This window comes from Lissotriton vulgaris, chromosome 1_1, assembly GCF_964263255.1.
Source record: "Lissotriton vulgaris chromosome 1_1, aLisVul1.2, whole genome shotgun sequence".
Classification (NCBI taxonomy): Eukaryota; Metazoa; Chordata; class Amphibia; order Caudata; family Salamandridae; genus Lissotriton; species Lissotriton vulgaris.
Genome location: NC_141685.1, coordinates 2,094,813,271 through 2,094,957,449, shown reverse-complemented (window position 1 = coordinate 2,094,957,449; position 144,179 = coordinate 2,094,813,271).

Genomic DNA, 144,179 nt, shown 5'->3' with positions numbered 1-144,179 from the left:
GAGTCTAGGCCTCTGAACAGGGCATTGCCACCAACCAGATCTGAGAGGTTGAGCCCTTCTACAGCAGCTGTGAAGTTTGTAATGAGAACTAGATATTTTTGTTTTCTTGTCATCCTTGAGGATGAGGTCTGTTTCAACAGAAATCTGAGTAACTTGAAATGTGTTGAAAGCTTTGGTTTAAAGTTGTCAATGTTCAAGTCATTGAGCCAAGTTTGGACTAGTAATTACTGACTCTGATGTCCCTACTTTAGAAGAACCACCAAGTAATAATTTCAGTGATGAAGATGTAGACTTAAACTAGTGGTGGGGGAGTCTAAAGATGCTGTAAGACATAGAAAGGGATTGGGTAAGGTGTGGCTATCATAAACAAGTAACAAAAATGAGAACCCTAACGAGTGTGAAGGGAGTGAATGCTCCAGTGTGGTGCTGATCAAATGCTTTGTTGTCCAACAGGAAGGACAGTTTGGGGCCCAATAAACATGACTTCGATTTCATATTCAACTCCCCCATACCTTTTGATTGATGATTTGGGCAGGGCAGTATGTACTGAAAAGGGCATGGAAGGGCTGGAATCAGTCTTTGATCCAAAGCTGCAACCAACTCAAGTAATACCTCCTGAGAAAACGTCTAAGACTCCACATGGCAAACCTACCAAAGCTACAGCGCCTGCTGAATCCTTGCGAAGTATTTGCATGGTAGTAATAGAGTTGTAACATAATTTGTGATGAGGCTACTGTCAATGCTATTTCCCGGGCTGCAGATGATTGTAAATTCCTCCATGACATCATGCATCAGTGCAGTAACTGAGAAAAATGTGAGTTTGATGGTGGCGGAGGCCATGTGTAAAAATACAAGGTCTCAATTAACACAACCAAACCAATGAGGTTTGCAGAGGAATTTGAGATGGCTCTCCGTTGGTGCCTAGAAAACACCCAGGCATGGAAACCAGATTTCAATTTAAATGAATCAGGTTATTCAAGTAGAGCACCCATATCAGGAGCACCCCCAACAGATCTGGCACTTCCTCTAATAATTATGGCTCATTTGTTAATTCCTCAATATTGTCCTTAGTCTTAATAAAACAGCAGAGCCCTGTGAATGGGTTGGAGAATAATGACGTGTAGGAAGTTTGCTCTAGACACAAGGCTAAATGACCATCAGAAATAGTTTTCCTCAAAATAATTAAATGGCATTGCTGACAGAATATAGATACTGCATCTATTAACCATCTACAACACAGAAATACATTCAACCAAAATGAGAAAAAGATTTAGAGCATGGGAAAAGTTTGTCACAATGTGTCTTGTATTGACTGAATTATATAAAGATACTAGGAAAACTATTTGTAAATGAAAAGGAGTTGGGGCGCATTATAGCATGGTAGTCATAGTATTAATGGCTTATTTGGACACTTTAACAGAAGCTCATCTTGACACTATTTATCATTCAACGGCAGCAAATATCCTTGTGTTTTTGAGTGTTGGTGTCAAGCACCATGGCAACAAGTTCACGCAAGAAACATCTTTCTGAGGGCTATAAATGAGATCTATTTGGAATGAGAATGAACTAAGAAAATGGTAATTTTATACTGCATATTTACGCGCTATTGCTGTAAATAAATGTATTTTCTGTAACATACATTGAAAAGCAATATCTCAGGTATAAATCAAATCATGTCTATTTTTGCACGAGTATTTTAAAAAAAGGATATCAGGATTGTCATGTAACTTGAAATGTGGTGTAAACAAAGCAAGCCCGTGCAGGCAGCAGGGGTCATGCTTGGAATGTCCCTATGGATCTACACAGTGTTGTTCAAAAGCAAATTGAAAACCTTTCTCTTTAGGCGCCATTTATAAGGGCTTGTGGTATGTCTAATGTAATAAAATATCTTTGTGATTGCAAAGCCTATGATGCATAAAGTCATCGAATTTATGGCCACAAAAACCCGCAAGTTGTAACGTACTATAGATATAGTGAGAGTGAAAAATATGTTTCCAAATCCCAGATGTACTTTGTGAAACATTGTGGTTCGGAAGGAAGAGTGGGTAAGTAAGTAACATTTTATTGTATGATTAATTAAAACCTTACAATTAGAAAAAAATTAATGCACACCCAATAAAACATTTCAAATAACTCTAAAATTCTTAAGAATCATAATTGGAATTTATTTTCCAGATAATACCACCAAATTATTAATTCAATCCATCATTTTTAAAACATATAGGAAAGACTTGATAAAGATAATAGCAATATTAATTCCATTCCTAATGAGCAAATTTACTTATATAATACAGAATTCATCCCTAGCTATCCAAAATTTCCAGATTTACTACACTCGACTCTCAATCCAATTTATTTCTGCTAGTATAAAACAGTTGGTAAAATTAGCATTCATTATAATGTCCGTTGGACTAAAATAAACTACCACAGCATGTCTACATGTGCAAACACCTTTTTCGATTAAGACATTTTTCAGGTATTTCTTTCTTTCGGCTTTCATTGCTGCACATATGCAAACCAAATGTGTGATATTTTCTTCCCATAAATTGCATAGTCTGCAAGGAGTCGATGTAGATGGTCTCAGCCAAGGCATTGCATGCTTTAAGACAGGCAATTTGCCAAATCTTGCTTTCATAAATATATTTTTGGTTTGTACTGTCCAAGGCATTTCTAAGTACAGCTGAACTTTAAGCGTGTATATTCATTGACTATCATCCTGCATGCGACCGCTTAATAAACAATTCTTTATCTTTCAGAAGAGATAAATGTTTTACTGATTTGTTAAATATTTTCTAAAAAGCTTGTGGGGTTAAAGGCATTTCCCAAATCTCTTGAATTGAAAGTTCTTTCAGAGCCATATCAAGGTGTTTAAAAAAGACAACTTTTGATTCCATTGTATCTCTTGCCATAGCAGACATCACATTGGATTATTAATATTGGTTTTAATTTGTTTCCATGTCTTTACGTTGATTACAGAAGCCAAATTCCAGCCTGATCTGATCAGGCGATGCATTGGCTGGCTGGGAGTCAAAACAAATATTTTTGTGACAGCATTATTTAATAATGAAGAGTCTGAACCACAAAGAACTTCACTTCAATAGGTAAGACTGCGGAGCAATTTCCCTTTTATTACCTTTAGTAGTGGGAGGTAAGTTGGGCCTCCCAAAGAACGGAAGAGGTAGCGAAAGGCCCCCTGTAAGAAGTTTACTCTTTTTTTCATCTCTGTTTTATGGCGTGAAAAGGATCAATTCTTGTCAAACAGAATACCAAGATATTTATAGCATTGCACTTTTTCTAGCTGCCATTATTGTAGATACCATTTGTGTTTATTGTGGATAAATATCCTGGTGCTGACTTCCATTACTTTGGTTTTTGTTCTGTTGATTATCATTTTATTCTCAATTGAATACCTTAATATTTTGCTTATTAATCGCTGAAGCCTTATCCATGTTTGACTGAGCAAGAGGATATTGTCATCATACAATATATTATCCGCCAATTTCAAAGAGTGTGCTACCTCACTGTCCAATGCTACTGAAAGGTCGGATAAAAATAAATTAAATAAATACGGTGCTAAAACACAACCTTGCTTTAAGCCTTGGGATGTCTTCATTTTTCTAGAAAGTCTTGAGCCATTGCCTAAACGAACCCTAGTCCAGGTCTCGATATATGATAATTGAATTGCTCTTAGAAGACATATAGTAATACCGCAATGAGCCAATTTCCTCTATAAAATGTGCCTATCCACTCAATCAAACGCAGATTTAAAATCCACAAAGTATAAATATAATGGCTGTTATATTTTTCCATTAATGTTCCCATTACTAAAATATTCATTGCCGTCCCTAGACCTTGTACAAAACCTGATTGGTTCAGGGGGATTACAATCTTATCTATTGCCCAGTCTATTAACTCTTTGAGGAGAATTGATGCAAAAAGCTATGCTTCAATGTCTTGCAGCGTGATTAATCTATAGTTGGCCAGAAGTGACCAGTCGCCACTTTTATATATAGGTGAAATTATAGAACCCTTCCAGGTCTCTCGAATGGCCCTTGTTTGCTGTGCTTGGTTGAATACTGGTGTTAAATAGTTTGGCCAATATGATGCTTTCTCCTTGTAGAAAACAGCTGGAATCCCATTTGGTCCAGGGGCACCATTGGATCTCTTTTTCTTAATAAGTTTACAGACTTGACTTTCCCTTATAGTGTTTTCGGTATTTTTATTTTCCTCTGTTCCATATGTACTCTCAATGATGGCATTAAAAACCGTGCCTAGATCGGGATTCAGATGTAAAACGTAGCCCAATCTGCTTCAGCGACTGTCAAAGAGGTGGATTTCCTACTAGCTCTCTTTAATTGCTCCTTTTACATGTATCTAGAGCTTTTGCCCGTAGCCCTTGTTTTGCTTGCATTTTGTCCTTCCAGGTCAATTTCCTTACGTCTGTATTTAATCTTTTAAGTTTTTTACCATGGATTTGATTGCCTGGGTACTTCTTTACCAGTCTTAGGGTTCTATTATGCGTTGTTTTTAGTAGATGACACTCAGACAAAATTTTAACCAATGCCCGTGATTTTCTTTTCAGCTGCCCTTTATTAACATCTGTTTGGGACTGACTGGAAATTAATGTCTTCGTAAAGCGGGACCATTTTTCAATAGCATTAGAGAAATCTCCTTAAAAATGTATACCTGCAATTGCTTGTGCACTGGCTATGAATGAATCTTTCCTATTTTCTGCCCAATAGAGTTTCTTATAATTTACTGTTGCTGTTTCTCCCTGAAGTGTCATATATTTATCATGCCTTATACTTTTTTAAGTTTATCTCTATTATTTGTTGATTATGATAAGTCTTGTCGGTTCGGCCTATCCAGTAAGACGAAATTTTGTGAAATAAGTCCAATGATGCTATTGTGTAATCTATTCTGGACTTATTGCCCCTTGCTCGATAAGTCCAAGCAGGTGGCGAGTCTTGCTGAAATCGCCTGTTTAGCAACCTTAAACCTATAGTTTCTAAGTCTTTTAAAAAACTCTTACCAGTTTTTTCTTTCTTACCTCCCTAAATATCCAATGTAAGTGGGAGACTGGGGATCGACCAAAGATAGTTCTGTTGTTGAACTTCGGCATCTCTAACGTAACACCATAACAGGTATATGTTAAAGTCACCCATGATGATGAGTTCAGGATGGATGTCATTTGCCAATTGCTGCAATATTATAGTTATCAGGCAGTTGACCATTGTTCTTCGTGAAATGGCGTCAGGGTGGCTATATACATTAATTATCACAAGGGATTTATTTATCTGTTGTTCTTTGTAACATTTTGACAATCAAACAGTCCTTTAGACTTTGGGCATCCATCTCACTCTCCATATTTAGTTCAGTTGAGATAAAAGTAGCCATGCTCCACAATATCTGTCATATTTGCTTGTTTTCTTGGCTAACGAATAGTAGCCCTTGTAACCTTCTAATTTGAAAGGCACAATTGCCTAGGTTTTCTGTAGGCAGACAATTTGAAAATTGTCTGACACAGATGGTAATTGCTCATTCTGAATCTTAGATTGTGCGCCATTTATGTTCCAGGAACATATTCTAATCCTTTCAGTTGGGGTTGTTAGCCCCCTTATAGAAGCATCAAATGCAGTTCGTCAGTCCTTCTTGACATTATGTAGGGCTGCAGTCAACCAGCCAAACTGTAGGGTGTCAGGTGGACCATATTGCTCGCAGACCTTGCCCAGTTGTCATACCTATCGGATTTTTTAATATTGAGTATGTCTGATTAGTATCTGGTCTTTTTTGCTTCTTATTTATTGTTTTCGGTGAGATAATTGGGCTACGATAGGAGGGTTGGGGTGGGGTTGTTACTTTTATTCCCCAGTCCTGAAAAAGGTTGTATTCTTGTATAATGAGAGCAGCAGCGGTGGGTGTTGTCCAGGTTACCAATGTTGATTCTTGTTTGTTATTATCTCTTGGTAGGAATTCAATTGATTCAATGTCAGTACTTCTAATTCTTTCCAATGCAGGTACTGCTTTGCCCAATTTTAAGATGTTTTCTTGATTCAAAATATCATTTTAACCCCTCGATTTATATCCGGGTGTAAGAATTACCTGTATTACTCCCTCTTTTTGGCCAGAGTTTTTTATCTTAACGTGTTGTAGATAATTTACATCTTTTTCTTGGTCACATTCAATTTGCTTCCCAGTGTATTTACATAACTCCTTAGGCCGTCTGTGTTGTATAAGTGGATTTATTTCCTTGGTTCCCTGATCCTGTGGAGTATTACTTTCCTTCTGGTTTCCTGGTGAATCTGTATTTTCTTGAGCCCCTCTTATACTCTCTCTTTTTGACCTTCTCTTTTATGATGCACTAATTTACTTTTCACCGTTTCATTACTTTCTTCAGCATAAAACATACCTGAGAGCTGAATTTTTTCTTTATATTCCTGTTTTGTATTAACTATTGGTTCATAGATGATTTTGTTTTTTATACCCGCATGTGCTTCAGCCAATTTTTTATTGAACAAAGGATAGAAAGATTTTGCTGGTAATGTTTTTTTGACATCTTGTACCTGGTGTGATGTTTGTTCTTGGTTATTTCCTCTGTTTTGTTCCCTCTAATCCTGAGATAATTACATTTGTTGTTGCGTTTGAGAATATATTTCTAGCTTTCCGTTGTTTTTCCTCTGTCTTTTGGTTAAATGAACTTCTGATGATGCCTCTAAAGGTATTGATTGTGATGAACATTGGATTTCCACTGCTTGTTCTATCTTTTTACCAGCTATTCAATCCTTCAGACTTTCTTTAAGTTCAGTATTATCATTACTTTTTGTCAGGTTTTTAGGTAAGCCATCGTGCTGGCTAGCTTTATTTCCAACATTGAATAGATTTCCTTTCACATAATCAATTATTGTTTTTAAAACACCAGGAATTGTGATCAGTTTATTAATTATTGGGGCACCGTTGCACTCTATATAAGAAGATATTGGTTGAGCTTGTGCCCTTATTATTAGATTGTTTAATGTTGCTATTTTCTGGTCAATTCCGGCTACAGAGGATGCCATAGCACTCAAGCAATGTATTTGCACCTCCATTTTGTTAGACTCAAATGTTAAGGCTTCAAGAGTCAATTGCGAGGTTCTAGGAAATTGATCGCAAATTGACCCTGAGTTCCAGTTTCCTATTTCTTGCAGTCCCGGGATTTGGCATTGCCCATTTGAAAATGAATGCTCTTTGTTGGTTGCACTTACAGGACTTTGCTGATCAGCCCCTTTTCACATAGACCAGCAAATTGTAGCCTACTATTCCTTTCATCTTTTTGGTAGGGAGTACTCCAACGCTGCAAGGATTCTGATTTCATAATATCATCATCCATATTGCTTTAAGACCCATTATTTTGCTTTGAATTCTCCTGGTCCACCTTTTGGACGGCATTTGTCAGATTAACATCCAATTGCTGGTGATTGGGCAGGATTTTATCGACCCTTGTGGGTTTAGCCCAGTCAGTCACTTCTTTTGGTGGTTCTTGCTGGGATTGAATTGTCCCATGCAGTTTGGAATCTCTTGTTGCACATGTGGTGTTAGAGAAGTATTTTGCAGCTCTTGGTCCGTTATTTGACTCCATTATTTGCATAGTTCTTCAGTTAAATGTGACCTTAGCTCCCCCTCCAGCTTGTAATGGCCGAGTTCCCTTCCTCCTTGTTTAAGGGATGTTGTACTTGATACACTCATTGGTTTAATTGGGGTTTGGAGACGGCGTCAATTAGTTAATAGCGTTAACATGGCTCCTGTTGGATCTTTCATGAAGTCAAATTTTGTTGGGGACATTTTCCCAATATACGGACCGAGATGATTTAAAAGACTGAATGTCACCTGTTTGTTTTATTTTAATTTTATTTGGAATTGTTGATTGTTGTATTTTTTTCTACCTCTTAATGGGAGGAAAGGGTGGCCGCTCCTTTCCCCACCTCATAGTACCCACTCTGTAGAGCACAAGATGTCTTCCTACTTTTTTTTAAACACACTTTATTATTGATTGCGCAGTCAGCACGGTAAAAAACCAGATCAAAAGCATCATGCAATATTTTTTCCCTTTTTCAGCTGCACCCCCTCAATTTGTAAAACAAGTACAATCAAAGTACCATTCCCAGCATCGTATAGTAGATCTCGTCGGGAATTGAGCATATTACATGGTCATGACCCAACCAAGTCATGGAGGAGTGTTTTCAGGGTAAATCAAATAACATTATAATAAGTGCATTCTACTATTAAACAATAACACTCGTAACCCTACCACCCAAACCAACCCTAACAAGATGTCTTCCTACTTAGCAAAGCAAGCAAGTGGGAACAGCCTAATCCTAAGGCACAGTTATAACTGAGACTGGTATAAAATGACACAAGGGTAATTCTTAGTTTTAACGATAAATTAATAGCCCCAACTGCTCAGCTGTTCAGCTGCTACTGCTACTGCCCAACATATAGTCCTCTGGGGAGCATGAGGCTGACTCCCAATGGCAGTGTATTAGCTTTTATCCAAATCTCCCTGATTCCCAATGTCAGTGAATCCGCTTTTTATCCAAATCTCTAAAACCAATACCAGCCTCCTGTGCCAATACTTCACATTCCTACATTTATTTTGGTGGCAAATGCAGAGGCAAGGGAGAAATAAGATGGCAAAAGGGCAGATGAAATACAAGTGAGAATCATCATAAAATGGAGGGGGGGGGGGCTAGCAGGCACGCATGTCGTGGTTGTAGGCTCCACAATCCAAATAAATCCAATCACTCACTGCAGTCACCTGCTCATGATGGTCGCAGTTGCCATTACAGTACAGGCTTGCCGCTGACGGAAATGGAGCTCTCAAGCACTCACAAGAGCTAGTGCACTACCAGCACCCTTCAAGTCGCCCTAAAGCACTAAAAAGCGACACCCCCACAGCACTGCTCCAACATCATTTCCAACCTAGCTCTAGCTCTTCCCTGCTCACCCCCAGCTCCGGCACGCACTCACAGTTTTCCTTTGTTCAGGTTTTTTAGTTGGAGTTCAGCAGATTTGCAGGTATTGGCGGGAGCCAGCGAGAGGAGAACTGCAACGCTTCAGAACCGTGGTTCTGCTGCAACTAGCAAGACCCAGCTCCACAATCCACAATCCACAATCCGCACTTCACGCTCAACCGGAAGTCAGTGGCCCTTAATTGTATGGTATGGTGTGGCGAGTGCAATTCCACTCAGCTTCCTTCAATGTAGATTTCTGGTCCTTTCCCCCTTGGGAACCGCAAGTTATGAGAGCCAACTTTAAGGATTTGAAAAGGAGTTGATTTTTTCTATGTCAAACCAGTTTTTCCAGAGTTTTCCAACTCTAAGTCTCTTCAGATACATAGCCTCACAGCACCCTTACAGCACCCTGCTAAACCATTATAGGGTGCATACGCTCAATTTACTTGGGTCCGCTGCCAGACTGTGGGACACCGGTGGGCTGTAGACTGAAGAATTGAAGAAATGACGGAGAATTTTTGGCGAGGAACATATAGAAACACTGAAAACGGCACCAACACCACAGCAGTCAGGGCAACGCCAACACCACAGCACTCAGGACAGCACTGCACTCCCGGGGGAGGGGGGTGAATTCTGCTGGAGCACCTTGAATTCTGCCATGAGCACTGCACGACCCAGCACCAGCACAGCATGGCAGCGGTCAAAACAGTCGGGGCAGTGCTGGACTCCCACTGTCCTCCAGTCCCACAGCTTATTCCACAATGATTCACCCCACTGAGCACATGGGTTCCAGGTTCCAGGCTCCAAACGCCAATCCAAGCTCTGCTGCTCTGCTGCCTGCCTGCCTCCTCCTTTGCTCTGCTGCTCCGCCTCCACGTTACACGTTGCACGTCTCCAGGCACAGATTCTCTGCATTTACGTGATAAGACATGTAGGTGATGTTATCATCTAACAGGAGGGGGTAAGATAGGAGTGCAAATGGGGTCGGTGTCATTGTGCTGAGGTGATTCAGGACCGACCTTGCATTGGTGCAGCAGGTACAGTGGAATCGGGGTCAGGGGCCTGCGGGGCCCATTGTACCCTTAATATTAATATATTTTATAGTTCAATCAGCTGCCAGGGGGCCAGTTTCATTCCATGGACTAGGGCCCCTGGCACATTGGCTATTCTACTGAGGTGTATTTGCAAAGGGCAGCTGTCCATGGTAGCTTCCACTCTAAATTGGGCTTGTGCACTGGAGGAGCATACATTGGTCCAGGGGACTGTTAAATAATCCCCCATCTCCACTCCCAGAATGACGATTTGACTTAAATGTCAGACCCTGTACATTTGAGGACCAAGGGCAGCAGTAAAAAAGTAGGGATTCTGCAAATCTATGGGAAGCTGCCTGTTGGAAGTAGAATAGTATAACTCTTTGTAGATCATGGCCGCATTGATAAAACCAAATGAGACTTGTATGTAACCCATCAGCTCTCTTGTTTCTAATCACCTATCAAGCTCCTAGTCTGGCAAACACAGAGAGTCAAGACTAGGAGGGCCTTCCTGATCACCATTGTTTGGATTCAGAATATTAAGGCCTGAATGCCATATGGGAAACGTTGGAAGTTGAAACCCTATGGCCCTTCTTTTTCAGAAGCAAGTACATCTGTAACTGGTTTCTTCAGCAAGATAAAAACACCAACGCTCTTTTACAGAGAGCAGTTCATTGAATATCTCCCCACCTTCTCTTGAATTAAACAGGCTGACATCTCTTGTTTTCTCAGTAAAAATATTTGGCATATTGATCAGGCACATTTGGCAAGATAGTGAAATAAAAGCAGGGAACTGATCACTTACATATGTAGGGGACGCACACTGCATCTTTCACTGAAAATGAGTAGGACACACCCACAAATCTAATCTAAGGGTTAAAGAAAAGTCCAAAAGTAGAGTAGACAGAGAAAGTGCCATACACACTCGGTGGAAGTCTCCAGAAAGAGAACCAACGAATAATCTACACAGATGGTCCTCAGCCTTTCTGATCATGCATTATATCATATTTTATTTTATTTTTTTATTTTTATTTTAAATAACAATTGATGCACACTTTAAATGGTATTATCACAGATTGATAGCTCTTAAAAATCCACACTTTTCATTAGTTGGAACAGGAATCAAACACTAGATTCCACGTTTTAGCAATTGCTGGAATCCTCTCTCCACCAAGCTACTGCATAACACAAGTGCCTCCTGCTCAGGATCACAGTGAATCCCTATCTCGAGAGTTCTCATCAAAGATAAGAACAATGTATCTTTCTCCTTTCATACCCCACGATTTGCATTAGTGGCAGAAGCCGATTTGGGCGCAGAGATTATGGAAAACTATACTAACAAGGTGCTTACTAAGTCCTCACCAGTACCTTCAGTAGAAGTTAGTAAAACAGCACTATCTATTAAATCCACCTCTCAGTTAGACCCTCACCTGCTAAAACAGTTCTTCAAGCTGTGTGGGCCCTAGCTCCGAAGTCAATGGAAATTAGAAATGTTTAACTTGAAATAGCCATCATCTAACACAAAATGGTCAGGAGGATTAAGCACAGTCCGTGCAGCCTCCTGTAAACTACATCAATCCACATAAGATTGACAGGCTCTGATGTGTAGGGTAAGGCACAATCTGAGAAAGCACTTCCTAACACAGTGAAGGCGCCACCTACAATACCCTTTCTTCCATTGCGCCGTTCCTTACACATCAGAGGCAGTCAGATCATATGCACTAGCTGCAGTTCCATCAGATTGGAAAAGAGCGCTTATAAAATCCTTGTTGGAGAATATGTCAAAGGACCCCTCAATATCCAGTAATTCTCAGCCTATAACCTTATTTCTTTTCATGCCTAAGTAAATAGAAAAAAAGTGGTGAATAAACAACTGAACATATTTTTTAGTGATCACTTTAGAATTGGCACCCTCCAGTCAGGAGTTTATGCTCATCACGGGACTGAGCTAGTGCCCCTGGCTGTGATAAATAAACTGCAGATGATCCAGAATGAAGAAGGCGTTGCACCACTCATCTTCAGGGATCTTTCCACAGCATTCTGCTCCATACTATTTGCCAATGTTTGAGAGATTGGGGTAAAATGATTGATGCTTGATTAGCTCAAATCTGGAATACTACAGAGTTTATCTTTAAACCTAAAGATGTTTTATATATGTTTGCGTTGATTGATAAGCTACTATAGTTTAGAGATAATGACATATACATATGACACCCACATCATTATCAGAATAGATGGGGATGCTAATTTATCACAGGGCATTTTCTGTGATTGTATGTCATCAGTTGCCACTTGGATATGAAAACCTGCTTACAAATTAACTCAGAATAGATGGGGGTTATGATTACAGGAGATCTACCATCTATTCATAAAGTATAAACTACCATTCTGGTATCGTTTTCGGGGCACAAAATCCATGCTGACCAAACAGCATTGCAGATTCTGCGTTACATTCCAAACATATATGGACATTATTTTCCATGTGCCTGTTATGAACTTTTCCAATATGTGACGCTCCATTCCTGAGAATAACTATTGACATTTTTGGTGCACTTGATACCTCACAAAAGTGATAGATGTATGCTTCTCCTTGTGGATAATACTATGAGATATCAGGAATTTCTGTATTCTTTGGAGAAGCGTGATCACAATAAAACAGGATACAAGATATTAAGCAATTCCCTGTACTCAAGTTAAACAGTTGTCAGAATAGTTTCATGTCTCATTGTTGTCTGATTCCCTAGCTATACAAATGTATTGCTGCCTTAACCACTCAACCACAACAAAGTGCCACAGAGCCGTCAAATTGACACCCAGTGCTCCCCAATGATGAACTATTCTATTCTATTCTATTAAAATTATTTATAACGCGCACTATCACCATCGGTTTCTTGGCGCTCATTGACATATAACGTTGATCCAGGGTGGGGGATTAATCATAAGCAGCTTGAAAGAGCAGGGTTTTTAAAAGTGTACGGAAACAGTCGTACTTTGGGCAGAAACGGAGAGAGGAAGGTAGGGAGTTCCAGGTGGAGGGAGCCAGGACAGAAAAACTCAGACCTCCGTGCTTTTTTCTTTTGAATCTGGGGACCTCAAGGAGGTTTAGTGATGCTGAGCGAAGGGCTCTGGGAGGAATGTGACGGGACAAGGCCGAAGAGATGAACCTGGGAGCTGCGTCCGATAGGGCCTTAAAGGCAGTGCATGCCAGTTTGAAAGTGCAGCGTTTGGAAACAGGGAGCCAATGCAGACTGCGGAGGAGGGGAGTGACGTGCTTGTGTTTGGGCTGGCAGAAAATCAGGCGAGCAGCCTGATTCTGCACCAGCTGAAGTCGGTGGAGGTGACATGCAGGAATTCCTGCGTACAAAATGTTGGCGTAATCGAGCCTGGAGGTGATGAGCGCAATGACAACCTGGGTCAGGGCCTCTTTGGTAAGAAATCTGCTGATCTTGCGGATCCGCCTGAGGTGGAAGAAACAGGCAGAGGTAACCGCGTTGATATGTGGTCTCATTGATAGATCTTCGGAAATGATCACCCCCAGGCTTTTGACTGAGCTCACAGGAGTGGGTGCGATGCGATAGAGATTCAGTGATGATTGTCCCTGACTCCTCCAAATAATTTACTCTTCAAACAGAAGCCTGGTGGAAGGATCTTAAAGTATCCTACTGTAATGTTGTATGTGGAGTAGTAGCATGTTCACTGTCTCACTGGAAAACGTATGCCTTCTCAGATGGCATCTCCACCATGAGAAAGATCACCATTGCATCTAGATCATGGCACATGCATGCACAGATGGTTTAGATGGTCATCATCACCACCATTGGCCCTTTACTGGGTCCTTGCTCTTCAGCATTTCTCCTTTAGGGTCAAACATCAGTAAGACTCTCATCAAGTCAATGGTGACTACCTCTCCCAGGCAGGTTTTGGTTAAACTGTCCTGGACCATTTGCTCTTTTATTGCAGTTGTATGAAGCCAGGCCAAGATCATCAAAAAGCCTTCTGTTGAAAAAAGAAGACTAACAGTAACTATAAGCATTTGGTAAGTAATAGCTTCCTCGTGTCCCATTAATAATGCTACACAAATATGTGTTTGTTTTGCATTATTGGATGTGGGGACCTTAGCAGTATAAAGTCCAAACAAATGTAGCTATAGTTGCAGATAATTGAGTTAGGACTCGCAAGAGAAGACATCAACCAAAAAATGTCAAACTTTTGATGGCAACTAAATACAACATTAAGTGATGCAGAAACCTAAACACTTATCTACTATGGCACTAGAAGCTTCGTTTTATGCCTAGGTCTCAAGCAACCTTAACAGTATGGCAATACCTTTTGCCAGTTTTTAAAATAAGCATGCTATTCCAGCCACATTCTGGATAATTTCTACATGGTAAAAGGGTTACTCGAGTGACAATGTGTCTGTAATCTCTGGGAGCTGTTGGTAAGTTTTTAGATTGCGCAACTGCTTCAGAAAAATATTACGTGTTAGTGTTCTCGCATTGTTACACATGAGGCAATAGGCGACCAGATAAAATGTATGTTTTTGTGCCTGTGAAATGTTGTTGTCTGTAAAGGCGTTTTACCTGAAAAATGTCTTCTTTACTTAGATCAATAGAAGCCGCCTCCAACTATTAGTTTAATACTACTGGACACTTGGAAATTATACAATTCATTTTATTTGCACAATAATGACAAGGTTGCTTCCGAGCACTAGAGGGCAGTGAATGCGCAAGAGAAACAGGGTGATTTATTCAGCAACAAATGGTGGGTGGTTACTAAATTGGTTGACTGAATGCTGACCCCTAAATCAGCTAAGTAGTGTGGAATCCCTAAGTCTGCCAGAACAGGCTTGCAGGTGGCCTGAATGGAAACCTGTGCTTTGACTGTAGTTCAAGAGAATTGTGGTGTCACCACTGTTTTTGGTGCCAGGATACATGTAACACATTGCAGCATGATTAGCAACTGAAGGATGTCGTATAGAATACAGATGTATACAAATCCAGAATATGTAACACATTTGTGACAAGTCTGATGTTGAAATCAAGAATTTTTTCCAAACTGAACGGTTTTCATTAAGGACTTGTAAGATGGCCTGTTGGGATGGGCGGTGTCAAATAGTAGTGAAATTAGATGCTTGGTGCTAAATAGCAGTAGGGAGTTGCACAAATGTTATTACATGCTTGAAAGCTGTGAAATGAATACACGGAATTCTGTGAATTTCACTGGTATGAACATGTGCTCTATTTTGTACTGGTTATTTTCGGCTCAAGCAGAACATGTCTCACATAAGAATGGTTTGAGCAGAGAATACCTTGGGGGAGACATGTTCTCATTGAGGGACTTCGCTTGCGCTATCACACATGCATCTTGAATGCACACTATCACATTAAATATTCTCACGAGTTATGACAAATGTCATTTCACATAATTCTGCTGAATTTTCATGTATTTTCGTAAACAAATATGATTCTGCTTACTCCTAATTAGCCAGACCCCTAACGTTGTAAAACAGAGCATGGTCCTCCACATTTATGTTTGACATTAAATTAGGCAATAAACGATTTACTTATGATGCCTTTCATTGATAAGCTTGTCAACATAAATCAGGCCATTATGAGCTTACAAGCAACAGCACAGGATTTACCTGCTGGAAAAGATTGCAAGGAGTATGAGGTAAATAAGGACGTTTTATGCTAGTTCCATATTTTAGGGGACCCTGCAGAAGATATTGCTTGAAACAAATAAACAGGAGACCGTGTTTGAGCTGATCAGACAACTTTTGTCAACAGAGAAGAGCCAAGGGAAATCTATTGTACTATTTCTGAAAGCTTATGAGAGCAAATGAGTGATGTTTTGTTCTCAGTGATACCAAGGGCTGCAGAGAGATGGGAAAGCACCACTGGAGACCTGTGTCCATTCACATAAATGATCAGTTCTTCTCTGTGGTGCAGGTGGTCTGAGTTCACAGTTGATTATTGAACTGGAACTGGAAGTGCCAAAAAAGGTAGTTTTGTTCCCTTAATACTAGGAAGTGCAGCAAGCAAATGCAGCTCATCCAGGACTGAAACTAATCCTGTCTCGATACCATGCTACTGCATTTCCCGGTATCCATTTCTTCAGTAAGTGACGTTACTTGTTTCTAGCCAAAAGCATCTCGAAAGGAAGATGCCATGAAAGTGGATCCCATTTCCAAGGATCCTTCTCAAGAGAAAGTCATCCCTGGATTTAACCAACATCCATCGCTAAAGAAGTAACATCACTGATTCATCACCGTTTTCTGTCAAACCACCTTTAAAGAAAAAAAACAGGCAAGTGGCACTCATTTCTCTCTTTGCATCAGACTTGGGAATGTAACTGGCTATCTTTTTTTGCTAATCTGCAGTCCCTGGGTTGTTAGGCTGGTCTAAAGGGGCAACGCCCCCTGTTGAAATGGGGAGCATTCACACTCCCTTTTGACAGAGGCCTGTTTAAGGTTTGAGACCTTGAGCTTTTTACCATGCTGCCCAATTACGTTAAGAGACATTCTGGATCGATTCACAGTGCAAGGCACTCATTTACCAATAGAGAGGGATCAGATTGAGGAGGGAGATCTATAAACATACGTCACCACATAGATGGTAAAACGACAACAGCGGGTTCAAACCTTACGCTGAACTAATTGGTCTTTGTGGCACGTAGCCGGCGCAAGTGGCTTAAATCAGGTCTACCCCCTCTCAACAATAGGGTCATACCACATATCCTAGATAGGAGTGAAAAGACCAGATCGAGGATGATAGGTGTAACAAGGTAGGACCGACTGTTCAGGAACGGCAAGTTCACAACCGTGAAACAATTCAAGGAAGACAGTGTGACTTCCCCCATCAATGTATTTGATTATCTTTGAATTAGACAGGCGATATCTACTGTGTGGTCACTGATTCCAGATAAGTCCTAGGTGCTTTCCCACAGTACCCACAAGCTAATCAGCCAGGGAGACGAGAGTTGAATGTCAATACTATATTGATTTTAGACTGATTCGTGTTTTGATATTTATATTGGTGTACTGGAGAAATGGGAACTGGATTCGGAGGAAACCCAGAAGTATGGACATTTGCTGTAGTCAAACCCAGCGGCTGTCCATCAATTATCGACCCAAACTGATGCATTCTAAATTCCTACAGAGGTTACAATGCTCCCCAAGGTTAGTTCACAGAATAGACCTAGGAGACCTTTGTCAATTCCCCGTTGTGGCCATCAGGGCTGGTTCTTGGATTTGTGGGGCCCTGGGCCAGAGAGGAATGTGTGAAGTCCCTCCAATAAGTGGCACATTCAGGGCTACCGAAGCTACTTGTTGCTGACTCCTCCTGGGCCGCAGCTCCTCCTTCCAGCCTACTGCAAGCACCTCTTTTACAGCTCCTATTGGGCTGAAGGTGTGAGAATTGCTTGTGGGCTGAAAGTTGAAACTGTGGCGGTGCTAAAATGCTGGACAATGGGAGTCCCACAGTGTCTCTGAATGGTCTCCTTGCAATTAGGACAAGAGGAATTGTCTCCCTCCCTAGGCCTCCGGACACCATCCCTGTGAGGCCTAGGGCGGGGGGGCCTTCCCATGGACTCTAATTGCAAGGAGACACCTATCTTTCAGTTGGATCAGTAGGGAAACAAGAGGAATGGTGGTGTGTTGCTCTGATGCAAGGCCCCATGCTGGTGGGCTGAGTGCGAGGCCCTGGGCAGCTTCCCACACTGCTCATGCCTAGCGCTGGCCATGGTGGCCATGATCCAGCTACCTTCTTTTGCCTGCCCTAGGATTGTTGTCCGGTTGCCACATACTGGCAGTGGATTGTGCATATCATGGAATAAATCTCGGGGTACCCTGTTCAATGTAATCCACATGTATTGTATCTGGGATTTGTTAAGCAGCTCATAAAACCCACTTGATGATTACTGACAATACTTGTCCTGTTGGAAAAACACAGAGTGAGGAAAGCGTGAATGAAAGCCCCTCCTCAGCGATGGCAGAATGATTCGAAGGCGCAGGGAAGATGGCTTCCGACTTTGAGGCGCTGTAAGCCCCACATGCTAGGCCACGTGATATTTGGGGCCCTGACAGTACAGGAAGGACCTGCTAGCAGTGATTCTGAGGCCTGATCCCCCATATCTATGATTTTATGATCTTCATCTTGTCCCTCTCATATGGGTTTGAAATACTGGGGATTTTTTTACTTCAGCCTACTGAATTTGTATTTTTGTATCGTTGTTATGCATTCTGGTGATTATCTTGATCATGCTCAACTCCTGATAGCTTTTTTTGCCTGTTGTTGCTGGTCTGTTTAATTTCGGTCTCTGTACAATGAGAAAGTGCCAATAAAGAAAAAGGTATTCTGCTTTTTATTAAACATCTACTCAAATGAAAACTTGAATATTTGAACTAGAAGCATACAATCAAAATACACAATAAATATAATATATTTTTTTGCTCAGTAATGAAAATAAATGAAACATTTATTCCAAATGAATAACAACTTCTAGAGCCTAAGCAAATGAGCAAATGCCCAATAAAGGGGAGCCCCTAAAAGATATTTAAGAACAAATAAGTGCAGCTTGTTTTGACTCTTGTTAAGACAGGTCTTGACCTGGGAGGGCAAAGCAACAACTACGTTAAAGCTGCCAGGACAGGAGACACACAAGGTCACAGACGCAGAGGAGGATTTCATTGAACAAATTATGTAATCATCCAGGAAACACTAAACTGTGGCTTTGAAAGCTTTCAGTAAATATACACATTACAAGTTGCTTGTAACCCTTACACTTACTAGGATGTGGGAAAAAATTGAAGAAATATTTTTTCTTGCATAATCTAATACACTGTGCGCACCATCTGCATGAAAACTGTATGTGGGGCATGCCTGACAAACGAAAATGATGTGAGATGCTGGCACTAGACTGGTTTGCAAAGCAAGGGCTTGCGGCCGTGGCACACATCAGTTTCACAGGCCCTGCAAGACATTTCTCCTCGTACCAGTTTTTCGAAGCCAAATATGAAGTGAAAAAGAGTAACCAGGAGAGAAAACAATATCAGGCACATGCAAACCCTACAATAGGGAATTAGGCAAGATTTCGCTCGCCCTAAAAAAAAAACTGAGAAACTCCTTCTTAGTATATGTCTATTTACACGGAGGAAGGACTGACGTATTCACTGCTAAAATTATTGAAACAAACCCCAACGAGATAATTATTTAATATTTACAAAACAATTTAACACTGTTTTTTGCAAAAATGGAAATGAAATGTACTGTTGTCACAACTTATCTTGCAGTATGTAGCTGAAAATGAATACATTGCAAGAGGCTAAAAAAAACCTGAAAGAGACAATATTTACCCATCATTTTCTGAGTTCTATAAATATTTCACCATGTCAGACTGTGGAACCTGATAACCAACCACTCTCCATTGTCTACTGCTGCTTCGTAAAATGTATCCTGCTCAAGGCAGAAATGCGTGCTTGACGAGCGATTCAAGAAAACACATGCCACAGGAATGTGAGTTTTGCTGCAGGCAAATAACTTGGTAAACCCCAAGCATCAAGCTTTCAAAACCACACTTACAGCCATTTACTCTTCTCTGCATTATCAACTCATTATCAACTCAGGAGTTTGAATCTAAAGTGTGTTATAATGTTGATTTATGTAATCACATTTTAGTCTTTATTTCAATTACATAAGGCTGTAAGTGTATCACGATTATTTTTGTGGCAAAGAAACATAAAATTCGTTGCACACATTGGTTCTTCCTATCAAAATATTAGGTTCCCTTTGCTTGTTCAGATTATTTAGAAGACTAGTAAAGTGTAGTACATATTTGGATGTCATATCAGAGGTTTGAAGCATCTACTTCCCTAGGAACCTTTTCTCATTTGTAGTAACACTCACAGATTACAATCACACACTTGCTAAGTTAATATACAGGGAAACAACAGGCACCTTTGATATCAAGTAACATATACATTTATAATAAGATACGATGTGTGTTGTTTACCTTTGTATTGTATATGTATAATTCACTGAAAAATATCCCTAATTACAGTTACTAGGGCCATTTCAGCAACCTGATCATGTATTCCAGATGACTGATGTCACAAGAGGTGAATTCTCCTTTAATGAAAACATTTCTTTCTTTTCTTTCCTTTTTTCATTCCTCTGGCACACATTAAAGGTTGTGAGGTAAAACCTAGGCAGTAGTAGTGCTTTCAGAAGTGCCAAAATTGTGGGCTACTGCAACTTACAAATCTGTTTAACCACAGTATTACAGATTTTACCCTGAAGAACATGGAATGAATTCAGGCATTTGTGCACTACAGCTTTCCCCTACAAATGATCCATCTACTTTCAGCACGTGAAATATATCTAAGGTAAAATCCGAAGATGCTGCTTTGTTTCACAGACTGGCCGAATCAGGATTCATAAGGCACTCTCAGAGGCGTAGCTAAGGGCCATATGTAGGTAATCCCTATTTACAGATTCTTAAATACTGAATTTTATCGATTCGGTATTTAAGAATCGCTAAATAGTACATAGGAAAAAATTCATAAAATGTTATCGATTCGGTAATATTCGGTATTACCGATTCGGTTATTCCCATTCATTCCTATGGGCTTTCAGGCCCATAGAAATGAATGGGAAGCCATTCACTATTACCGATTCAGTAAATACCGAATCGGTAGTGGGGGTACATATTCAAGGGTGGCAGGGTGTCACATTGACACTCTGTTGCACCCCTGAATCGTGCATGTGTGCACATGTGGCACACATACATGTGTGCCACACATGTATGGCTAATGGAATGTATGTCTGCCACATGGCATTTCAAAAAAAGCACAAAATTGCTTTTTTAAAGGTTTTCGATATTTACCACCAACTTGTAGTTGGTGGTAAATAACCATTCCTTAAATCAAAAATGCACTCACTTGAGTGCTCCCTACATAGGATTTAAGGATTCGGTAATTTACCGATTCGGTATGTTAAGGATTCGGTAATTTAATGATTCCTTAAATTACCGATTTGCTGGCAGATGCATCAACGAAAATACCTCCCGGTAAAACTGTGAATCGGTAAAACAGGCCGATACCGAACGCAAAACCAGAAAATGCTATGCATCAAACAATGAATCGCTAAAAAATAAAGAATCGCTAATAACCCCCCGCGGTAAAATACCGAATCGCAAAAAAGACAATCGGAATTACCGACCCCCAAAGCGGCCATCGGAAATACTGAATCGGTAATAACGAATCGCAATGGTATGCATGTAAAATCGCTAATACCGAAAACCCCAAAAATCGCTATTTAGCCGGAGCAAATTAAGGGGAATCACAATCAGGAGGTAAAGTAAACGGAAGGACAGAAAAAAAAATTACAACCCCCTACTGCAGGTGCACACAATCAGTAACCCTTCAAAAAAGCCCTGGGAAACCCCACCTGTCTTCCAAAATGGCTGCCCTGTACGTGCTTGCTAGGAGGAGGAGGATCAACACCCAGGGCCAGCGCAGGAGGATGATTCAGGACAGGATCTTCAGGGTGCGCATCACTTTGCTGGGGCAGACCGAGGAACAGGTCTACGACAAGTATAGACTGAACCGTGCCATGATAATGCGCCTAATAGCAGACCTGGTACCATTACTGCAGCACGAGACCCGTAGGACCCACGCCATACCAGCCCATGTGCAGGTCCTATGCTGCCTGCACCTGCTTGCGTCTGGAAGCTTCGAGGGGGTAATAGCTGAGACGGGAGGCGTGTCGCAAAGCGCTTTATCATGCTTCTTCCACCGGTTCCTAGAGGCCATGCTGACATTAATTAATCGCCACATCACCTTCCCCACAACCCCCTAGCAGCTGACCCGCACCAAACGGGAATTCTACCAGGTGGCACAATTCCCCCATGTCATAGGGTGTGTTGACTGCACGCATGTCCCCATCTGTCCTCCATCAGCCACCGAATACATTTTCCGCAACCGGACGTCATATCACTCTATAAATGTGCAGGTGGTGTGCAATGCCAAGTACATAATTACGGACCTTGTTGCCCAATTCCCCGGGAGCACACACGACGCTTATATATTCCGTCACTGTGGCCTCCACAGGCGCCTGATCAACTGTGAATTTGGAGAGGGACACCTACTAGGTACATATTGATGCATCATCGTACTCTTCACCCACTCCATCCCCACATGTATATGTTCAATCATGCTGATGTCCATTCTCTCCCCATCCTGCAGGTGACAGCGCATACGTATTGCGTGAATATCTACTCACTCCCTACCTGAACCCAGCGACACCACAAGAGCAGCGCTACAACAGAGCACACATCAGCACAAGGAATGTGGTTGAGCGTACATTCGGCATCCTCAAGAGCCGCTTCCGTATACTGCACAAGACTGGAGGTGCCTTGCAGTACAACCCAGTGACCTGCAGCCAGATCATTGCTGTGTGTGCCATCCTGCACAACATCGCCACACGCAGGGGGATACCCATAGATTTGGACGGAGAGGATGAACTGCGTGCACAGCAACCACCCCCCCAACACCGACAGGCGCATGTGCCCAACACAGCTGAAGGGCAACGGAGGCGGACATACATCACACGGAATCATTTCTGAGACGGGTAAGAGAGAGACTTGACAACAGGGCTCGATTTGCAAGGGTTTAATGGGCATGGACACCTGAGTGGTGCAGAGAAATAAAACTAAAACATGCTGCTGCTGCAGTTAAAGTCAAACTCAAATTGCACGTCCTCAGTACGGGTGATGCGTGCGGCACTTAGGTCTGGCCATGGTTACGTCACCAAGGACAGTGTAACTCAGTCACATGTTCACTTGCGTTTGCCGCGTACCCCCAGTCTCTTGTCTTGTGACTCCTCAGCTTCTACTCGATGGGAGTCTGTGGCAGTTGCATTGCGGCCACTGTGCCTCCTCCCGCTGGTGTCCGATAGGGAGACGCTGCTGACACTGGAGGCTGCCTCACTCCCCGCTTCCACCCCCAGCATGCTGACACTGGCTGACCCAGGCTGCATTTGCTCCACTGCGGTGGTCACCCTCTCAAGGGCCTTTGCCACATCCCCACAGTAATGACCTAGGTCCACTTGCAGGGACACAGACCTGCGGGACAGCACAGCCGTGCTGTTGCAGAGCTTTTCGATGGCCTTGTTGGTTGAAGTCACTGCCAGCATGATCTGCCTGTGGCAACGCCACTCACTCTGTTGGCCTGCCACTTCGGCACGTGTGAGTTCTTGCAGGCACAGCTTTATGTCATTGTTGCCGGCAGCTACGGCAGTGGTGTGCTCACGCATAGCGTCTGTCATCTTGCTAAGTTTGTTGCATAGCTTGGTCATGGAGAGTTTCATGGCACCCATGTGTCTCCCCTGCAGGCGCTGGACACGCAGCATCCGGGTCTCCACAACTCCGTACCCTCCGGACTGGTCTTGCAGCACCACGAGCCGGGGTCACAGCCCTCTGCCTGATGCGCTGTCGTGATGATGTTTGGCTGGTTGGAGTGACGACAGCCTGGCGTGGAACATTTGGGGGTGCTGAACTGTGATCAGATTCCATCAGGGGCAGGGAGGGAACATCAGCTCTGCGGCTCTGTGGAGTGGCCCGCACTGGTGGTGGTTGTGTTGGTGATGGTGGTGTCTTGGACTGCGAGGTTGGTGGTGGTGGTGTCTTGGACTGCGAGGTTGGTGGTGGTGGTGTCTTGGACTTCAAGGTTGGTGGTGGTGGTGGTGGTGGTGCCTTGGACTGCAGGGATGGTGGAGGTGTCGACTGCAGTGGTGGTGAAGGGGAGGACATGTCTTCAGCTCTATGTGAGCACTCGGCTTCTGACAACACTGGCGTCTCTGAGATGACGAGGCGGGCACTGTCGTCTGAATCGTAGGGGGATGCATCTGTGTGTGAAACAGTGCATAGTTATAATCATGGTCTATTATGTGGAAATAGCAGTGGCATCTCACAATAAATTACATTTTCAGTCTGACAATTGGCCCTTAGCTGCTGTATTAATCTCTGTGCTCTGGCATGCACCCATTCATGTATGTACTACAACTCCCATGGTGCAACACTTTGGTGAGGGTATGTGTTTAGGGAAACACTACATGGGCACTGGGTCTGGCATGGGGGTTTGGGCAGGGACTTACTACACGCTGCATTGTTACGCTGCCATGCTTCTTACCTTGTCCTCCTTCCGCAGCACCAGAGGTGTCCAGACGTGTGACCCCCACAACAGCTTCCCGTTCTATGGTGGTCTCCACTAGATCCTCCAGGACAGTGTTTGGCGTCACGTTGGATGTGCCCCCTCCTGTGCCATCAGCATCCTTGACCCTCTGCGCAATCTTCTCCTTGGCCCTCTTCCTTAGGTCATACCACCGTTTTTTTAGGTCGTCGATGCTGCGGTGGGTGACTCCGCAGGCATTTACCTTGTCCTTGATGCGCAGCCACATCTTGCGCTTTTCAGCCTCTGGCACCTTCAGGGACAATTTGCCAAACAGTCTGTCATTGTTGCTGGTGACACACTCGATGACGATTTCCAGCTCCTTATCAGAAAACTTCCTTTTGCGCTTTCGGTGTGTGTCCTTTCCCTGCTGGGGGGCCTCCTTCTCCATCTTCTCCTGTTTGCCTTGTCCTGCTTGCTACAGGTTCACTCTTGGTCCTCAGCTCCTGTGCTCTGCCTCCTCCTCAGTGCAACTCCGAACACAGAATGCAGCGTGGCTGTCCTACTTCCTGGTTGTGATGTCATCGGGCCGCATCCGATGCGTCGCGTAAATTGCCCGTTTTCGCTATTACCGAATTCGCTAATACCGGATTCACTAATACCGATTCGGTATTAGCTAACTCGGTATTTGCTACTCAAGCGGGTGAACTTTCGCAATTTAATAGCGATTTTTACCGAATCGGTAAATTTTACAGATTTGTTTGATGCATCGCGGTTTGCATGTCCTTAATAGCGATTCGTTATTTTTCGCTATTACCGACGTGTATTACCGAATGTTGATGCATATGCCTGTATGTAAATTACCGAATCCTTAAATCCAGCCACCCACATTGGAAAAAGCGAAATACCGGTCAGTAACGGCAAATTTACTGATTTTCGGCTGTTACCGACCGGTATTAAGGTATCTACATATGGCCCCTAGTAAGGGGAGATTCGGGGGTGTGAATCTCACATTTTCCAACTAAAAAAGATATGGGCCACAGGGTGAATAGGTGAGATGAGCATGGCTTGAGATGTACTCTTGGAGAAAGACTCACTGCCTGACATCGCTCAGAATCCCTTTTCCTGCCGCTGATCCCTGCTACAGGAGTAGCACAGCTGTTTGCCAATAGCGCCGCTGAGAGACTGTGAGCGCGAGGCCGCAGAGGAGGACGAGGCGCCGGCCCTAGGACTGCGAGGACCAGCATTCACCACCTTCAGCTGGTCCTCTTCCTGTGAGAGCCGCGCCCCCTTCCAGTGCCCCGCCCCCAGCGAAGCGCTACAACTTCTCGCGGCACCCGCTGCGCGGGTGCCACTCGTGGAGAAAGACTCACTGCCTGACATCGCTCAGAATCCCTTTTCCTGCCGCTGATCCCTGCTACAGGAGTAGCACAGCTGTTTACCAATAGCGCCGCTGAGAGACTGTGAGCGCGAGGCCGCAGAGGAGGACGAGGCGCCGGCCCCAGGACTGCGAGGACCAGCATTCACCACCTTCAGCTGGTCCTCTTCCTGTGAGAGCCGCGCCCCCTTCCAGTGCCCCGCCCCCAGCGAAGCGCTACAACTTCTCGCGGCACCCGCTGCGCGGGTGCCACTCGTGGAGAAAGACTCACTGCCTGACATCGCTCAGAATCCCTTTTCCTCCCGCTGATCCCTGCTACAGGAGTAGCACAGCTGTTTGCCAATAGCGCAGCTGAGAGACTGTGAGCGCGAGGCCGCAGAGGAGGACGAGGCGCCGGCCCCAGGACTGCGAGGACCAGCATTCACCACCTTCAGCTGGTCCTCTTCCTGTGAGAGCCGCGCCCCCTTCCAGTGCCCCGCCCCCAGCGAAGCGCTACAACTTCTCGCGGCACCCGCTGCGCGGGTGCCACTCGTGGAGAAAGACTCACTGCCTGACATCGCTCAGAATCCCTTTTCCTGCCGCTGATCCCTGCTACAGGAGTAGCACAGCTGTTTGCCAATAGCGCCGCTGAGAGACTGTGAGCGCGAGGCCGCAGAGGAGGATGAGGCGCCGGCCCCAGGACTGCGAGGACCAGCATTCACCACCTTCAGCTGGTCCTTTTCCTGTGAGAGCTGTGCCCCCTTCCAGTGCCCCGCCCCCAGCGAAGCGCTACAACTTCTCGCGGCACCCGCCGCGCGGGACGCAGCCCGGGGCAAAGCCCGGGCCAAGGGCGGGCCCGTTGTTGCCCGTTAGTGCCCGATAGAGACCGGACCGGGCCATTCCTCTTTCAACAACGACCCAGCAACAAACAAATATGCCACCTAAAACAAGAAGTACCTCAAAACCAAAATCCAAACACGCGCAGGAGGTAGCACAAGTAACAGGCCCTATCGACCTATTCATATCGCGGGTCCATGAGACAATAAACCAAAGCATAGCTCTGATGGAGAAGAGAGTATCATTAGATCTCATGAGTGCAAACGCAAAGCGCTCTTCACTAGGCGCTATAGCAAATGCCACCTCTCCAATCAACCCTAACACACAAAACTGCTCTCTTCCAGTGACTCTGTCAGTACCAGACTCAAATACTGTCCCGTCGGTAGTAGACCTGTCAGTTACGCACTCTGAGTCGGATCTTTCTATAACTTTTGACGACCTGGAAGCAACTCCCGACCTAGCTGGCTGTCATACTCAGGGTGACGTCCAACCCATCGAAATTCTGTCCCTGCAAGGCGAGAGAGAAGGGGCAATTCCGAAAACCCGTCCAGCAAACAGTGAAGAAATACCTAGCGTATCGTGCCAGGAACACACAACAACTCATTCAAATCCCTCAATGTCCCACAGTATACTACATCTCCCCGAAACCACCCTTCCACATAAGGCAATCTCCAATGACATTATCATAAATCAATGTAAAACTTGCAGAATTACCTCGCAAGTTCTTACTACAACCAAAGACTTATTATACCAATACCTAAAGCCCATTCAGCTAAGCATCAGAAATCTTGAAGCCCAACTAACTATAATCTCGGCCACCCTCCTAGATTCAAACACTCGTATAGACATAAAGGGGCAGCGTAACACCTCGCACCCACCCAAAAAACAGAATCAAGTACACATGCAGAAACCAGCTAACCAAACAAACCCAACATCTTTAGCACAGAAAAATTTAAAACAAAACACTACATTACCCAAATCCACAGCAAACACGCTTCATCCCCAGAAAGAGAAACCACCTGTCAAAACAGTACAGCAAACTGTAAACACAGATACAGATAAGGTAGACACTCCAGGTCCAGCAATAAACACAGACACCAGCAGAGTCTGTTCAGAAAATAAGTCTGAATCTCTTTCATCGAAACCTCTGCCCCCTCAAAAAACACCCAAAAACACACCCAAAAAACCCCCAGTAGTCAGACGTCCTGCCCATTTGCCCCCGGAAGCTACTCCCTATACAATAGTCCTCACAGGAGTACCTGAGCTAACTGACGATACACCAGAAACTGCATGGTCACTCAAAAACAAAGCCATGCAGTGGCTAAGCATCAATAGACCCCTTGAATCCCATCTATCGGGAGGGATCACCACAGCCCGCAGGGTAGCCTGGATAGGCAAAACGAAAAAATCAATACGCGGTGACTGCATCATCGTAACATGCAGAGATCCCTCAACCGTAGACCATATTTGTGCTTGGCCTCAGCTCGACAAAAAAGGGGGGATTGACGCCCGACACCTTTCTTTCTTCTACCCCCCAGCGAAACAACATCGCAATCCACCACCTTGGGCATGGCACCATCTCCCCAAAGATTCGCGAAACCAGGACTCATGGTACCAAGCGCCATGGAATCAGATGGAATACCCTCATGAATACATAACCAGGGGTGGACCGAGAGAAAGGTTCATAGAACGTCAAATGCCTTACTGGCAGGACAGACCCTACCAAGCATACGAAGGATGGCAGGGCTTCCCAACCCAAAACCGATTTGATTGCCTCGAAATGGTCGACTGACCACTCTTGGACAAACCCAGTTATCACAAGCCCGATACCACACAACACTCAGCATCCGATAAGCAGCACATAGCATTTCCAGAGTCTCCCCATATACTTGAGATACCATTGGCATACCCAAATAATCTCCTGTCCAGCACTTCACCAGCAGAAGCGGATACCAACTTGGGATCAAGCATCCAGCAAGATGCAGTCAATATTAACAACCTGACAATATCTGCAAACGTGGAAGAAACACAAACCATGAGTCTAGCTATTGCCTATTGGAACGTCGCAGGCCTAACCGCAAAAATAACATGCCCTCTATGGCTGGACACAGCAAGGAGCCAACAAATTCTGTGTCTGCAAGAGACCTGGCGAACAACCCCTCTTCATCTAGTGGGTTATAAAACATTCTTTACCAAAGCAACACCTAGTACAATGGGAAGGCCAAAAGGTGGACTCATGATCTATTTTTCTAATACTGTTCCACTTACTGTGAAACTATTAAAGGAAACACACATCTTCCAAATTATTCAAGTTACGCAGCTGACGGCATCAAAGAGAAACTTATTCATATTCATAAATTACTATAATAACACGGACACTCTGGAATGCTGCTTACACTTAGATGAAATAGTGGCATATATATCCTCACTTCAAAAAACAAACCACAACTCAACACTTAAATATATCTGGGGAGGTGATTTCAATCAAACACTGTGCCCAAATCACAAAAATGGAATCTGCGGGTTACAGAACGAACTTGGAAACCCCATCCCTCACTTTGCACATACTCCGGGTGGCAATAAGCTAAATGAAATCCTCTTCACCTTAGACTTAGATTTTGCTAACGAACTAGTCAATCCGGTCCAGGAATTTCTACCCACCTTTCATGGGCGAGGCTGTCTGACAACCATTGATTATATTCTAGCTTCAAACACATATAAAGGACTACTAAAAAACTACAAAACAGGGTCTAATCCAACTAGCGACCATTACCCCCTTAGTGTGGAACTCCTCATGAAAAAAACAGGTTAATTCTCACCAAAAGCCAGCACCCTCGACCAACAATCGCTGGCTATAAAGAAGAAGAATGGCTACGCTATTAAATGGTCAAAGATCGACCCGGAAGAGATAACACAAAGGGTACTCGAAAAAACGCACTTATGGTTAACGGACTGTCTGTCTGCAGAGGCATCCCCAGAATCAATCATCATCTCCTTTAATAACATCCAAGGAGCAATAAGGGAAGAGCTATTTAAAAACACAGCAAACAAACCAAGACTTCCTATGACGAGATGGTTCGACACTGATTGTCGAAAGGCCCTTACATCCCTCAAAGAAGCTCTAAGACAGAAACCGAGAGACGCCCAAATAATCTCACAACGGAGGAAAACATACAATAACGCCCGGAAAAACCGCAAGCAACAGATAAAGCAAGACCTATGGCATCAACTACATGACAGCGCATTAAGGAAAGACAGCACCGCTTTTTGGCAGACCATAAGATCACCCTTTCTGGACAACATCACTGACCCAAACCACCTCGATGTGGCAATAACCGAGGATGACTGGGTCTACCACTTCTCAAAAATCTTCGGAATACCAACGGACCTCCCCCAAACAATTCAACCTCAAGACCCGGAACAAGCAAAGAACAACAACTATCCCATTAAGTTACGCTTCACTCTTAACGAGGTCAGAAAGGCAATTAAAGCCTCAAAATCTGGCAAGGCCCCCGGCCCAGATGGGGTTCCTATGGATCTGTTTCTACATAACATTGATTATTGGTCACTAATAATCACACGGGTAATGGCTGCAGTCACTGAAACCGGACTCCTCCAATCATGGTCAACATCTACCCTATTGCCAATATTCAAGAAAGGGGACCGTAATGACCCCGCGTGCTACCGACCGATCTCCCTTCTGGACTCCACGGGCAAGATTGCAGGTCGACTACTCCTGGACCGACTACAATCTTGGGCCCGAGAGAATAACACCATCACAGACCTGCAATATGGCTTCCAGAAGGGGCTTGGAACGGTGGAACAGGCCCTAAACCTGATCCTTCTGGCTGGAAAGTACGCACGCGCTAAAGGAAGTAACATCTATCTGGTCTATGTAGACCTGAGCGCGGCATTCGACTGCGTACAGCATGCAAAGCTATGGCAGATTATGGCAAACCTTGGAGTGGACCCTCCCATACTAGCTTTCCTGAGAGAGTTATATACAAATGCGGAAGGCCGAGTTCGTTACGGCACTGGCGGCGAATTATCACGTCCCTCTCAAATATCAAGAGGAGTAAGGCAAGGGTGTGTACTGGCTCCCTTCCTGTTCAACCTATACACAAACGGGCTTGAACAGGCCATGCTGGAAGGGAGCCAGGACCTCCCACAGATAGATCACCGCCCGATTCCCATCCTCCTATATGCCGACGACTCGGTCATCCTGGCCCGGACACCTAACCAACTCCAGCGGCAGTTGAACAAACATGTGTCATTCATGGACTCCCTGGGTCTAAAAGTAAACATTAAAAAAACTTTTACAATGACCATTGGACCAAAACGTGGAGTTTTAAAGCCCATATTCATCAATAACAGTAGACTGGAAAAAACATCGGTATACCCATACCTGGGCATACTAGTGGAAGACACAATGACCTGGAATAAGGCAATTGAAGCCAGAAACCTCAACTTTCGTCGAGCAGTATCAGCACTAAGTGCTTTCTCAAGGAAACTAGGCAAACCAGCCCCAGCGGAACTGCTAACGATATACTATGCAAAATGCCACAGTGTGGCCACATATGGAGCAGGCATCTGGGGCCATGGATGTATCGACCAACTCCAGGTTACGGAGAATGCTTTTATCAAATACATCCTAGCTCTCCCCCAAAGCTCCCCGATTCTAGCCTCACATCGGGAGCTGGGCATGGAATATGTGACCGACACCATACGAAGCCAGCCTCTCCTACTCTGGCACCGTATATGGTGTAACCCCGAAAGTCACATATCACGCTCCCTCATCACCGAATGCCTTGGCCTAGCGTACTGGAAGAAAATACCGTGGCTTAACTATATTCACAAATTTTTCCAAGATCTTGACCGCGAGCAATACTTTTTAGAACCACCTTCAATAGAAGATATTTCAAAGAAACAGTTGAAGGAACTATGTGTGGGCCATCTAAGAGAACTCCGCAATCAAGCCGAGATTATCAAAAAGCATAATGAAAAAATCCGCACATTGCAGACAGAGAAACTCATACAGCCTTACCTGACGTACTTCCTTTCGAATTATGAAAAATTTCTATTGACAAGACTACGGTTCGATCTTTTCTTCCGCTTGGTCTCATTTCCTGAAACAAAGAACTGGTCTCGTAACCTGACGCGATGCCCTTGTGACGGAGTCTCCAAACAATCAACGATGCATGTAGTCCTGTTTTGTAAATACTACAGACTAGCAAGGAAAAAATGGATTTTGCCCCTCCTCCGTTCAAGCGGTCTCAGACAATCAAACCTGGCACTTGCCGACCTACAATCCCCGAAATCCCCGCATGAAGCAAAGTTGATAGCGACCTTTTTAAAAATAGTAATATCAACCCGTCGTAAAACTGTCTTTTAACATTGTATCCTTTTTAAAAAAAAAGAAAAAACAGTAACTCCATTCCGTTATTTCTTTGCTTAGTATAGCGACTCCATACATGTGCTCAAATGACCAATGACCTCTTTTGATTTTGTTTTATTTTTTGTGTTTTAAAAAAATGTACTTTTCATGATTATACAATTTTATAATCGAATAAAAGTTGATGAAATTAAATGAAATACTGTTCCCATGAGGAATAGAGTCAGTACTGAATTGCATTAAGTGAGCCTCTGGAGGAGATTTAGAGTCTGGGTGACAGGGTACTCATTGCACCTGCAGCATAGTATTCTTTCTGCTAAACCCGGGGGTGGACAGATGGACGGCACGTTTTACACTGATGGAATTTACTGTCAGTGGAAAAATTCCTCTGATGACTGGACGGAGTAGGGGTTGTTGGAACTAAGCCACCAGCATGTCTGCTCTATTTATAGCGGACGGACAGATGTTTTTGTTTAACCCAATGTCACCGCCAGGTATATCCTGTTAGTGAGAAACGGTTAAAAAAAGAATAGAAAAAAGTCTCCACACCATGAGAGAAACCTCTCCTGGTGTAGAAGTCATTCAGTTTTTTACTTTTTCAAAAACAAACTCATACTTTTGGAGTTTCTTTTTGCTAAATGAAAAATGCTACTAACCATCCATCAAACGTTTCCTCTGCTAACATGTTCCACCATGACTGTACTTCCTCTCAAAGTATGGAGATGTCTATGGGGCTAACAGACATCTCTGACATTTGCAGTTAGAGTAACGGCAGGGTGGCTGACATTAAATACCCCACACCCTGTCTGCCTTTCTCCATCAGCCAACCCCTGGATCATGCCCTCTGTCTAGAGTTCACAGTGGGCAAAATACACTGTGTTGGAATGCTACCAGAGCTATTCCCAGTAGGTTAACTATTTGCAATCATTTGTCCCAACTGTTGGTTGTTTGATTGGCAGTAGTTTGCTTGGAACCGTTAGACTGGCACAGCTTTATAAGCTTACAACTACAACTTTTTGTGAATACCAAAAAGTAGTACATTTACATCTATTCAAGGAGTACTCATATGGGTGCAGATTTACTACTTTTTTTGTAAACTGGTCGCTCTACATATTTACGTTCCTAATCAAATAAATTAATAGGTTAAAAACTTAGTAAAAACATAATGAAGAGAAAAAAACAACACCAACACACTCTTCTCAGAGCCCCAGACTCAACTACCAAGCCAAGAATGCACCCCCTGGAAGCTATGTCCCTGGGCACTCTTACAAGATCTCTTTTTTTAAGTTGATCACTGATTTCAACAAGACAAGACTAAGAATGTTAACACTGCCTATTAAAATATTATGTGGGCCATGTTCGAAAGATTTAAAATGCAGTTGGCTTGGTACTGGTCTTAAAAGGAAAACTTCTCCTGCCCTTCACAACCCCCCCTCTGAAGCTTTGCATCTGGGCACTCTTACCCAAGACCTCTGTTTTTAATTTTAGCACTGGTTTAAAATGAGACAAGACCGAGAACTTTAACACTGCATATTAAAATAATATGTGGGCCGCATTCAAAATATTAAAAATCCAGGTAGCTTGGTGCTGGTCTGAAAAAGCAAACCTCAACCCTCCACCCGAAAGGTCTGGTTCTCAGTTCTAGTTGGTACTATAAATCAATTTAATTGAATAACATACAAAAATACTTGTCTGCAATGGTGTCCATCTACTTGCAGCTAAACCTGGGCACTGCCGGGACATTTGAATCTGCCATTAGTGCAACTATTTCTGATGCACCCTAAAGCTGATGTAATAAACTAAAATCTGGATTGTGATATAATTTTGGCTTCTCGAAATACCTTAAACTTTTTTGTGATGTCTAAGTTAAGGGTGACTTTTCAGTGCCTTGTTTGCGCTAAAGCCAAAATGAAAGCAATTAACAAATTGTGGTAACAAATTTACAAATATAATGTAAAAGAGATATTTAAACATTTTAATTCTGAATATAACACACATTAATTGCACACAGTTGATGCTTTTTTACACTATATCCCATCATAAAATAGTTGCAAAAATATTGTGCTACAAAAATATTGTCCCATCAGAGGCCCCGAGATCCCACCTCAGGCCACAAATTTCTCAAAATGGGGCTATTGGGACCTTTAAACCAATTAAAAGGGAAGGGGTTGTGCAGCACCCTCCCTGAGTCATTCATGTCCCCAGGGATCCCATCTCCACGAGTCGGCTCAGTAGCTATGTCCCGGGGAGTCCACCCCCGGACATAGCAGGTTCCCTGCCCACCCCAGCATGTGGGGAGCCAACTGGCGCTGCAGGGGTGCCGGGGCTCCCTCAGCAGCTCCCAGCTTTATGGTGGGTACTTGGGGGGGCACCAGGGCAGCCACTTTTAATAATGCGGGCCCGGGGACAGAGTCCTCGGAGAGGGAAAAAGCCTCTGGGAAGGGGCTGTGTGGCCCCTCCTTTTATTTTTAGCCATGGCCCAGAGGACGAGATATCCAGGGCCTAACACTGCCCAGGGAGGAGGACATATGACTCCCTCACCTTCAATTAAAAAATAGCCCTGGAGATGGGGTCCCCAGTGCATAACAAGGCTCCAAGAAGGGGGCTATGCAGTCCCTCTTCCCTTTAATAAAAAGAGGACCTGACGGATGGGATCCCTGGGGAATTGAGAGACTCAGAGAGGGGGGGGGTGTGCCCCCTCCCCTTTTTTCAAAACGTTAGCCCCAGGATGGGCTCCCTGGGATCCAAAATGGCTTGAGTAGTGGGCCCCAAGCCCCTCTTACCAAAACAAATGACCCTAGGGGATGGGGTTTTAGGGACCTAATAAGACACAAGCTCCCCTAGAAAATATATATGGCCCTGGGAGATTAGGTCCGCATGACCTAATAAAGCTCAAGGAGGGTGGCCGCTTGGTCTCCCTCCCCTTTAAAAAACATAAGCTCTAGGTCCACATTTCACTTGTACAAAGCCATAGAAATTCAGCTGTTATGGTTAGCTGAGCTAACTATAACTTGCGCCCCTACAATGCACTGCTGATGACGTCACATATCACATCACTCATGATATGGTCAGTGATATCACTGATGAAATCACTGATGACATCTCAAATGACATCACTGATGATAGTATCCAGTAAGTGTTTCTAAAAAGTATAAGAATGTTTTATATATACATATATATATATATATATATATATATATATATATATATATATATATATATATATATATATATATATATATATATATATATATATATATATATATATATATTCAGTGAAAAACAATGTGTTTCAGAGACGTTATCATTAGAAATTAGCATTTAAAAAAGCTTTAAAATTCACTGAAAAAACCATAGGTTTCAGGAGTGTTATAGTTAGCTGGACATTATACTCGTACAAAGCCATAGAAATTCCTCCGTTATAGTTAGTTCGGCTAACTATAACTCGTGCACCCAAAATGCACTGCTGATGATGTCACATATTACACTGCTTCTATGTACAAGCTTCTCCGGACCACACATTCTCTCAATCTTGCTTGGGTGGAAATGAGGCGAGCTGCTTTGAACCCCTCACCTACTGTGGCAAGTACGTCTGGAGCGTCCTCAGGAACACCTGCAATGGACATTAGGCCAGTATTCGCCTTTCTTGAGCAACACTGCGTGAAGTATAAGAAACTTATATGCTTCGGTGAGCAGTCAGTGGATGCAGTTTGTGCTGGGCAATGCAACCATCATTGTTAATTTTTTTTGTTTTTGGAATGACAAGTAATTCCAAAAGTTTCCTGTTTTAATCATTCTTTTTTTGTTCATTTTTGGAAATAACACCAAAAAAATACAAAATTGTTAAAAAAAAAAGAAGAAAAAGTTCATATCAGAACTACCTTATCGGGTTAAATAAAGAACTAACATTGCAAGGTAATTTGTGAAAGTTTGATTGAATATATGTATACAGCATGATTGACTGAAAGAATGCATTACTATTGTATGGTGAATTTATAGGTGAAGATTTATCAGGAAATACTGCAGTGTGACACTGCAAGCTCTTTAGCTGCACTACCCTGTGGCACTTCTGAAGCACAAGGAAGTGACATATGTACATGAATATGTTACAACTCTGTGCTTCCCTATGCACCGCTGCACAAACTGCAGCCATGCGGTGACACAGGCACCCTCTGCACCATGGTGCAAGGATGTCTGTGTCACGCGGAGATTGTTTTTGTGCAGGAAGGGACACCTTCCTGCACAAAAACAATCAGTAAAGGCATCTTCCTCTTTCAATGTATGCTTTGGAATGCATCATGCATTGAAAGAGGAAAAAATGAGGAGAAATTAAAACAATTCTGCTTGTTGCGCCTTGCTACACCAACTATGCGATGGCGCAGCATTCACACACATCTGCAGATTTATGATTTCTCATGAATCTGGAGATGTGTCTTGTTCTATGGGTGTTGAATGGGAACACCTACAGCCACACCTATGGAACGCCCCTTCAACGCAAAGTTATGTGTATGAAGCAGTGCCTGGCGCTTTCACTACGTTACAAAAAAAGTGATGTACTGGTGGCGCAGGGTTCTTGTAAATCTGCCCCATAAGTGCTTAGGTATTGGCAGACTGATACAATAAGAACATAGTGCTGGATGGGTGATTGAAGAATTGCATGAGACTGACAGGAGGTATCCTACGCTGTATGGGTACTACTTCAGTATTTAATGGAGTGGACCAATAGTATGTATCTGCTTAGAGATTTGTAGGGATTGTGCACAGATTATTTTATGTGTACTTCTGTTGGTGCTTATGTCATTTTATAAGAATACCACTGGTAACTGGAATGATGACAGTGCTGCAAAAAGAGTGAACACTTAATTTATAAGTGCTTACGTATTGGTTGATATGCACTATTTCCACTTTTTCGGAAATGGCCCAACTTTCACCTACTGTTGTAGACCAATTTATTTGCCAGCCTATCGGAGTTGATGTTCTCCCCTAACAACGAGAATAACTGTTGAAAAAGCAAGCACATTGCATTCCCTGAAATCTGAATTCGGCCTTCAGTTTTGGTAAACAGAACCTAAAAAACATTGAAACTATTTTTTCCCCAGAGAGTGACATTGATTTTTTCCAGTTCCCAAAATATTTACCTTTTGGCACATGATACTCTGCTTAAAGTAGAACTATTCTTAGAGAACAATATTTCTATTTTTTGAAACTTTAGAGACAATATTTACTTAGTCTCTCGCACATGTACAGTCTTGTCTAAATATGTGATGAAATGGTCTCAACCTTCTCTTCTGTATTAAGAGCCATTTCATAAATGTAAATTTCATGATCCATTCAGTCAACATTTTAAATGTACAATATATGCATTCTCTGAATGACACCACTGCTTACAAAAAACATACAGTATAATACTCATTTTCGTGTATATACCATTTCAAATGCATTTTATGTATTTTGGGGTGGGATGGAAAACACATGCTTAGATATGCTTAAATATTGCTTAGTATTTAGTAATGATGGACATTATATGTGGAGTGGGTGTTGTAGATGATTCTAGGACTCTAGTAAATATTCCCGATTTCATGCCCTTATGCGGTTATATCAAATCATACCCTTATAAAGGCATAAGAATCATACCCATATTAAGACATAGCCATTGCAGTCCAAATACGGCAAGGCTACTCCCATAGACTCCTAGAAAGCACAACGCGTTCTTAAACAAACCAAGCCTCCAGCAGAACAGGAATTCCCCCTGCTTCTGTATTGATTTGTCCTAGAACTCCTGGAGTCCTGAAAGAACTGCGAGTTCTTAGTGACGTCTTATGTCCAACCTTACGTCGAACTCGGCACCTTCCAGGTATAAATATACCAGCATCTGCCATAAGCAACACACAGTGGTTTGGAGCAGATCGGCTATCTACTTGCCCGACGCCCTGCTGATGCGAGTGCCGAAAGAAGCCGACCCTCCCTGCTGACGCACTGAGAGAGACGCTGTCTTTTCTCCTGACGAGAAATCCAGCTCCAGTGATTCCCTGTCACCCTTGCGGGTTGCTGGGAGATCGAGTCCTGAGAAAGAGATACAAGACCTCCTTCATTCTATAACCAAGGTATGGAGCTGATTAGACCCACAGAGAATTCTTGATTCAGATTCTTGGCAAAAACTGTAACTCATCTACTCCTTCCCTGTACTAGGCTTAGGTTAGGTACACTGGGGTAGGCGTATCTTAGAAACACCAGTTGAGTACGTTTAGTCATTATTTTATCATTGTATGTATTTTATCCATTTTAAGTATCGTATGGCTTAGAAACCATATAAATGCTTTTACAGTATTATTTCATAATACTCATTTCACTGTACGCACTTTACTTTATGACAAGTATTGCAATTGTGGCAATTTACTTCTATTGCATGAGAAAGTAGACTGCTCAATAAATAACCCTTTTATTGAAAATGGCCGTCTCTCTATTTCTCTGCACTTCTGGTGAAACTAAGCATGCACGATTGACTGAGTGAAATAGCTATCTATTGTTTCCGCGACTCTGGAGATATACTCCTTATTCTGGGGGAGCAAAGTTGTCATGTTTATGCGGTTGTCAGAAACTAATCCCTTCTTGTCTATTCAGGAAAGTTAACACCTTCTTGTTTACTTCATAATTAAGTCTAACATATACAACAGAGACCTAGTCGACCTCAGTCCTACGTCTACACTGTCGTTTATGTTATTCCAATGCGCAGAGCCTATTGGGAATATAGGAACTACACTACAGTAAAATTATAGTACGGGTACCATGCGCGGCCGTACCACGTATGCTGCGAGGTTTCTAAGTCGTCCCGTACGCGTACCTTAGCACGAAAAAAAAAGTAAAAAAAACAAATTTTTCAGATAGCTATCAAGCTTATGTGTTTAGATGTTGGTTGGTTCTAAAAAGAGCCTTTCTCTTTTTTGGTACTTATAAGTAAATATTCGTGTATACTTGCAAACTTGTTGAGAAGGAGTGTTTTACAGTGTGCTGAACTTTTGACCTCTGTGGTCAGTTGGGTTTTGCATGATCTGTTAATATGGTAACACCACAAAACAAATTGGGGGTAGGGTTCAGAGTTATGTCACTTGGAAAGGGTTCAAATGTTCATCCAATAGAAATGTCTGTTTGGTTTTGAAATAATGTGGGAAGCAATTTGATTTGTTATTAACATGTATATATGTGTAAATTGAGAGGGAAAGTGTGCCATTTTCTGGTTTTCCTAAGAACACTGAAGTAGAGAGATTCTGTATAAGAATATCTGCTTTGTGACTGGCATTCTTTTTAATCTACAAATCAATTTGAAAGGTGAGTTGACAACTTGTAATGGAATGTATGTTGTGCATTTTGTGTTTAGTAACAGTAATGTGTTTATCATTCTAAAGTGTGTAGAATCACATTCTGAGTTTGTCTGCATTTGGATAACCATTGCGATAAAACCATTTGGTAAGTTAATGTGTTTGAGGAGTCAGCTTTGTGCAGTAAAGTGCAGTGCTAAAAAATGTAGTATGTGTGCAGTCACTTTTTCAGTTCTAGAGTAGTTAATAGTGTTGCTTGTTTAGAATTTTTTTTTAATTTTTTTTTTATGAACAACAGTGGTCCCGTGCATTAAACAATTTAGCAACCAGGAAACATAGACGAAATCAGTTCTATATTTTAGAAAGACATGTCCAGCCGGACAGGGGTCCTTCAAGTTTACTGAATAAACAAGATTACACAAATAGAATAAAGATACCTTCCACAAAGCCCCTGTGTGGTACACAAGCCTGTGCCCAACACTGGCGGGGTGATTACCGTAGGTGAAAATAGGAAAGGGTTTAAAGGCAACAAAAGAGTTTTTCTGCTTACATATACAATGTACAGAAAATAACAATTAGCACCGTTACATCAATCTATACAATCAACTTTCTGTATAGGGTGCATAAGCAAGTCGACGGCGTTTCGGTTCCCCTAAAGGGTCATGGGAACCATCATCAGGACAAAAAATTAATTGCCTTTTCACTAAACCTCAATTTGCCTAAAAGAAGAAATGAGAAAAGTACATACTTTAAATAAAGAAAACATGAGAAAGAAAGAGAAAATGTAAGTGACTCCTTGTGCACCGTGCATAAAAATCGTTTTCCAGGGAGAGACCGCGTTGTTACTACGGGTGGAGAAGTGGTGGCAGCATGACCTCATCGGTCTACGTTTATTAAAATAAGGGAAGTTCCTTGGCATGCGTCAAGGATTTAGCCAGTGCCTAGAGGAAAGCGGTGAATACGCAATTTACCCACCGGCGTGTGCGTGTTGACTAATGGTCTAAGTGTGCTTGTGTATTTTAATATATACATGGCGTTGTGTGTGAAGGAGTTTCTATGAGAGCTGGGGGTACACTCTGCTTACCGAGGCAGTGCGCGATTAATCATTAACAGAGTCAATGCTCTATAGGTCCGATCCAGCAGTCCTATATAGGGAAATTAAGCTGCATATTAGGAGGAGGAATTCAAGTGACATTTAACCTAAGTATATCATGCAAGCACTCTTACCCAATTTGGACGGCGGTAGCCGCGTTACAGGATCGTAACCGGTCGACGCCAGGGTAAGCCTGTATAAAAATAAGGACTGGTATGAGGGTTTGGGGCGCACTGTTGTTCATAAAATTGCTCCCCGAGGTCCCTGGCTGATTGTATTGGGGTCCCTTGTTGTTATAAAAGATTATTGTGCGCAATCGATTGATTGCAAGGGCTTTGTCCTCCTTCCCACTTCTCCTAAGTGGTCACTGGCTTCCCTACCTGTGCACGAGCGGCTTTCACTGCTCTTCACATTTTTCCTTTATCACGGTGATGTCTGATACAGCCCCTTTGTATTCACTTGAATACATCGATAAAATCTGTGCAGGACCCTCATTGTTCACTGACCAAGAAGATATTAATACTACAGGTAGTACTAATCTTTCTGATGAATTAGAAAAACAAAGGAAGAAACATGTCAGACTAGAGCTGATGACTTTGATGCTCACCCAATATCTAAAATCTAATACTATCCCCCTTGGCCTGCAGGTCAGAAACATTCCGGGAGTATTTACAGACAATCCGAAATATATATCAGGCTTTAGTGGTATAGGTACCACCTGCTCTAGGCATTGGTTAGTCCTAGGCATAGAAACTGCGAGCGAGGAACTTAAAAAACTTAAAGAAACGATTCAAGACTTAGAAAAGCAAATAGCTGATGATGAAGAGATTATTGATGCAAAAGCCCTACAACGCGGTCTCTCCCTGGAAAACGATTTTTATGCACGGTGCACAAGGAGTCACTTACATTTTCTCTTTCTTTCTCATGTTTTCTTTATTTAAAGTATGTACTTTTCTCATTTCTTCTTTTAGGCAAATTGAGGTTTAGTGAAAAGGCAATTAATTTTTTGTCCTGATGATGGTTCCCATGACCCTTTAGGGGAACCGAAACGCCGTCGACTTGCTTATGCACCCTATACAGAAAGTTGATTGTAAAGATTGATGTAATGGTGCTAATTGTTATTTTCTGTACATTGTATATGTAAGCAGAAAAACTCTTTTGTTGCCTTTAAACCCTTTCCTATTTTCACCTACGGTAATCACCCCGCCAGTGTTGGGCACAGGCTTGTGTACCACACAGGGGCTTTGTGGAAGGTATCTTTATTCTATTTGTGTCATCTTGTTTATTCAGTAAACTTGAAGGACCCCTGTCCGGCTGGACATGTCTTTCTAAAATATAGAACTGATTTCGTCTATGTTTCCTGGTTGCTAAATTGTTTAATGCACGGGACCACTGTTGTTCATAAAATTGCTCCCCGAGGTCCCTGGCTGATTGTATTGGGGTCCCTTGTTGTTATAAAAGATGCTTGTTTAGAATTAGGCTTGTGTTTCAAATCTACAATTTTCCAGTCAGTATACATACACTACTGCTAACTCTCTGGGGCAGATTTACAAGCCTCTTGGTCGTCTTTGTGCTGCAATTGCGTCACTTTTGATGCAATGTTGGCACAAATAATGCAGCAAATTGCTTATGTATTTGCAAAATGAGTCAGGGTTGTGCACTGAAATGTAGTTGTTATATACATAGAAAGTGTGCAGTCACTTTACCGTTTCTACATTAGTAAATGTGTTTTGGTAAAATGCAAGGTCTAATACTTTTTGTCTAGAATCACACTGTGCATCTGTGTGCATTTAGGAATTAATCTGAGTGAAGCATTTTTGTATGTTTTGTGTTTGCAGTCACATAAGTGCTTAAATATCTATCCTTTTTTAAAGTTTTGATAGAATTAGAAACTAGTTATTGTTTTTGTATTTGCAAAATGACTGATGGTTGTACAGTAGAATGCAGTATGTATATTTCTGGAATGTGTGCAGTCATACTTCAAGAGTAATTAATATTGTTGCTTGTCTAGAATCAGACTCTTGTTTCAAATTTACAATTTCCCAGTCAGCATAAATACACTGCTGCATACACTCTGGGGCAGATTTACAAGCCCCTTGTGCCTCTTTGTTGTTCTATTGTGTCACTTTTTTGATGTAATGTTGGCGCCAACAATGCAGTAAATTGCTTATGTATTTTCAAAATGAATCAGGATTGTATAGTAAAATGTAGCAGTCATATATATATAGATAGAATTTGTTTAGTCACTTTACTGTTTGTAGACTAGTAAATGTGTTTTGATAAAATGCAAGTTCTAATATTTTTTGTCTAGAATCACACTGTGCGTCTGTGCATTTAGGAATTATTCTGAGTGAAGCATTTTTGTATGTTTTCTGTTTGCAGACACATAGGTGCCTAAAAATCTATCCTTTTATCAAGTGTTGATAGAATTAGAAACTACTTTTTGCCTTTGTATTTGCAAAATGACTCATGGTTGTACAGTAAAATGCAGTTTTTTGCCCAATTTGGAAAAGCACCGCTTTGTAAGTCAATCCCATCCAAAATCGAAGAAACTAGACAACTCTCTTAGTGTCTTCACATACAGACGCTGAGTCTTGGTATACATTTTCTATTCTCATTTAATGATCTGTTTTAGGAAAAAAGCTAGTCATTATATTTCTGGAATGTGTGCAGTCATATTAGACCTTCAAGAGTAATTTATAGTGTTGCTTGTCTAGAATCAGACTTGTGTTTCAAATCTACAAATCCCTAGTCAGTATACATATACTACTGCAAACACTCTGGGAGAGATTTACAAGAACAGCGTGCCTCTTTGTGGTTGTATTGTGTCACTTTTTTGATGTAATGTTGGTGCAAATAGTGCAGCAAATTGCTTATTTATTTGCAAAATGAGTTGGAGTTGTATAGTAAAATGTAGTAGTTAGACATATAGTAGGTATTACGGTATGGACTGCTTCAAACTCCTACGCACTAAGCATGCAGTCTTCTTTGCACCTGCAAACTTGTATTTTATACCTTCAATTCCCCAGTATGTATCCTTAAACTTCCAGCAAACACCCTGTCACTGCTGTTTCATTGTTGTAGTGAGCCATTCAGCAGTATGTGCTTATCTATGCACTGTGCTAAACCTGAAGCAGTTATAAATTCAGTCAGGCATTCTCCTTGCAGAACTGTAATCATTCAGTCAGTACCCAAGTACTCATGCAGCAAAGTAGGCCTTAGGGCATGGACTGCTTCAAATCCCTATACACTATGTATGCAGTCTTCTATGCACCTGCAAACTTGTCTTTTATACCTTCAATTCCCCAGTTTGTATCCTTACACTGTAGTGTAGTTCCTATATTCCCAATAGGTTCAGCGCATTGGAATAATATATCCTATAGATGTGACATAGGACTTATGTCTACTAGGTCTCTATCGAATATATTAGACTTAATTGTGATTGCCAGCTAGCTCAGAGGTCACTAGAAACGTTCTTGAGTACACAAGAAGGGATTTCAATTCTGAAAACCGCATAAACATCACAACTTTGTTTCCCCAAGATAAAACTGATCTTCAGAGTCGTGGAAACAATAGATAGATATTTCACTCAGTCAATCGTGCATGCTTCATTTCATCAGAGGTGCTGAGAAATAGATAGACAAGCGTTTTCAATAAAAGGATTTATTGAACAGTCTGCTTCCTCCAGCATAAGAACTGAACTGCTACAATCAGGGTTGCAAAATATAATGCATACAGTAGAAAGAGTAGAATAAAATAATATTGTAAGAGCATTGTATGGCTCCTAAACCATAGATAAATACATACATAAATAACAGAGGCTAAAAGTACTCAACTGGTGCTTCTAAAATACGCCTACCCCGATGAACCTAACCTAAGCTTAGTACAAGGGAAGAAGTAAGTGAGGTTTAGCATAATTGTACTATTCTTTGCCCAGAATTTGTCCAAGATTTCTCTTAGGGTCTAATCAGCTCCGTACCTTGATTTGGAAGGAAGAAGGTCACGCTCAGGACTCGATTTCCCAACAACCCGCAAGGGTAGCTTGGAAACACTGGAGCTGGATTTCTTGGCAGGAGAAAAGACAGCATCTCTCTCAGTGCATCTGCTGGAGGGTTGGCTTCCTTTGGCACTTGCTGTAGCAGGATGCGTCGGGCAAGTAGATAGTCGAACTGCTCCAAACCACTGTGTGTTTGCTTTGGCAGGTGTGGGCATATTTATACCCTGAAGGTACAGAGTTTGACATAAAGGTGGATATAATAACGTCATCAAAGAGTCTCAGTTCTTTGAAAACTCCATGAGGTCTTGGACAAGTCAGTTTTCGAGCAAGGGGAAGTCCCTAGCTGCTGAAGATGAGTTTTCCAAGAAATCGTGGTAGATTTTTGGAACTAGTGGAAGTAGCCCTGCCGTATTTGGACTGCATGACCTATTTCTAAATATGGTTATGATTTCTAAGCCTTTATAAGATATGGTGATTTACACCTATATAAGGGCATGAATCGGGAAAATTACAATAGGGTCCTAAAATGGTACACAACAACACTTCCAGGAAACACTCTGTCACTGCTGTTTCAGTATTGTAGTGAGCCATTCAGCAGTATGTGCTTATCTTAACACTGTGCTAAAACTGAAGCAGTTATAAATTCAGTCAGGCACTCTCCTTGCAGAACTGTAATCATTCAGTCAGTACGCAAGTACTCATGCAGCAAAGTAGGCCTTAGGGCATGGACTGATTCAAACCCCTATACACTATGCATGCACTCTTCTATGCATCTGCAAACATGTCTTTTATACCTTCAATTCCCCAGTCGGTATCCTTCCCCTTCCAGCAAACACGCTGTCACTGCTGTTTCAGTATTGTAGTGAGCCATTCAGCAGTATGTGCTTATCTATGCACTGTGCTAAAACTGAAGCAGTTATAAATTCAGTCAGGCACTCTCCTTGCAGAACTGTAATCATTCAGTCAGTATCCAAGTACTCATGCAGCAAAGTAGGCCTTAGGGCATGGACTGCTTCAAACCCCTATACATTATGATTGCAGTCTTCTATTCACCTGCAAAATTGTCTTTTATACCTTCAATTCCCCAGTCTATATCCTTCCACTTCCACCAAACACTCTGTCACTGCTGTTTCAGTATTGTAGTGAGCCATTCAGCAGTATATGCTTATCTATGCACTGTGCTAAAACTGAAGCAGTTATAAATTCAGTCAGGCACTCTCCTTGCAGAACTATAATGATTCAGTCAGTACCCAAGTACTCATGCAACAAAGTAGGCCTTAAGGCATGGACTGCTTCAAACCCCTATACACTATGCATGCAGTCTTCTATGCACCTGCAAATATGTCTTTTATACCTTCAATTCCCCAGTCCATATCCTTACGCTTCCACCAAACACTCTGTCACTGCTGTTTCTGTATTGTAGTGAGCCATTCAGCAGTATGTGCTTAGCCATTCAACACTCATTATAAAATATGGAGTACCATGTTTGAAACCATTGATAAACCAATATAAGTTTCTAAAAACTCACTCAGTCATTCCTACATCTATACACATCTAAACACTTACCTATATATTCTCTCATACATGCTAACAAATATCAATAGAACATTGTTAAATATACTTATACACCTACATCGACATTACACCCCAGCACACATCCTATTCACGTATGCTGTCATCCTACACACTTATGCAAACAATTGATCATACTAACATTTACTAAACTACACACTTATTCAAACACCACTTTAAGCATTCATAGAGATAGTAACTTATACTTAGTGTGTTATTAAAGTCATATACCCACTAAATGAACTATTTACACATTTTTGAACAGTCACACACCTCCCACCCAACCACAAATACATTCACTATCTAATACAGATACTCACTTAACTAATTAATAATAATATAGACTTTCAGCTACAAACCAACTTATGTAGTACTTTACACAACAAGAGATACAGTGAAACAGATATTCATACAGTTTAATCACTATCCTATATATTTAGTGCGACACTTCAAATTAGTCACTTAGACAGTCAATCACAGTGCTACTAAATGCTCCATCCAGACACTTATACATCCACTCATTCTTCAAGGCAGATTGCTGTATATATAATACATATTTAAATATCGAACCAAACCAAATTCACTGGATGATGTCATCAGTGATGTCATTTGAGATGTCATCGGTGATGTCATTGGTGATGTCACTGACCATGTCGGGGGTGGTGTGGTGTGTGACATCGTCGGCGGTGGATTGCGGGCGAGTTGTGGTTGGTGAAGCTGGCTGTGGCTGAGGAGTTTCAATGATTTTGTGAGAGTGAGGTGTCCAGCTGACTGTGGCATCCCTGAGACCTGTGTTTTTTTCAGTGAATTTCTGGTTTTTTTTGGATGCTAATTCCTAGCTGTGGCATGTCTTGGACTTATGGTTTTTTCAGTGAATATATATATTTATATATATTACCTACTGGCGGTCACCAGTAGGTAGTTATAGTTAGGACATAGTTTACATAGGAAATCCGCAACATTCTATTTGGATTAACTTTGGCGCCGGTGGAAGAATGTTTGCGTATTTCTCAAAGAAGATGGCTCGCTCCGCTCCGCTGGTTCCCTGAAAGTTTTGGGGGGATTCGTCAAGTGGGGGCTGAGATAAAAGGGGGGTCCCAAAACGTGTTTTTCCTATGTTATTTTCCATAGGACGTTTAGACACGGCTACAGCTGGAACGGCTGAATGGATTTATAAGAAATTTGGTAAAAAGGTAGAGTCCGGCTCGCAGATTACGCTTTTCTTTGAATGGTGTAAATCCGTTCAGTAGTTGCTGAGAAAATTAAAGTTGAAATCAATTATATATATATATATATATAAGCGCACACGGGTGTGCGCACTAGTGCGGAATTCTGATTTGCTGTTTGACGTCTGTCAACATTCGATTCGGAGGAAATCAGGAAGTGTTGACTGCCATTTTGTTAGTGCGAGTAAATATATTACACAGAACAAAGGAGTAGAACATGGAAAGGGGACAAAGTAGAGACTGTTTTGCCCCGTAGGTTTTCTCAGCGGGTCCAGTAAGGACCCTCAAAGCGAAAAAGAAACTTTTTTTTTGCCAAAAAAGTTGCGGGGTGCGCGCACCCGATCACGCACTGCTATTTACAAGAGTGTGAAAAACTATAGTGGGGAGCATGGAAAGGGAGCAGGGTGGAGACTCCTTGACCTCGTAGGTTTCCTCAGGGGGTTCATTAAGACCCTAAAAGTCTAAAAGTAACTTTTTTTTGCAAAAAAGTTGCGGGGTGCGCGCACCCGGTCGCGCACGGCGAACAAAAAAATAAATAAAGATGTAGTTAAATTACAAGTTTGAGTGTTTAGATGTAAGGTGGCTCTAAAAAGAGCTGTTGTGTTAATTGAGTGCTTTTTGCATTTATAAGTAAGTACCGATGCAGAGTCTCCTGTTACAGAGGAAGATTCTATTCCCCTCATCCGTGAAATGAACACCATCTCTCCTATAGATGCCTTGCATGTTGTAACGCAAGTTGTTGTGGTATATAGAACCCATGCTATAGTCTCTGAGGAAAGCAGAAACAGATTTATTTACATTTTTCCTTGCTTTCTCAATCTGTGGACAATGTTGATTGGACCAATTCCATTTTTGTCTTTGGCATATATTGGAATACACCAAGACAGTTCGAGGAAAAAGTGTCATCAATTGGCGAAAGGTGTCCTTTAGAAGCATTAAAAGACCTACCCCAGTCAATGTGCCTAGATCATTTTCACCACAGTGCACAATTATAAGGGCAGGTTCTGGGAGATGCATAAAAGTTTTCACCAATGGTATCAATTGGTGACATCTAAATCCTCTCTGGCCAATCCACGTAATGTCCACATTTGGTAAATCAAGGTTGGAAATTCGTCTGTTTCTACATATTTTTCACTCCGGTGAATATAGCTGTGTCCTAAAAGCCAAACCTTCATTTTCAAGGCAGATGCAGTAGTACTCCGATGGGTTCTGGAAGTGGAATGGCAGTTAGAAGCTGAGAGTTTGGATAAAAAAGTGAATGAGGTTTGGTGTACTTGAAAAACTACAAATGATTAGTTGATTCTTATAACTCAAGATTGAAGACTAGGTTGCATGTTAAAACGAAAAATGCTATTGGTTGTGAAAAAATAATGAAATCTAACAAAGCAGTGGATAAGCAGGTGTGTTTGAAGGGAAATCAGCCTTGTTGGTTTGATGTGGAACATTGAGATATGAACTTTTGACCTGTGCCTTCAGCCAGGTGCAGAATGAGATGTTACCATGGTAATAGCCAGAGAAGGCAGAGGGTGAAGGGTGACCTTTATGTGACTTTGAAAATATTGAAATATTGAAAGGGTCAACCAATTGAAATGTTAATTTGATTTTTTATTTGTGCGGGAACAAATATGATTGGTTGTACAGACAAATATGAGTCTGTACTGAGAGGAAATCTGTGCCATTAATCTTTGGTTGCAGTGATAGAAGCATTATTCAGAGTTCCTACAAACGAATATCCGTTTTGTGACTGTCACTGTTCTACATCTTATAAAGCATTGGTAAAGGTGCGTCTCTAATTCTTTTTAATTGTAATTCACCGTAAATTATGCTTTAGGCACTATAATTGTTTATCTCCCTCACAGTCTCTGACTGACCTCATTTTTTACTTTGGCGCTTTTTTCCATTCTTTCTACTAGTCTTACTTTTCGTATCCTCACTCTTTATACACATTATTTGTTCACAGTTACTACTTGTAAATTTCTTTTAATAAGTTTTATTATGCTCAGTGCTCTTCACTCATCTTCTTATGTAATTCCTCACTGTTAGTTCTTTTTATTCACTGTCAGTCAGAGGCGCAACTGGAGTGAAATTTTGGGAGGGTTAAGAAAAAAATTTGTTAGGGGGCAGGAACGTTCAATCAGTAGGCAGAGTGAAGCTGCAGGGGCTCTTAGAAGGGGTGAAACAACTGCAGGGCCTAATTAACATTCAAATGGTTCTTTAAAGACATGTGAAACGTTCGGGTGCGGCTCTGTGTGTACCTGAGATCTATCTTATCCTGGGCTGCCACACCCGACGGGGGGGGGGGGGGGGCTGAAGGCCTGTGAGTTCAATGGGGGTTGTGCGCCTGCTGTCAGTTCATTTTCCCCATTCTCCTTCTTCAGTTTCTTTCTTTCAACTGTAAAATATAGTTTTGCAACTATTTTTGGTATACTGAATAAATGGTATATAAAATGTGTTTAAAAAAGACAGTAATTATTTGAGTGATTTGGAAGCGTTTTTCTATAACCTGTAAAGTTAATTTAGAGATCGAGAAATGGTATTAGCAGAGATTCAGATAGTGCAGGTAGAGAGAGAAATGGTAGATTAAATGTGATATCGTCGTCATGTGTCTAAGATTACATTGTGAGTTGAATCTGGATGAATAATTATGTCAGTTAATGTGTTAAAAAGTAATTTTTTGAAGTTAGTTAGTCTTCGTGAAATGTACTGGTTTAGAATGTTAGGCAGCATGTCTGTTAGGTCTCTTACCTGCCAAAAGATGCAGGGTGTGGTGTTGAAATGAGAAAGGAATGTTTTTACATGTATACATATATGGTGTATTTTTTGTTAGTAAAGGTAGTGAGAAGGTATGAGTACAGACACATATAGTGTAGATAGAGAGAGACATGGTAGATTGCATGTAACATCCTGGTCATGTGTGTTAGATGAAACTGTGAGTGAAGTTTGATTTTAAATGAATCTGGGTGAATAATTTCCTTAGTTGATGTGTTAAAAATCATTTGTTGAAGTTAGTTAGGCTAGATGGTATGCACTGCTTGAGAATCTTAGGCAGCATGTTTCTTAGGCCTAGTCGTTGTCAAAAGATACATGGTAATTTTTTTGCCAAGTAAGAGGTCTAACAGACTGTCGCAGGGATTCCGTGCTTAGACAGAACTGTGCATAGAGGCATGGAACCTCAGTGAATTACGATGTCCCAAAACTCACCTTAGTACCCAAAAATCCTCTACCAGACTAGCAATCAGTGACTTACTGGTAATTATAAACTGCCAATGCTTAGGGTACTCATAAACTTTCTCTCTGGGGCTACATTTACAGTGTGCTTTGTGGCCGAGGGCCGCACTGGTGGGTTAAGAGGGGGAGGGGGTCGAGTAAAGTAAAACAAAAATTTGTGACCATGAGGTTGTACACAGGTCTGTGTAGTAGATGCCTTTATATAGTGAGGTACCAGACCGTGCAGACATAGATCTGTCTCCCTCCTGCCGTCTGACTCCATCTGTATCTCCCTCCTGCCTTTCGTCTCCGTCCCCCTCTGTTATCTCACTGTGTGTGTGTCTGTCTGTGTCTGCCTTCAGTCCGGGCTGAGACAGTTTGGTCTGCGGGCACACACAGACAGTCGCATCAAAGTACTTGGCAGGTGTTTAAAAGACCATTTATATAATAGTGATGCTTTGTTGAAGCACCAGTGAATCTCCACTTTCACAATTACCGCTCGCTCTGGTCCACAAAGCAGAGGGTTTGTTGTAATTCAATTCTTCGTACCCCTGCATCTCCACTCTGCTCTGTGCTGGCCGGGGGAGAAGTGATTGTCAGAGTGGAGATGTAAGGGCGGTAAGAAGTGAAATACGACAAAGCCTCTGGTCTGTGGGGGCCGGGGGAGTAGTGATTATTAGTCTGAGTGAAGCGCAGCTGCGGCGGTGTTTGGTAACACTAATAAATTCTTTTTTAAGCAGAGGTACGATTGTCTGCAAGGTTCGCGGGACGCCAAGGAAGGCTTGCCGGGCCGTCACCGGCCCGCGGGTTGTAGTATGAGTACCCCAGGTCGACAAACCAGAGCATGAACTTAGTACACCCGAAGTTACGTGGAACATATGAACACTCTTTCAGTATACAATAATTTCAGTCCAGAATATGGATTAAAAGAGGGATCGTGCATATTTGAAATGTTTATTCACTAATGCAGTGCTTTCAAGTGCAGTATCTTATCTAAAACAAGCAAACATATTATAAGAAACAAAGTAATCTGCATAGTTACTAGCCCATAGAACACAAACGGTGCAAGCATAGTATTATTAGCAACCAGCTCTCTGCATGTGAAGCACCATCAAGTTTGTATTATGCTCTTGTGCAAGGAAATATAAAACACGCCAAAAGCGAGAACTTGGCTGCAGCTGCATGTATGTTATCTGTAGGGACGTGGGAAGATCAGTGCTCATAAGAACTACTGTACTGAGATATCTTTGAAGGTTTCAGTAGTCGCTGTACAGATACAGTTCGGCAAGCAAGGTTGATATCAGTGTAATAACATATTATTCTCGTATGAACCAAAAACATTTCACTTGGCAGAAAAGTAAAGCAGCAGATGTGTGTCACGCGGAAAAAAGCAGCAGAAAGGAAAAATAGCGTTTAAACTCATAAAAAGCTCATGGTAACCTAACACAGTAATCAGGGCACATTTATCCATATATTACTCTGCCTTGCTCAGAGCACGTATCAGATAAGATAAGATAAGATAAGCGACTCAATTGTTGAAATCAGAGTTCAATAAAATGCTTAGTTCGAAATCGAGTAGGTGAGGAAAAGCAAATTTTGTCCACATAAAAAACTAAAATTTCACCAGCATGAAATTGTAATGTCCACTGTTAGTAAATCCAATAGGTCTTTTTATGTAAAAAAAGTCCATAAAAGGTGAGAAAATAGTGAGAGAAAAAAAAAATTATGACGTCAATGGCTTCCATAAGAGTCGGCCTAAAACTGAGTAGGCGAAATAAGCATCAACCGCTTCTATAAGGAAGTCACTGTTATCATCTGAAAACAACTCAGCCATCCAATTCAATAGAGGAAAAGAACATACATGCTCTTTAATTACCGGAGCCTCTAGTACCATCAGAGGACAACTCTGTGGGTTTTCAATGTAGCTGTGTGCCAAGAAATCTTGCGCCGCTGCAAATATATTCCAACGACCCAGAACTCCATCTATCGCTGCAAAGGCCATAATCTCTCCATCAGAACAAAGCAATTCATGTTCAATTAAAGGATTCATGAGTTGATTGTAATTCACTTCAGGCTCCCCTGCTCTCCCTCTCCCTGTTGTCCTTTTTTCATCTCTTTTTATCCCTTCTGTCCTTCTTCTCCTTTCTGGCCTGTCTCACCCTCTTGTCCTCCCTCTCCCTTGTCCTCTCTCTCTCCTTCCTGCATTCCCTTTGCATCTCTGTCTGCCTCCTGCTCTCAGTCTTTCTCCTGCACTGTCTCCATGCTGCTCTATCTCTCTCTCCCTCCTAGCCTCCCTCCTCCTCTCCATCTCTCTCTCCCTCCTGCTCTGCTTCTCCATCTCTGCGTCCCTCCTGCCCTCTCTGTCCCTCCTGTTCTGTTTCTCTGCTGCCCTCTCTCTCCCTCTGCCTCTTGCCGTTTGTCTCCCTCCTGTCCTCTCTGACTCTCTTTCCATCTTCATCTCTCTCTTCTTTGTGCCTTCCCTCTCTCTACTGACCTTTGTCTGCCTCCTGTCCTTTTTCTCCCTCTCCATCTGTGTCTTTCACTGCTGCTCTCTCTCTGCATCTTTCTCTCCCTCCTGCCCTCTCTCTCTCTCTCCTGCGCTCCCTCTCCCTTATGCCCTGTGTCTCCTTCTTGCTCTCCCTCTCCCTTCACCTCTGTCATTAGTTTTGTGCAAGTAGTGATTGTCAAAATGTTGGAAAGAAAATAAATCACCATAATTAGCAGAATCTAAATATAAATCTAGTAAACAAATTATTCACCCAAAATCATTTACAAAGACGCTTAACTCACAGTGTGATCTTGGTGATCCATGGTGATTTCTTTTGGCAAGTAAGATGCTTAACACATATGCTACGTAAGATTCTCTAGCAGTACATATGATAAAGATTGCATGTAGCATCCTGAAAATGTGTGTAAGATCACACTGTGAATGAAGCTTGATTTTAAATAAATCTGGGTGAATAATGTGTGTGTTTGATGTGTTTAAAAATCATTCCTTGAACTTAGTTAGACTTTAGGATATCTAGTGGTAGAGAATCTTAGAGAAAATATCTGTTAGGCTTGTTATTTGCCACAAAGGCTGTATGTTGTGTAATAAATATATGTGTAATATGGTAATAATATTGAGTTTTTTTGTATTTTATAGTGTTTGCTGCTGAAAAGTAAGAATCTGCAGTGTACTCAATAGAGTTTTCAAACTTCAAAACCATTTATAAAGGTGAGTTGGTAATTTGTAAAGGGAATCTATTTTTGTGCAGATTAAAATATTAAACAACATTTCTCAGAATGGTTGCACTATTTCTGTTCTGTTGTAGCATTTCATCTTTTATTTGTACCATGTCTGTATCTGCTTGCACTACTTATGTATGTTGACACACTATTTTACTGTTTCTTGGCACTATCTTTTTATGGGCCTGGTCCATGTGTTCTTTTCTTTGCAGTTCTGCTTCATCTATCCTCTGACTGTAACAGTTTACTGTCTGCGTGCATTAATTCTTGCTAAGCCTGCATTATCTCTCTAACTCATGCTGTACATCTGTCTGCACTCGTTCTTCTGTATTTGCAGAGGCGTATTATGATATGGCTGTTGGTGTGTTGGGCATCATCTCTGCATATCTGTGGCTGTACCAACTGTCTGTAACCCTTTTATATGCATTTGCAGAGGTCTATTATGATATGATTGCTCATATTTAGCATGAAATATTGTACATGCTGTGGAATTCAGATGTTGAGTGTGCTGTTGAAAGACAAAAGCAACTGTCTCTGTGGAAAGTAGTAATCTGTTTAGTGAATTTTCATTTGTACATTGTGAATCCCACCTGCAGACTGTATACAGTTTGAATAGCAGTTTATAGTGGTAAACTCAGAAAATCGATCCCTAGAAATAAATTATAAAGTCTTTCAACAGTTCTACAGTCCAGAAAACCTATAAACAAATCTCACAGTAAGATCTCTTTTCAGTGCAGTAATTATTTTAATAAATTATAAGGAATAGTGTTAATGTCTAGGATCACAGTGTGAGTCTGTTTTCAAAGAAGAGGAAGGTGGTACCTTAATCTATGTAGTTAATGTGTTTCAAACTATGATAATGTATGTACTTAAAACATTTAGTAAAGGTACTTTTTAGTTATCTATTCATGAAAAAGATATAATTTAGTCTTTATATTTTTTTATGGAAGGACCAGCAAGAAAATCTATTTCCTAAAATGGAAAACCATCCAGAGAGGGTTGAATTTAATTTAAAAATTGAATATGATTTAATTGAGGAATTAATTGATGGAGTTTTCGAAGAGAATACTGACAGTGGAAATGAGGAGTTCATGGATGAGACTTTGGACAGTGCTTATTTAGAAATGGTGGAAGATTTGGAAGGGGACGATGAGAATTTGGAAGATGAGAATTTTGATTATGAAGGAGATTAAGTACCTGATGGAATTAAATTACAAGTATTATTAGAATATGAATTTTTAAATGAATATATATATTTTTTAAAACATTTTTTGAGTAAGTTTTCTTGTAGTATTCATTGTTGATCTGGTTAATGAAAATGACAATAAATGTTTTGATGAAGTGTGTTAGAGATTATAGTCAAAAATATTAATTGCACTATGATCACCTATAGCGCCTGAAAATCAGTGTACTGTTCTTAAGCCTGAAAAATTATTATCAGGAAATATGTCTATAATGTTGATACACAGCTATGGACATAAAGTCAGAAACAGCATTCACTACATGATTTCCTACTCTGTTCAGAGACTGTTGATTTGTCTTTATTTTACTTATATAGTAAACCAGTGGTTATAATTTCTATGTTATATGTTAGTAGAGGTCTATAATATTTTTTTCCTTTTTTCTTAACAGATTGTCATTTTGATCACAAACAAAAATCAATATGCCGACTAGAAATAAAAAAAGAAAGCACTATAAACGGACATACCATTCGAAGAGAAAAGAATTAGAAGAATTACGTAATCAACAAAGGACGGATAAAAACAAGAGTGCTCCTGGTAAGACAAGGAAGGATTTCATAAAAAGGTTGTCTCAAAGGAAACATTTTTTGGATAATGTTCAAAAGGAAAAACAGTTGTCAGTATCTACAAGGAGAAATCAGAGAAAAAAGAAAAATGTTTCTCAACTCAATTTATACAGACGTACTAATCAGTTTGCGGAAATCAGGAAGCGCATGTTTTATAATAGAGTAGTTTTGAATTTATTAAAAAAGGAAAACATTTCTAAAAGGAAATCAGCTCTTTATAAGAAAAATATATATATTGAGGATGTTGTGGAACGCGCGTTTGAGACAAAAAAAAGTTATTTATTTTAGTAATTAATAGAATAAATACACTGAATAAGGCAATTAAAGTTTTAAAAGGTAAGAGTAAATGGAAAAGACACGTAAATAGAAGTAATTTTTGTAAAAATGTTTCTGGGAAATGGATGCATACTTCAAGTTCTGAGCCATGTTTTAATGAAGAGAGTTACTTTCAAAGTAACAATTTGTTGCATGCAGTTGACACCAGTGGTCGAGCATATGAGGTGAAGGACAGTTGTCCTATTGAAAAAGAGAAAATTGTGCTTAGAAATGCAGAAGAGGTGATAGCTGATGAAGTTTTAGAGGGACGTCCTAATGTTCTTGTGTACAGTTGGAATTGTAGCAGTATTTGCAGTGTACGACAGGATTCAATTGATTTCTTTTGCAATTTCTTACGTAAATATACTAAGGAAAGTCTAAAAAAAAAGATTGTAATGTTGCAAGAATTAGACCGTTGCAGAGTCAGAGAAAAAACAGGTCTGCAAGGGCATTCTCTGGCTTGTCTTTCTAAAAAAATATGCCAGAGTGTTTTTCATCACTTCAGGATGTTAGCAGTGCATCAAACTAAAATGAGGAAATTAGTGAGAAAGTTGTATTATGCAAAAAGTCCAGCACTTAAACTTAAAAAGTTAAATAGTGCTCTTTTGCATGGATGTGAATTAGATGTTAAGAAGATTTGTGCAGAAATTGAGGTTAGTTTCTTTGGCCCAGAAGATGACAATGCAGAAACAGATACAGTTATAGAAGGAAATGTGGTAGAAAATGTGGGAAATTTGAATACTGAACATTTTGAACAGGAAATAACAAAGTTTAAGGTCATTGCAGGTGAAAAACCAAATTTTCCTTGTGTGTGTTGTCGACGCACTCATTATAAATCAAACTAGGTTAGTTGATTTATATTTAAATAGTGAAGAGGAAAATAATAGTGAGTGGAAAGATTTTGCTACTTATTTGTTGGTAGAAAACGGTTTTGAATTGGGGTTTGATCACTTTATTTGTAAATATTGTTATAATAAATTAAATGAAAATAGAATGCCTGCTAGAGCTGTACGTAATAATATTGAGTTGATAAATATTCCATCAGAACTGAAAGATTTAAATACCTATGAGACTATTCTGATTCAATGTGTACATCCTTTTCAGGCTATTGTTCTTATGGAGCCTAAGACTGGGGAATTAAATCCTTCAGATTTACAAAGAGGATTAAAGGGTAGAGTTGTATATTTGCCACTTGATTTAAAGAAAAATATTGAGACAATTGGTGTCGAAAATGTAGAAGAGGAACCTCTTAGTTAATAGTGTACCTACAAAAAATAAGAAAATCTGGCAAGATTTAGTGGATGTTAGAAAAGTCAAAAAGGCAACGTTGTATTTAGTCAAAAACAATAAATACTATAAAAATGTATACGTAGAAGAAGAGGAAGTAAGTGAAGAAGAGGATAACGATTTGTCTATTTGACAAATTGAAAGTTGGTAGAGTGGATCTGTCCAGAAGTGAAGAAATTTATGAACATTACAGTGTTCATCCACTGCATTCCAAAGAAGCAATGGGGAATGCTATTGAATTATTTCAGATGAAAAATGCAAAAGGAAGTCCTATTAGTGTGTGGGAAGAAAGCTTGGAAGCTCGTTGTTTTCCACAGGTATTTCCAACAGGTCAAGGTGCACGATATGATGACCGACCTATGCCGATTCTGCGTCTGAATACCGGACAACAAGATTATATGCAGAAGATCCGAGATTTTGTCAATGTATTCCATATTTGTTTCATCTTCTGTTAGAGAGTGACTTATCTGGACTTTCTTCTTCTTCTTCTTCTTCTTATTATTATTATTATTATTAGCTTGTAAAGTGCATTATCACGCAGGGGTATCTTAGCGCTGTCAGTGGACACACAACACCAGTGAAAACACAGAGCCACCCGGTCACAGAGGCCCCCATGCCTCCCTGAAAAGCACAGTTTTCAAGTTCTTCCTAAACTGGAGAAGATTGGTGTCTTTCCGGAGGCTGGCTGGAAGGCGGTTCCACGCCTGGGGGACAGTATAAGAGAAGGCTCTGCCACCCTTGGACGTGAGGTTAAACAGGGGGCATACCAGGTTACATGCCTCAGCGGACCGCAAGGCCCTGCTTGGCATGTAGTTAGTAAGTTGGTCCTTAATATAGCTGGGAGCCGAGCCATACATGGCCTTGTGTACAATCCAGAGGCTCTTAAATTTCGCTCTCTGTGCGATTGGCAACCAATGTAGAGCCTGTGGTAGGGGCGTGGCCTGAGTTCGCCTAGGTTTATTAAAAATGAGTCTGGCAGCATCGTTCTTTACGACTTGTAGTCTATCTAAAAGATGTTTTGGTAGGCCATAGTACAAAGAGTTTCCGTAGTCCAGACGTATTAGAATCAGGGCAGAGACTGCCAGCCTAAGCGTAGAAAATGACAACAGAGAGGATAGTTTCCGGTAAACCATATCTTAAAAAGTGGAGTGCATCTGCAAAATGTTTCAGCAAAGTAATATATGGATAAAGTGCAACAGAAAGACACTGTTTTGGATTCTCACCTAATTAATTTAATGGCATGTCAGCATGGTACTAATGAGTATTGGTACCGTCGTCATGGAGATTTGAAATGCATGCTAAGAAACTTAGGAGCACCTACATGGTTTTTAACTCTAACCTGTGCTGAGTATGCTTTGGAAGATTTACTTGAATTTCTTCGGGAGGCAAATGCAAATATAGAAAATATAGAGTACAAGACACCTGGAGAACTGTGTTCTTTGGATCCGGTTAATGTGTGCAGATATTTTGATCATAGATTTGAAGCTATGATGTCTTTTATTACAAACAAGAAAAATCCTCCTCTTGGCGAAGTTCTGGATTTCTTTTGGAGAAAAGAGTATCAAGCGAGAGGTGCTCCTCATATTCATATGCTATTATGGATCAAGGATGCTCCCAAATTTGGAACAGACTCAGATGACACTGTACTGTCTTTCATTGAAGAATATGCAACATGTGAGATACCTAAAAGTACAACTGAGAAGGACTTAAGAGGAAAAGTGTTACAATTTCAAAGCCATCGTTGTGGAAAATATTGTCTGCGAAAATTCACATCAAAGGATAAATTCTATACCAAATGTCGTTTTGGATTTCCACGACCGGTACTTTCAAAAGGAAGAGTCAACAATTTTATGTCATCTTTGCGACATAATATCACAAGAAGATCACCTAAAAATACCTACAATTTAAGAAGAGGTGAAGAGTCCAAATACATAAATGACTATAACCCAGTCATTTTGTCCATGTGGAATGCTAAAATGGATATTCAATATGTTGCAGACAACTCTATTGCTGTGGCTTGATATGTAACGTCTTACATCACCAAATCTGAAAAGACTGAACTAAAGGATATGTGGGAAGACATTTCTCGTGAGAAGAGCATAAGTAAGAAATTGTATACCTACAGTTTGAAGATGTTGTCTCATCGAGAAATTGGAGCATATGAATGTTGTGATCGATTATCATCAGCAAGTCTTTATGCAAAATCTAGAACTATTCTGTGGGTGAGTTTAGGTCTTGCAGGAACACGAAACTGAGTTTTGAAACCTGTTCAAGAAATTGAATATTTAGCAGAGAAAGAACCAAACAGTACAGACATTCTGAAGACAAACATGTTGGATACATACTATCCAAATAGAAGTAATCTGCTTGAAAATATTTGTCTGTATGAAATACTTCAAAACTACACTTTTAAAAGGAATATAACAGAGAATATCGATAAAGGTGTATACGCTGTGATTGGACATGAAGGATGTCTGGTGAAACAAAGAAAAGGACACTTGATTAATCACCGAAAACTAGTTGCGAAACTCCTGACAAAAGAGAATTTTACTATTTAGCTCTTTTGCAACTGTTTAAACCATGGCGTACATAAGAGGTACTACTTAGTGAGTTTGATAGTAATGAAGATTCATTCAACGCATATAAAAATAGTATAGAATGTCCTGTTTTTAGTAATTATCTCTAAATGTTGAACGACGAAATAGAGCAAGAAGCAACAATTGCAGCAGAGATTGCTAGAGACAGTTCTCAAGATAGTCAAAGTTCTGCTTCGTTGAGTCAAGATCCACTGGGACAACCAATTATCCAAAATGAAGCAGCCAATACCATGGATGAGGTGGAAAGAGCAATGGAGCATTGTCAAGAGGATGTAATAAACTTAGAAGAATTGGAAAAGCAACTTAATCTTGAGCAAAAACAGATATATGATGAAGTGACTGAGCAGATAGAGCATGGTTTTTGTCATGAGAAAAAAGAATGCTCATGTATGTCATTTGAACTTGTACGACTATATGTAAGTGGAAAAGCTGGAAGTTTTCTAATTAAAGGAATTACCACATATCTACAGCGAAGAACTCCATCATCACTCTCTTGTATTGTTACTGCTCCAACTGGATTGGCAGCACATAATATTAAAGGTATTACTTTACATCGTTTATTGATGCTGCCAGTTGAACATGAAAATAAATTACAATATCACAAGCTATCTGGAGAAGCTTTTTGTGAAGTTTCTAGAGTCCTTAAAAAATGAAACTTTTCATTATTGATGAGGTAAGCATGGTATCAAACTTAATGCTTGCCTTTGTACATTTAAGAATGCAACAGATTCTTAAACCAGAGTATGATGGGTTATTTGGAGGCAAACATGTCATAGTTTTTGGAGATCTACTGCAGCTAACTCCTTTAAAAGGACAACCTGTATTTGAAACGGTTACACATGAAGACACCAGAAAGTGCCTGGGCAGCATTGGAAACGTTAATATATGGTCACATTTCAAATATACTGAACTGTTTCAATATATGCGACAGGCAAAGGATACTAAATATGGAAATATTCTTCAAGATATAAGAATTGGAAAACTAAGTGAAGATGCGAAAGAAACTTTACAAACACGATTAATTTCCAATTTGTTTCCCAATGAAGATAATGTGGCTGAGAAAATATATATTAAAGAGGCAGAAGATAAGTCAGTTATATGTTTGATGCCAACTCTACAAGAATGTTCGGTGTTCAATGAAAAAATGTTGAAGTTAGAAAATTAAAAAATTAAGAAACTGGAAGCTAAAGATAGAATAGAGCATGACGGAAGTACTATTATTTTGTCAGAAAGGTTGAAGTTAAAATTGGATTCTCTACAGAAATCAATATCTAAAACTGCTGGTTTAGAAAAGAATCTGTATGTATGTTTAAATTGTCGGATTATTTTACGAAGAAATTTACATGTGGAAAGAGGTTTGGTGAATGTAGCAATGGGTAATGTTGTTGGTTTTGTGAATTACTCAAATAGAGATGAGATTGAATTTTTAAGAATCAAATTTGATGGAATTGAGGAAGTTCAACAATTTAGTCGTTGTTCAACTCGTTTTTTGCTTGTGAAAGACTTATATGTCCGTCGGAAACAATTTCCTATTTGTTTGGCATATGCAGTGACTATTCACAAATCTCAAGGTTTAAGTGTAGATAGTGCTTTGGTAAATATTGGAAGCAGTGTGTTCAAAGAGGGTATGGCCTATGTTGCTTTATCTCGACTTAGGACTTTATCTGGACCTTATCTAATTGGTTTTGATGAGACAAAGATTAGTGCAGATCTAAATTGTGTGAAGGAGTATAATAGGTTAAGAAGAGAATATGCTCCAAGTTTACCTCAATATCCTTTAATTGAAAAGTGTGTGGTAGGTCGAAAAAGGAGATATGAGGAAAAATGTAGTGAAGTAGTAGAGAAACGAAGAAAAAAAGATGAACCTGTGATTGGTAGCAAAAAGAAATATGGCTGAGATACCCGCCACCCCCTCTCAACACAATCCCCAAAGGAGGGAAACCGGAAACAGTTCTTGAAGTTTTTGGAAGAGGGAGGGAGTGACCCTCCCCGGCCGTATTTATTAGAACAAAGAATTTAAACGTGAAACAGTTTCATATTAATGTACAATTTCATAACCACATTGCGATGTTTGGCTAACCTTAACAGATTCTCTAATACAGAGGTTCTCCTAGCCGAACTAACAACCTACAAAACATTTTCTTGAAATAATGAAATTGTACATCCTAACGTTTAAGGGCCAACGGCAAGGTCGTAACCGGTGTCAAGATCCCTAACCAGAAATACCCCCCCCACTTGGGAGGGGCGACAGCACTGAGGCGTACCCCAAGTGCAACTACCAATTTCCCTTGACTTGACGGGGGCCCCAATAAACTCGACGCCACTTAAAGGTCGTTCGAGGACTCGTGTGAGTATCTAGAAGGTAGCGTAGACCTCCCCCCAAACCCCACACAACTTACCACATCTGCCGTCGCAGACGTCACTGGCCCCGGGAAATTCCCCAGGAGGGGGCTGTAACCCCTCCTACACAGGAAGGGGCCTTGACCGCCTTTCCTTTCCTTCCGGCGGCCTCTCCTTAGACAGGACCGCCTCCCCGTTGAGGGGCCAAAGGCCACCTCTCCCGAGCGCTCCCATCCGTGTTGGGTGACGCCCACTCATAGGGATCTTCCAATTACTGCTCACCGATCATGACCTTACCGCCCGACCAAAATAAATACGACAATGCTAACTAAACCAACAATACATTGGCCACTATGACCAGAATAAGTATGCTTATAAACGGACACTAAAAACCGAATATCTTTAATCACAAAACATACATAAAATCGACCAACTAACCAACAATACATTGGCCACTATGACCAGAATAAGCATGCTTATAAACGGACACTAAAACCGAATATCTTTAATCGCACAACATACATAAAATCAACCAACTTTATTACACACTCGATATCAACATGATAATACCACAAGCTGTAAACGAAAATACAATTATCGATTTATTTTAAAACAACTGGCTGTCCTCAGGGGCTGGTGGGTGGGTCAAAATCGGCTCTTCGTTCCGTCTCGAGCTCACGTGCAGCGAGGAGGTGCAGCTTCAGAGCACAGGAACAAGAGGATGTCTTCCGGTCTTGCGTCCCTTTTTATCCGTCTTCAGGGCGGGCGTAAACCCGCCCCTGCCTGCCCCGAGGGCGTGGCCAGCCGCGTCAGTGTCTAGGCCAGCCCACTCTAGGGCGGGAAAGAGCGCGCCCCGGCTACGCCGCTTCGGGCATACCAGCCGAGACGCGCCTCCCGCCCAAAATGGCTTCCCGGGGGGATCGTGGTACTCTGCCATACGTTCGGGGGGACCGAGTGGTCGCCCCTTTCCATATGGCTGAGATACCCGCCACCCCCTCTCAACACAATCCCCAAAGGAGGGAAACCGGAAACAGTTCTTGAAGTTTTTGGAAGAGGGAGGGAGTGACCCTCCCCGGCCGTATTTATTAGAACAAAGAATTTAAACGTGAAACAGTTTCATATTAATGTACAATTTCATAACCACATTGCGATGTTTGGCTAACCTTAACAGATTCTCTAATACAGAGGTTCTCCTAGCCGAACTAACAACCTACAAAACATTTTCTTGAAATAATGAAATTGTACATCCTAACGTTTAAGGGCCAACGGCAAGGTCGTAACCGGTGTCAAGATCCCTAACCAGAAATACCCCCCCCACTTGGGAGGGGCGACAGCACTGAGGCGTACCCCAAGTGCAACTACCAATTTCCCTTGACTTGACGGGGGCCCCAATAAACTCGATGCCACTTAAAGGTCGTTCGAGGACTCGTGTGAGTATCTAGAAGGTAGCGTAGACCTCCCCCCAAACCCCACACAACTTACCACATCTGCCGTCGCAGACGTCACTGGCCCCGGGAAATTCCCCAGGAGGGGGCTGTAACCCCTCCTACACAGGAAGGGGCCTTGACCGCCTTTCCTTTCCTTCCGGCGGCCTCTCCTTAGACAGGACCGCCTCCCCGTTGAGGGGCCAAAGGCCACCTCTCCCGAGCGCTCCCATCCATGTTGGGTGACGCCCACTCATAGGGATCTTCCAATTACTGCTCACCGATCATGACCTTACCGCCACAGGTCCGGATAGTTGACCGGCTATCCGGACCCCCCACAAAGCTCCTACCTAAAGGTCATGTTTTAACGTTTTTAACCACGCTAAGAAGTCTCCTATGAGTAACTCATTCCCCACCTGGGACAAATGCACACCATCTCCCAGATACATCCTGTCATCATTAATACAGCCATGCGAAATAGAATGCAATGTCCCAGAACGGAACAACCTACCCACTTTGTTATTAAGCTTTCTAACAGACTTATTCAAAGCAGGAATCGAAATGGCCCCCCGCCACACCTTCCGTGGGATCATATGGGACCACGCAATTGTGCACCCCGGAACTCTCCTTGCCAACCAACTTACCGTGGAAAGCATTGCCTCCAGGAGAAGTCGTCTACCGGTGGTGACCAAATCATTGCCCCCCAAATGCACTATGACTACAGACGGCGGTGACCTCGTCCGCCCTAACAAACCCTCAAAAAATGCCTGAAACTGGTCAATACAGAGACCGCCTCTTCCGTAGAAGGACACCCCGTACCCGTATTCCCCAGCTACGTGAATCATGTCACCTGCTTTGAATACGTCCGCGGCACGCCTCACGTATGAGTGGCCCACGACTCACACCTCCTTTTTCACAGCCGGTGATGTCTGACCGCTGGCCCGGTGTTGGGTCGACTGCACAGTCCGCCCCGCCTCGTAGGCTTGCGTAACTGAAAACCAAACAAAAACAAGAGGCGTGAGTACGACATTACAGCTTTACAACATGTGTAACCGCACATACCTCTTATAACAGTTGGAAGACCAACGCCCCACTCGTTTCACTTGTTCAACATTTAGACCCCTGGCTGTAGCTTCCGTAGCAGCCCCTATCCGAAAGGAGTGGGTCCCAAACTCGCCCGGGTTCAAGCCCGCAGCGGCAACTGACATCGCAAGCACCCGCTGAAACTGAAACTTCGTCAGTGGGGTGGCGTCCGCGTGTCTCAACAAGGTCCCCCCCCATGATGCCACCCTTCGTGCTAGGTAATCTTCCAAACACCTTACCGGGCACATGGAGGACCCGGGAATCCTGCGTATGATTATGCAGTCACCCATCCCGTCTTGATCGGTCTTGGACCTGACAAAGGAGACCGTCATTGCCTCTCCTCTGATCTGGACGTGTTCTTGGCATAAACCCCCTGCCACATCCTGTTTGTTCCTTGCCACCAGTTCGCTTACTCGCATTGCCCCGTGAAATGCTAGTGTAAAAGCGGCTCGGAACAATGCCGCCTCAAACTGAGATGAACATGTGGCAGGGAGTGTAGCCAACAACTGGGCCAACCTATCCAAACCTATCGGGCGCCTCTCATCTACTCTGCGACCCTCAAGGCGTTGCCACCCACGCAGCGCTTTCTGTACAACGAAAGACGCTGTCGGGTCCTGGATACTATGAGCCCTGGCAACAAAAGCAATAGCAGCACGATGCCTCTGGGCCGTAGCCACAGATTTCCCGGCCCTACGTAAGGACATCAGAAAATCCACTACCCATTCCTCGTGGCCCCAAAGCCTCTCTCTATCAGACCCCAAAAAGGCTAAATAGGACCTAAACGCCCCTTCATATGCTTTCCTCGTCCGTGGTGCTAGACTCTCTCCCACGAGGTGACGAAGTTCGGGGCACCGAGAGACCAGAGAGCTTCGGGGAAGGGTGCCGGCTCTGGGTCCGCTGAGGGGAGGAAACCCGAGAAAGCCTGCATATGGAAACGAGACAGTGCATCAGCCGCCTGATTCAGTACCCCTGGGACATGTTTTGCTCTGAACAGCACATTCAGTTGCATACACAGTAAAACAATCTCTTTGAGCAGTCTTAAAATCAGTTTACATCGTGCTGCCTGACTATTGATGCACTCGACCACGGTCATATTGTCGGACCAAAATATCACAGAGTGATCTCTGAACCCTTCCGGCCAGGTTCTCAGGGCCACCAAAATTGGAAAAAGTTCCAGGAAAGCAATATTACTTGTCAGACCATTGTCATACCACCATGTCGGCCACCTTTGTGCAGACCATTTTGTGCCGAAGATGGCTCCAAAACCGATGCTACCTGCTGCATCTGTCCATAGCCCCAGCTCCTCAGAGGATACGGCTGGTTTGTTCCAGATGACTCGACCATTGAAATCCGCCAGAAATGTTAACCAGATACGCACGTCCTGGCGGACCTCAGCCGATAGTCTCGTGCGATGATGGCCCTCCTTTAGGCCGACCATAGCTTGGGCAATTGAGCGAGAAAAGGGGCGGGCCATCGGTATAACTCTCAGGGCAAAATTCAACTGTCCCACCAACTGCTGTAACTGATGCAGCGTAACTTTAGATCCATTAAGACACACTTGCAGGGCTGCCCTGAACTTCCCTACTTTGTCAGGTGGCAAACGAAAACAACCTTCTCTGGAGTCTAACTCGATCCCCAGAAACTCGAGGCAAGTCGCAGGACCCACCGTCTTACCTGGTGCCAATGGCACACCAAACTGCTTCATTAACACACAAAATTCGGCCAAGGCCCGGCCACATTCGAGATCCCCGGCTGCCCCAAGGAACAGAAAATCATCAAGGTAATGCATTACATGTTGGAAACCCGTCTTCTTTGTGAAGACCCATTGTAGAAAACTACTAAATTTCTCAAAATAAGCACAAGATATGGAGCACCCCATCGGCATACACTTATCCATGTAATAAGAACCCTGAAACATAAAACCTAGGAGACGCTGATCGTCCGGGTGTACCGGGAGCAACCGGAACGCTGACTCGATATCTGATTTCGCCATCAGCGCCCCGGGCCCCAGGCGATTCAAAATGGCTACGGCCTCATCTAAGGATGCGTACCGCACCGAACACACTTCTGGGTCTATTGCATCGTTTACAGAGAGACCACGTGGAGCTGATAAATTATGAATCAGACGAAACTCACCCGGGTCCTTCTTGGGGACCACCCCTAAAGGGGAACAAACAAAATTCTGTACCGGGGGTACACTAAATGGGCCGGCGACCCGACCCCGAGTAACCTCTTTCCGGATCTTTTCCTGAACCACGGTCGTATGTTGCAGGACGGAAATTTGATTTTTACACTTCTCTACGCCCTGAAAGTCCCCTACCGGGATGCGGAAACCGTTCGAAAATCCGTTCCGCAGCACCCCAGCAGAAGTACGATCCGGGTATTCACTGAGCCAGGGAATCATCGCCAGGGTATCAATCGGGGTAGGTAAAGGCGCCCCTCGGACTACGTTAGACCTGTTTGGCGCCTCCTCTCCCCCCGTTTTCACCCGTTTTGGCTCTGCACGTGGACTCAGGATGGGACGACCCGCACCCACTACATTCATGTTTAAATTTACACGATCCCTGGGGCCTGGTACATTTACCTTTGTTGAAATTGAAGCAGAACCCCCGTTTTCCTGTATTGCCGGCAGGTCTCGAGTAATCGTCGGTACTCGCACCTGACCGAAAGGGCGTCCCCCCATGATGGCGGGAGGATTCACCAACATTACTTCCTACCAATGGCATTTTCAACATACCTGTCTCCTTCATTTTATCCCATGTCAAAGAATCATAACAATCCCAGGTTAAACTTTTATTATGCTCTTTTGCTTTTCTAAAAAGATTATCGTAGCAGAACCAATGGTTACCCTGGTGGGATGTCGAGTACCCCATGATTCTTGACTGATAGGTCGGCAACTCGGAAAGCAACTCGGGCCTACGTTCCCCCAGGATTGACGTAAAAATTCCCCATGCATTGCCCCAATTGCCGATAGTCTCATTTACTTTAAAGGCGGCCATTTTTGCGCGCCAAACACTCGGATGCATAAGATCTTTCTGACTCTTAACATGCTCCACCTCATAATGATCAACAAGCAACGAGAAGATGTTCACGTACTCCCCCGCCCAAATCTTCTCCTTAATTGCCAAAGGCACGTGTTGACCCAACCTTTCTCTACGAGAGGGTGCTGACTCATCCCTCGCAATCGGCAATGGCCGCTTACCTGCACCGGACGCTGCATCTGCGGTCGCGATCGTCCCTTGTGGCTTGTCAACAACTGCAACCGGCGCGGACGCCTTGGCTGCATCCCGTTTCTCGCGTAATTGCTTCATCAGCGCCTGGGCCTCGGCAGCCGTGGCGCCCTCACTACTGTCGCCCAACCACGCTGCAAGTTGTGCTGCCAGCTCGGGCGGCATATCCTTGTTGGACACCGGCGTGACCACTACGGGAATCGGATTCCCCTCCACTGGTACTAGGGTTGGCGCTTCGAGCGGGGTACAGGGAACCGGGGCGTCTCCCTCAGCTGGTCCCCTCTTTGGCCTCTTGGCTCTTCCTCCTGGGGCTGCTCCAGCCGACGGACGCTCCGGCCCCCCTTCCCCATCTCTCTCCGCCACCCGCCTCTTCAGCTCTGTCATCTCCTTCATGAGAACCCGTACCATCTGTTCGGTCGTCATTTTCTTCCCGCCTTTCTTGGGCATTTCTCCGACCGAGTATCTGTAAGACAAAAGAAAAGATTACAACGCTCAAAATCGGCTCTTCGTTCCGTCTCGAGCTCACGTGCAGCGAGGAGGTGCAGCTTCAGAGCACAGGAACAAGAGGATGTCTTCCGGTCTTGCGTCCCTTTTTATCCGTCTTCAGGGCGGGCGTAAACCCGCCCCTGCCTGCCCCGAGGGCGTGGCCAGCCGCGTCAGTGTCTAGGCCAGCCCACTCTAGGGCGGGAAAGAGCGCGCCCCGGCTACGCCGCTTCGGGCATACCAGCCGAGACGCGCCTCCCGCCCAAAATGGCTTCCCGGGGGGATCGTGGTACTCTGCCATACGTTCGGGGGGACCGAGTGGTCGCCCCTTTCCAAAGGTTACTATTGAAGAGATTGTTGGATTTACATTTGAAAACAGTTCTGGTGTCAACTGCTATGCAAATGTAGTAGTTAATGTTGTTTTTTTTCTTAAAACTTTACAGCAACAGATTGTAGTAAATCGGGAGCAAACATTTTGTTGTTCATTAAATTCTGTGTTTGAAAAAAGTAGCAGTGATAATAGTGAAGTAGCAAGTGTTTCAGAACTACGAAATGTTTTAGACATATGTTCAGGACTAAATCAATTTTCTCAGAATATTCAGCAAGATTGTCAGGAATTTATTATGTATATGCTTACAGTTTTAGAAGATGAAGGTGTAGATATTGATAATCTTTTTGGCCTTTCTTATAAATGGCAACATAACTGTGATAATTGTTCATTTTCAAGTAGTACTGACATACACACAGAAAGATTTATATAATTAACATTACCAGATTGTAAAGCAGTGTTCTTTAATAAACCAGCTAAAGATGCGCATCAAAATATGGTCTGCTCTCAATGTCACTCAGTCAACATTAATTATCCATAGATATGGACAGTATGTAATTTTAATGTTCCAACCATGCAGAGCTGATGGAACTAAATTGACAACTTTAATTAAAAATGTTGTGGCTTCTCAAATATCTATTTCTAGAAGATCATTTGTAACTGTAGCAATTATCTTACATGAAGGTCCTTTAACATCATCAGGACATTACACAGCTTATTTGAAGTCTCCAACAGGCTGGACACACTGCAATGATAGTCAATTGACTTTTAAGAAACGTTTGCCTTTTGACTTACTAAATTCTTATCTGGTGTTTTTGCAGCCCAAATTTCAGTAAAATTACTTGGTGTAGGAAGATTAATGCTGTCAAGGAAAGAAACTCTGTTGTTTAGAAGTATTGTGTGACTGAGGGTGTGCAAATTTAAAAATGAAACTTGTATTTGGCATAGTGATAGTATCAGGTACAGATTTAATTAATGTTTGATGGTACAGAACACGTTGGGAGGTTTCGTTCGAAAGCTCAGGAAAAGAATGGTTAAGAGTATAATGAAGTAATTTGGGAAAATAAGGATTTTACTCATACTATTTGGCCACGCGGAAAAGCATGAGAGAACAAAATGAGTACTTCAGATAAATGTTGTTAGAATATACTTGCACGGACGTTTATTGAGTGGTATTTAAAAGTAAGTGGTATTGTTTTATTAGTTTCTAACTGTTGAAGATGTAGTGTGCTTACACAAGAAATTGCGAATTAGAGAAAAACATTTAAGACATGTTTTTTCAAGTAATTACATTATGTAAACAGATGTTATATGGGTTTTTTAAACACAATCATTTTGATTGTGTTTTTTTTGCCCGCTGTCATATGATGAGTAGTATTGAAATCACTGCTTATATTGAAAATCAATATATTCTGAGGACAGCAAAAATAAACCATGTAATATGTTGTACAAGTTACTTTGTTAGATTGGATTTAGAAATATTTATTATAACAGATTTGTTTATTGTCTTCTACAGATATTACATTTATAAGTAAGTACGACTAATAAAAAAACTTTTTCATTAGTTTCTTATTTCTCTTTGTCCCTATAGTTCCCTCTCTCCCTTTCTTTTATCCTTACTATTTTCATCCCCTTCCTTTGTCAGCGCCGTTCTCTCACGTTCACTCCCTTTAACTCATCCACATTTGGTTGTTTACCTTTCTTTCCTGCTTCCCTGAGTTCTTTTCTGTCACTATTTCCTTCACTCCGTCTTTCTCTTCAGTTTGTTAGTCCCGTTGTCTCATGGTGACTCACCTTCATCCACCCTCTATCACCTCTGTTTCCTCAATCTAAATTCCCTTCTCTTACTGTACCTTAATACTTGTTCCCTTACTCTGCTTCCATCACTTATCCTCATTTCACATACTTAAATCTATACTTCAGTCTCCTTACCCTACTTTATTTCTGTTTATCTGTCCCTTACAGTCCTTCCCTGTTTCTGCCCCGTTCATCTTCTGTTACTCACCCTTTTTCACTCTGTTTCTCTTAGTGTCCTTCCTTTATTTGATGTATCTCCTTAACACATTCCCATACCCTTAGTCTATTTCTTTCTTCTACTATCACTCATCATACTCTCCTTTTCTTCCTCACTATACTTTCCTTTACACAGTCATTGCTTCAGTGCCATTCTCTCTTTCACTTAATTATCTTAGTCATTGATTTATATACTACACATTCTGTCTCTGTCTCTCTCTCTCCGTCACTCTTCCTTTCTTTCACTTTCTGTTTCATTCACTCCTACTTTGTTTTGTTTTATGAAATGTAGATTATAACTCTATTTATGCTTTTCTTCCACAGATACTATGTTTTTTTTAAAGAAGTTTACTATTACTTTGTTACTATATCTTAGGTAAGTATGACAAATAAAAATACTTTTCCATCACTGTCTTAGTTCTTTTTTTTGTCCTGGTGAAACCAGTGTCATGTTTCATGTGAGCATTTCCACGCATGACTGGCTGTTCTGTCACAAGAACCCCCTTAAAACGTGATTCTATGAAATCTACAACATTTTACTGAGTCACTTCACCAACGCTGATGTGTCAAAACATTGGAGCTATTGACGTAACTGTAAAGGTTGATGTACCATGTTACAGATAGAAGAAGTTTGAAAAGTGCTGGAGTTGCATTGTACATGGAACACAATTTAAACACTGTGTCAACTTTCAGCCCTAGATCTGATACGCATCTGTTTATTTCTCTGACATGATAAAACCGATTTGGAAATGCGGTCCATCATGACTAGTGCAAAGATTAATTTGTATGTCGTGTTTTTCCTGGCGCATCTATGCTATTTTTCAAAGATGTGTTGGGTAATATAAATCTGTGTCTCTGTTGTATTCCCTCTCTACGCTTTCCTAAGTCCCTTCATTCCTTTAATCAATTTTTAAATCACTTATTTCCCACTTTTCACTCCTTTTTATCATCCTCAAATCCCCTTCCTTCAACGTTTTTCTATGTGTTTCACTTTCACTCCCGTAACCGTACTCTATATATCTCTCTTTCTACCTTAGTCTTCTTCCATATGTGCATCCTCAGTCCCCTTTTGTGACTCCTTCACTTTTACTTTCTTTTCCATACTGCTTTTCTCATAATTCTTAATTTCCCTTAATTCACTACCCTATCTTTAGACATCTTGGGGCACATTTACAAGTCCATTATGTCTCTTTTGTGCCGCTATTGTGTCACTTTTGTAATGCAACAGCGGTGCAAAAGATGCACCATGGTGTGCACTACATACAACGTGATATATCTCTAAGATGTGTCACGTTGTAAAGACCTGTGCTTTAAGGAGACGTCCTGGTGCAGGGGGGGACGTTCCTGCGCAGGAAAGTCTGCTAAAAGTGGGTGAGTGAAATCTACAAGATTTTACTCAATCATTTTTAGGCCTATGCTATGTGAAAACCCTGCGCGTGCTTGAAGCAGGCGTAAGGCTTGAAGCAGCATTAGTTGAATGGGCCCGCCAGGAGCATTGCTGGAGCTACATTGGTCATGCGATGCAACTCCAACAATGCAACACCTTTACGGCACAGATGCATCACGCATGTGTTCTATTTTTCCCCATGGTGTGCCCCATTGTAAATGTGATACATCAATGGTGGCGCATGGGTAGTTTTTCTTGTTATAGGTTACTTGGTGCATCCATGATGATTTGCAGAGATACGTCATGTAATGTACATTAGCCCCTTGTTTTAGTCACTCTTTTACTTCACTCTTTTCAGTCACTACACTTCTTTTACCTCACTCATTTCGTCAGTCCTTTACTATATTTTTTGTCATTAATTTTATTTACTCATTTAAACATGACACATTCATTGATAAGAAAGATGATACAGGGGCATTTTAGCAAGATGTGTGTTAAAGAACGCAGTGGCATATTATCAAGGGCATTATCGCCGCATTGGCGGGACTTTTTCCTGCTAATGCGGCGATACTTTTATGGCCCTATTACCAAGCTGTCGCTAACACCAGTTAGCGACAGCTTGTAGGCGATAGCGGGCATTTAGGGGCCCACTTTGCATGTCATCGATAATTATCGCTAATGACATGCAAAGTGGGCGTGCCAATAGTCGCTAACATCTCTAAATCCTATTAACAACTTTTGGAAATATTCGCGCTAAGCGCGAATATCTCCAAAAGCTAATGCCTGCTAAAAGCAGTTCTTAGCCATGTTATCTAATGGAAGGTGGATAACATGGCTAAGACCATTGTCACGAAAATGCGTGAATATCGCTGATTTTTCAGCGATATTCATGCATTTGGCAGGATTTTTACCGCTTTTCAGATAAACCTTGATAATATCAAGGTATCTCAGCTGTAAAAATGCTCGGTACTCAGCGATATTTTTTTCCCGCTAACCAAGCAATAGCGATAATTATCGCTTGAATCCACCCCCCCTTATTAACAAGGCACACATTAGCGTATGAAAGCAACACTTCTTTTGCGCACTAATGTTAAATAGAGCCGGCTATCACAGGATTTACTATCGCCTATGTGTTCGCATTGATAATAACGCAGTAACACGGCAAAAAAATCCGGCGATAGCCGGCAATAATCAAATGTGCGATGTGCGGGGCATATTATCAAGGACAGGCAATGCATTATCGCCGCTTTTATCGGCAGGAAACTGCCGATATAGCGGCGATAATGGCCTTGATAATATGCTCTATGAATTATAATTGAAGCTAATGTTAGATGTGAACACATGTAACATGGGCTTCGATTGGAATTCATAGAACATATTATGAAGGCTATTATCGCTGCTTTTTCGCCAGTGTCCTGCCGATAAAAGCGTCGATAACGTATCGCCTCTCCTTGATAATATGCCCCAAGTATCGCCGCTTTCTCAGATAATTGTGCTGAGAAAGTGGCGATACTTCAGCTTGTTAATATTGCTCTTTTTGGAAAAATAATTTAGTTCTGAAAAGAACTTTTGTTTGTTTTCTTGTTTTATTTTATTTTTTTATTTTTTGTAAAGTTTTATATTGTTTTTGATTTTTCCAACAGGCACCGAAATCTTCAACTGCAAAACTGTTCAACAAGAACAAAATAAATCGATATTTTGAAAAAAATTATCTTTGCTGGGAACATCGATGTTCATTCATTCTTTTCTCAGTCAGAGTGAGGCTCTGCTCCCCGTACACAATAAATTGAGAACACAAGTTGCATTTCATATGCACTCTTGACAAGAATGGTCTTAAGTCCAACTCTGCAGTGGATGGAGATGCAGGTTGTCCTCCAGATGATGTGCTGGCCACAGCTGGTGGTAGTTGTGTTGCCAGAGCTCTTGTAGATGCCTGTGCAAATTTCACAGGATGCACTTGTCTGGCATGCCTCATCATTGTATGTATCGAAAAGGAATACTTTTTTGAAGGGTTTCCTCTTGAAAGAACAGTGTTACATATTGTGCAAGTGACTTTCGGGGCATTCACTTTTTTTAGTTCCTCAGGATAAGTAAAAAATTGCCAGATGAAAGATTCCTTCCTTTTTGTTTGAGGCAGCCGATAATTTTCCTCAGACTCAGAAGATGAATGATGTGTTGCAGCCATTTCACAAAATTCTCCGGAAAGATGTAAAGGGTTTTCTCTCGTGAGAGTAAAAAAGATAGTGAGGAAAGTAGGTGGGGTTGTTGAAAATTCCAGAACAGAAACTACTATGAACCAATAAAATGTGTTATTTTTGAGTCACATGACTTGACGTGCGTGCACCAGTACGTCTACGCGATGGGATTACCCGGTCACGTACGTCGTTTGAAAATGGCATATCGCTCTAATTAACATACAAGTTTCAAAACGTGAAAAGGAGGCAATGTAGACACTCCCTGGCCCCCTAGACCTTCTCATGGGGTCGAAGAAGAATCTCGATAAACCATAAAACCCTTTTTAGTTTTAAAAATATATCGGGGTGCGCGCACTCGGTCGCACACGGCAGTTTAAAATGGCGTTCAGCTCCATTTACATAAAAGTTTCAAAACGTAAAAAAGGATGCAAGGTAGACACTTCTTGACCTACTACAGCTTCTCAGGGGGTCTAAGAAGAATCTCGATGGGCCGAAAAACCCAATTTTTTTTTAAAGAATATAGCGGGGTGCGCGCACCCGGTCGCGCACTCCGGTTTAAAATGGCATTTTGGTCCAATAACATAAATGTTTCAAAACGTATAAAGGAGGCAAGGTAGACCCCCTAGAGCTTTTCAGGGAGTCCCTAAACAACTCCACCAGTCAAAAAACTTTTTTTGCCGAAATTAATTGAAAAAACCATAGGTTGCAGCCACGATATAGTTAGGAATTAGCATTTAAAAAACCTTTGAAATTCACTGAAAAAACCATATGTTTTACACACGTTATAGTTAGGAAGTAGCATTTACAAAACCTTTGAAATTCAATGAAAAAACCATAGGTTTTACACACATTATAGTTAGGAAGTAGCATTTACAAAACCTTTGAAATTCACTGAAAAAACCATAGGTTTGACATATGTTATAGTTAGCTGGACATTTCACTGATATAAAACCATTGAAATTCCACCGTTATAGTTACTTCAGCTAACTATAACTCGCGCGCCCGCAATGGACTGCAGATGACGTCACATATTACATCACTCATGACATGGTCAGTGACATCACTGCGGATTCAGCTGAATAAAGGACAATGCCAACAACACCGCAGAAATCGGCTGTTTCTTTGGCGCGTTCTCAAGCAAGGGGGAAAATTGTATGGTGATACATTAAACGGCCGCTCCGGTCGTGAGAACTGTGACGCCACAATGAAAAATGAAGTGTGTGGACTGCCGAGTGCCTAGAGACCAGACTCCAGGTACGCCAGGCAGAAGGAACAGAAAGCGCAAAACAAATCCTCAGCTAACATCCTGCTGCTCACTGGAGAGCCAAAACTGAAAGAAATGGATGCAAATATGCAAGCACTCACCGAAGAGTGCTTGCATATTGAAGGTACTACAAGGCCCATGAAGCTTAGTAAGAGGGCTCTCCACCAAAGGAGGCCACACCCACAAGAGGGCTTCACATGAGAGGAAGCCAAACAAGTGGGCTGACTTCTACCTTCATCCTGCTTGCCTGTCTGCACGCCGCGCCCGTGATCAAGGAACAGAGGTTCCGAAACGCGTAGGGCAACACTTGTGCGAGATGTTAACTGCGGATTCAGCTGAATAAAGGACAATGCCAACAACAACGCGGAGTTCGGCTGTTTCTTTGGCGCGTTCTCAAGCAAGGGGGAAACTCGTATGGTGATATTTTTCGCCGTAGAGGCCCGTCCCGGTACGCGAACCGGGCAGCTAACTGGGCAGCTAACCGGCAGCGTAACGGGAGTCTGAGGAGAAGCTGATTGGCTGTTAACATTGTAAACAGTCTGGAGCGGCCGCCATCTTGTCTCTCGGTGGGATCGAGAGACAAGAGGTGGAAAAAAAAAGGTGTAAATGAAGGAAAGGGGTAAGGTAGACCCCTCCTGAACCCCTAGGATTGATGAGGGGGCTATTAAAGTTCCCCGCGGGGCAAAAGAAAAAAAAAATTGCGATTTTTCGTGGTAGAGGTGCTTCCCGGTACGTTAACCGGGCAGCTAACCGGCAGCGTAACGGGAGTCCGACATATTGTGTTTTTGGAACGTTTGTGATATGTGCACGTGTGGATTTTGTCTAATTAAGGTTAAAAAAATATATATATATCTTTAAGCGTGCTCTGGCGCGCTTACGTTACGGGTTTTGTTTGCGCTGCAGAGACGATACGTCGCGGTTATGCGATGCATCATGAGGCGTCTTACGGGCTACGTGACACGTCACGTAATAAAGAATATATTTTACAGCTATAGATATTAGCTTTTAAAAAACCAATGAAATTCACTGAAAAAACCATAGGTTATGAACCATATATAGTTAGGAATTTGCATTTACAAAACCTTGAAAATTCACTGAAAAAAACCATAGGTTATAGACCATATATAGTTAGGGATTAGCATTTACAAAACCTTATTTTACTCGCACAAAACCATTGAAATTCCATGTATAGTTAGTTGCACTAACTATATATCGCGCACCCGCAATCCACTGCTAATGATGTCACATATTACATCATTCATGACATGGTCAGTGACATCACTGATGACATCACTGATGACATCTCAAATGACATCACTGATGACATCTCAAATGACATCACTGATGACATCACTGACATCTCATTTGACATTACTGATCACATCACTGATGATATCATTTATGTGATAATACAATGAACATCTTCAGACTCTAATATAACCTTAGATACAATCAGTATAAACAGACACTCACAGACTGTCACTTATCCATGGAGTTACTCACACACCTAGTCAGTCATGCAAAAAAATCAATCACACCTCCATTTCCTCAACTATACAGTTATACACACCTTACTTATTCAAACATATACTAACACATATTTACTCTCTTATACAATCCCTGATACAAGTTCACAATGATCCATACAGCCACTCTCACATTCACTGGCTCTTATGTTCAGTTATTTATATATGTCAACTCTCACATGGACTGTGTTTTACATATGTGCTTACTTTGACATGTAGCACTGAGATATCCATTCACTCACCAATACACTCATGCACACAGTCAACTGTCCATACAGCTGTTTCCACATGCACTTTTTAACCCATACATTTAGTGAATCAACTGCTCACACATCTATGCACAGAGTCATACACCTCCCAGCCACCCACACACATACTCAGTCTCCCATACAAATACTTGGGCAACCATTCAATAACCCATATAGTTACTCATATAGCTACTGATTTAAACATGCAGCAGTTTACAGAACAACAGACATAATGATTGCCAAATTAAGACAGTTTAGTCACTAACCCATGCACTCAGTGAGACACATTTAATCATTCTCTCATACAGTCAGTCATGCACCTACTAAATCCTTCATCCAGACACTTATACATCCACTCATTCTTCAATATGTAAGACATATTTTAACTTTACAGAAACATACAGTCACTGGGTGTTGTCATCAGTGATGTCAGCAGTGATGTCATTTGAGATGTCATCAGTGATGTCATCAGTGATGTCACTGACCATGTCATGAATGATGTAATATGTGACATCATTAGCTGTGGATTGCGGGTGCGCGATATATAGTTAGTGCAACTAACTATATATGGAATTTCAATGGTTTTGTGCGAGTAAAATAAGGTTTTGTAAATGCTAATCCCTAACTATATATGGTCTATAACCTATGTTTTTTTCAGTGAATATATATATATATATATATATATATATATATATATATATATATATATATATATATATATATATATATATATATATATATATATATATATATATATATATATATTCCCTACCGGCAGTCCCCAGTAGATATATATAGTTAGGACCTAGTTTCCATAGCTAATCTGCAACATTCTATTTGGAATAACTTTGGCGTCCATTGAGGAATTTGCGTGCAATTTTCCAAAATTTTGGCCAGCTCAGTTCTGCTCCTTCCCTGAAAGATTTGGGGGGATTCGTCAAGCAGGGGCTGAGAAAAAAGGGGGTCCTAAAACATGTTTTCCCCATGTTAATTTCCATAGGACGTTTAGACTCAGCTACAGCCCGAATCGCTGAACGGAATTACACCAAACTTGGCAAAATTGTAGGGACTGGTACGCAGAAGTGCCTTTTGTTTAAATGGTGTAAATTCCTCCAGTAGTTCCTGAGAAAATCAAAAGAGAAAAAATATATATACCCATAGCAGCTTACTGTTAGCTTACTGTAAGCCTACTGTACTCTGTACCATTCCGAGCACGAGCTGCATGACCAGACAGAAAGTGTTGGCAGCCAGCTTGTGCCTCGGTAGACTGAAGCACAGGAAAGCAGAAAAACAAAGGTGCATAACACGCAAAGGGAGCAGGATAGAAGCACCCTGACCCCCTAGGCCTGCTCAAGGGGTCCCACAAGGACCACCGAGGCCCAAAAATATCATGAATAATGTTTGAAAGAAAACTATTATCTAATGCTTTTCCCTCAGTGGTTTGGAAGGAGATCTATAAGGTAAACTAAAAACATATTTTCCGTAAATTCACATTATCTTTCTCAGTCATGTGAGAATGAAGTCTGACATTCTCAGTAAAACATGCACATCCAACAAGGACAGTGACTGTCAGTTGATTCCTTTGTGTTCTACTGCAGCCTCCTAGAGTGTTCTAAAGAACAACTAGAGCACTAACAGTCCTACTTATTACAAAGGTATGGCACACCTGAAGCCATCTTGATTGGAATGAAGTGGTAACTCTTAAATAAGCATGGGCGAATTTTGCGAATCTTGCGTTCGCGAATTTGCGTATTTGCGAACTCGCAATCCACAAAATCCGGGAATTCTCATGAATTTGTGGATTTTTTTGCTTTTATAGTGTTCGCAAGGGTTTCTGCCAGTTCGCGAGGATTTTGTACCAGTTCGCAATTGCGAACTTACTTGTCGGCACGCAACAGTCGCGACTATGTTGTTTCTACGTCTGGTTCATCATCACAGGTTCACAGCACCCTCTGTTTCAACACTGCCACCATCTGTTTCACCCATGCCACCCTCTGGTACATCAATGCCACCCTCTGGTTCATCATCATCACTGTAGATTATGGGGGGAAAAAGCAAGCACACCTGCCCTGCTTCAACTGACATGATTTAATTTGGGGTTCATTTATTAATGTGTCACTGTTTTAAAATTCCAGTCAGGCACCTGCTTCCTTATCTGTAATTTGCTTTCTGTTGCAGTGCAATTTTTTTTTCCAGGACCTTTGTGGCCTACTTGTAGCTATTCTATGATCCGGCTGTGAGGGTCAGAGCAGGATCATACAATTGTTGCTACTAGCAACTGAACTCTGGAGGGGCCCCAGTCAGAAAGCCCTACAGGGAATGGTTACTAATGATGAATTTGAACTTTTGCACCTGCTGAGTGCTTTCAGTTTAGCAAAACTCGTTTTTCTGCAGAACAGCAAATGTAATGCCCCAAACAAACTTACATTTGAAAGTTGATTTCTAATCCAAAAGTGATCCAAAGAAAGTCAAAAGGCCTCAAATCCAAAAAAGGGCAGGCAAATGTCAACCTGAGGAGTTATTCTGATAAAAATCATCATTTTCAGAAGGTCTATGCTGCTTGCTAGTGGATTTCTTGTGCAGAATTGCAAATTTTGTAATTTCGCGAGTGCGAGATTGTTGCTGCCCGTCGCATCTACATGTTCGTAATTGCGAACTTACGCCGCACGCCGCAAAATTGTATCACCAAGAAAAAAAAATCCGCTTCGTGCGAATTTGCGGATTTTCGGTAAATTCGCGAGCGTTTGCGGATCGCGAATTTACCGAAAATCTGCAAAATCCGCGAGCGGAACGGATTTTCCGCCCATGCTTACTCTTAAAACATTTAATTTAAAAAGGAACAAAATGAGGGGGTATATTTTGCCATAGAAAGTATGATTAGTGCTGCAAAAAGAAAAAGTAGGGCACATTTTGAGTGACTTCTCAAATCCTCTTCTATTTCATTAAAAAAATTCTGACATGCAGAATGAAACATGCACTTTGAATAACAGCAGCAGACTTCCCTGGTGAGCAGTAGCTTTACTACAGTGATCTAATGAGCAACTAGAGTGCTAACTTTCAGAATTTATGGAAAATGTGTGACATATATGAATGCCTTCTTGATGGAACCAAAGTAAACAAGAATTGAAAATGCAATAGATCTCGCCCTCATTTAAGTTAAAGTCATTCTGTTTGTTATGAGGTGACTTTTTAGTTTTGCTTTTATTAGTGTTTTTCAAACTTTCATGTAAATAACATGCATATGTGTATATGTATGCATGCATTTATATTTGTATTTATATAGATATGCATATTATATATGTTTATATATGTATGTATATATACACACATACATATATATAAATGCATATGCATATATATATGTGTATATGTGGGCGTGTAGAGAGAGGTGGAGGTATAGAGGTAGAGGTAGAGAGGTAGAGACTAGTAGAGAGAGAAGTAGAGAGAGGTAGAGAGTAGAGAGTGAGTAATAGAGTTGAGAGTGAGTAGTAGAGAGTTGTAGAGAGCAGTAGAGAGACTAGAAGAGAGTGAGTAGTAGAGAGTAGTAGAGTGAATAGTAGAGTGAGTAGTATAGAGTAGTAGAGAGTGAGTAGTAGAGAGTGAGTAGTAGAGAGTAGTAGAGAGTAAGTAGTAGAGTGAGTAGTAGAGAGCAGTAGAGAGTGAGTAGTAGAGGGTAGTAAAGAGTGAGTAGTAGAGAGTAGTAGAGAGTGAGTAGTAGAGAGTGAGTAGTAGAGAGTGAGCAACAGAGAGAGAGAATAGTAGAGAGTAGTAGAGAGTGAGCAGTAGAGAGTTGTAGAGAGTGAGTAGTAGAGAGTAGTAGAGATTGAGTAGTAGAGTGAGTAGTAGAGAGTGAGTAGTAGAGAGTAGCAGAGAAAGAGTAGTAGAGAGTGAGTAGTAAAGAGTAGTAGAGAGTGAGTAGTAGAGAGTGAGTAGTAAAGAGTGAGTAGTAAAGAGTGAGTAGTAGAGAGAGAGTAGTAGAGAATGAGTAGCAGAGAGTAGAGAGTAGTAGAGAGTGTATAGTAGAGAGTAGCAGATAGTGAGTAGTAGGGAGTGAGTAGTAGAGAGAGAGTAGTACAGTAGTAGAGAATGAGCAGTAGAGAGTGAGTATTAGAGAGTAGTGGAGTAGTAGAGAGTAAGTAGTAGAGAGTATTGGAGAATATTCCAAAGTATGGCACAGCACCACTTGCACAATAAGTCCAATCAAATCATATCACTTAGAGTCCTTATTGAAGCGCTGAATCTTGGTGTATTTTCAAATGCTTTTATTTTCCTTAAGTTTATGTACCACAGCCAGCCGACGCGTTTCGTTCTGTACAACAGAACTTCTTTAGGGCGTTCATATTTCCTTCAAGTTATGTTGGTATCCTGTTGTCATATAACTAGATATTTCTTCCAAATGTTAGACGAGACGTAAGTACATTCTTATTGAAAGTGACTAGGTATCAATTTTACCCACACAATTCGGGCAGACTTGAGTAATTTATAGCACCCTCAAAGTCAGTCTTTCAAAAATTCCAAAGTATAGGACATGATAATCCAAATCCAAATGTTTGTCAAGAAAAGTAATTTTCAATCGTTCGGAATATCGGCATTCGGGCAGATATGACCCAGGGACCCCCAGTATGCAAAGGGAATTAGTCCCCCCAATGCAAACGCGCCAGTGGCCTGCGTTGCAGAGAGGTGTAAAAAGGGGCATAGCCTCATTACACCTCTGTGAAATGCAGCCCCCTGGTGCATACTGGAGGTTCCAGGTGGGCTAGTTGGCCCCCAGGGGCCCCCAGTATGCAAGGGGAATTAGTTCCCACTCTTCAAACATGCACGGGGGCTGCGTTGCAGAGAGGTGTAAAAAGGGGCGTGGCTTCATTACACCTCTCTGCAATGCACTCCCCTGGGGCATACTGGAGATTCCTGGTGGGCTTTAAGGTCTTATATAGTTAGGAATTAGCATTAAAAAATCCTTTGAAATTCACTGAATAAAACATAGGTTTCAGGCCTTATATAGTTATGAATTAGCAATTAAAAAACCTTGCAAATTCACGGAAAAAAACATAGGTTTCAGGCCTTATATAGTTAGGAATTAGCATTTAAAAAACCTTTGAAATTCACTGAAAAAAACATAGGTTTCAGGCCTTACATAGTTAGAAATTAGCATTTAAAAAACCTTTAAAATTCACTCAAAAAACTATATGTTTTAGGGGTGTTAGAGTTAGCTGGACATTTCACTCATACAAAACCATTGAAATTGCTCCTACATAGTTAGTTGTACTAACTATATTTTGCGCACCCACAATCCACTGCTGATGATGTCACAAATTACATAATTCATGACATGGTCAGTGACATCACTGATGACATCTCAAATGACATCACTGATGACATCACTTATAGTTTTTTGAGTGAATTTTAAAGGTTTTTTAAATGCTAATTCCTAACTATATAAGGCCTGGAACCTATTTTTTTAGTGAATATATATATATATATATATATATACCCAGAGCACAAGGTTTGCCTGCTGAGAGAAGTACCCACAACAGGTAAGTTAAATCAACTCCTTAATTTAATGGAGGAAACAGCAATTGAAGAGCAGAGTGTCTTTGCTAAAATAAAGTCAAGCCTGACGCGTTTCGTGCTTCAGCAGCACTTCTTCATGGGCAAACAACTCACTGATGAATGAACCACAGCGGGCATTTCGGGAACAGTACATTTTATTCAGGACATCCCGCCCATGTGGGCGTGTCCCCCCATGGCCTCATGGTCGTTGTAGTGTTCCTATTTTACTTTGGTGAGTTGCCATGTGGTATTCATTGTTTTCAAAATCAATCCACAGTGGGTTGCAAGGACAACAATCGCCGTTCAAAGCTGCTCATGACTTCATCCATTGGTGTTATCTGTTTCCCAAAGCTGCCACATCGGTTGATGAACAGCAGGAGTGCCGGGTGCAGCGGAGCTCTCCTCGCGGCTTAGGCGGGCTGCATAACATCCCAAGCACAAGGTTTGCCTGCTGAGAGAAGCGCCCACATAATATTTATATTATTTTTAACAGAGTTTTTTTTATCCTGCGAACTTGACCCGAAGGTATTGGGTATCAGAGCCCTTTACACGAGCACCAGTTGCGTTACATGAGGACACATTCATTTTTGTTAGGCATGGGGAGATTAGGTGATTTGCCCATAATCACACGATGTTCAGCATACTTGCCGAGACTTAAACCTGGTTCCCCAGATTTGAGGTCGACAGCCCTAGCCGTTAAGTCAACTCCTCTCCCTATATAATGAGATTGCTGCTGTAATTTATCGCTGCACTACACGACACCAAAGGGAAAAGTGGATTTTTTGTTTTTTATAGGACAAATTGATTTATGAAGCAACCTGTTGCATGGAGAAGTAGATATTTTATTCAATTCCACACACTGGGGTAGTAGAAGACATAAGAAGTATTAGACAGCATCAGCACCATTTGCTTCAGTTCAGTCTCTCTAACCTGGTGATTCACTTCCTCCCAAAGTTGTTGCCAGCCAAACCTGAGACTACAACCCTCTCTTTTTTTCCCCACAGTAACACAGATAAAGAAAACATTACAATTGTCATTAAATCATGTATTCATATGATCAGCAAACTGCCCCCAAATACTTAAACGAATTTTGCGTTTCTCTGCCCTCTTAACTGAAATACTTAAACCAATTTTGCATTTCTTAGCCCCTTTAACTGAATACAAACGTAATTCTAAATTAAATAAATTATACATCTTTACCCTCCAACATTCAAAAGAAGGAGGATCAGCTTGTAACCAATCAGCAGCAGTGCACAGCTGGGCAACCGTCATGGCTATAAAAATCAAGCATCAATGTTTGAACAGGGGGGTACCCTTATCGAGTTCAGGCCCCATACCCAATAGCATAATTGCGGGTGTATTCCCCATCGGACTTGAAGAAATTTGAAAAATTGAGAAACTATACTGTCTCCCCATATGTTCATAAGACATAAAGGATCCACCTGTGCCAAATAAATCCCCTAATTGAACAATTTCTTTTACCCTCTACCCAAGTGCTACTCTATCCCAAAAAATAGCGGGATAAAGTTTAACAGCATTCGTAGGGGTATGTTGAGACTGTTTCTCCAGTGAACATAATTTACGTATTCTCTTCCATACATTGAAAGCGAATTCCAATACCTTGAAACTAGTCTGCTTAAAATAACTGCCATCAATTTCTTTAAAAAAACATTGTCGTGCCTCTGGTCCTAACAAAATCTGAAAATGGAGGGGGCGAGACTACAACCCTCTCTATGCAAATATTGCATTGTAGTTAATTAAGTGTGCAAAAATTGTATCTGTTGGTATTACAGCAGAAAGAAACCAGTAGCTGGCTGCTCACCAAGCGAACTGCACCAAAAACAATTCTATCAATTGTTTGTATTCAAGTTAAAGTGACCCATTTTTTATTTCTTGTTGAACCCCTAAATAATAAAACATTAAAGTGTAAAATCCTAAAAATAATAACAAATCTTGTAGGAACCACCTTTCTTGGTTAAATCAATAGACAAAAAATATTTTTGTCATTTATGTATAAATGTTAATTTATGCCCCCAGGAGCTCGACTGCATGCAGAGAGGTTTGCCTTAGCCCATTATTGTAGCAGAAATATTAATTTAGATCTTGTTTAAATCAACTATGATGATTGGAATATATGTTGATAACAATGAAAATCCTCTGCCAAATCTTTCCTCCCATTCGTTGATTTAATCCATCATTGTTCTATTACATTCAGCCTCGACAAACGTCTCGCCCACCAAATATATTAGGACATGAGAAGTAACATTTATGAACATCTCTACTAGCTCTGCATGATTTTTTTATTCAACTGGAAATGGAAGTGTAGCACATTTTAGTTTAAACAATGGCCTATATTATGAGTCCTACAACAATGCGAAGCTGCTTATTAAAGAGAACTATCTAGATTTTGTCTTATCCCTTGCTCTGAGGTGTTGTCTTGTTATCAACATAATATTTAGCGGCTTTCATTTTGCATCAGATTTTTTGGCATCTCAAGTGAGCTCTAGTGAATTTTTCATTAGCTGTTACCAGCCTGTGAATCTGTTATGTTCTGTGTTATTTGTAGAGGGCAGTCTGTCACAGCTTGTGATTGATTGGTGCTGGACAGTGCTGTTCTAGTGTTTCACTATGTTACCATATCTATTATGGTAAACAAGTGATAGCTACTGGTCTTCCAACTGAACTAATTCTATAACAGACTTTTTCTTTAAGTCCATTTAGATGCAGAAGTGAGCTTGTTGGCAGTAACCTTTACCATTTATGTTGCATACACATGTTGTATTTCAGAATTCTACGTAAGTGAATAGTTTGTGATTTTTTGGTTTAAAGACAAAATTTAGCTCTATATTTATCCCTAGCACATTTCAAGAAGGAGGCCAATACCTTCCTCATGGGTAAATTCCTCGTCTAAGGCCTGCCCTCAACCACCACAATGTGCCTGATGAATCTAAGACTATTGCTTCATCCCCTGGTCACCAATTTTCCCTGCTGGGAATATGTGGGGCCTTTGTTTTTACTGACTCTAACTATGATTGTAACCATACACTTTTATCCCCTTTTTCCCCTATGTTCTCAGCACCGCTGCCCCTCGCCAACCTTTTTGTATATTTTTGTATATTTCTGCACTTTTGAATTTTTTTTTGTTCACCTCTGCATACCATGTAAAGCGCTCTGATACCCTCACGGGTAAAGTTCGCGCTATGTAAATCACTAAAATAAAAAAAAATAAAAAATACCTATACACTTGTCTTTTATACCTTCAATTCCCCAATCTGTATCCTTACACTTCCACCAAATACTCGGTCACTGCTGTTTCAGTATTGTAGTGATCCTTTCTGCAGTATCTGCCATTCACTGTACTAAAACTGAAGCACTTATACCTTCAATCAGGCACTATCCTTGCAGAACGGTAATCATTCAGTCAGTACCCAAGTACTCATGCAGCAAAGTAGGCCTTAGGGCATGGACTGCTTGAAATCCCTATGCACTGTGCATGCAGTCTTGTATCTACCTGCACACTTGTCTTTTATACCTTCAATTCCCCAGTCTGTATCCTAACACTTCCACTAAACACTCTGTCACTGCTGTTTCAGTATTGTAGTGAGCCATTCAGCAGTATGTGCTTATCCATTCACTGTGCTAAAACTGAAGCAGTTATAAATTCAGTCAGGCACTCCGTCTCCTTGCAGAACTGTAATCATTCAGTTAGTACCCAAGTACTCATGCAGCAAAGTAAGCCAAAGGGCATGGACTGCTTGAAATCCCTATGCACTATGCGTGCAGTCTTGTATGTATCTGCACACTTGGCTTTTATACCTTCAATTCCCCAGTCCGTATCCTTACACTTACACCAAACACTCTGTCACTACTGTTTCAGTATTGTAGTGATCCTTTCAGCAGTATGTGCCATTCACTGTACTAAAACTGAAGCACTTCTAAATTCAGTCAGGCACTCTCCTTGCAGAACTGTAATCATTCAGTCAGTACCCAAGTACTCATGCAGCAAAGTAGGCCAAAGGGCATGGACTGCTTGAAATCCCTATGCACTATGTATGCAGTCTTGGATGTATCTGCACACTTGTCTTTTATACCTTCAATTCCCCAGTCTGTATCCTTACACTTCCACCAAACACCCTGTCACTGCTGTTTCAGTATTGTAGTGAGCCATTCAGCAGTATGTGCTTATCAATGCACCGTGCTAAAACTGAAGCAGTTATACATTCAGCCGGGCACTTTCCTTGCAGAACTGTACTCATTCAGTCAGTACTCAAGTGCTCATGCTGCAAAGTTGGCCTTAGGGCATGGACTTCTTCAATCCCCTATACACTATGCATGCAGTTATCTATCCACTTGCAAACTTGTCTTTTATACCTTCAATTCCCCAGTCTGTATCCTTACACTTCCAGCCATTCAGCAGTATGTGCTTATCTATGCACTGTGTTAATACTGAAGCAGTTATAAATTCAGTCAGGCACTCTCCTTGCAGAACTGTAATCATTCAGTCAGTACCCAAGTACTCATGTAGTGAAGTACGGCTTAGGACAAGGACTGCTTCAAACATGTATGCACTATGCATGCAGTCTTGTATCTACCTGCGCACTTATCTTTTATACCTTCAGTGATGACATCATCCACATGACAATCTGATACATCTTATCATACACTAGTATAAACTTCCAACATTCATTATAAAATATGGAGTACCATATTTGAAACCATTGAAACACCAATACAAGTTTCTAAAAACTCACTCAGTGATTCCTACATCTACACACACATCTAAACACTTACCTATAGATTTACTCATACATGCTAACAAAGATCAATTGAACACTATTAAATATACTTATACACCTACATCAACATTACACAGCAGCACACATCCTATTCACTTATGCAGTCATCCTACTCACTCATGCAAACAATTGATCATACTTATATTTACTATGCTTCACACTTACACAGACACCATTTTATTTATTCCTAAAGATAGTAACTCATACTTAGTGGGTTATAAAATCACTATTACAAGTATACAGTTATCCATACGTCACTCATACAAACACTGAGTCTTATGTATACTTATTCATATACAACAACTGTCACAAACACTGCCTTTTATATTTCTAGTTTGTTGGACATGTATCATTGAGAAATATATTTACTTTCTGTGCTATTCCCCGCCATCATATAAACAACGATGAGGTCCATCCCCCTGAACTATTCCCAGCTCTATTTGCAACGTTTGTTTCATTAATAACGACTATCTAGGTATGTAATGGAAACCTCATCGAATGACTTATTCTTAGTTAACCACCTCTTGCCTGGAGATAGAGACCAGCCTCGGTTGCCCATTTATATCTGTGATATTTTTTTATAGGATTTGACTCACCCTCCGCCATCCAAGCGGCCTTCCGGCTGGGTACCTTGAGACTGTGGGTCTTAGCCTTGTTTAAACCAGGTATATACCCCTGTTGAATATCTTGACAGGCCAAATGCAAGTCTTTGAACGACCCCGAGATAGCCTAACTACTTCCAATAGCACTGAGGCTCTAATGAATATACCCCTTAACTATGTTAGTAATATCTGTGTTCATTCCTTATACCCTGAACCCGTGTGACTTCAAACTGTGACGGTTAAAAATGGCAACCTACTTCTGAACCAAAACTTGGCTTTGAATGTTTCTGGGCCACTTTTTTAAATGCTAAGTGTTATAATGTATGAAGGTAGTATGATGTGTCGGGCCGCCCCAACTATGCTTGGTCGAAATTCTATGACCGTTTTCCGTCCCATTGAGGAGGAATAACCATTATGAGTGATTTCTCCAACTCCAGAGCCAGCACACTCTATCAATTGAAAACTGTAATTATGTAAATGATGAACTGTTCTTATAAATATGCATGATTTTGTATATATATGATTATATTTTTGTATTTGCAGTTGTGTGTCCCCTACCCCATGGTACATCCTATCACCCTGACGAAGGTGTGGCCCGAAAGACCCTCACACCGAAACACGCGTTGGCGTGGTTCCTGTGAGCGGCAGAAGCTGTGTTACCCAGGCTAAACCTTACTATCGTGTCTCTGCCACCTCACCTTCCCTTCCTCTGTCTACAAAGTCTTATTTCCATCCAGACTGTAGGCTAGCTTGTACCATTATGAAAGTGAAAATGGTGTATGAGTGAGTTTTGAATGACTAACTTCTATAGTGTGTAACTGAATGTGTATGTTGATATGTTGACAGGGTGTGTGTGGGACCCCTATGTCTTTTAAATATTGTTATTGAATCTGATCTGAAATAACTTTTTTACAAACAAAATTATGTATTATTCCAAATATCAAATAAATGTCATTCATGAATATTTATGTCTTTGATAAAAAATAAATATATAAAAAAGAAAATGAAATTGTGCTGAACAGTAATTGGCTCTGATGGTTTGGAGTTGGTTGCCCTAATTTCTACCTGAAGGATCCTCTTGTAGGATCTATACACATGTTCTGGCAGGGTCCTGTACTTCTCCTTCCATTTGATTAACCCCCTTTTTCCTGCCAGTATCATAAAAACCCAACGGGGAACCCCCTTCTTCTTTGTTGTTTCTTCACAGCCCTGTGCTGTGGGGGTATTCTGGGTATCCGTGGAGTAAGCTGGGAGCCAGCCTTCCTTAGTATTAAGATACTTCAGTGTGAATGAGAGTGTGAATTTGTGTGAACTTTAGTGGACCCTGTTTGTCTTTGTGGCGCCTAATATGGACAGTATTAAAACCTTCGGGTTCTCCGACGAGGACTTTGCCAAAATGATTGGCTCATCAGCCAATGGCAACACCCATTTCACCCTCCCCAAAGGTTTAGATAGTGACTGGACTAAACTTCTCAACTTAAAGAAACAATCCAAAATAAACAGAACTACACGCCCAGTTCATTCTGGACTATCCAAGAGCTGGGACAATCCCTATTGGCCTTAGGTTCAGGAACATACCAGGTCTCTTTGTTGAGATCAGACAGCTTCTGGAGCAGTGGGCCCTTATTTCGAACCGCTACTCCAGGGACTGGATGATGCTCATCATCGAGACCGCCCGGTATGTTATTGCTGCCCTTAACAAAGAGATTCTTGAATTGGAGGACAAACTTAAAGAGGGAAATGCTGTGGATTTGGGTAAGAGCAAACTGGAAGAAATCCATCAGGAACTTGATTCCTTTTCGGAATATCTCCTAAAAAGAAAAACGGAGAGATTCTGCAAAGACATCCATCTCTTCTCCCAGGAGAGAGCCTACCCTTACCTCTCCACTGGATTCTATTCTAATCAAGGAGAGGCTCCCAACGCGGCAATGCCGCTAGATGGGGAAATAAAAGAGTCACCACCTTCTCCGATACAACTGATTTGGAGGGGGTGCCCCTGAAGAATATGACCCTAATTTGGCCCTAATAGAAATGGAAACTATGAACCCAACAATCAACAGAACCGTTTTTTAGGGAACCGCTGGGGAAATTTACGGCCCAGCCCACTACCCCCCCAGACGAGGAATTTCCATCCGGGTCGAGGACAACCCCAAATGTATGTCCAAACTCGCAACCATCAATATTGGAGAACATAAAGGGGATTCCCATATTTAACTTGTCCAACAAAGAGATTAATCCACACGCTACCAACCTTTTGACACGGGCCTATCCATTGTCCCCTCTGCCAACTTTAATAAATTTGAGTTAACGAGAGACTTACATCTTTTCTTCAGACTCAAGAGCTGGAAAATAGGTCCGGATTGCCATCCCCTTCACTTTTTACCCTGTCCCTTGAGATGGTGGGCCCAGAATTTAAACATCTTTGAGAAGGCAGTAACCAAAAAGGTTGAGAAAATGATTAAATATGTCCCTATACCTAGTCCCAATCTACCTAAATCAGAAAAACAGACTCTCACTGAACTCAAGAAAGATAGAGACATTACCATCAAACCCCGTGACAAGGGGGGAGGGATCGTAATTTTTTAGACTGATGTATACACCAGCAAAATGAATGACCTTCTATTCACCTCGGGTCACTACCAGAAAGTCACCCACCACCCCGAAAACCTACTCAAATGACGCATTTTAGCCATCGTCGAGATGGCAGTCTCCATGAATTTCATCTGTGAACAGGAAGCCGAATACCTTACCCCGAGAATCACCACAATCCCCATTATTTATGGGGTCCCTAAAACACACAAAAACAGCATGAATCCGCCTCTTCGGCCCATAGTGTCCACTATTGGTGCCACAACTGAACCCCTGTCTAAATATATAGACAGATTCCTTCAACCTCTGGTGATGGAACTGGATTCATATGTTAACCCCTTCGCTGCGGGGGATATTCCCCCGCTGTGCTGAGGGGGAGGGGGGCGTGCAAAGCGCTCACATGCTCATGACAAGCTGAGCTCGTAATGAGGCATGGCGCTCCTGTGCTCATGATGAGCTCAGCTCGTGATGGCCACACCCGTTCCCGTGGAACGCTCAGCACAGCTGGGGAATTATCCCCGCATGCGAGCGTTCCACGGCTCATGACGAGCTGAGCTCGTCATGAGCACCGGAGCACCGTGGCTCATGACGAGATCAGCTCATCATGAGCATTCAAGGGGTTAAAGACACCGGACACTTCATTGATAAGATTGAGGGCATCATGTTTCGGGACAATCAAGAACTACTAGTCATCCTGGATGTGGAATCTTTGTATTCCAATACCCCCCAAACTGGAGCCTATGAAACCATTGAAAACATTTTAGCGTCTAGACCTGAAATCACTAATGCTGAGTACATTCTTCAGTGTTTGGAACTCGTCCTGTACGAGAATTGCTTCGAGTTTAACGGCCACATGTACAGACAGACCAAGGGAGTCAGCATGGGGGCCAGTTGTGCCCCCAGTGTGGCCTGTCTGTACATGGGTGAGTTCGAAAGGATTAACATCTACAATGATGTGGCCCCCTTCCATGAGAATGTAAGAGAATGGTGTTGATTTATTCAACTGAAGGCCGGTGAAAATTGTGCATCTGCTAATATCATACCATGTGCAAAATATAACTAGTTGCTGTGCAATTCACAAAGAGTTGTAATCGAGCCCTCACACTCTCTCACTTCCTATCCTATAGTTTTGCTCCATATTTAGCTTAGACAAACTCTGTCATGAATTCAACCAATAGCACTCACTAAAACTCAGAACTTATAGAATGTGGCACTCTGATTAAAGTGACTGCACAAGCCCCAGAAACATATCAGAAACTGGTCTGAGTTGGAAACATATGGAAAGTGATTTCCTGGGTTAGCAGTATTTCCAGGGTGTGTCATCTTAATCAAGACCTCCATAGAATGATCCTCACAAATTCTGCTCTCTCCTGTAGCAAAGCAATACGAGTTGACGACACTTTGTGCTGGACAAAATCATTTATTTAAGGCAGTTCTTCGGACACGTTTCAATGCTATTTGCCTAAAATGTCGCCACATTTTGAAGTTAATAAACCCAAGCTTTAACATTTCATTAGCTTCTCATGAAATATTACAGCCGTTGTGCATTTGGGCTCGCCCCGTTGCTATTGTCAATTTCATTAAATAACTTTATTAACACACGGGCGTGCGGAACAAGACAAATACGGCATGATGTAAGTATGCCAGCTGTAATATTTCATGAGAAGCTAAAGTAATATTAAAGCTTGGTTTTATTAACTTCAAAATGTGGCGACATTTTAGGCAAATAGCATTTGTAGTTTCCAATCGGAATTTATTGGTAAAAATGAACTTTGCTTACATATGGGAAAGTGGAAAAAACTACGAGTCTGTTTTCCTGCTCATTTATTTTGTAGTCATGTCACGTGAGGGTGGTATGTGCACAGCGGTTAAAATGGCCACTTCAGATATGTAAAACTTTGGTGAACAAGCCTACTGGACAGGCGAAACGAGTCTGAAGAGCTGACTCAAATAAATGATTTTGGCAGCACAAAGTGTCATCAAAGATGTTGCTTTGCTACAGCAGAGAGCAGAATATATATATGCATATATATATCCTTTCGCTTGGTTCCCTTTTACTGGGACATGCAGCGCTCTTCGTGGGTTTGTTTCCCTGCGGCACAACCAAACCACTCCATATGCACAATCTCTCCTGCCTGAGAGATACAAACGGGATGAAGTCTCGAAATCCTTTCTTTTGTACTTTTTATATATTTGTTTCACTTTCTATTTCTGAAAAAGAATATGGAAAACAATATGTAATCAGGTCAACAGGCAAGATCATTAATTAGGACGTACAGGGTGGCAAGATGTACCTTAGCATCCATTTTTTCACTATCCATTGGATGGGGTATTTGTTATATAGATAAGTGTTGGAATGAGGACTGTCATAATTAGAAGATCATAAATAATACAAAATATTGCACAACATGCGGTTATTTGCACATTTAATTGCGTAATTTGCACAATAGATGAGCGTATTTGCACAATTTGGTATAATACCAAAAAAATAGCGCTTGCACTTTATTATTGACAGTCTCCAATTTGATTTACGATATGTAATACCCTACAGTGTAAGAAATGTAAAATTTGAATCATGTATTTTACAAGGACATTTTTAGGTTGAAACGATACAATGCCATCAATTAGATATTTTTACATATGTATACATATTATTATGCAGAGGACCAAAAACTTTTTTGATTTAGCAAAAAGAGTGTTTCACTAGGAATGTATACGGAGTCAATGTATAGTGAATGATTATCCACAGATATACAAATATTTATTTGTATGAAAAATATCTATGCTATCAAAACAGTGAACCTCTTATATATTAATTCTTTGTTAACATATGTGTAAACACCAACTGAGATCTGACAATGTATTGGTATTTGACTGATATTTTAACTGTTGCCTTCCACCACAATATCGGAGCTGAATGAGTTTATTTAAATCGAGTATGTTTTCCATATCTATGCTTCAGAGTTTCACAGGTGCAACCAATCTCCTATCACTGGCACTTTAAAAGGTGAACACCGACAAACAAACATTGTCATGTGAACAAGGCTTGTGGGAGCCAAAACGTCATAGACTGTTTTTCTGCACTAAATAAATAAGAAACCTTAATGGTCCGTGTCCGAGTGGTGCTTTGCCTGACGGATTGTTACCTCCAAGACAGGCGGGACGGCGGAGTACACAAAATATAGCTGTGTTGGATTCGAACCAGCTTAAACACGGGACCCTGCTCGGCGTTGGTCATCGGCTAATCAAATCAATCTCTTGGACTGTGTCCTTGGAGTTGGCTGTAACTCCGGAAGGAGTAAGACGTGTGACCCCCACCAAACCGGAAGGAATTCGTGTCTGAGAACGGAGAAACTGGTCGACGCGCGACTCTGCTCGGGCTCGAGCGGAGGACCGGAGAGTAGAAGTTCCGGCGAAAAACAACGTCAGACCAAGTAAGCCTATTGAACGGTGTTGGTGGGTGAGCGGTAAAGGAATCAGGAAGTGCTTTGTTCCGCCGGGAGATTTGAATCGGGGGTAACAAGCTGCCTGCAAAGATTTAGCATTGCAGAAAAATGGCGGGTGACAATGTTCGGGACCGGGCAACGTTAACAGCATCAACGTTTTCCGACGACGCGCCTCTCCCCCCCAACATACGGGGAAAGGACACTAATGATGCCAGTAGCAACAACACCTCAGCAATTAAGGAACTATTTAAGACTCTTGAAAAGAAAGCCCGCCAAGAACAGGCTAAATGGTGGGAATCAAAGTCCCTGCAAAGGTACATTGAGGTGAATCGAATACCTCGCGAGCTTAGGATATTAACAGCCCCAACTTATGATGAAACTAATCCTGACTTGATGAAAGAGTGGGCCGAAATAATTTAGAAGCCTCACGTAGACAAGTACAAGTTTTGATTAAATATGCAGATATTGACAGAGCAAGATTACTAACAGAGATTGCAGCAATTCACGAGGAGTTAAATGCTTTGGGGGAGGAAGATGAGAGAGAAAAAGAGGAATTAAAAATTGTAGACAGAAAATCCTACAAATTCCAAAGAGATTGCAATGATTATGAGATGGGCCAAATATTTACGTTCTCACGTAAATATGATGCAGCACGCAAAGGGGCATCGAAACCTCACCCTAAGGCAAAGAACACTCAGCAACGAAAGGACAATACCGTGTTAAGCGACTCCTCTATTGCAACCCTAAGCTCTGATCCTGAAACGGAGTCCGATTCAGAACGCCATAGAGCAGAACAGGCAGCTGGTTTGACCAAACCTACTCCAGGTCAAGAGATTGATTTTTTATGCAAAGAAAGACTAAAAACTTTGAGATCCCACGCCCGTACTGGGAAAGGCGAAAACATAACAACTTCAGGAGGCGCCAAAGGTGGAGGGCCTCAAAGAGGAGGTTATCAAAGAAAGTGGAGAAAAGGTGGAAAGGGACAGGGGTCAGCAGCCCAACAATGATGAATGAGACAAAAAATCGGACTGTTATAAATTTAACAATGCTGACTCTGTCCACAGAAGAGGAAAAAATACTTAATTTGGGTCTTACATATGCTGCACCCTGCAACTTTAATTACCCGAACACGAGGTGTGATATATACAAAGCGGTAAGGAAACTAAAACTCCGCAAGTTCTATGCACTGAAGGACAAATCCAAAAATATCCGCACCCAGGGAGCAAACCCTGAGAGTGATACAATGACAACATCACAAGGAACACGAATCATAACAGAACTATGGATCACGGAAGGAGCTGGTTATGAGGATACAAATATTGTGACTAAAAACTCTGATAATTTTGACAGTTGTGGTAACAGAATCTCGAATGAAACTCATTTCAGGCCACCGTCAACTTTCTGCCCGATTCTACCCCGAGATAATCTAGACATCTTTCATGAGAATGTGGTAGCTGATTTAAAAGACCTACAGATACGAACTGGTAAAATCAAAAGGAAACACAACCAACAAGTGCAAAAATACAAAGCACTCACTACAAGACTAACTAATGAGAAAGACATAATTGTGAGAAACAGTGATAAGGGAGGCAATGTTGTTCTTATGTCCAAAGTTGAATACGATAAGGAAGCCTATGCTCAATTAAACGACCGCACATGTTATGAACGCATACAGATGAGCACATTAGCCTCAACAAAAGCGGAATATCATCGTAAACTATCAAGATGGAGATCATGCAGACTATTAACTGAGGCTGAATATAAATACCTAAAAAATGACAATCCAATCACACCAATCCTATACTTTATCCCCAAGATCCATAAGGACCCCCTACACCCGCCAGGCAGACCGATTATATCTGCCAGGGGCAGCTTATTGGAACAAACCTCTGTGTATATAGACTATTTTTTTCAGGGGTATGTGCAACAACTAGGCTCCTATGTTCGAGACACAGGGGATTTTTTGTCAAAAATTAAGGATGTTGAAGTAGCTACAGGTGATTGGTTGATAGCCTTAGATGTGTCAGCGCTCTACACGAGCATATCGCATATTGATGGCATGAATGCGGTTGAATACTATTTATCTAGAAGAAATACCTGTGCTAAGGACCATAACATAATGCTCCTTGATATGTTGAATTTTTGCCTCACCAACAATGTCTTCTTGTATAACCAACAACTGTATCGTCAATTACAGGAAGTAGCAATGGGGGCCAGCTTCTCCCCAAGCTTCGCATGTTTGCACATGGGAGCTTGGGAGGAGCTGGTCCTGGGCCATGAATACCGCCATAACATTAGCAATAATTTGGTTGCGTGGTTTCGTTTCATAGACGATCTTTTTGTTATTTGGCGTGGCAGTGAGGAGGATGCATTAAAATTTGTTGAGAACATCAACATAAATGAACTGAATTTGAGATTCACAGCAACACTAAGCCAAGAAAGTGTGACTTTTCTTGATACAGAATTGTATATAAAGGGTAACAAGCTAGAGGCCAGGATTTTTCGGAAAGCAACTGCTGGCAACAGCATACTGCACGCAGCTAGCGCACATCCACCCCATTTAATATCCAGCATCCCTTACGGGGAGATGCTGCGATTAAGACGCATCTGCAGCAACTCATGTGATTTAAAGAAAGCACAGGATGAGAGTATCAGCCGCTTTCTGGAGAAGGGTTATTCGAACCAAATACTACAAAGGGCTAAAGACAAATCCATGACTCTCTCTCGGGAGGAGCTGCTAACTAGAAATAGTGAGAGGTTCGATAAGACAACAGACAACCCAGCAGATGAAACTCCTGGTAATAACAACAGTTTCAGAGTTAGAACTGGATATAATCGACAACACCAACAAATCCGAAAAATACTCAACAAACATTGGCCTCTGGTTACCCATGATTCTGTCATAGGCAATAGTCTCCCGAAACAAGTCTCCCTCACATTCAGCAGGGCACCATCACTTCGAGATCATGTGGTGGTTACGAATTCCGAACCCTACACGAAATCAACCTGGTGGGAAAAGAACAAAGGCTTTTATAGATGTAAAACCGGCAAGGCCTGTAGCCATGGACAAAACACAAAAAATTATAGGGACGGATTCACCAATATTCAGCATCCCATTACTCAGGTTTTAATATGTAAAACCGAGTACGCGGTATACATATTGGAATGTCCCTGCGCACTGAAATATGTGGGCAGCACTAAGAATGCTATCCACATTCGCATTCTTCAACATCTGCGGGCCATTGCACATAGCGATAACACCTACCCAGTGGCCCGCCATTTTAAAGAATGCCACCACAGTGATAACACCCAACTTAGATACTGGGTGATTGATTCAATTATGAACAGCAAGAGAGGGGGAGATAGAGATGCAAAGTTGAGGAAATTGGAGACCAAATATATCTTACTCCTCAATACAAAGTCACCAATGGGCCTCAACATTATGGAGGATTTATACACATGCTTACCCTGAATTAATTATAAGTGTTACCTTTATGAGCAGCAGGAATTATCCACATGGTTGTTCCCAAACACAAATTCCAAGAGGAAAAAACTATGGGTACATTAAGTGGAGAAAGAGTAGATTTGGTCAATTAAATCTGAGGATGTTGTAAACTATATGAAATTACTAAATAAAAAAGTTTTTTTGGGGAGCACAAATATAAAATATTTAGATTGTGATGGATCCTAAATTCCAGTCAATCAATCCGTATTATTCGTTACACCAGAATATATTCATATATTTGTTTCACTTTCTATTTCTGAAAAAGAATATGGAAAACAATATGTAATCAGGTCAACAGGCAAGATCATTAACTAGGACGTACAGGGTGGCAAGATGTACCTTAGCATCCATTTTTTCACTATCCATTGGATGGGGTATTTGTTATATTGATAAGTGTTGGAATGAGGACTGTTATAATTAGAAGATCATAAATAATACAAAATATTGTACAACATGCGGTTATTTGCACATTTAATTGCGTAATTTGCACAATAGATGAGCGTATTTGCACAATTTGGTATAATACCAAAAAAATAGCACTTGCACTTTATTATTGACAGTCTCCAATTTGATTTACGATATGTAATACCCTACAGTGTAAAAAATGTAAAATTTGAATCATGTATTTTACAAGGAAATTTTTAGATTGAAACGATACAATGCCATCAATTAGATATTTTTGCATATGTATACATATTATTATGCAGAGGACCAAAAACGTTTTTGATTTAGCAAAAAGAGTGTTTCACAAGGAATGTATACGGAGTCAATGTATAGTGAATGATTATCCACAGATATACAAATATTTATTTGTATTAAAAATATCTATGCTATCAAAACAGTGAACCTCTTATATATTAATTCTTTGTTAACATATGTGTAAACACCTACTGAGATCTGACAATGTATTGATATTTGACTGATATATTAACTGTTGCCTTCCACCACAATATCGGAGCTGAATGAGTTTATTTAAATAGAGTATGTTTTCCATATCTATGCTTCAGAGTTTCATAGGTGCAACCAATCTCCTATCACTGGCACTTTAAAAGGTGAACACCGACAAACAAACGATGTCATGTGAACAAGGCTCGTGGGAGCCGAAACCTCATAGACTGGTTTTCTGCACTAAATAAATAAGAAACCTTAATGGTCAGTGTCCGAGTGGTGCTTTACCTGACGGATTGTTATCTCCAAGACAGGCGGGACGGCGGAATACACGATATATATATATATATATATATATATATGAAGAAGACACCACAAGGACCAGAATGCCACTCGTTGTGTCGACGCCCACTGAGGTGGGGCCCTGCTGTACTCAGGTGCTTGAAAACAAGGCGAGGCCATCTCACTGAACCATTAGCCTGCAGCCCATGATTAAGTGCAGGAAGCACGAAATGCGTCGGGAGCAGGACTTTTATCGAGTAAGCCATTATGATTTTCGGCATGTAGCACCTTCAAATAAAAATTGCCAGCCACTCAATTCCAGTTGTGGGCTCTTACCTCAGCAGGCACCTTGTGAGTTTGGATTGCTGTTAATCTACCCCTGAGGCGGAAAGCCGGGGGCTTATACTTTCGAACCGCGCTATCAATTGTGAATGTGTACATGGTTTTAAGGACTGTAAATATTTTAAACTGATTTTTTAAAACTGAAATTGTTCATTACTTCAGCGTGAGACTCGCTTCGCGCTGAAGCTGTCACAAACATTTCTAAGGCGCGGTGCAGCCGATTTGCGGGCTGACACCGGCTTTTTACACACTTGACGTGCCATCTTGCGCTGAGGAACGGGTCGCGTTCTAGTTGTTGGACGCCTCCCGCCCTCCTTGCTTATTTAAATCCCGAGCACCAGCAGATCGGTGATTGCTGTTAATCTACCCCTGAGGCGGAAAGCCGGGGGCTTATACTTTCGAACCGCGCTATCAATTGTGAATGTGTACATGGTTTTAAGGACTGTAAATATTTTAAACTGATTTTTTAAAACTGAAATTGTTCATTACTTCAGCGTGAGACTCGCTTCGCGCTGAAGCTGTCACAAACATTTCTAAGGCGCGGTGCAGCCGATTTGCGGGCTGACACCGGCTTTTTACACACTTGACGCGCCATCTTGCGCTGAGGAACGGGTCGCGTTCTAGTTGTTGGACGCCTCCCGCCCTCCTTGCTTATTTAAATCCCGAGCACTAGCAGATCGGTGATTGCTGTTAATCTACCCCTGAGGCGGAAAGCCGGGGGCTTATACTTTCGAACCGCGCTATCAATTGTGAATGTGTACATGGTTTTAAGGACTGTAAATATTTTAAACTGATTTTTTAAAACTGAAATTGTTCATTACTTCAGCGTGAGACTCGCTTCGCGCTGAAGCTGTCACAAACATTTCTAAGGCGCGGTGCAGCCGATTTGCGGGCTGACACCGGCTTTTTACACACTTGACGCGCCATCTTGCGCTGAGGAACGGGTCGCGTTCTAGTTGTTGGACGCCTCCCGCCCTCCTTGCTTATTTAAATCCCGAGCACCAGCAGATCGGTGATTGCTGTTAATCTACCCCTGAGGCGGAAAGCCGGGGGCTTATACTTTCGAACCGCGCTATCAATTGTGAATGTGTACATGGTTTTAAGGACTGTAAATATTTTAAACTGATTTTTTAAAACTGAAATTGTTCATTACTTCAGCGTGAGACTCGCTTCGCGCTGAAGCTGTCACAAACATTTCTAAGGCGCGGTGCAGCCGATTTGCGGGCTGACACCGGCTTTTTACACACTTCACGCGCCATCTTGCGCTGAGGAACGGGTCGCGTTCTAGTTGTTGGACGCCTCCCGCCTTCCTCATTACGCACGAGATCTGGGGATAAAAACGACATGTCAACCCGTCCGCGCAGCGGGCGGGCGCAGCGGGCGCGCCGGCGGCGCGCCGAAGGCGCGCCAAAGGCGGGCCCGTCTGCGCCCGTCCGCGCCGGGACCGGGCCCAGGGCCCCGACCCCTGGCCAAATCTCATCAGATAGTAGGATAACACATTCACGAGCCTCCTTATTAGATCTACGCACCCTTTCCAACTCTCGATGTTTGGTTCATGACCCCAGCAGCCTTACACGCAACACGACTATTAATTGTACTAACTGTAATACCACGATCTTTATAAATAACCAAAAAATTCTATCTAAAGGAGTACCAGCTTCGAAAGAAATTGATTTTCTCATGGCCCTGATTAATGCGAGATCAGTGGGCAAACATAGACAAGAAATAGCCGACCTCATCACAGACAACAATTTAGATGTCCTTTTTGTGACTGAGACTTGGCTGGATGAAGCATCTGGACCAGACTTGGTTATTGCTGTGCCTCACGGTTACACCATTTACCGCCTGGATAGGAAATTACAACGAGGGGGGGGACTGGCAATTATTGCCAGAGAAGACTTTCCAATCAAAATAACTCCCATCCCGGTAACCACATGTGAGGTACTTCAATTTAGCATTCGTTTCACTGCCATATACACTTTTAAAGGACTACTTTTATATCGTCCCCCCGGAAATAGAAAGCCTTTTATAAACACGCTTAGTACAATCATGGAATCACTTGTCATGGAGGAATCTTTTACAATTCTGGGTGACATGAACTTTCACCTGGATATGAAAGAAGACAAGGATACCCAGTCCCTGATCATGGATCTGGACATGGTAGGACTCAAACATTTGATCACGTCTCCGACCCACCAAGCTGGACATATTCTTGACGGTATTTTCTCTAATGTTGAGACCCTACATATACTTGACATCCTGCCAATGCCATGGACAGATCACTATGTCATATTTAATAAGCTGACGCTAACAGATACCTCAAAGAGAAAAGCTTTGCCGTCGAACCCAGCCACTTTTAGGATTTGGAAAAATATTAACCATTCCGAATTAATCAATCTATTGGACAGCTCCTGCCCATCACTTTCCACTGATCCATCCATCGCCACACAACAATTTCATGATTGGCTAAGAAATGCCACCAACACCCTAGTTCCTACTAAAAAAGTCTCCACGAACAGAACGACCCCATCTGCACCATGGTATACTGACGGGCTTAGGAGACAAAAACAGCTCAACAGAACCAGGGAAAGGAAATGGCGAAAAAATTACGATCCCGACGAGAAAGTGAAATATAAAGAGTCACTATCATTGTATAAAGACATGATTACGGAAGCAAAGAAAACTTTCTTCTCAGAACAAATTGACAAAGCTAAAAATTCATCCAGACAACTATACGATATCACTAGAACACTATCGGGCAACGCCCCAGATCTTACCCCGCCTGTCTCTCAATCCTTTTGTGATGAATTGGCTAATTTCTTTTATTCCAAAGTCAATGACATCTATCAGGCTTTCTCTTCTAACCCCTCAAACTCGTCTCCCCCTAAGTCAGTACTGGACTATGAATTCACGAGTTTTAAACTTCTGACCATGGAACAAACCACAAACATAGTCTCCTCCATTAAGACAGGATCCATACTGGATCCATGTCCTTTCTCGGTCCTCCCTCCAGTGATGAATACTCTCATTCCGATGATCACTTCAGTCTGTAACACAATATTAGGCTCTGGAATCTTTCCAGAATCCCTTAAAAATACAATTGTGAAGCCACTGTTAAAGAAAGCCAGCTTGGACAAGACAGATCCAAAGAACTACAGACCAATAGCAAGCCTACCATTCTTAGCCAAAGTGGTCGAAAAGGCCATGAATCAACAGCTGGTTGAGTACATCGAGACACACCATCTACTGGATGACTCACAATTTGGCTTTCGAAAACACCACGGCACCGAAACCGCCTTAATCAAGGCTGCGGACGACATTAGGACCATCCGAGATCTTGGTGGAACAGCGGTCCTGGTCATGTTGGACCTGTCGGTGGCGTTCGACACGGTCGACCACAACACTCTAATCGACCGTGTCGAAAAGATGGGCATCCACCAATCGGCGAGCAAACTGATTGCCTCATTCCTAGCTGACAGATCACAAGCCGTCACCATTAGCCCTCACCAATCCATTAATCTGTCATTACCATGTGGGGTTCCTCAAGGCTCATCCCTAAGTCCGACACTTTTTAACATCTATGTGTCGGACCTTGCCAATGTCATCAAGGCATATGGGATGAGCATAACCTCTTACGCAGACGATACCCAGCTGGTTCTGGGTATTAAAGATAATGGACCTGAGGTGGCTGACCGATTTCGGCGCGGAATGCTCGCAATCAGTGAGTGGATGGCTTGCAACTGTCTCAAGCTAAACTCCGGAAAGACGGAAGTGCTAATTTTCGGACCCCTCAGACCCGACTGGTCATCAACTTGGTGGCCATCGGAAATGGGTGAGCCTCCAAAACCAACACCCAAGGTCAGGAACTTAGGAGTAACCTTTGATGTGGACCTCAACTTTATGGCACATGCTAACAAGGTAGCGGCAACAGCCCACCATAAACTGAGGCTGATTAGGAAGGTCCTTCCTTTTCTACCAGCTACTGCTGCAAAAACACTAGTTAGCTCGCTAGTGTTAACTTCTCTTGACTACTGCAACGGGCTATTTTTAAATGCCCAAACCAGGATTATAAATAAACTTCAGTCATTACAGAATGCCGCAGCACGGCTCCTTTCAGGAACACCTAAATTTTCCTCAGTATCAGACACCCTTAAAAACTATCACTGGCTAACAATCCGCAACCGCATAAAATTTAAATCTCTATGCATAGTGTATAAAGCATTACATGACCAAGCTCCCCAATTCTTTAAGGCAAATCTGATACCCTATAAACCAACCAGAATGCTTCGATCCACCACTTTGAATCATCTAGTGGTACCTCGATCCAAGACAGTATCTTGGGGAGACCGTCGCTTTCTAGTTGCGGCCTCAAAGCTCTGGAATTCCCTGCCGATCTGCATCAAGTCCTCCCCTTCACTTATGCAATTTCGAAAGTTATTGAAAACCTGGCTTTTCGATCAGTAGTCCAATACAGCCTGTCATGAGCGATCAGGGATTTTAATGGAATCAATTAGCGCCGAGACGCCCACGGGTATTCGCCGCGCTCAACAAATCACAAAAATAAATAAATAAATAAAAATAAGTTTGCTATATATATATTACCTACTGGCAGTCGCCAGTAGGTAGTTATAGTTAGGACCTATTTTCTATAGGAAATCCGCATCATTCTATTGGGAATAACTTTGGCGCCAGTGGATTAATCTTTGTGAATTTCTCAAAGAAAATGGCCCGCTCTGCTCCGCTCCTTCCCTGAAAGCCTCGGGAAGATTCGTCAAGCGGGAGCTGAGATAAAAGGGGGCTACCAAAACGTGTTTTCCCCATGTTATTTTCCATAGGGAGATTAGACACGGCTACAGCCCGAACGGCTGAACGGAATTACAAGAAATTTGGCAAAATGTTAGAGTCTGATTCGCAGATTGCCCTTTTGTTTAAATGGTGTAAATCCCTCCAGTAGATGTTGAGAAAATCAAATTTGAAAACACATATATATCTATAAGCGCATGGTGGAAAAAAAAACAACAACAAAAAAGAGCTAAATAATAATTTTGAGTGTTTAGATGTTGGTTGGCTCTAAAAAGAGCCGTTGTGTTCATTGAGTGTTTCTTGTACCTACAAGTAAGTACCGATGCAGAGTTTAAAGTTTAAAAGGAAGACTCTGTTCCCCTCACCTGTGAAATGTACACCATCTCTCCTATAGATGCCTTGCATGTTGTAACGCAAGTGGAAAGGGGCGACCGAATCGGTCCCCCCGAACTTATGGCCGAGTGCCTCGATCCCCCCGGGAAGCCATTTTGGGCGGGAGGCGCGTCTCAGCTGGTATGCCCGAAGCGGCGTAGCTGGGGCGCGCTCGTTCCCGCCCTAGAGTGGGCTGGCCTAGACACCGACGCAGCCAGCCACGCCCTCAGGGGCAGGCGGGGGCGGGTATACGCCCGCCCTGAAGACGGATAAAAAGGGACGCAAGACCAGAAGACATCCTCTTGTTCTTGTGCTCTGAAGCTGCACCTCCTCGCTGCACGTGAGCTCGGGACAGAACGAAGAGCCAATTTTGAGCGTTTTAATCTCTCTCTTTGTCTTTTAGATACTTCGTCGAAAGGATGCCCAAGAAAGGAGCAAAGAGAATGTCGACTGACCAGTTGGTTCGGGCACTCATGAAGGACATGTCCGAAATTAAGAAGCGGTTGGCGGATCGAGACGGCGAGGAAGGATCGGGGCGTCCACCGGCCGGAGGGAAGCCAAAGAGGCCGAGAAGGGGGCCGGTCGGGGGAGACGTCCCGGTTCCCTGTTCTCCGCTCGAGGCGCCAGCCCCGGTACCGGCCCCGGTACCGGATGAGGGGAATCCGATTCCCGTGATAGTTACCCCGACGTCTGCCGGAGATATGCCTCCCGAGTTGGCGGCACAGTTAGCAGCATGGTTGGGGGACAGTAATGGGGGCGCCATGGCTACCGAAGCGCAAGCTCTCATAAAGCAGTTGCGCGAGAAACGTGATACAGCCAAGGTGCCCGCGCCGGATGCGGCGATAGACAAGCCACGAGGGACGGAAGCAGCGTCCGGTGCAGGTAAGCGGCCATTGCCGATTGCAAGGGATGAGTCAACACCCTCTCGTAGAGAAAGATTGGGGCAACATGTTCCTTTGCCAATAAAGGAAAAGATTTGGGCGGGGGAATACGTTAACATTTTCTCCCTGCTCGTTGATCACTATGAGGTCGAAACTGTTAAGGGTCAAAAGGATCTGATGCATCCGAGTGTTTGGCGCGCAAAAATGGCCGCCTTTAAAGTGAATGAAAATATTGGTAACTGGGGTAATGCTTGGGGAATTTTCACGGCAATTTTGGGGGAACGTAGGACTGATTTGCTCCCTGAATTTCCAGTATATCAGTCACGAATTATGGGGTACTCGACATCACACCAAGGTAACCAATGGTTCTGTTATGACAACCTTTTCAGGAAAGCGATGGAGCATAACAAAAGTTTAACCTGGGACTGTTACGATTCTTTAACATGGAATAAGATGAAAGAGTCGGGAATGTTGAAAGTGCCATTGGTGGGGAGTGCTGTTAGTGAGTCCTCCCGCCAAAATGGGGGGACGCCCTTTCGGTCAGGTACGGGTACAGACGATTACCCGAGACCCGCCGGCAATACAGGGAAGAGGGGGTTCTGTTTCAATTTCAACAGAAGCAAATGTACTAGGCCCCCGGGGTCTTGTAAGTTCAAACACGAATGTAGTGGTTGTGGGGCACCCCATCCTGAGTCCTCGTGCAGAGCCAAATCGGGTGAAAATGGGGGTAGAGGAGGCGCTAAACAGGTCTAATATAGTCCGAGGGGCGCCTTTACCAACCCCGATTGATACCCTGGCGATGATTCCCTGGCTCAGCGAATACCCAGATCGTACTTCTGCTGGGGTGCTACGAAACGGTTTTTCATATGGTTTCCGCATCCCGGTGGGTAGCTTTCAGGGTGTCGGGTCGTGCAAAAATCAACTTTCCGTCTTGCAGCATACTACTGTAGTACAGGATAAGATCCGGAAAGAGGTTACCCGAGGTCGGGTTGCCGGCCCGTTTCCTGTCCCCCCGGTACCGAACTTTGTTTGTTCTCCTTTAGGGGTGGTCCCCAAGAAGGACCCGGGTGAGTTTCGATTGATTCACAATTTATCAGCTCCTCATGGCCTTTCTGTAAACAATGCAATTAATCCAGAAATGTGTTCGGTGCGGTACGCATCATTCGATGAGGCCGTAGCCATTTTGAATCGCCTGGGGCCCGGGACGCTGATGGCGAAATCAGATATCGAGTCAGCGTTCCGTTTGCTCCCGGTATACCCGGATGATCAACGTTTGTTGGGATTCATGTTTCAAGGTTTGTATTACATGGACAGGTGTATGCCAATGGGGTGCTCGATATCTTGTGCTTATTTCGAGAAATTCAGTAGTTTTCTGCAATGGGTTTACACGAAGAAAACAGGTTTTCGGGATGTGATGCATTACCTCGATGATTTTCTGTTCCTTGGGGCCGCTGGGGATGATGAATGTGCCCGGGCCTTGACTGAATTTTGTGTTTTAATGAATCGATTTGGCGTGCCGTTGGCACCAGGTAAAACTGTGGGTCCCACGACTTGCCTCGAGTTCCTCGGGATCGAGTTGGACTCTAGTGAGGGTTGTTTTCGTTTACCAGCTTCCAAAGTATCGAAATTCAAGACAGCCCTGCAAATGTGTATCACTGCATCTAAAGTTACGCTGCATCAATTGCAGCAATTGGTGGGGAAGTTGAATTTTGCCTTAAGGGTGATCCCGATGGCCCGCCCCTTCTCCCGTTCGATTGCACAGGCGATGGTCGGCCTAAAAGAGGGTCACCATCGCACGAGGTTATCGGCCGAGGTCCGCCAAGACATGCGTATTTGGTTAGCATTCTTGGCGGATTTCAATGGTCGAGTCGTCTGGAACAAACCGGCCTTGTCCTCTGAAGAGCTGGGTCTATGGACGGATTCAGCGGGAAGCATGGGTTTCGGCGCCATCTTCGGCACAAAATGGTCGGCACAAAAGTGGCCAACATGGTGGCACGATGAGGGGCTGACGAGTAATATTGCTTTCCTTGAGCTGTTTCCTATTTTGGTGGCCCTCAGATCCTGGCCCGATGGTTTCAAAAATCATTCTGTCATATTTTGGTCTGACAATATGACCGTTGTAGAATGCATTAATAGTCAGGCAGCACGTTGTAAAATGATTTTGAGGCTGCTTAAAGAAATTGTCTTACTGTGTATGCAACTGAACGTGGTATTCAGAGCAAAACATGTCCCGGGGGTGATGAATCAGGCTGCTGATGCACTGTCTCGTTTTCAAATGCAGGCTTTCTCGGGTTTCCTTCCCTCAGCGGACCCCGAGCCAGCACCCTTTCCCGAAGCTCTCTGGTCTCTCGGTGCCCCGAACTTCGTTACCTCGTGGGAGAGAGTCTAGCACCAAGGACGAGGAAGGCATACGAAGGGGCGTTTCGGGCTTATTTGGCCTTTTTGGGGACTGAGAGAGGGGGACTTTGGGGGCATGAGGATTGGGTAGTACATTTTCTGATGTCCTTGCGTAAGGCTGGGAAGTCGGTGGCTACAGCCCAGAGGCATCGTGCTGCCATCTCCTTTGTTGCCAGGGCTCATAATATCCAGGACCCGACAGCGTCTTTTGCTGTACAGAAAGCGCTGCGTGGGTGGCAACGCCTTGAGGGTCGCAGAGTAGATGAGAGGCGCCCGATAGGTCTGGATAGGTTGTCCCAGTTGCTGGCCACACTCCCCGACATATGCTCGTCTCAGTTCGAGGCCTGTTTGTTCCGAGCCGCTTTTACGCTTGCATTTCACGGGGCTATGAGGATAAGTGAGCTGGTGGCAAGGAGCAAGCGGGATGTGGCGGGGGGTTTGTGCCGGGAACACGTTCAGATCAGGGGTGAGACTATGACGGTATCCTTTGTCAAGTCGAAAACCGATCAAAATGGGGTGGGAGACTGCATAGTCATTCGCAGGATTCCAGGGTCCTCCATGTGTCCGGTGAGGTGTTTAGAGGATTACCTAGCACAAAGGGTGGCATCATGGGGGGGGACAATGTTGAGACACGCGGACGCCACCCCACTGACAAAGTTTCAGTTTCAGCGGGTGCTCGCGATGTCAATTGCCGCAGCAGGCTTGGACCCGGGTGAGTTTGGGACCCACTCCTTTCGGATAGGGGCTGCCACCGAAGCTGCAGCCAGGGGTCTTAATGTGGAACAAGTAAAACGAGTGGGGCGTTGGTCCTCCAATTGTTATAAGAGGTATGTGCGGTTGCACATGTTGTGAAGCTGTAACAATGTACTCACGCTTCTTGTCTTTTGTTTGGTTTTCAGTTACGCAAGCCTTCGAGGCGGGGCGGACTATGCAGTCGACCCAACACCGGGCCAGCGGTCAGACATCACCGGCTGTGAGAAAGGAGGTGTGGGTCGTGGGCCACTCATACGTGAGGCGTGCCGCAGACGTATTCAAAGCAGGTGACATGATTCACGTAGCTGGGGAATACGGGTACAGGATGTCCTTCTACGGAAGGGGCGGTCTCTGTATTGACCAGTTTCAAGCTTACTTTGAGGGTTTGTTAGGGCGGACGAGGTCACCGCCGTCAATAGTCATAGTACATTTAGGGGGCAATGATTTGGTCACCACCGGTAGACGACTTCTCCTGGAGGCAATGCTTTCCACCGTAAGTTGGTTGGCGAGGAGAGTTCCGGGGTGCATAATTGCGTGGTCTCATATGATCCCACGAAAAGTGTGGCGGGGGGCTATTTCGATCCCTGCTTTGAACCATTCTGTTAGGAAACTTAATAACAAAATGAGTAGGTTGTTCCGTTCCAGGACATTGCATTCTATCTCGCACGGTTGTATTAATGATGACAGTATGTATATGGGGGATGGTGTGCATTTGTCTCGGGTGGGAAATGAGTTACTCATAGGAGACTTCTTAGCATGGTTAAAAACGTTGGAACATGACCTTTAGCTAGGAGTTTTGGTGGGGGGCCCGGATAGCCGGTCAACTATCCGGGCCTGTGGCGGTAAGGTCATGATCGGTGAGCACTAATTAGTAGATCCCTATGAGTGGGCGTCACCCAACACGGATGGGAGCGCTCGGGAGAGGTGGCCATTGGCCCCTCAATGGGGAGGCGGTCCCTTCTAAGGATGGGTCGCCGGAAGTAAAGGAAAGGCGGTCAAGGCCCCTTCCTTTGTAGGAGGGGTTACAGCCCCCTCCTGGGGAATTTCCCGGGGCCAGTGACATCTGCGACGGCAGATGCGGTAAGTTGTGTGGGGTTGGGATAAGGGCCACGATACCTTCTAGATACCTCACACGAGTATTCGAACGACCTTTAACTGGCGTCGAGTTTTAGGTGCCCCCGTCAAGTCAAGGGAAATTGGTAGTAGTTGCACTTGAGGTACGCCTCCGTGCTGTCGCCCATCCCAAGTGGGAGGGGTAAGTCCGGTTAGGGATCTTGACACCGGTTATGACCTTGCTGTTGGCCCTTAAACGTTAGGTTGTACAATTTCAATATGCAAGAAATGTTTTGTAGGTTGCTAGTTCGGCTAGGAGAACCTCTGTATTAGAGAATCTGTTAAGGTTAGCCAAACATCGCAATATGGTAATGAAATTGTACATAACATGAAACGTTTAATGTTTTAATTTTGTTTTAATAAATACGGCCGGGATGGTCACTCCATCCCACTTCCAAAAACTTCAAGAACTGTTTCCGGTTTCACTCCTTTTGGGGATTGTGTTGAGAGGGGGTGGCGGGTATCTCGGCTATATGGAAAGGGGCGACCGAATCGGTCCCCCCGAACTTATGGCCGAGTGCCTCGATCCCCCCGGGAAGCCATTTTGGGCGGGAGGCGCGTCTCAGCTGGTATGCCCGAAGCGGCGTAGCTGGGGCGCGCTCGTTCCCGCCCTAGAGTGGGCTGGCCTAGACACCGACGCAGCCAGCCACGCCCTCAGGGGCAGGCGGGGGCGGGTATACGCCCGCCCTGAAGACGGATAAAAAGGGACGCAAGACCAGAAGACATCCTCTTGTTCTTGTGCTCTGAAGCTGCACCTCCTCGCTGCACGTGAGCTCGGGACAGAACGAAGAGCCAATTTTGACCCACCCACCAGCCCCTGAAGACAGCCAGTTGTGTATAATAAAGTTGATTAATTTTGTTTTTGTTTTCGTTTCCAGGTTGCAGTGCCATGTTGATTTTGAATTAATAAAGAATGTTCGTTTTGAGTATGTTGCCATTAAAGATATTCAGTTAGTGTCGAATTTTGATGTATGCTCTTTCGGTCATAGTGGCCAATGTATTCTTAGGTTAATTTGCACTGTCGTATTTATTTTGGTAGGCGGTAAGGTCATGATCGGTGAGCACTAATTAGTAGATCCCTATGAGTGGGCGTCACCCAACACGGATGGGAGCGCTCGGGAGAGGTGGCCATTGGCCCCTCAATGGGGAGGCGGTCCCTTCTAAGGATGGGTCGCCGGAAGTAAAGGAAAGGCGGTCAAGGCCCCTTCCTTTGTAGGAGGGGTTACAGCCCCCTCCTGGGGAATTTCCCGGGGCCAGTGACATCTGCGACGGCAGATGCGGTAAGTTGTGTGGGGTTGGGATAAGGGCCACGATACCTTCTAGATACCTCACACGAGTATTCGAACGACCTTTAACTGGCGTCGAGTTTTAGGTGCCCCCGTCAAGTCAAGGGAAATTGGTAGTAGTTGCACTTGAGGTACGCCTCCGTGCTGTCGCCCATCCCAAGTGGGAGGGGTAAGTCCGGTTAGGGATCTTGACACCGGTTATGACCTTGCTGTTGGCCCTTAAACGTTAGGTTGTACAATTTCAATATGCAAGAAATGTTTTGTAGGTTGCTAGTTCGGCTAGGAGAACCTCTGTATTAGAGAATCTGTTAAGGTTAGCCAAACATCGCAATATGGTAATGAAATTGTACATAACATGAAACGTTTAATGTTTTAATTTTGTTTTAATAAATACGGCCGGGATGGTCACTCCATCCCACTTCCAAAAACTTCAAGAACTGTTTCCGGTTTCACTCCTTTTGGGGATTGTGTTGAGAGGGGGTGGCGGGTATCTCGGCTATATTGTTGTGGTATATAGAACCCATACCATAGTCTCTGAGGAAAGCAGAAACAGACTTATTCACTTGTTTCCTTGCTTTCTCAATCTGTGGACAATATTGGTTGGACCAGTTCCATTTTTGCCTTTGGCATATATTAGAATATACAAAGGCAGTTTGTGGAAAAAGTGGCATCAATTGCCCAAAGGTGTCCTTTAAAAGCATTTCCAGACCTACCCCAGTCAAAGTGCACAGGTCATTGCCACTACAGTGAACTTTTCACGTTTTGACTTCAGTTAGGTGTTCTATGGAGATTTACCATGGTAACAGGGAGCAGTGGGGTAAGGTTGATAGTGTTGAAATGTACAACCAATAAAAATGTTACTTTGGTTTTGAATTTGTGTGGAAAGAAATTTAATTGGTCAAGTATAGACATGTGTGAAAAATGAGAGGGAATCAGGGCCATTTTTTGGTTGCAGTGTCTGAGGTACATTTCAGAGATTCTGCTTAAGAAAATCTGGTGTGTGATTGACACTGTTCTAAATCTTCAAAAGCATATTTAAAGGTTAGTTATTAATTTGTAAGGAAATATATGTTATACAGTGTAAGTTAATAATAATAAATGTGTTCTAATGTGGAAGTTACTCACTTTCTCTTTCTTTCACTCTGTCTCCCTGTCTTCCTTTCTCTCCACCACTGTTGTTTTTTCTTCCTCTTTTTCCTATAAATTCTTCTGTTTCACTTGCTCCTTTATCTTTTTTCTTAATATTTTTTTTTTTCTCACTCTCCTTTCCTTACCCTTATATCTCTTTCCTCACTGTCATTATCATTTCCTTTATTCCTCTTTTTGAACTCCCTCTCTCCATGTGATTTACTCCCTCTTTCTCTCTCCCTCACCCTTGCTGTGTTGTTGATTTACTGAGGTATATGTGTTATGGTAAAATGTATGGTTTTAACATTTTGTGTGTGCATCAACCTTCTCCCTCTGCCTGCACCCTCTTTTCTCTGTCTGCACTATATGTTTCTCTGCATACAGCCCTGTACCATCTATCCTCTGCCTGTACTAGTTTAGTCTCTGCCTACATTATCTCATTTTCTGTCTTCACCGTCCCTCTACCTCTGCCTGTAACCTCTGCCTGCAGCCTCTCATGTGCTTACTTCATAATACTCTCTGTTTTATTAGACCCCCTCTTAGCAATGATCCAATGAATATAGATAGAGTACTGTATACACTCTTGGGCAGATTAACAAGCATATTGGGCCTCTTTCTTCTTGCATTGTGTATCATGGTTGGATGTAATACTGTCAAAAAACTAATTGTGCATATTGGAAATGTATTTTAGAAATGAGTCAGGTTTCTGTACTAATGTAGTGGTCATGTACATGGGCTGTGTTCTGTCTCTTAAACGATTTACTGTGGTATATGTGTTTTGGTAAAATGTATGGTTTTAAAACTTTTGACTAGGATCTTGTGAGTGTCTGTGTAAATTAAAGAATTATATTTGCACCTTTTTCTATAATTTCACTTGTGTCTCCTCACAGTTTGCATCTCTCTGAATATAAAGTAGTCTTTGTTTTGATATTGTGTCTCATGTTTTGATTAAATGCTAGTATACAGATAGTGCTGTAATTTGGAAATGTATTTTTTGTCTGCAGCAACCCTCTCCCTCTGTCTGCACCCTCTGCCTGCACCCTCTAATATGCATCTGCAGAGGCCTATTATGATGTGGTTGCTGGTGTGTATTAGACAGCGCTACCATGTTAAATCTTTTCCTTCTCTGCCTGTAGTCTTGTTCCTTCTGCGTGTATTGTTTTATCTCTGTCTTCACTATCTGCCCCTCTGTGTGCTCCAATTTGCCTCTGCATGTAGCATTTGTGTCTCTATTTCCAGCATTTCTTCTGTGTTCTACCAATTTATCCTCTGAGTTTACCATATATGTGTTTGCTTGCACTATCTGTGTCTCTGCTTGAAACATCTAACCCTCTCTCTGCACCATCTTTTTTCTGACTGCATCGTCTGGCCCTCTGCCTGCAGCCATCCACTATCTATCCTCTGCTTGTACTAGTTTAGTCTCTGCCTACATTATCTCATTTTATGTCCATCTACCTCTGCCTGTAACCTCTGCCTGCACCCTCTCATGTGCTTTCTTCATAATACTCTCTGTTTTATTAGACCTCCTTTTAGCAATGATCCAACTAATATAGATAGAATACTGTATACACTCTTGGGCAGATTAACAAGCATATTGGGCCTCTTTCTTCTTGCATTGTGTCTTATGTTTGGATGTAATGCTGGCAAAAAACTAATGGTGCATATTGGAAATGTATTTTAGAAATGAGTCAGGTTTCTGCACTGTAATGTAGTGGTCATTTACATGGGCTGTGTTCTGTCTCCTAAATGATTTACTGTGGTATATGTGTTTTGGTAAAATTTATGGTTTTAACATTTTTGACTAGGATCTCACTGAGTGTCTGTGTAAATTAAAGAATTATATTTGCACCTGTTTCTATAATGTCACCTGTGTCTCCGCACAGTATGCTTCTCTCTGCTTATACGGTACTCTTTCTTTTGATATTGTGTCTCATGTTTTAATTGCTTGGAAATGTATTTTTTGTCTGCAGCAACCCTCTCCCTCTGTCTGCACCCTCTGCCTGCACCCTCTAATATGCATCTGCAGAGGCCTATTATGATATGGTTGCTGGTGTGTATTAGACAGCGCTACCATGTTAAATCTTTTCCTTCTCTGCCTGTAGTCTTGTTCCTTCTGCATGTATTGTTTTATCTCTGTTTTCACTATCTCCCCCTCTGTGTGCTCCAATTTACCTCTGCATGTAGCATATGGCTGAGATACCCGCCACCCCCTCTCAACACAATCCCCAAGGATGGGAAACCGGAAACAGTTCTGAAGTTTTTTGGAGACGGGAGGGAGTGACCCTCCCGGGCCGTATTTATTAAAATATGAAACAAAATTAAAACATTAAAATAAACAGTTTCATATTATGTACAATTTCATGACCACATTGCGATGTTTGGCTAACCTTAACCTATCCTCTAGTACAAAGGTTCTCCTAGCCGAACTAACATCCTACCAAACATTTACTTAACTTTTGAAATTGTACATCCTAACGTTTAAGGGCCAACGGCAAGGTCGTAACCGGTGTCAAGATCCCTAACCCAGACATATCCCCCTCACTTGTGAGGGGCGGCACGGAGGCTTACCTCAAGTGCAACTACCAATTTCCCTTGACTTGACGGGGGCCCCAATAAAACTCGACGCCACTTAAAGGTCGTACGAGGACTCGTGTGAGGTATCTAGAAGGTAGCGTAGACCCCCCCCCAAACCCCACACAACTTACCACATCTGCCGTCGCAGACGTACTGGCCCCGGGAAATTCCCCAGGAGGGGGCTGTAACCCCTCCTACCCATGAAGGGGCCTTGACCGCCTTCCCTTTCCTTTCGGCGACCCATCCTTAGAAGGGACCGCCTCCCCGTTGAGGGGCCAATGGCCACCTCCCCCGAGCGCCCCCATCCGTAATGGGTGACACCCACTCATAGGGATCTTCCAATTAGTGCTCACCGATCATGACCTTACCGCCCGACCAAAATAAATACGACAATGATAACTAAATAACTAAAGACTAAATATAACAAACAGTAGCAACAACAACTTTATTCAAAGCATGCCTACTGATGAACACTAAAGCAGAATTACTTTATTTGCAAAACATAACAGAAAACGATCATCCTTTATTGCATACTCAAAATCTTCACGATAATACCGCAACCTGTAAACGAAAATCAGAATTATCAATCAAACTTTATTTAAAACCACTCGCTGTCTTCAGGGGCTGGTGGGTGGGTCAAAAATGGCTCTTCGTTCCGTCTCGAGCTCACGTGCAGCGAGGAGGTGCAGCTTCAGAGCACAGGAACAAGAGGATGCTTTCCGGTCTTGTTCCTCCTTTTATCCGTCTTCAGGGCGGGCGTAAACCCGCCCCTGTCTGCCCCAAGGGCGTGGCCAGCCGCGTCAGTGTCTAGGCCAACCCACTCTAGGGCGGGAAAAGGCGCGCCCCGGCTACGCCGCTTCGGGCATACCAGCCGAGACTCGCCTCCCGCCCAAGATGGCTTCCCGGGGGGATCGTGGTACTCTGCCATACGTTCGGGGGGACCGATTGGTCGCCCATTGCCATATGGCTGAGATACCCGCCACCCCCTCTCAACACAATCCCCAAGGATGGGAAACCGGAAACAGTTCTGAAGTTTTTTGGAGACGGGAGGGAGTGACCCTCCCGGGCCGTATTTATTAAAATATGAAACAAAATTAAAACATTAAAATAAACAGTTTCATATTATGTACAATTTCATGACCACATTGCGATGTTTGGCTAACCTTAACCTATCCTCTAGTACAAAGGTTCTCCTAGCCGAACTAACATCCTACCAAACATTTACTTAACTTTTGAAATTGTACATCCTAACGTTTAAGGGCCAACGGCAAGGTCGTAACCGGTGTCAAGATCCCTAACCCAGACATATCCCCCTCACTTGTGAGGGGCGGCACGGAGGCTTACCTCAAGTGCAACTACCAATTTCCCTTGACTTGACGGGGGCCCCAATAAAACTCGACGCCACTTAAAGGTCGTACGAGGACTCGTGTGAGGTATCTAGAAGGTAGCGTAGACCCCCCCCCAAACCCCACACAACTTACCACATCTGCCGTCGCAGACGTACTGGCCCCGGGAAATTCCCCAGGAGGGGGCTGTAACCCCTCCTACCCATGAAGGGGCCTTCACCGCCTTCCCTTTCCTTTCGGCGACCCATCCTTAGAAGGGACCGCCTCCCCGTTGAGGGGCCAATGGCCACCTCCCCCGAGCGCCCCCATCCGTAATGGGTGACGCCCACTCATAGGGATCTTCCAATTAGTGCTCACCGATCATGACCTTACCGCCACAGGTCCGGATAGTTGACCGGCTATCCGGACCCCCCACCACACTCCTACCTAAAAGGTCATGTTTAACGTCTTCAGCCAAGCTATGAAGTCTCCTATGAGTAACTCATTCCCCATCCGAGACAAATGAACACCATCCCCCAAGTACATACTGTCATCATTAATACATCCATGCGCGATCGAATGCAGTGCATTGGAACGGAACAACCTACTTACTTTGTTATTAATTTTTCTCACCGAGTGATTTAAAGCAGAAACCGAAAAGGCCCCCCGCCACACTTTCCGTGGGATCATATGGGACCATGCAATCGTGCACCCTGGAACTCTCCTCGCTAACCAACTTACAGTGGAAAGCATCGCTTCCAGGAGAAGTCGTCTACCAGTGGTGACCAAATCATTGCCCCCAAGATGTACTATGACTACAGACGGCGGTGACCTCGTCCGCCCTAGCAAACCCTCGAAAAATGATTGGAACTGGTCAATACAGAGACCGCCCTTTCCGTAGAAGGACACCCTGTACCCGTATTCCCCAGCCACGTGCACCATGTCACCTGCCTTGAATACGTCCGCGGCACGCCTCACGTATGAGTGGCCCACGACCCACACCTCCTTTTTAACAGCCGGTGATGTCTGACCGCTGGCCCGGTGTTGGGTCGACTGCATAGTCCGCCCCGCCTCGTAGGCTTGCGTAACTGAAAACCAAACAAAAACAAGAAGCGTGAGTACATCATTACGGCTTCACAACATGTGCAAACGCACATACCTTTTATAACAATTGGAGGACCAACGCCCCACACGTTTAACTTGTTCCACATTCAGACCCCTGGCTGTAGCCTCTGTAGCAGCCCCTATCCGAAAGGAATGGGTCCCAAATTGACCCGGGTTCAAGCCCGCAGCTGTAATCGACATCGCAAGCACCCGCTGAAACTGAAACCTTGTCAGTGGGGTGGGGTCCGCGTGTCTCAACAAGGTCCCCCCCCATGATGCCACCCTTTGTGTTAAATAATCCTCTAAACACTTCACTGGGCACATGGACGACCCGGGAATCCTGCGTATAATTATGCATTCACCCATCCCACTCTGGTCGGTTTTGGACCTCACAAACGAGACAGTCATCGTCTCCCCTCTGATCTGAACGTGCTCTGCGCACAGTCCTCCCGTCACATCCTGCTTGTTCCTTGCCACTAATTCGCTTACCCGCATAGCCCCATGAAATGCCAGCGTAAAAGCGGCTCGGAATAACACTGTCTCAAACTGAGACGAACATGTTGTAGGGAGTCTGGATAATAACTGGACCAACCTATCCAAACCTATCGGGCGCCTCTCATCTACTCTGCGACCCTCAAGGCGTTGCCACCCACGTAGCGCTTTTTGCACAACGAAAGACGCTGTCGGGTCCTGGATCCCATGAGCCCTAGCAACAAAGGAAATGGCAGCCCGATGCCTCTGGGCCGTGGCCACCGTTTTCCCTGCCAGATGTAATGACATCAGAAAGTTCACAACCCCTTCCTCCTGGCCCCAAAGCTCCTCTCTAGCAGTCCCCAAAAAGGCTAAATAGGACCGGAACGCCCCTTCATATGCCTTCCTCGTCCTGGGTGCTAAACTCTCTCCCACGAGGTTACGAAGTTCGGGGCACCGAGAGACCAAAGAGCTTCGGGAAAGGGTGCCGGCTCCGGGTCCGCTGTGGGCAGAAAACCCCAGAAGGCCTGCATACGAAAACGAGAAAGGGCATCAGCCGCCTGGTTCATTACCCCAGGGACATGTCTTGCTTTGAACAACACATTCAGTTGCATACACAGTAATACGATTTCCTTGAGCAGCCTCAAAACCCATTTGCATCGTGCTGCCTGACTATTGATACACTCAACCACGGTCATATTGTCAGACCAAAATACCACAGAGTGATCTCTGAACCCTTCGGGCCACGTTCTCAGGGCCACGAAAATGGGGAAAAGTTCCAGGAAAGCAATGTTACTTGTCAGTCCACTGTTATGCCACCATGCCGGCCATCTTTGTGCAGACCATCGAGCACCGAAAATGGCACCAAAACCTACACTCCCTGCAGAATCCGTCCACAGCCCCAGCTCCTCAGAGGACACGGCTGGTTTATTCCAGACGACTCGACCATTGAAATCTGCCAGAAATGCCAACCAAATGCGCATGTCCTGGCGGACCTCGGCCGAGAGCCTCGTGCGATGATGGCCCTCCTTCAATCCGACCATGGCTTGAGCGATCGAACGGGAAAAGGGGCGGGCCATAGGTATAACTCTCAGGGCAAAATTCAACTGGCCCACTAACTGCTGTAACTGATGCAGCTTAACCTTAGCTTCACTCAAACACATTTGCAGGGATGCCCTGAACTTTAACACTTTATCACTTGGTAAACGGAAACAACCTTCTCCGGAGTCTAACTCGATCCCCAGAAACTCGAGGCAAGTCGAAGGACCCACCGTCTTACCTGGTGCCAATGGCACGCCAAACTGATTCATTAAAACACAAAATGCAGCCAAAGCTTGCCCACATTCCGGATCCCCGGCTGCCCCCAGGAACAAAAAATCATCGAGATAATGCATCACATGTTGAAAACCCGTCTTCTTTGTGAAGACCCATTGTAGAAAACTACTGAATTTCTCGAAATAGGCACAAGAAATTGAGCATCCCATCGGCATACATCTATCCATATAATACTGACCCTGAAACATGAAACCCAGTAGACGCTGATCGTCTGGATGTACCGGGAGCAACCGGAACGCTGACTCGATATCAGATTTTGCCATCAGCGTCCCGGGCCCCAGGCGATTCAAAATGGCCACGGCCTCATCGAAAGATGCGTACCGTACCGAACACATTTCCGGGTCTATCGCTTCGTTTACGGAAAGACCACGTGGGGCTGACAAATTATGTATCAGCCGAAACTCACCCGGGTCCTTCTTGGGGACCACTCCTAAAGGCGAACAGACAAAGTTAGCCACCGGGGGTACACTAAACGGACCGGCGACTCGACCTCGAGTAACCTCCTTCCGGATCTTTTCCTGTACCACGGTCGTATGCTGCAAGACCGATATCTGATTTTTACATTTTTCCACACCCTGAAAGTCCCCCACTGGGATGCGGAAACCATATGAAAACCCGTTCCGCAACACCCCAGCGGAAGCACGATCCGGGTATTCACTGAGCCAGGGAATCATTGCCAAGGTATCAATCAGGGTAGGTAAAGGCGCCCCTCGGACTATGTTAGATCTGTTTGGCACCTCCTCTACCCCCGTTATCACCCGTTTTGGCTCTGCACGTGGACTCAGGATGGGATGATTGCCCACACCCACTACATTCGTGTTTAAATTTGCACGATCCCTGGGGCCTAGTACATTTACTCCTGTTAAAATTCCAACAAACCCCCTTTTTACCTGTATTACCGGTAGGCCTCGAGTGATTGTCGGTACCCGTACCTGATCGAAAAGGCGTCCCCGCATACTGACGGGAGGATTCGCCCACATTACTCCCTACTAATGGCACTTTCAACATACCATTCTCCTTCATTTTGGACCAGGACACAGAATCATAACAATCCCAAGTTAAGTTTTTATCATGTTCTTTTGCTTTTCTGAAAAGATTATCATAGCAAAACCAATGATTACCCTCGTGTGATACCGAGTACCCCATGATCCTTGACTGATAACTCGGCAACTCGGGTAGCAATTCGGGCCTCCGTTCTCCCAAGATCGACGTGAAAATTCCCCATGCCTTGCCCCAATTGCCAACGTTTTCATTAACCTTAAAGGCGGCCATCTTTGCGCGCCAAACACTCGGATGCATGAGATCCTTCTGACCTTTAACATGCTCCATCTCATAATGATCAGTAAGCAACGAGAAGATGTTTACATATTCCCCTGCCCATATCTTTTCTTTAATAGCTAAAGGAACATGCTGACCCAACCTCTCCCTTCGAGAGGGAGCCGACTCTTCCCTCGCAATCGGCAATGGCCGCTTACCTGAACTGGACGCTGTCTCTGCGACTAAAACCGTCCCCTGTGGCTTCTCTACGGCCGCATCCGGCGTGGATACCTTCGCTGCTTCACGAGTTTCCCGCAGTTGCTTCATTAACACCTGCGCGTCGACAGCCGTGGCGCCCTTGCTACTTTTACCCAACCACGCTGCTACTTGTGCTGCCAGCTCGGGCGGCATGTCTTCCCCGGACACGGGGGTGACCACCACGGGAATCGGATTCCCTTCCTCCGGCACAGGAGTGGATGCTTCGAGCGGGGCACTGGGACCCGGGGTATCTCCCCCAGCTGCTCCTCTCCTGGGCCTCTTGCCTTTTCCTCCCGGGGCCGTTCCCTCCAAAGGACGTTTCGGGCCCCCTTCCTCATTTTTATCCATCCGCCTCTTTAGGTCGGTCATCTCTTTCATGAGAACCCGCAGCATCTGTTCGGTAGTCATACGCTTTCCCGCCTTCTTCGGCATTCTCCGACAGAGTATCTGTAAAACAAACGAGAAAGATTACAACGCTCAAAAATGGCTCTTCGTTCCGTCTCGAGCTCACGTGCAGCGAGGAGGTGCAGCTTCAGAGCACAGGAACAAGAGGATGCTTTCCGGTCTTGTTCCTCCTTTTATCCGTCTTCAGGGCGGGCGTAAACCCGCCCCTGTCTGCCCCAAGGGCGTGGCCAGCCGCGTCAGTGTCTAGGCCAACCCACTCTAGGGCGGGAAAAGGCGCGCCCCGGCTACGCCGCTTCGGGCATACCAGCCGAGACTCGCCTCCCGCCCAAGATGGCTTCCCGGGGGGATCGTGGTACTCTGCCATACGTTCGGGGGGACCGATTGGTCGCCCCTTGCCATTTGTCTCACTATTTCCAGCATTTCTTCTGTGTTCTACCATTTTATCCTCTGAGTGTATCATGTCTGTGTCTGCTTGCACTATCTGTGTCTCTGCTTGAAACATCTTACCCCCTCTCTGCACCATCTTTTTTTCGGACTGCACCATCTGGCCCTCTGCCTGCAGCCCTGCACCATCTATACTCTGCTTGTACCAGTTTAGTCTGCCTGCATTATCTCATTTTGTGTGTGCACCAACCTTCTCCCTCTGAGTGCACCCTCTGCCTGCACTCTTTCATGTGCATCTGCAGAGGCCTATTATGATATGGCTGTTGGTGTGTATTACACAGCAGTATGATGTTAAATATTTTCTTTCTCTGCCTGTTGTCTTGCACCCTCTGCGTGTACCATTTAATGTCTGTCTTCACTATCTCCCCCTCTGTCTGTTCCAATTTGGCTCTGCATGTAGCATTTGTATCACTGTTTCCAGCATTTATTCTGTGCTGAACAATGTTATCCTCTGTGTGTACCATGTCTGTGTCTGCACAGGCCTATTATGATATGATTAATTTTATTTTGGTGATATTAAAGTTACATGCAGAGGCTAAATGAAGTACACAGAGGGGGAGATAGCGAAGACAGAGATAAAATGGTACACATAGAGGGTGCGAGACTATAGGCAGACAAAGAAAATATTTAACATGTTAGCACTGTGTAATACACACCAGCAGCCATATCATAATAGTCTTCTGCAGATGCAAATGAGAGGGTGCAGGTAGAAGGTGCAGGCAGAGGGAGAGGGATGGTGCTGACAGAAAATGAAATAATACAGGAAGAGACTAAACCGGTACAGGCAGAGGATTGATGGTGCAGGTTTGCAGACAGAGGGACAGATGGTGCAGTCACATAAAAGGTGGTGCAGAGAAAGGGTGAGATAGTTCAAGCATAAACACAGATAGTGGAAGCAGACACAGACATGGTACACACAAAGGATAACATGGTAAAACAGAGAAGAAATGCTGGAAACAGTGAGAGAAATGTTAAATGCAGAGGCTAATTGGAGCAGACATAGGGGGAGATAATGAAGACAGAGATAAAATGGGACACACAGAGGGTGCGAGACTACAGGCAGAGAAGGAAAATATTTAACATGGTAGTGCTGTCTATTACATACAGGCTGCAGGCAGAGGGACAGATGGTACAGTCTGAGAAAAGATGGTGCAGAGAAAGGATGAGATGGTTTAAATTGGAAATGTATTTTTTTGTCAGCACAAACACTCTCCCTCTGGCTGTACCCTCTGCCTGCACCTTCTCATGTGCATCTCCAGAGGCCTATTATGATCTGGCTGCTGGTGTGTATTACACAGTGCTACCATGTTAAATCTTTCCTTCTCTACCTGTAGTCTCGCACCTTCTGTCTGTACCATGTTGTCTCTGTTTGTACTTGCTCTCCCTCTGTTTGCTAAATCACCTAAATCATGAACTGAGTCATGATTTAGGTGATGTAGTTGTTGAAAGTCCTAAGCAGTATGTGTTTCAGGCCTCTTAATTTTCAAATTGTGTTTATGCTGTGCAATTTAGATGCTGGGTGTGCTGTTGAAATGCAAAAGCAACTGTGTCTGTAGCATGTAGTAATCATTTCAGTGAATGTTCATTTGTACATTCTCAGTCTCACCTTGACTCACTACACTGCTTGAAGTTCACTGCATTGTTCTAAACTCTGAAACTCCATTCCTATAAAAATATTCTACACTCTTGCAACACAACTGCAGTGTTGTAAACCCTAAAAGAATATTCATAGCAAGATTCCCTTTCATTATAGTAATCATTTTACTGAATTGGAAGGGATAGTGTTATCTGTCTAAGATCACAGTGTGAGTCAGTTTTTATTTCAGAAGAATGTAGCAGAATAATTTGTGTAGTCGTTGTGTTTAAAAATATGGGAATATATGTGCTTATGAAATTGATAAAGGTAGATTTCTATTATCTATTAGTGAAAATGATATAATTAAGTGTTTATATTTTTTGCAAGGTCCAGCAAAATTAGGATATATATACAATGGATCAGAATCAGGAGAACTTTGCAGTCAAATTTGACATTTCGTATGAAGTAATAGAGGACTTAAATTGACCTTTTGGAGAGGACATTGATGAAGAAAATTGAGTTTTCTTTGATGAAATTTTGGACATTGAGTTATTTAAAGCAGTGGAAGAAATTGAATTTCATGATGCAAATTTGGAAATTGAGGACAATGTTAATGAAATACCAGATGAAGTGATGTTGGAGGTTTTATTGGAGTATGAAATGTTTAATGAATACATTTATGATTTGGAATTAAAAATGATTCGAAAGACTCTTTTTATACAATTCAAATAATTTGCTAAGTTGATGTGTTCAAAAATATGGGAACACATATTTTGATGAAGTGAGTCAGGCTTTAGGATATGTAGTGCTAAAAGCTGCTATGCAGTACATTTGTCAGGCTTCTTAATTCGGAAATAGTCTCCATGCTCTTACACTGTCTAAACAGAATTGCACTGTTCTGAACCCTGAAACACCATTCTCAGCAAATTACCCTATAATATTGAAACACCACTGCACTCCCATAAACTCTGAACCAGTACTCACTCACTGCATGATTTCCTACTCTGCTCAGACACAGTTGCTGTGCCAAAAAACTTAATTATGAAGTAAACCAGTGTTTATAATATTTAGTGGTTGTAATTGCTATGTAGTATGTTACTAGTGGTCTATACCATGTTTTTTTCTTCACAACAGATTGAAATTATCTACAAAAAGAAAAATCAACATGCCTTCAAAGATTTCAAAAAGCAAAAAATGTAAACAGGCTTACTTTTCCAAGAAAACACAATTACAAGATTTATCTAAGCAACAATGTACAGAGAAAAAGAAGAATGCTCCTGGTAGGACAACAAAGAATTTTATAAGGAAATTAATCCCATGTAGAAAAAAATGTGGATAATGTGCAAAAGAAAAAAGATGTAATCTGTAACTGCAAAGAAAAAGCAGACCCCCCCCCCAAAAAAATGTTGGAAAAGTTGTGATCATATTCTGTACAGTAATAGATGAAAAAAAACAGTTTGTTCAAATTCGCAAGAGAATGATTTATAACAGAGTAGTTTTAAATTTATTAAAACATGTTAAGAATTGTAAAAGGAAAACAGCTTTTTATAACAAAATGAAAAATATTGAGAGTACAGTAGATCATGCGTTTGAAATCAAAAATAAGTTGTATATTTTAGTAATCAATAGAATTCACACACTAGACAAGACAATCCATGTTTTGAAATTGAAAAGTAAGTGGAAAAGACTAATTAATAGAACTCATTTTTGTAATGTTTTTTTCTGGAGAATGGAAGCATAGTTCAAGTTGTGAGCCATTTTTTAATGGAGACAGTTACTTTCAGACTAATGATTTGTTGCATGCAGTTGCCACCAGTGGTCGAGCATATGAGGTGAATGACGGTTGTCCGATTGAAAAAGAGAAAATTGTGCCTAGAAATGCAGAAGAGGTGTTAGAAGTTTTAGGGAGACGTCCTAAGCCTCCAGTGCACACTTGGAATTGTAGTAGTAATTGTAGTGTACGACAGGATTCAATTGATTTGTTTCACAATTTCTTACGTAAATATACTAAGAAAAGTCTCAAACAAAAAATGAAGATGTTGCAATAATTAGATCCTTGCAGACTGAGAGAAAAAACGGGTTTGCAAGGACATTCACTGGCTTGTCTTTCTAGAAAAGTATGCCAGAGTGTTTTCACCATTTTAGGATGTTAGCAGTGCATCATACTGAAGTGAGGAAATAAGTGAGAAGGGGGTATTATGCAAAAAGACTGGCACTTAAGCTAAAACTGTTAAACAGTGCTCTTTTGCATGGATCTGTATTAGATGTAAAGAAGATTTGTGAAGAAATTGAGGTTAGTTACTTTAGTGAAAAAGAGGACAGTGCGGAAATGGATAGAGTAATAGAAGAATATGTGGAAGAAAATATACAGAACTTTGGTACAGAAAATTTGGACCAAGAAATTACAAGGTTTAAGGTCATTTCATGTGATAAGCCAAACATTTCTTGTGTGTGTTGTCAACAAACTCATTATAAGAATCAGACTAGGTTAGTTGATTATATGTAAAAAGTGAAAAGGAAAATAATAATGAGTGGAAGGACTTTGCAACTTATTTGTTGGTAGAGGATTGTTTTGATTTGGGTTCTGATCAACGTTTTTGTAAATATTGTTATAATAAATTCAATGATAACAAAATGCCTGCTAGAGCTGTACATAATAATCTTGAGTTGGTAAATATTCCTTCTGAACTGATGGATTTAAATACCTATGAGTTTATTTTGATTCAATGTGTGCATCCATTTCAGGCAATTGTTCGCATGGAGCCTAAGACAGGGAAATTGCCTCTTTTAGATTTACAGAGAGGATTAAAGGGAAGATTTGTCTATTTGCCTCTAGATTTAAAGAAAAATATTGTAACAATTGGTGTAGAAAAAGTGGAAGAGGAACCTCTAGTTATTCTAGTTAATGGCGTTTCTACAAAGAGTAAGAAAATCTGGCAAGAATTAGTGGATGTTAGGAAAGTCAAAAAGGCAATGTTGTATTTGGTAAAAAAACAATCAATACTACAAAAATGTATATGTTGAAGAAGAGGAAACAACAGTAGAAGAGGACAGTGATTTGTCAGCTGGGCAAATTGAAAAAGTGGATGTGTCCAGAAGTGAACAAATTTATGAACATTATAGTGTTCATCCTCTGCATTCCAAAGAAGTAATGGGGAATGCTATTGAGTTATTCCAAATGAAAGAGGCAAAAGGAAGTAAGCTTGGAAGCTCATTGTTTTCCTCAGTTATTTCCAACGGGTCAAGGTGGACGATGTGATGATCGACCTGTGCAGATTCCTGTATCTGAATACCGGACATCAAGATTATATGCAGAAGATCCAAGGTTTCGCCAATGTATTCCATATTTGTTTCATCTTCTGTTTGAGAGTGACTTGTCTTGACTTTCTTATGCAGTGAACCATATACTAAAAAGTGGAGTACATCTGCAAAATGTTTCTGCAAGGGACTTTATGGATAAAGTCCACCAGAAAGACACTGTTTTGGAATCTCAGCTAATTAATCTCATGGCATGTCAGTGTGGTACTAACGAGTGTTGGTACTGTCGTCATGGAGAACTGAAATGTATGCTAAGAACCTTAGGAACTCCTACATGGTTCCTTACTCTTAGCTGTGCTGAGTATTCTTGGGAAGACTTACTTCAATTTCTTCGAGAGGCAAATGCAAACATAAAAAATATAGAATTCAAAACACCTGGAGAACTGTGCTCTTTGGATCCAGTTAATGTATGCAGGTATTTCAATCATAGATTTGAAGCCATGATGTCTTTTGTCACAAACAAAAAAAATCCTCCTCTTGGAGAGGTTCTGGATTTCTTTTGGAGAAAGGAGTATCAAGCAAGAGGTGCTCCTCACATACATATGCTGCTATGGATCAAAGATGCCCCCAAATTTGGAACAGATTCGGATGACACAGTGATGAGTTTTATTGAACAATATTCTACATGTGCTGTACCAAAAAGTACAGAACAAAACAATTTAAGACATCAAGTTTAACGGTTTCAAACCCATTGTTGTGGAAAATACTGTCGTTGAAAGTTCAAATCTAAGGATAAGTTCTACACAAAATGCAGTTTTGGATTTCCACGACCAGTAATATCAAAAGGAAGAGTGAACAATTTTATGTCATCTTTGCGACATACTGTGACATGAAAATCACCTAAAAATACCTATAACTTAAGAAGAAATGAAGAGTCACATAAATGACTATAACCCAGTCATTTTGTCCATGTGGAATGCAAACATGGGTATTCAATATGTTGCAGACAACTCCATTGCTGTGACTCGATATGTAACTTCTTACATTACGAAATCTGAAAAGATGGAACTAAAGAAAATGTGGGAAGAAATTTCTGAAGAAAAGAGCCTAAGCAAGAAATTGTACAGCTACAGTTTGAAGATGTTGTCTCATCGAGAAATCGGAGCATATTAATGTTCAGATTGCTTATCATCTGCAAGTCTATACTCAAAATCTAGAACAATCATTTGGGTGAGTTTAGGTCTTGCAAGAACACAAAACCGAGTTTTGAAATCTGTACAAGAAATTGAGTATTTAGCAGAGAGAGAACCAGACAGTACAGATATTTTGAAGACAAATATGTTAGATACATTCTATCCAAATAGAAGTAATCATCTTGAGAATGTTTGTCTCTATGAGGTACTACAAAGCTACACTTTTAAGAGGAATATTACATAAGATATCAATAAAGGAGTATATGCTGTGATTGGATCTGAAGGATGTTTGGTGAAACAAAGAAAAGGACATTTGATTAATCATCAAAAACTGAGTTGTGAAACTCTTGACAAAAGGTAATTTTACTATTTAGCTCTTTTGCAACTCTTTAAGCCGTGGCGTACAGAAGAGAAACTACTTGGAGATTTTAACAGTTATGAAGATTCATTCAACGCAACCAAAAATACTATAGAATGTCCTGTTTTTACTAATTATCTGAAAATGTTGAACAGGGAAATACAGCAAGAAGCTACATTGCAGCAGAGATTGCTAGAGACAGTTCTCAAGATAGTCAAAGTTCTGCTTTGTTGAGTCAGGATCCACTAGGAGGACCAATTATTCAAAATGAAGCAGCCACTGCCATGGATGAGGTGAAAAGAGCAATGGAACAAGCTCAGGAGGATGTAATAAACTTAGAAGAATTGGAAAAACAGCTAAATATTAAGCCAAAACAAATATACGATGAAGTGACAGCAGATTGAGCATGGTTTATGTCAAGAGAAAAAAGAGTACTCATGTACGTCATTTAAACCTGTCACTAAATGGATTACTTTACATCGTTTATTGATGCTGCCAGTAGAGCACGAAAATAAATTAGAATACCACAAGCTATCTGGAGAAGCTTGTTGTGAAGCTTCTAGATTCCTGAAAAAAATGAAACTTATCATTATTGATGAGGTAAGCATGGTATCAAATATAATACTTGCCTTTGTGCATTTAACAATGCAACCAATTTTTAAAACACAGTATGATGTGTTATTTGGAGGCAAAAACGTCATCGTTTTTGGAGATCTACTACAGCTAACTCCTGTGAATGGACAACCAGTGTTTAAAACCCTTACACATGAAGATACTAGGAAGTGCCTGGAAAGCTTTGGAAATGTTAATATTTGGTCATATTTTGAATATTCAGAACTCATTCAAAATATGCGACAAGCAAAGGATGCTGATTATAAAAGTATTCTTCAAGATATAAGAATTGGAAAAGTTAGTGAACAGGGTAAAGAAGCTTTACTGGCACGATTACTTTCAAATTTGTTTCCAAATGAAAATATTGTTCCAGAGAATATATTTCGGTAAATTGCTGAAAAGAAATCAGTAATATGTTTGACGCCAACTCTGAAAGAATGCTCAATACTTAATACTCAATGAAAAAATGTTAAAGTTAGAAAATCAAGAAATTATAAAACTGGAAGCTATTGACAGAATAAAGCATGAAGGAGCTACTATTATTTTGTCAGAAAAGTTGAAGTCAAAATTGGATTCTTTAGACAATTCAATATCTAAAACAGCTGGTTTAGAAAAGAATCTATATGCATGTTTAAATTGTCGGATAATTTTACGACGTAATTTACATGTGGAAAGTGGTTTAGTAAATGAAGCAATGGGTCATGTTGTTGATTTTGTAAATTATCCAAATAGAGATGATATTGAATTTTTGAAAATCAAATTTGATGAAATTGAAGCAGTACAACAATTGAGTCTTGAGATTTTTGCTTGTAAAAGATTTATTTGTCAGACGAAAACAGTTTCCTGTTTGTTTGGCATACGCAGTGACTATTCATAAATCTCAAGGTTTAGGTGTTGATAGTGCTTTGGTGAATATTAAAGTACTGTGTTCAAGGAGGATATGGCATATGTTGCTTTATCTCGAGTCAGAACTTTATCTGGATTATGCTTGATTGATTTTGATGAGACAAAGATTAGTGCAGATCTAAATTGTGTGAAAGAGTATAATAGGTTAAGAAGAGAATATGCTCCAAATTTGCCTCAATATCCTTTATATGAAAAGCGTGTGATAGCTCGAAAAAGAAGATATGAGAAAAAATTGTAGCGAGGTTGTAGAGAAAAGAAAAAAAGTAGATGAACCAGTAATTGTAAGCAAAAAGAAAAAGGATAGTATTGAAGAGGTTGTTGGATTTCATTTTGAAAACAGTTCTGGTGTCAACTGCTATGCTAATGTAGTGGTTAATGTTGTTTTTTTTCTTCAAACTTTACAACAACAGATTGTGGAAAATCGGAATCAATTATTTTGTTGTTTGTTGAATTCTGTCTTTGAGAAATGTAGCAGTGATAAAACAAAAAGAGAAAGTGTTTCTGATATTCGAAATGTTTTAGACATATGTTCTGGTCTAAATCAATTTTCACAGAATATTCAGCAAGATTGTCAGGAATTTCTACTGTATATGCTTGTTGTATTGCAAGATGAAGGTATAGATATTTTAAATCTTTTTGGCCTTTCTTATAAATGGCAACATGACTGTGACAATTGTTCATTTTCAAGTAGTACTGTTTTAGACAGTGAAAGATTTATATATTTGACATTACCAGACTGCAAATCAGTGTATTTTAATAATCTAGTTAGAGAAGCAAATCAAAACATGGTCTGTACCCAATGTAACTCTCAAATGTTATCCACATTATTTATACAAAGATATGGCCAGTATGTCATTTTAATGCTCCAACGATGCAGACCTGATGAAACAAAATTGACAACTTTAATTAAAAAATGTGTGGCTTCTCAATTATCAATTTCAGGAAGAAATTTTGTAACTGTAGCAATTATTTTCCATGATGGTCCTTCTACATTATCAGGACATTACACAGCTTATTTAAAATGTCCAAAGGCTGGACTCATTGTAATGATACTCAATTGACTTTTAAACAACGTTTGCCTTCTGACTTACCAAATTCTTACCTACTGTTTTTACAACCCAAATTTTAGGGAAAATAATTGGCCTAGGAAGATTAGTGTTGTTAAAAAAGGTTAGTCAGCTGTTGAGAATTACTTTGTTAGTGAAGGTCATCAAGATAAAAAAAAACTTGTACTTGTAATAGAGGTAGTGTAAGTGTTACATGATAGAAAAGGCGTTGAAGCTATTGATTCAGAAGGTTGGAAAAAGGAAATATAAGAGTACTATTAAGTAACTGTGAGAAGTTGGCCTGGTATATAATGCTCACTAGTTCTAGTGATCACTTTGTACCATGCCAAGCAACCCTTATGATGATGGTTGTAATTCAACCTTGTAGACCAGTTATCCTAGTGGTAACGTGGACAAAGCAGTCTTAGGCTAAACTCTGAAAGGCATGTGAAGCCAGCTGTTATACCATACACAACCCCCTTGAATACCAAATGAAAGGGACACCACACAGATATATATTGAAAATATATATTGATTTATTAACTATTAAAATCCCCTGGACTCTTTATGAGCACAGAAGCACAAGCGTTAAATCACAAGACAGTTTAAAATACACAAAAGTTGCACAATATGGATGAGCCCTAGGGGCCACCTAAACCATATACTAAATAAGTGGTATAAGAGATACCAGGAGGAAAGTGAAGAGGCCTAGGGCCTTGGGAATCGCTGGAGCTATTCGAGACTGGAGTTAACTAAGTCGGGAGAGGCCCACGGGACTCGGGTGCAGTGTTCAAAGTGCACGCACTTTACAATACAAAGTCTATGGTGCGTAAAAAGCACAAAGTTAGAAAGTTAGGAACCTTCCGAGTGACCTACGGAGCTGAAACTTAAAACACAGGCCCTTGGGATGTGTACCAGTGCAGGAGCACCGGCGGAGCTGAGTTACCTCACCCACAGGAAGCGGGTGCACAGGGTCGAAGATGTGTCGGGTTTCGTCACGCTGGCCGATGGTGCTTGGAGCTGAAGATGCTGCAGGCGGCTCGATGAGAAGAGTTCCGGTGGATCCAAGGGTGGATCTGAAGAGTTGAAGACCTGAAAGCAGAGGGGACAGTGTTCAAAGTCACTAGCCAGTGACTACCGTGGAACCAGATTGGAACCAGGCGATGTCGGGTGCAAACAGGCGTTGTCGGGTAGCTTCTTTCTGCAGCCACGTGGATACCCGGGGTCGAGGACGTCCAGGAGTCGGTCACGAGCTGTCCCACGTAGGCTTCTCGCTGTTGGCGGTGTCGGCGACCTGATCGGAGCAAACAGGCCTTGGCAAATGCAAGCCACGCAGAAGTTGAAAGATGCTGTTCACTCGGACCAGCAAGGTCAGAGCGGGTGCTCCTTTTCACAGGAGCTTGGGTAGGTCTGGAGCAACCAGACCTGCTGTTTAAATCTTCGGGTTCGTCGCCAAGATGGCCGCTGGCCGCGTGGCTAGTGGCCGGGATGGCGCGTCGAGTGGCACAGTGCAAAAGGGCCCCACGCAGATCGTGGAGATGCTGGGGGGCTGATCTTCGGTGCAAGGGCCGCTCGGTGGTGGGGGTTCTCAGTCCCCAAAGCACAACGTCGAGGATGCCTCAGAAGCTGCGCAGTCAGCTTTACGAGTGTCTTCCAAGAGGTCCGGTCCCACGTCACTCGGTGCCTCCACGGGTCCCTTCTTTGCAGGGACTGTGGATCGGGCTCTGAGAGGTCTGGGAATCTGGTTCTTGTCGGGCTCTGGGCTCGGGCTCCGGCGGGAGGCGGCGGCAAAGCAGACGTCGAGTTGCTGGTTGGTGCCTGTGTTCACAGGGTGGTCACTCCTTGGCCACAAGGGAGATTCTTCTTCAGTCTTCTGTGCAGCAGAATGTCGAAGTCCAGTCTTCTTCTTAGTTTTAAGTTGATTTCGGGATGATCTGCTGTGCAATGGCACTGCTCCCCCTCTTATTCCAATCTAGGGGGTGGATCACCTACTAGGTCCCTCCTCTGGGAGGAACCAGGAAGGGGAGCGGTTACACCCCCTTTCCTTTGTCCAGCTCCGCGCCAGGACTGGGGCTGGAAGGCCCCAGAACCGGTTTGGGCTGGCCTATGCACGGGGACACCTTGTGTGCCCCGGGCATGTCTGATTCTATTCAGCCCTGTCCTACCCAATACACAAAATCCTGTCTGGGGTGGTGCTCGCACCTCCCAAGGCAGGAAACCCTTTGTCCAGGCCACCATCTGCCGAGTTTCGGTCAGCAGCAGGAGGCCAGACTTGTGTCTGTGGTGGCAGCGTCCATTTTGTGAAGCTGAGGCTCTGTTTAACTTTAACCGGGGTTAGGGTTACACACATGTCGTATCCCTCTAGAAGGGTGGAATGCTATCCCCGTCGCCAGAATTGGCGAGGGGATAGTATTCCAATTCGTATGACACCTTACTCGACATGTTTTGATAAAGCCAAACCAAAGATAGCATTTAACCGCGAGGATTATAATGCACTTAAGAGTATATGGTATGGCAATATCCCGGAACAGCTTAGGGAGTGGTTCCCGACAGCTGCAGACAGGCTCAGCTCATGCCAGAGCACCATCTCACATATTTCCAAGCACTCTGCCTCCAGGATTGATGAGGCCTTCCATAGGAGTGGCTGATAGGAACATATGTGTCCAGTTTAGGGTTAGGCACAGACATACTGTACCTAAGTAAGAGGTGGTTACACCGACTTACCCCAGCTGAGTGATCAGCCAGTTGTGTCAAATATGGAGGCCAGGCCAGGGGTGGCACAATACGTGCTGCAGCCCCTGGTAGGCCTTGGATACACCTATGCCCTGGGCACCTAGGGTGCACTATTACAGGGGCTCATAAGGTGAACCAGTTCCAATTCGTAATGCACCTAGAGTGCATTGGCAGTAATTTAGAGAGAGAACAGCAGGCTGTGGGTCTGATTAGCAGGCCCACAGCCACATTAAGTCAGAAACCAGTGAAGCAAAAAGCAAAAATTTGGGGTGACCATAGGATAGCAGACCCTACTCTCCTACATAACCCCCCCCCAAACGCAGGGACATTAGACTAACCTTGACCAGTTGTGTCTTCATGTTCTAAGTGGAAGTACCTGGAGAGACCATCTGCGTTGCCATGGTCAGTCCCTGGGCGGTGCTCCACTGTAAAGTCCATCCCCTGTAGGGAAATGGACCACCTGAGTAGTTTGGGGTTTTCACCCTTCATCTGATTAAGCCATAGGAGGGGCTTATGGTCGGTCTGAATCTTGAAGTGAGTGCCAAATAAGTATGGTCTCAACTTCTTCAGGGCCCACACCACAGCAAAGGCCTCCCTCTCTATAGCTGACCAACGTTTCTCTCTGGGGGTCAGCCTTCTGCTAATGAAAGCAATGGGCTGGTCCTGGCCATCTACATTAAGCTGTGAAAGCACTGCTCCCACTCCCAACTCAGAAGCATCTGTTTGGACAATGAACTCTCTTGAGTAGTCAGGACTCTTCAGGATAGGTGCAGAGCACATGGCCTTCTTCAGGTCATCAAATGCCTTTTGACAGATTTCTGTCCACTGAACCTTTTTGGGCATCTTCTTGGATGTCAGATCATTAAGAGGAGTCACAATGGACCCATAGTTCTTAACAAACTTCCTGTAGTACCCAGTCAGGCCCAAGAAAGCTCTGACCTGAGTCTGGGTAGTTGGAGGGGACCAGTCCTTGATGGTCTGGATCTTACTCTCCAGTGGTTGAACTTGGCCTCCACCTACAAGGTGGCCCAGGTATACAACCTTGCTCTGCCCTATCTGGCACTTTGTTGCCTTGATAGTGAGGCCTGCCTTCTGCAGAGCCTCAAGCACTTCCTTCAGGTGGATCAGGTGATCCTCCCAGGTGGAGCTAAAGACAGCAATATCGTCCAGATAAGCTGCACAAAAGTCATCCAACCCAGTGAGGACTTGGTTCACCAACCTTTGGAAGGTGGCAGGCGCATTTTTCAAACCAAAGGGCATCACCACAAACTGATAATGCCCACTAGGGGTAGAAAATGCTGTCTTGGCTTTAGACTCCTCAGCTAACCTGATTTGCCAGTAGCCAGCTGTTAAGTCAAATGTGCTCAAATATTTGGCAGAAGCCAACTTGTCAATGAGCTCATCTGCCCTTGGAATAGGGTGTGCATCTGTCCTGGTGACAGCATTGAGTCCTCTGTAATCCACACAGAACCTCATCTCTCTCTTGCCATCTTTGGTGTGAGGTTTGGGGACCAGAACCACTGGGCTAGCCCAGGGGCTCTCTGAAGGCTCAATGACACCTAATTCCAGCATCTTTTGCACCTCAGTCTTTATACAGTCCCTGACGTGGTCAGGTTGCCTGTAAATTTTGCTTTTTACAGGAAGACTGTCACCAGTGTCCACCACATGTGTACACCAGTTAGTCTGACTGGGTGTCAATGAGAACATATGCCTGTATGCCTGTAGAACTTGTCTGCAGTCATGTTGCTGATGTTCAGTGAGGCTGCCACCTAAGGCCACACCATCAACTGAGCCATCCTCAGGGTTCTGAGTGAGCAGGTCTGGGAGAGGGTCACTCTCTTCCTCCTGTCCCTCATCTGTAGCCATGAGCAAGCCCATGTCTGCCCTGCTGACATATGCCTTCAATCTGTTCACATGGAGCACCCTGTGGGGGCTCCTGGGAGTTCCTAGGTCCACCAAGTAGGTAACCTCTCCCTTCTTTTCCAGAATTGTATGGGGTCCAGACCACTTGTCTTGGAGTGCTGCTGGGGCCACTGGCTCCAACACCCATACCTTCTGTCCAGGCTGAAATTCAACAAGGACAGCCTTTTGGTCATGCCAAGCTTTTTGTAATTCTTGGCTAGCCTCAAGGTTTTTGGATGCCTTCTCCATGTACTCTGCCATCCTGGAGCGGAGACCAAGTACATAGTCCACTATGTCCTGTTTAGGCTTTTTGAGAGGTAACTCCCATCCTTCCTTCACAAGACACAGGGGTCCTCTTACAGGGTGCCCAAACAACAATTCAAAGGGGCTGAAGCCAACCCCCTTTTGAGGGACCTCTCTGTAAGCGAACAAAAGGCAGGGCAGAAGGATGTCCCATCTTCGCCTGAGCTTTTCAGGTAATCCTTTAATCATGCCCTTTAGGGTCTTGTTAAACCTCTCAACAAGCCCATTGCATTGTGGGTGATAAGGGGTGGTGAACTTGTAGTTGACACCACATTCCTTCCACATAGCTGTCAAATATCCAGACATGAAGTTGGTACCTCTATCGGATATTACCTCCTTAGGAAACCCCACTCTGGAGAAAACTCCAAGTAAGGCCCTGGCCACAACAGGAGCTGTTGTGGTCCTAAGGGGAATTGCCTCTGGGTACCTGGTGGCATGATCCACTACCACCAGTATGAATCTGTGCCCAGATGCTGTAGGGGGATCCATTGGTCCAACAATATCAATCCCCACTCTTTCAAAGGGAACCCCCACCACAGGTAGTGGTATCAGGGGGGCCTTTGTTGTTCCACCTGCTTTACCACTGGCTTGGCAGGTTTCACAGGAGCGACAAAACTCCTTGGTGTCTTCAGACATGTGAGGCCAGTGAAAGTGAGGGACAAGCCTGTCCCAAGTCTTGTTCTGGCCTAGGTGTCCTGCTAAAGGAATATCATGAGCCAAGGTGAGTAGGAAGCCCCTAAATTGCAGAGGTATAACCAACCTCCTGGTAGCACCAGGCTTGGGGTCTCTAGCCTCTGAATAAAGGAGTCCATCGTCCCAATATACTTTATGGGCACCTTGAGCATTCCCAGCAGCCTCAGCAGCAGCCTGCTGTCTGAGGGGTTCAAGAGAAGGACAGGTTAACTGAGCCTGCCCCAAGTCTGCCCTAGAAGGTCCCCCTGTCCCCAGAAACTCAACCTGATCAGGTTCAAGTTCTTCAGGGACAGTTCCTTCAGGGGTCTCAAGATCAGTTTCCTGTGAAGCCTGATCCTCACTTGTAGGCAGTTGGGAAGGCGCAGCCTTAACCCTCCTGTTCTTCTTCTTGGGAGGTACTTGGTCCATTGTTCCAGGATCCAAGACCTGAGGTTCAGAGAGGCACTTTTTGGCCTGTGACCTGGTCACAGCAAGGACATGTGATGATATCCCTAACATCTCTGCATGAGTCCTGTACTCAACTTCTGACCATAGAGAGTTCTCCAGGTCATTGCCCAACAAACATTCTACTGGGAGATCAGCACTAACCACAACTTTCTTTAGGCCAGTTACCCCTCCCCAGGAAAAGTTAACAAGTGCCACACTATGTGTAGTAGTGACATTGCTGGCATTGGTCACCAGGTAATCATCGCCTGGCATGTATTGTCCAGGGTCCACAAAGTTAGGTGTCACCATAGTGACACTGGCACATGTGTCCCTGTAAGCTTGAGCCACTTTGTTGTTAATCAAAGGTGTCTGTCTGTATTTGCCCAGGTTACTGGGACTTATGTCAGGGGTCAAATCTATGTCCCCTTCACAAACCAGAACAGCCTGTGTAAGAGTTCTGACTAGGTCAGAATCTCCTTCAGTTCCCAAAGTGATTCCCACTAAACCCTTGGCTTGAGGACCAACACTGCTAACTGTACTAGTGGGTGCAGGTGCCTTAGGGGCTGCAGTGCTGGGGGCTCCACCCTTTTTACACTCACTTGTCCAGTGAGAGGTGTTCTTACAAGTTTTACACCAGGGTTTCTTCTGACCTTCTTTCTTCTTCTTCTTGGAAGTTTGGGACCCACCCTCTGTCTCAGTTTGGGGCCCTGTTGAAGACTTCTGGTCTTTAGTTTTCTGCTCCCCACCCTTCTGGTCTGTTTTCTTCTGGTCACCACCCTGGTTCTGGTTCTGGTTCTTTTGCTTAACTCTGGTTCTTACCCATTTATCTGCCCTCTTTCCCAATTCTTGGGGAGAGGTCAAATCTGAGTCAACCAAATGTTGATGCAACTGCTGGTTCTGACAATTATTTAAAATTTGTTCTCTCATCAGCAAATTATACAATCCTTCATAGTCTGTAACCTTGCTTCCCAGCAACCATCCCTCCAGAGCCTTAGTGGCACACTCAACAAATTCAGACCAGTCCTGAGTCTGTGTCTTCTGGGTATCTCTGAACATTAACCTGTACTGTTCAGTGGTTAAGCCTAACCCATCAATCAGAGCACTCTTCAGGACCAGGTAGTTTCTAGAATCCCCATCACTAACTGTGAGGAGTCTGTCTCGGCCTCTACCTTCAAAGGAGAGCCACAAGATTGCTGCCCACTGCTCCTGAGGGATCTGCTGTACTCTGCAGGCTCTCTCCATTGCAGTAATCCATTTATGGATGTCATCCCCAGCTTTGTAGGGGGGCACAATCTTACTCAGGTTTCTATTATCAAAAGACCTGTCTTTATCCTTGTGGATATTGCTGCCACCAGTGGGTTCTATTACCCCACTCTCTCTAGGCTGTCTTGCTCTAGCAAGTTTCTCTTGGGCCAGGGCAATCTCTAACTCTTGTCTCTGGACTCTCAATTCAGCCTCTCTAATTTGAGATTCTCTCAATTTGGTCTCATGTTCCCTTCTCTGAGGGCTAGTCATCCTCCTTCTGGAGTGACCATGAGAACCTCTAGAAGCATAGGAGTTGTCAGAGTCACCTGAGTGAATCCTTCTCCTCCTAGGCTCCTGGTTAAGTCCACCTGGGGGTCTGAATGGGTTGTTACCTGATTCATTCCCAAGTTGACTTAAGTTAGCCTGGTTCAGTCTACTGACCAGCACCTGACTATCTCTGTCATCATCTGACTCACTGCTTTCCACCTCCTCCTCTTCCTCCTCTTCCTCTACATCTACCTGAGGAGCTCCAGTGGTGGAGGCATCCTCATCTACCAGGATGATAGGGGCAGGGGTGTCTACAGTATCATCCTCTGAAGGATGGCCTCCTTCAGCATCCCCTGTTGGGTTTGCTTTAGAGGTCTTTAGAGCCTCAGACTGATCCAAGAGCTCTCTTAGGTGGTCTGTAGTAGGGGAAGGCCCTGTCTTCAGACCCCTTAAGACACAAAGCTGTCTTAATTCCTTAAAGGGAAAAATAGCAAACTGGGATGGTGCCCTTGGAGGGTCACTCTCAACAGGAGTAAGTCCACTGGACCCCTCTGTTCCAGACATTGCTCTAGTGTGGGTGGATGTGTTGCAATCTACCTACACTGGTGTTTACCTACTAAACCTATCTAGTAGTTGTAGCTAGGGTGTGCTACTCCCTTTGCTCTACAACAACTAAGTTCAGTAGAACTTATGTATACTAGTCTTGTTTTATATGTACCTAGCAGGTACCTGTATGATCTTTCAAATGATAATCTCAAAGATTGTAATGGTAAAACAACAGCAAGCTCAGATCCCAATCCGCTGCTCACCAATGTGAGAAGTTGGCCTGGTATATAATGCTCACTAGTTCTAGTGATCACTTTGTACCATGCCAAGCAACCCTTATGATGATGGTTGTAATTCAACCTTGTAGACCAGTTATCCTAGTGGTAACGTGGACAAAGCAGTCTTAGGCTAAACTCTGAAAGGCATGTGAAGCCAGCTGTTATACCATACACAACCCCCTTGAATACCAAATGAAAGGGACACCACACAGATATATATTGAAAATATATATTGATTTATTAACTATTAAAATCCCCTGGACTCTTTATGAGCACAGAAGCACAAGCGTTAAATCACAAGACAGTTTAAAATACACAAAAGTTGCACAATATGGATGAGCCCTAGGGGCCACCTAAACCATATACTAAATAAGTGGTATAAGAGATACCAGGAGGAAAGTGAAGAGGCCTAGGGCCTTGGGAATCGCTGGAGCTATTCGAGACTGGAGTTAACTAAGTCGGGAGAGGCCCACGGGACTCGGGTGCAGTGTTCAAAGTGCACGCACTTTACAATACAAAGTCTATGGTGCGTAAAAAGCACAAAGTTAGAAAGTTAGGAACCTTCCGAGTGACCTACGGAGCTGAAACTTAAAACACAGGCCCTTGGGATGTGTACCAGTGCAGGAGCACCGGCGGAGCTGAGTTACCTCACCCACAGGAAGCGGGTGCACAGGGTCGAAGATGTGTCGGGTTTCGTCACGCTGGCCGATGGTGCTTGGAGCTGAAGATGCTGCAGGCGGCTCGATGAGAAGAGTTCCGGTGGATCCAAGGGTGGATCTGAAGAGTTGAAGACCTGAAAGCAGAGGGGACAGTGTTCAAAGTCACTAGCCAGTGACTACCGTGGAACCAGATTGGAACCAGGCGATGTCGGGTGCAAACAGGCGTTGTCGGGTAGCTTCTTTCTGCAGCCACGTGGATACCCGGGGTCGAGGACGTCCAGGAGTCGGTCACGAGCTGTCCCACGTAGGCTTCTCGCTGTTGGCGGTGTCGGCGACCTGATCGGAGCAAACAGGCCTTGGCAAATGCAAGCCACGCAGAAGTTGAAAGATGCTGTTCACTCGGACCAGCAAGGTCAGAGCGGGTGCTCCTTTTCACAGGAGCTTGGGTAGGTCTGGAGCAACCAGACCTGCTGTTTAAATCTTCGGGTTCGTCGCCAAGATGGCCGCTGGCCGCGTGGCTAGTGGCCGGGATGGCGCGTCGAGTGGCACAGTGCAAAAGGGCCCCACGCAGATCGTGGAGATGCTGGGGGGCTGATCTTCGGTGCAAGGGCCGCTCGGTGGTGGGGGTTCTCAGTCCCCAAAGCACAACGTCGAGGATGCCTCAGAAGCTGCGCAGTCAGCTTTACGAGTGTCTTCCAAGAGGTCCGGTCCCACGTCACTCGGTGCCTCCACGGGTCCCTTCTTTGCAGGGACTGTGGATCGGGCTCTGAGAGGTCTGGGAATCTGGTTCTTGTCGGGCTCTGGGCTCGGGCTCCGGCGGGAGGCGGCGGCAAAGCAGACGTCGAGTTGCTGGTTGGTGCCTGTGTTCACAGGGTGGTCACTCCTTGGCCACAAGGGAGATTCTTCTTCAGTCTTCTGTGCAGCAGAATGTCGAAGTCCAGTCTTCTTCTTAGTTTTAAGTTGATTTCGGGATGATCTGCTGTGCAATGGCACTGCTCCCCCTCTTATTCCAATCTAGGGGGTGGATCACCTACTAGGTCCCTCCTCTGGGAGGAACCAGGAAGGGGAGCGGTTACACCCCCTTTCCTTTGTCCAGCTCCGCGCCAGGACTGGGGCTGGAAGGCCCCAGAACCGGTTTGGGCTGGCCTATGCACGGGGACACCTTGTGTGCCCCGGGCATGTCTGATTCTATTCAGCCCTGTCCTACCCAATACACAAAATCCTGTCTGGGGTGGTGCTCGCACCTCCCAAGGCAGGAAACCCTTTGTCCAGGCCACCATCTGCCGAGTTTCGGTCAGCAGCAGGAGGCCAGACTTGTGTCTGTGGTGGCAGCGTCCATTTTGTGAAGCTGAGGCTCTGTTTAACTTTAACCGGGGTTAGGGTTACACACATGTCGTATCCCTCTAGAAGGGTGGAATGCTATCCCCGTCGCCAGAATTGGCGAGGGGATAGTATTCCAATTCGTATGACACCTTACTCGACATGTTTTGATAAAGCCAAACCAAAGATAGCATTTAACCGCGAGGATTATAATGCACTTAAGAGTATATGGTATGGCAATATCCCGGAACAGCTTAGGGAGTGGTTCCCGACAGCTGCAGACAGGCTCAGCTCATGCCAGAGCACCATCTCACATATTTCCAAGCACTCTGCCTCCAGGATTGATGAGGCCTTCCATAGGAGTGGCTGATAGGAACATATGTGTCCAGTTTAGGGTTAGGCACAGACATACTGTACCTAAGTAAGAGGTGGTTACACCGACTTACCCCAGCTGAGTGATCAGCCAGTTGTGTCAAATATGGAGGCCAGGCCAGGGGTGGCACAATACGTGCTGCAGCCCCTGGTAGGCCTTGGATACACCTATGCCCTGGGCACCTAGGGTGCACTATTACAGGGGCTCATAAGGTGAACCAGTTCCAATTCGTAATGCACCTAGAGTGCATTGGCAGTAATTTAGAGAGAGAACAGCAGGCTGTGGGTCTGATTAGCAGGCCCACAGCCACATTAAGTCAGAAACCAGTGAAGCAAAAAGCAAAAATTTGGGGTGACCATAGGATAGCAGACCCTACTCTCCTACAGTAACTTCCAAATAAAGGACTTTACACATACTATTTGGCCATGAGGAAAAGTATGCGAATCAAAAAAGGAGTATTTCAAGAAAATGTTGTTAATATGTGTTGGAACATAATTTTATTTAGAGAGTATACAAAAGGAGTAATAATGTTTTATGGGTTTTTTAAACACAATCTTCTTGATTGTGGTTTTTTTTTGCCCGCTGTCATATGATGAGTAGCATTGAACTCACTGTTTTTAGTGAAACTTGATATATACTGAGAACAGCAAAATAAAACTTATAACATATTGTACAAATTATTTTGTATTTTGTATTGTGAAATATATATTATAACTCAATTGTTTCTTCTCTTCCACAGATATTATATTTATAAGGTAATTACGACAAACAAAATACTTTTTCATCACTTTCTTAATTCTCTTTCTTTCTATCCTTTCTTCACTCTCGCTCTATCTCCTTTACCTTCCCTAATCTTACTCCTCTTCCCTCATTCTACTTATCCCCTTTATTCACCTTTACACTCCTTCTCTCACCATCCGTACTCTTTCTTCACCCTCACTCATCTTGTCCAACTCCCTCTTTCCCCTTTCTGTCCCTCACTTGTCTTGTCTTTTCTATCTTCCACCATCACTACCCTTGTCTTGCTGTATCGATCAGTCTCATCTCACTGCCCCCTTACTCTCTTTCCTTCACATAATTCCTCAGTGACCTTAACTCACTTCACTGCTTTCACTTCGTCACTCCCTTTCGGTCACTCCCCTTTCTTCCATCCGTCTCTAAGTCTATTCCTCTGGGTGATGATGATGATGATAATGATGATAAGAGCCTTGTATAGCCCGTAGGCATCAAGGCGCTGAGGATGGAAAAATCCTTGTGGAGGGGAGGAGGCGTGCCGACTAGAGATAGAATTCACTGAAGAGCCAAGTCTTCAGGGCATTCCGGAAAAGGAGATAGGAGGATTGAACCTTGAGCTCCACTGGAAGGGAGTTCCAAATCCTTGGAACGAGGGAGGAAATGGCCCTCCCGCCCCACCTTGCTTTAGCACTTCTGGAAAAGGCAAGGAGATTTTTATTCGCTGAGCGCAGGGCCATGCCGGGGATATGACGGGACACAAGAGAACTAATATCTTCTGCCCCAAGTCCATGCAGGGCACGGTGAGTGAGGCACAGGGCCTTAAATTCAATCATTGCTTGCATGGGGAGCCAGTGCAAATTTTTCCTGATGGAGGAGCCTGATGAACGCCTCGGGCGTCAACAACAAACCTTGCGGCCACGTTTTGTATAATCTGGAGACACTGGACACGTTGCTTATTAATTCCTAGATAAAGTACATTACAATAATGTAGTCTTGAGGTTATAAGGGCCACCTTGACCTGTTTACGGGCTTCGATCGACAGATAGCGAGCGATTTTCTTTAGGATTCGCAGAACACCACAGCAGTTGAGGCAGTCCTGCTAACCTTTTTATCAAAGGAAAGCGAAGAGTCAAAGATTACACATAGATTCCGGGCAAACTGAGAGGGCAAGGGGCGGGCACCTAGAACAGAAGGCCACCAGTCAATAGACCAGGTCTCCTGTTTGCCTCTGAAAATGAGCACCTCCGCTTTCTCCCCGTTTAACTTAAGGTAATTTCTCACCATCCAATTCGCAACTGCTTCCATGCAGGCTCTAAAATTAAGGGCAGTGATGTCAGTGGTTTGCGAAATGGAGACCATGATCTGGGTGTCGTCAGCGTAAGATACGACTTCCTGACCAGATCTCACCAACCTGGTCAATGGTGTTACATAAATATTAAAGAGTGTGGGGCTCAGGGACGAGCCCTGATGGACCCCACACTCCACAGGCTTGATGGGGGAAGGATAGTTGCCCAGCTTGACCCTCTGTACATATTAAAAGGCTAACCGCGGGTCCCTCCACTCCATCTCCCCAAGACGCATGGCCAAGATGGAAGGGGATAGGGTGTCAAAGGCGGCTGTGAGGTCAAGCAGGACCAGCAGAGTAGTCTGCCCACTGTCAACCTTAGCACGTATGTTGTTGGTGACAACTGTGAGGGTAGACTCGGTGCTGTGGGCCTTCCAAAAACCGTTTTGGGATGGGTCAAGAACGGTACAAAAGGGGGTGGTGATGGACAGAGCAACTCAATCAATCAAATACTCACACCCTGTCAAAAGATCTGGGTTTAATCCATCACCGTTCTTTAGCCCACTCTGCCACCCCAGTTTAGACATGGCTATATGCAAATCAGTCTGACCCTGTGCCACATGGGAACAGTTCAGCCCGAACTGCCAAGCCATGTCTTCCCTGGACCGGAAACAAGCTTCCGAGGACCGGTTTCTGGCATTCCAGCCTTCTTCAGCCCGGCTTGCTTGAATCCAGTGGCAAAGTGAGCAAGGGACTCACGTCTTAGCATACCCTGCCAAGCTTATGGCGGCCAAAAGCGGTACAAAAGGGGGTGGTGATGGACAGAGCATCTGAATCAATCAAACACACCCAGTCAAAATATCTGGGTTTAATCGTCACCGTTCTTTAGCCCACTCTGCCACCCCAGTTCAGACATGGCTATATGCAATTCAGTCTGACCCTGTGCCACATGGGAACAGTCCAGCCCGAACTGCCAAGCCATGTCTTCCCTGGACCGGAAACAATCTTCCGAGGACCGGTTTCTGGCATTCCAGCCGTCTCCAGCCCGGCTTGCTTGAATCCAGTGGCAAAGTGAGCAAGGGACTCACGTCTGAGCATACCCTGCCACACTTATGGCGGCCAAAAGCGGTACAAAAGAGGGTGGGGATGGACGGAGCATCTGAATCAATCAAACACTCACACCCTGTCAAAAGATCTGGGTTTAATCCATCACCGTTCTTTAGCCCACTCTGCCACCCCAGTTTAGACATGGCTATATGCAAATCAGTCTGACCCTGTGCCACATGGGAACAGTTCAGCCCGAACTGCCAAGCCATGTCTTCCCTGGACCAGAAACAAGCTTCCGAGGACCGGTTTCTGGCATTCCAGCCTTCTTCAGCCCGGCTTGCTTGAATCCAGTGGCAAAGTGAGCAAGGGACTCACGTCTGAGCATACCCTGCCAAGCTTATGGCGGCCAAAAGCGGTACAAAAGGGGGTGGTGATGGACAGGGCATCTGAATCAATCAAACACTCACACCCAGTCAAAATATCTGGGTTTAATCCTTCACCGTTCTTTAGCCCACTTTGCCACCCCAGTTCAGACATGGCTATATGCAATTCAGTCTGACCCTGTGCCACATGGGAAC